Source organism: Eptesicus fuscus, chromosome 9, assembly GCF_027574615.1.
Source record: "Eptesicus fuscus isolate TK198812 chromosome 9, DD_ASM_mEF_20220401, whole genome shotgun sequence".
In the NCBI taxonomy this organism is placed as follows: Eukaryota; Metazoa; Chordata; class Mammalia; order Chiroptera; family Vespertilionidae; genus Eptesicus; species Eptesicus fuscus.
In genome coordinates this window covers 55,724,068-55,868,246 of record NC_072481.1, presented here as the reverse complement: position 1 = coordinate 55,868,246, position 144,179 = coordinate 55,724,068, and the positions used below count along the sequence as shown (strand labels likewise).

Sequence of the window (144,179 nt, the reverse complement as noted above, 5' to 3'; positions counted from 1 at the left end):
CCTTCAAATTCCAGTTTGTTGCTTATTGAATTTCTTATTCTATCATTAAGACTCTGATTCCAATTATCCATTGTTCCCTCTCCCACATTGTAAGCTCAAATTAAACTGATTTGCTTACTGTTCCTTGGATACATTTGCCTGATGCTTCCTTGCCTTTGCCCAGACTCTTCCTTCTGCCTGGAATAACTCCCCAATTCAATATGCCTAAATTCTTCCTGCATCAAAGCTCTTGGTGAAATACAATCTTCTTCATAAAGCATTCTTTGGTTTCTGCAGCATGAAGAAACTGCTTTCTGTAAAATCCTGTAGCATTTTGTTCAATTTGTTTAAACAAATAATGTTTTTTATCAGACAAGATACATCAAGTACTAGAATGCTATTATAACTTTGGCAGTATTTTTTTTTTTGAGCTTATGGGAAATATGGTGGTGTCATCTTACCTCTGAAATGCAAACAAATGAATGGATTGTGGAACAGGGATGCTCACCTTTTTTTCATATCCAACCCTAGTTTGTACACTGTTCCCACTTCACCACTTTTACTTTCTTCTCATTGTCCTCAGAAAGATGCTTATATGCTTTAAAGTAAATTAGAAATGGTGGTAATAAACCAGACATTAAAAACTAGCTGATATAAGTCCTTGTGAACAACTTCTAAGTGAGCACTTTATTTTATTTATTTATTAGAGGCCCGGTGCATGAATTCGTGCACAGGTGGAGTCCCTAGGCGGCTGTGGGGGAGGGACCTCGGGAGGTTGGCCAGCTGGGACTGCAGGAGGTTGGCTGCCAGCCCAATCAGGGCAGGCCAGTGGGGAGAGGGATGGCAGCTGGCCGGGGGGGAGGGACTGCAGGAGGTTGGCCAGCGCAGGAGGTTGGCTGTGGGAGTGCACTGACCACCAGGGGGCAGCTCCTGCATTGAGCATCTGCCCCCTGGTGGTCAGTGTGCATCATAGCAACTGGTCGACTGGTCATTTCAGTCGTTTGGTCATAACAGTTGCTTAGGCTTTTATATATAGAGATTTTATTTACTTATTTTTAACATTTTTTATTTTAAAATTGCATTTGACATATATTATTATATTAGTTTCAGGTGTACAACCCTGTGATTAGACATATATATAACTTACAAAGTGACCACCCTGGTAAATCCAATATTCATCAGACACCATATATAGTTATTACATTTCAGGGACTGGTGATATGATTGTATAGTTATCTACACTAATAAAAGAGAAATATGCAAATTGACTATACCTTCATGACACCCACCAGCCAATCAGGAGTGAGTATGCAAATTAACCCAACAAAGATGGTAGGTTAATTTGCATACACAGGTGCCAAGTGGCTGGGGTGGGATGCTTGCATTCCGCACCACCCCAGCCACTCTGGGCCTCTGAGCTGCGTGGGAAGGTGGAAAGGTGGCTCTGGGCCGGAGTGAAGGCTGTGCCAGCAGCCAGGGGAAGGAAGGTCCATTCTTGCACGAATCTTCGTGCATTGGGCCTCTAGTATTATTATAATGTTATTGATTATATATTCCTTATTCTGTAACTACCAATTTGTAATTCTTCATCCCTCCTGACCTGGCAACTGTCAAAATGTTCTCTGTAGCTATGAGTCTGTTTGAAGTGGGCCTTTTAGTTGTTATCCTGGTTCTTGGTAAATCTGAGTTTGTTGGCTTATTTTTCCTTGAACCATCTCTCCAAACCTTTGAGTGCTTAAAAAGATGTGGACCTCTAGAGTTTCAAACTGTTTTGATTATTAAATAATGAATGAATTTCACAGATAATCTCAACTGCTTCAGATGTCATCAGACCACCAACCAGTAAAGATGCTAAAACGTCGCAAATAACAAATATTTTCCATAGCAGCAATTTGGTACCTATTGTAAAGTTTGAGAATGCACAATGAATTAAATTTATTCCTTGCCAGAGTAACCTCACTTTGTGTGTTTGTGCAAATATCATCAAAGTTCATAGATCTCTGTTAAATACCTAGGCTCTCTGACAAGTAAATGTGATTTGATGGTGAATTATCACTGCTTTCGTGACAGTCATCAACAACCAGGCAGGAACCAGAAAGTGCTGGGGCCAAACCAGTGGGCAGCCCTGTCTAACTTTACATGTCCGGTTATACTGCCAATCGTGCCTTCCTGTGCAGAGTGGCCATCAGCTCTGCTTTTACCTTAATACGAATATGTATGAATTGTGATACACATGTGAATGTACATAGGAATAGGCACAAATGGTTTTGATGAACCCTGTGAGCAACTCTATCTTATTCATCCTACTTCACAGATACACTTTCACACTCCATGTAATGAAGCAAATGAGCTTTTTTTGTTTGCTTCCTTATACAGTTTCTGCCTTGTTTGGTGCTAGAAATTTGAAAAACACTGTTCATTTAGCCTCTCTATACATTAAATTTAAAAGTCTTGGTTGTTTTGTCTGTCTCTATCTTCCAGGCTGCAGACTGTGTAACATAAGTACTTTCTCTTTTTTTTTTCCTTTGAGACTGCCATAGACTTTAAGTTCTTTAGAATTTTATATCTGTTAACAGCAAAAGATTTTTGTATTGAAGATCTCTGCTATATAATTTCTACATTCTCTAAGATCTGACATACTATTTTTCTTGTTTGTCTGATCTTTTAATTTAACCAGAATGCTGAATTATTTTAGTCTGTACAAAAGGTCTATATTATTCCACTGTCCTATGGATAACGGTGGTCTGCTGATGGACACTACCCACTGCTGAATGTCTGTATGAGGCATTTCAGTTTGAAATACTTGATCCATGTCAGGGACTGGTGATATGATTGTATAAACCTGCTCTCTGTTTCAACTATATTCACACCCAGCAGCTGCATCTTCACCTCCACCTCAGCTGTGCTGTGAAGTTCCCAGCCTCGGCACCCTCCCGAAAGAGAGCAGGCATATCTAATGGATGAGGCAACTGAAGCCACTGGGGAGGGGGTTTTCTTCTTCTTAAGTGGCACTTAACCACTATCTCACTAGTGGTTATGAGAACAGACACTGGTAATAATCTGTTGAGTTTATATGAGCTGAGAGTACTTCCTTCCTCATGGCCTCTGACTTCCCATGATTGGAAGTTTGACTGTGAGCATAGGGAGAAGGAATCTCACTTCTCTCCTGTGGGAGCCTCCTTGATGGAAAAAGAATTCGACCTGACGGTGACCTAACTGCTGTACTTGTTGCAGTGCCACAGGGCAACACCTAGAGGATCCTAAGGAGACTGGGACATCCATTCTACGTGATTATGAACCAAGTATAGAAAAGATTCCACCAGAGTCTTCATGGAACCAGGCAGGCTAGTACCTTAAATTATTCTGGAACCAGTAAGTTCACAGCTGACTTATAATCATTTCCCTTCATGTGGTTTGAACTGTGAGTCATCTGTTCCTCTGAAATTGTGGACACACTGGTGTATTTTTAACTTACTATGAGCCACTCTTCTAGAATAAAACAGAGCAGAAATGCAATAAGCCTTTGTCGAGGGGAAAGTGGTGTACAAGGTCTTGAGGGGAGAGCTGTATCCCGGACCTTCCGGGAGCTGATGAAAGGCTGCCTTCCCAACCCAGGAGAAGAGCCAGCATAGTTCCCAGAGTGAATCATTCCCTGTGGCTCCTGTGGCCCTCGGTTTCTGTGTCTACCTCTTTTCTGGACCCCGCTTTACTCCCCTTTGCAGCTCCCAAACCAAACACTGGTATCTAAATCATAGTAGAATCTGCATACATACATGTTGATTCCATCCACCCATTCACTCATTCCTTTATTTAACAGATATTTATTTAAGTACCTATTATGTGCAAGAGCCTGTGGTAGGCATTGGGGATGCAGCAGAGAACAAAACAGATAGCTCCTGCCCTGACAGAGCTGAGTTCAGTGTGTCAAGGGTGGGGGAAGTCAGACTATACATGAAAAATTACACTCATAATTCCAGCTTCAATATTTATAAGTGCTCTAAAGGGCTAGGAAGTCCTGACCAAACTCTGCTAATTAACTAGCAATATAACACTGGCCAAATTACTTAACCTCTCCAAGTTTCAATTTTCTCATTTATAAAATAAGAGATTAGTATGAGTTATTTTTTAGGCCTGAACTCATAGATACCGATTCTGTGTTTGCTTAGGGGAAATATATGTTTTGTATAAGGAGCAGTTGTTTAAAATTATTCATTAAATAATAATACCAGTAGTAATTATCAGAAGTTCATTTTATAAATTTTCAAACTCTCCGTGGCTATAATGGGAACCTTGCCACACTGAAAGAAATAAAGTAGGGAACCCACTAAATAAAAAATAAAACAAAACAAAACAAAAATACAGTTACAAGAATTAGTAAAATAAATGAAATATCTTGAATCTTAAATATCTTGGTGTCATTTTGGATGGGTAACGGCAGGGGTGGGTGAGGAGGGGGGGCTGGCGGGGGGCCAGGGTTTGTGAAATATTAACCGAAATCTTTTCCAGCTCTAGAAGGTTTCAAACAGTGCAGGGATAACGTCTCTCTGAGAATAAAATTATAAAAGTTGCCAATGCCATGTTTTCAAGGCCCAGTTCTTGGCAAGAGCCTCCTAGCTTGTTCTCATGTGAAGAGAGAAAACTGAATTGAAGACCTTTCCCAGTGAGACACATAGAGGAGGTGGAAGGCTGGGACAGTAGAGTGGTTTAGGGGTTATCTCTTCTTTTCACCATGGAGGAATGAAGGGAGGTGCTCAAATGCTTTCCTTACTTGAAGCTGAGGGAAGGCAGTCCAAGAAATTCCCTTCTATTTATGGGGTAGCTGGTAGAAGAACAGACTAATGTCTCAAAGCCTGGTGGTTGTCTGCTGACTCATGGCTTGTTGAGCTGCCCTAGGGCTGTGAGAGTGCGGGAAAGAACACTGGGAAGAGAAAACGTCACTGTAGGAAGCCAGGTGGCCTGGGAGCAGGAACTGTCCCTGCAAGTTCACTGCTCCCAAGAGGTACAGCACATACTGTGGGCAGACGGGCCTCACCTGTGCCACAGTGTCCATGAGATGGGGGTGGCAAAGAGCACCCATATGACAGGGTTGTAGTGTGCAGCTAAAAGGAGATCCTACAACTGAGCAGGCCCAATCTCATGAGGTACCACCAGTGACTGAGGGGAGTTTTAGGGATCTGAGCACTTTATCACGGGGTCTGCTGGGTAGCCTCACTCACTCCGCACTGAGACAACAGATTGGAAGCCAGATCAGTGGTGATAACCACAGAAAAGGGACAACAACTCCACCACCACCAAGGTGGATGTGCTCATAAGAGGGAATAATGGTTACATTCAAGAGAGATGAAATCAACTTGGCCAGGTAGCTCAGTTGGTTGGCGTGTCATCCCTATACGATAAGGTTGCAGTTTCAATCTCCAGTCAGGGCACATACAAAAAGCAACCAATGAATATATGGATAGGCAGAACAACGAATCAATTCTCTCCCTCTCTCTTTCTCTCTAAAATCAATCAATACTTAAAAAAAAAAAGATAAAAATCAATCATGTAGCCCTGGGCAGTCAAGGAAGGGAACATTTGTCTCTTTCCCTTGCCTGAGATGAGGCTTAATTAGTCAGCGAGAAGTGCTGGCCCCTGACCAAGCCAGCAGTTTCCACATCAGGAAACTTGGTGTTCCAGCAGCAAACTTTGGGCTCCAGAGGCCCAAAGTGAAGCAGCACCTGAACAGAGGGCATCACCCAGGGACCAGAGGAAGCAGAGGACCGGAAGCCTGAGAGCTCCAATTCTTCCCCGGCACCTCCTCACCGAGGATCACTTCAGCTGCTGTGTTGAGGACAGAGGTGGTCAGCAGAGCACGGCAGTAGGGAGACCTGTCAAGAAGCTATTGCAGTAATGCAGGTGAGAAATGATGGTACTTAAACCACGTGGTCCAATCATCTGGGATACACAAATAAAAACCACGGTGAGATGTCATGCCACACCTGTTGGAATGGCTGTTATCAAGAGACAAGAGATAAGTGTTGGCAAGGATGTGGAGAAAAAGGGAACCTTGGTACACTGTTGGTGGGAATGTAAACCGGTACAGCCACTATGGCAAACAGTACAGAGGTTCCTCAAAAAATGAAAAATGGAACTACTCAATGATCCAGAAATCCCACTTCTCAGTATAGATTTGAAGGAAATGAAATCATTAACTCAAAGCGGTATCTGCACCCCAAGTTCATTGTAACATTCTTCACAATAGACCAATACATGGAGACAACCTAATTATCCATCGATAAAGAAATGAATAAGGGAAACATGATATATTATAAAAGATATTTCAGTCATAAAACAGAAATAAATTCCTGCTTTATGAGAAAATATGGATGAAAATTTAAGGCATTATGCTAAATGAAGTAAGTCAGACAGAGAAAGACAAATATTGTATTATCTTGGTTATACATGGAATCTGGAAAAGCAGAACTCACAGAAACAGAGAGTAGATTGGTGGTTGCCAGGAGCTGGAGGATGGAGGAAATGGGTGAAGGTGGTTAAAGGGTACAAACTTGTAGTTATGAGATGAGTGAGTTCTGCTTGGCCAGTGTGGATCAATAGTTGAGCATTGATCTAGTCACCGGTTCAATTCCCAGTCAGGGCACATGCCTGGGTTGTGGGCTTGATCCTTAGTAGGGGGCGTGCAGGAGGCAGCTGATCAATGTTCTCCCATTGATATTTCTATTTATCTTTGTATCCCTTTCTCTAAAAAAATCAATGAAAACAAAAAAGATGAGTAAGCTCTGGGGATCTAATGTACAGATGGTGACTATAGTTAACAACACTACATTGTATACTTGAACGTTGCTAAGATAATAGATACTAAATGTTCTCACCACAAAATTAAAAAGTAATAATGTGAAGGGATGGATGTGTTAACCAACCTGATTGTAGAAATCATTTTGCAATAAGACATGTATGAAATCATCATATTTTATACCTTAAATGTATACATTATATGTCAATTCTATCTCAATAAAGCTGGAAGAAAAATAAAGTTGAAGTCTTGACTAAAACTACGAGCAACTTATTTATTTAATTACAAATCCTGGATGAATTTCTTGCTTAATATAGTAAACACAATCGTTAACTTTTAAACTAATGTTATCTGTTAACATCTTCGCAGTTCGATTTAGAAATTTCCTAGAATGACCGTTTTCTCCCCTATTTTGCTGATAACTCAATGTTTTCAGAGGTCATGAGTAATGACATACTCTGTTTCACATTAGGAAAGAGATCAAGCATTTCTAACTTTAAAATCCCATTCTCTCACCACATTCCCTTATCTTTTCCTCCCACCCTTGCCTTCCTGCTCTAACCTTCACCCCAAACCCATTCTCGGCTTCCTAGCACGGGATTGCACTACATAGCATGTTGCGATCATTCTGTGATATTTCTAAATGTTGAGAAAGGCAGTCTTATGCACACATGGCAGTTTTTCAATTTCCTCCTGGCTGAGTGAGAATGGGCCTTGAGCCTGGAGCAGATCATTATCAAGAGATAAAGGACACTCACAGCCTGTTCTAGACTTACCTCCTTGAGGGAGGGGTTGTGGGGGGATGTCTTTCCCTGTTTCAGACTCGCCGTCCACTCCTTTGTTCTGTGGAAGTGTGTGTGTTGTATGGCACCTGTCCAGCCTCACTACCATATCTGTCCCCTGTGGGGAAGGGACCCGTCCATTGCAGCGTAGGAGGGGTGGCAGGCCAGTTGCTCTGTGTTGGCTGCTGAGTGGGATCTGTAGGCTGTGGGGGACTGTTGTGCACACTGGAGCTGATCTTGCTCTGTCTCTTCTTTACATCAGAAAAGCATCATTCATCTAGTGCTTGACTGCACCGTGTTTTCCTTGGCGACGCCAATACCCAGATGCAGTGGGCAAAAGTGCCTAGACTTCTACTCCTGATAATAGGTGACAGATGCCACTTGCTCAACACCATATCTTCAATAAAATTTCTGCTCATTTGTTTTATTTTGATTTCATGGAATCTACTGACAGGCTAGAATTTTGCACCCTGGTGTAGGTACCTGAGTGAAGACATGGGAAAGATATACAGAGGGCTTGTGTCACATAAGCCTTGAAATTAAGGCATTAAGCCAAATTTCCATAATTCCTTCAAGGGTAAGAGAAAGCCTCAGAAGATATGGAGGTACAAAAATCTCACTCTAATCTTCAAAGATCAGTGAGAAAGTCCACTTATAGAAGAACTGCTAGACATAGTCTCTTCATTGAACTGTAGCTACAACCATCCCTTTGAAATCCCGAAGACTAGGAACTACTGCCCTAGCCAGAAGTCACCTATGTGACTTGTATATACATTTCCCAAAATAATTCCCTACCTATCATATAAAGCAGAAAAAAAGAAAGCAATTCATGAAAAAATAACATGTGGAATAGAAACTAGCTAGCTAAAATTTTACTTTGAAAACCTTACAACAAACCAGATTAAAGCCATCCATTCATTTACTTATTTTATTTTTTATTGTTTAAAGTATTACAAACAGTATATGTGTCTATCTCCCCCCCCCCACCATTGACCTCCCCCTGGCCTCCCCTATCCCCTGGCACATTCCCTCCCCCACTCCCCCCCTCAGTGTATGTGTCTATTGGTTATTCTTATATGCATGCATACAGGTCATTTGGTTGATCTCTTTTTAAAAAAATATTTTTTAAATATATTTTTAATTGATTTACTAGAGGCCCAGTGCATTCGTGCACGGGGAGGGGGGTGTGTGTGTGTCCCTCAACCCAGCCTGCACACTCAACAATCTGGGACCCCTCGAGGGATGTCCGACTGTCCATTTAGGCCCAATCCCACAATCCATGACTGGTGGCTCCCAACCACTTGCCTGCCTGCCAGCCTGATCACCCCCTAACCACTCCCCTGCCAACCTGATTGATGCCTAACTGCTCCCCTGCTGGCCCGATTGGCCCTAACTGCCCTCCCCTACCGGCCTGGTCACCCCTAACTACCCTCCCTTGCCAGCCTGGTTTTCCCTAACTGCCCTCCCCTGCAGGCCTGGTTCCCCCACAAATGCCCTCCCCTGCAGGCCTGGTCCTCCCCCAAATGCCCTCCCCTGCAGGCCTGGTACCCCCCCCAAATGTCCTCCCCTGAAGGCCTGGTCCCCCCAACTGCCCTCCTCTGCAGGCCTGATCCCCCCTAACTGCCCTCCCCTGCAGGCCTGGTCCCCCCCTAACTGCCCTCCCCTGCAGGCTTGATCCCCCCCAACTGCCCTCCCCTGCAGGCCTATTCGCCCCCAACTGCCCTCCCCTGCTGGCCTGATCACCCACAACTGCCTTCCCCTGCCGGCCGTCTTGTGGCGGCCATCTTTGACCACATGGGGGCGGCCAGCTTCTGTGTTGGAGTGACGGTCAATTTGTATATTACTCTTTTATTAGCTAGGATTACAGAGAGGAAGGGAGAGGGATAGAGAGTTAGAAACATCGATGAGAGAGAAACATCGGTCAGCTGCCTCTTGCACACGCCCTACTAGGGATGTGCCTGCAACCAAGTTACATGCCCTTGACTGGAATCAAACCTGGGACCCTTCAGTCCTCAGGCTGACGCTCTATCCACTGAGCCAAACTGATTAGGGCCTTTGGTTGATCTCTTACTCCCTCTCCCAACCCTCCCCTGCTTTCCCGCTGTAGTTTGACATTCATTTATTTTTAATTTACAAAAAAACAATCTTTATTAAATTTTTGCATGAAAAGAGACAGTGTAGCTTACTGGTTAAGAGGGAGGCTCTAGATGCTGACTGATTTTGCTCTTTCCAGCAAGTCACTCAAATTCTCAGTTTTGTATCTGAAGAATACGGATAGAATTAGTGCTACGTTAGAGAGTTGTGTTTAATGAGTTAATACATGTAAAGCACTTGGCTCAATAAATGCAAGCTGTTATTATTATTATTGTGAAATGGCTTGAATGAAATTATTGGACATGCCACCACAGTAGCAAAGTACATTTGTAGACTTCCTACAAAGATTTATACTGTTTTCCCCTTAATTTAACCTGTTTTAAAAATATATAAAATAATAGAACCTTTCTTTCCAAATTGAAGAGACCTCTAGGCAAAGACTCTGGAAGGAGGGCAGAGAAGCTCAGATGGCAAGGACATATAAGCTGAGAAACAGATGTGACCAATAAGCCTAGCTGGGAGGTCTGATTTTGAGCTCAAAACTCATAGAATCAGGGATTTAAAACCTTCAAAAGGTATAGAAATGAAAACCAAAATATTGCCTTTTCACCATCTATGCCAACACTCTATGTCATTGCCAAGGGTTACTGCTGTTAATAGTCTTTTTTTCTGTCCAGAAACTATACACAAATAAAGGAGCCTATTTATTTTTATTTTATGTATATAAAATAAAGTTTCTGTCTGTCTGTTTCTGTGTTGCTATATCATATGATAGTAACTGAAGAGATTACAACATGCTTGAGGGAATTCATTGGAGATGGTTTGACTTCAAATACAGAGTGCACAACTCAGATGAAAGTCCCTTTGGAGAGTCTTTTGGGTCATTCCAAAGAAGCAGGCAGTCATCCTCTACAGCAACTGACCCTGAAGTTCAGGAAGCTTGTGTGCTGCCAACTGGGAAGGAAGTGCTATATAGATTAAAAGTTCAAAACCAGGAAACCAAACAGATTTTAGACATGGATCCCAACGGGAAATTCACACACAGTAGGCACTCCAAATTGCAGGTGATTTCTGATGAAGCTCTTTGTCACATAAGCTTTTATTGCGCTATTCTTTAGAACAAGTAGCAGCAGAGATTTATTTATTTATTTATTTATATTGGTAAATGAATTTCCAAGGCTACCCCTGGGCAGTTTTGCTTATCCCACACAGATCCTTCCCTTCGTCACAAATGGTAATTTATGGTATACACAACAAATATATGAGTGTCTACTCTGTGACAGGCGTTATAGTTAAGTAAAGTGTTTTGTTCTTGATCTCACAGAATTCAAGTCAAATTAAGAAAAATTTTCCACTAATGGTCTGGAGGGTGTGTCAGGTGTAATCCACTTTGAACATGCAGCTCTTAACTTTATAGGGAAGAGAGCATAGAGAGGGCACTCAGATACTACAGATACACTTCCAGAATAAAGAACTATTTTTCCAACAAATATTTACTTGGTACAAACATTTGGTTTGTAGGCCATAGTAGGTCATTGTAAAGATTTTGGCTTTTACTCTGGTTTGGATAGAAGGGATCAGAGATTTTTTAACAGAGGAGTGAGATGATCTGATTTATATGTTAACAAGTTTACTATGGCTACTATATGGAGTAGAGCGTCTAGAGGGCAAGGACAGAGAAGCCAGTTAGAAGGCTATTACAATAATGTAGGAGAGAGAGAGAGAGAGAGAGAGAGAGAGAGAGAGAGAGAGAGAGAGAGAGAGAAATAAGAAACATTGATTGGTTGCCTTCCTTACATGCCCCAACTGGGGATCGAACCTGAAACCTGGGTGTGTCCTGACCTGGAATCAAACATGCTCAATAAATGCTAGCTGTTATTCGGTGTACAGGACGATGCTTTAACAAACTGAGCCACACCAGTCAGGGCTTCTTTTGGATTTTCAGAGTGGAAATGTCTTTGCATTTTAGGATTAATACACTTTGTCTACTCTAGTAAGGATCTAGATGTAGAACCATTCCACATACCCAGTATAGGTTTTCTGTAATGGGCACCTGAAGGGATTCATCAAAAACTGAGAAAAGACCCATTTGGATGGATGATAAGCCCCTAAGACTAAGACTGCTAAGCAAATATCAAGGAACAGAGACTCCCTGAACCTCTCAGTAAGTCCCCTGTTTGGTAAAGGAATTAACACTAAGGGAGAAAAGAGTTGAGATTCCTGGAACCAAAGACTATATTCATGACCTAGTTTCTGTCATGCTCATCCCTTGACATCTGCAGTCTGGTTGGGGTGCCTGAGAAAGCCAGGACTGCATACATCTTAAATTGATCAAATCTGAAAATGCTTGGTACTAAAGCAGCACACTGCTCTCTCTCTCTCTCTCTCTCTCTCTCTCTCTCTCTCTCTCTCTCTCTCTTTCCTCCTAATTGAGTTAGATTTTCTTCATAAAGCTTTTTTTTTTGTATTAAAATGCATCATCACTACACTCACAACCATCAGCTGAAATAATGTAATGGATTTTTAAAAGCACTTTATTTCTTGATGTATCATTTTGGGGTAAAAATTGATCCTGTGTCCAAGTAATTTCAAAAGCATTTAATTGACTCATTTCTGGAACATTCCATTTCTACATTCTTAGGATAGAAATGGAATGGTATTTGACATACTTAAACTATACATATTATACTTAACATTCTTTTTAGATATTGTTAGAAGAGCAGTAATGAAAATTGAGTGGATGTATCAATTATATACACCAGAATAAAAAACTTACTTTTCTCTGACATCCATAGCCTCATATATAACCCTTGTGACACTGTTACATATTGCTTAGGTACAATTTAAATCCTTAATTCTCAGTAGTTTTTGTGCCCTTTTCAATCTGCATCAAAAGTAGAATATGGTAATTAGTCTGGGAACATAATAGTTTCCAGGCTTGTATGTGCAGCAGGTGCAAATTTCACAGAAACAAGCTAATGTGTGCAAAAGATGACAACTCACTTTATTTCCCATAAATAAATTAATTTCCATTTTTAGCTCTTGTTTTTAACTGATGGAAGAAAGCATTATCTTGTACACCCTGGCAAACACAGTAACTTCTCAGTCATTTAGGTTAAAATGCAGTCCAGTTCAGAGCGCTGTCCCTTCTTCTTCTCCCTTATTTGGCATCTTATTTAATGAGGAAGAGAGAGGGAACAGGAGGTTGGAGAGGCATCATAGCACTTGGCATTATGGTATTGAATAAGAGAATTCTGCTCTGGAAGTGTCTGAGGTGGCTGGTAATTGACATGTTGACACACATTAGGTTTTCACCTGCTTTCCTGTTTGCACAGTCCACACCCATATCTGCAGAGGTGATCTCTCTTTTGGACTGTCAGATCTTTTGGGCCTCTGGCTATCTGCTTTATATATTTTACTAGAGGCCCGGTGCACGAAATTCATGTATGGGTAGGGTCCCTAGGCCTGGCTGGCGATCAGGGCTGCTTGGGGCCTTCCAGCTGTCGGCTGGGGCCTTCCTTCGTTCCGTGCCGCCCCCTGGTGGTCAGCACATGTCATAGCGAGAGATCGAACTCCCAGTCCCCCCGCCCCCAGGGGACATTTTGCATATTAGCCTTTTAAAAAAAATTTAATAAATCTTTATTGTTCAGATTATTGCAATTGTTTCTCTTTTTTCCCCCCCATATCTCTCCACCACCCGGTTCCCACCCCCCCTCTGTCCTTACCTGCCCCCCGCTGTCCTTATCCATAGGTGTATGATTTTTGTCCAGTCTCTTCCTGTATCCCCCACATAGACACCCCTTTCCCCCTGAGAATTATCAATCCACTCCCATTTTATGCCTCTGATTCTATTATGTTCACCAGTTTATTCTGTTCCTCAGGTTTTTAATTCACTTGACTTTTAGATTCACTTGTTGATAGATATGTATTTGCTGTTCATAATTTTTAACTTCACTTTTTTCTTCTTTTTCCTCTTTTTAAAGAATACTTTCAGCATTTCATATAATACTGGTTTGGTGGTGCTGAACTCCTTTAGCTTTTTCTTATCTGTGAAGCTCTTTATCTGCCCTTCATTTCTGAATGATAATTTTGCTGGGTAGAGTAGTCTTGGTTGTAGGTTCTTGCTATTCATCACTTTGAATATTTCTTGCCACTCCCGTCTGGCCTGCATAGTTTCTGTTGAGAAATCAGCTGATAATCGTATGGGTGCTCCCTTGTAGGTAACTAACTGTTTTTCTCTTGCTGCTTGTAAGATTCTCTCTTTGTCTTTTGCCCTTGGCATTTTAATTATGATGTGTCTTGGTGTGGTCCTCTTTGGATTCCTTTTGTTTGGGATTCTGTGTGCTTCCTGGACTTGTAAGTCTATTTCTTTTATCAGGTGAGGGAAGTTTTCAGTCATTATTTCTTCAAATAGGTTTTCAGTGTCTTGCTCTCTCTCTTCTTCTGGCACCCCCATAATTCTGATGTTGGTACGCTTGAAGTTGTCTCAGAGTTTCTTACACTATCTTCAACTTTCTGAATTCTCTTCTCTTCTTGCTTCTCTGGAGGAGTGTCCTTTGCCTCTTTGTATTCCAAATCTTTTAGTTGATTCTTGCGTTCCTCTAGTCTGCTGTTGGGTCTCTGTATAATATTTTTTATCTCAGTCAGTGTATGTTTAATTTCTAGTTGGTCATTTTTCATATCCTTGAGGGTCTCATTAAATTTATCGGCCTTTTCCATGAAATTCTTGAAAAACCTTATAACCGTGGGTTTGAACTCTATGTCCATTCATTTGTTCTCCTCCATTTCTTTCATTTGGGATCTGTTTCCTTGCCTCCTCATTTTCGCTGCTTCCCTGAATTGGTTGAGTAGCTTTGTGTACTAGGTGTCCTATTGGTTCAACGGGTCAGCCTCCCAGTTACCTGAGGTGGACACTCTTGGTGTACCCCTTTGTGGACTGTGTGTACAGCCTTGTTGTAGTTAAGTCTTGATTTTTGTTGGTGTCACTGGGAGGAATTGACCTCCAGGCCAATTGGCTGTGAGGACCCACTGTGTCTATAACGGAAGAGTTGCTGTGCTGGAGACACGTTTATGGGGCAGGACTTGTTCCAGTAGGGCTTTGGTGCTCACTGAGTCTGCCTCTTGAATGTGTCCCTTATGAGAGTGGTTGAAATCTGGTGTCATCTCACACTAGATACACTAGTGTCTGGATCTCCAATGGGGTGCAGGTCAGCTACTGTCTGAGGCCCCCCAGCAGGAGCTACAGCAAGAACTACAGTTTTCTCCTCTTTGCTTGGGCGGTTTTGGAGCAGTCTGACTGGAGCTGCAGTTAATTTGGTTAAGCTGCCAGAGAACAGGCCATTTATATGCAAAAGCTGCTGTGTGGAGCCTGGGTGGGTTTGTAGAATGTGTGGGGCAGGGTCTCAGGGCAGGGTGGGGTCTCAGGGTGTCACTAGGCTAGGGCGTGGCAAACGGTGATGGCTGCCGTCAGCCGTCTCTGCCTTTCCACGTTTCCAAGTCCCTGTGTCCCGCGCTCCAGCGCAGTAAACAATGATTGCTGGGCACACCTTTGCAAAAAAGTCACTCTCACTTTCTGACCCGAAGGCTGAGAGTCCAGCTTCTCCCCGTAGGCGTCTGGGTCCCCCGTGTGTCCCCAGAAACTGGATTTCAGAGTGATCGGGAGCTTGTCTCCCTTCGGGTTGAAGAAAAGCCACGCGCCCAGTCGCCCACCACCAGCCTGATTCGCGTGCCTCCGTACCTCAGCTCTCCAGCGTTTGTGCTCCTTTCTCTTCTTAGTTGTAAATCTTCCACTCATCCAGCTTTCCCGTGGTTCTGGGTGGTAGATGTTTTGTCTTTTAGTTGTATTTTTGAAATTGTTGTACGAGGCGGCAGTTTAGTTGTTTAACTTTGCCGCCATCTTGGTTCCTCTCTCTGCATATTAGCCTTATAGATATACTAGGAGCCCAGCGTGTGAAACTGCGTGGCCCCGCCCACCCACCCGCCACCCTGTGTTGACACCAGAACCTCTCCACACAGAGATCCAGCGCACCTGGCGTAGCCCCTGACCCCTCTGGCCTTCTCTGGCCACTTCAAGCCCTGCCCTCAGTCCTTGGAGTCACCTGGAGCCGGTCCCGCCTTCTCTGGGCACCTCCCCGCTTCTGCTCCATCTCCGTCTCTGGAGCAATGCGACTGCTCTGCCCCATCATGGTGCCAGAGGAGAGCGTGGAAGCCTCCTGCCTGCTGTGCTGTGCTCCTTCCCCTGGCAGGTGGGCGGTGGGGTGCTCTGAGTGTGAGCAGTGTGTGGCCAAGGACTGGTGAGGGGGGGCGCTATGGGCTCTCACTCCTGCCCTCCCCAGCACAGGATGGTCCCACCTCCTCTGGGTGTCTCCCTGCTTCTGCCCCATTTCCAGAGCAATGCCCCGCCGCTTGTGATCGGTTGTTATGTGTTACGGTGTCCCAACCATTAGCATATTAGCTCTTTATTATATATATATATTTATTATTATATATATATATATATTTATGATTTTTAATCCTCACCTGAGGACATGCTTTTACTGATTTTATTTTATTTTTATTAATCCTCACCCAAGGATATTTTTCCATTGATTTTAGAGAGAGTGGAAGAGAGAGGGAAAGACAGAGAGAAACATCGATGTGAGAGAAACACATTGATTGTTTGCCTGCTGCACGAGCCCTGACCAGAGGCCTGGGCCAGAGAAGAGCCTACAACCCAGGTACATGGACTGGACTGGAATTGAACCTGGGACCCTTTGGTCCTCTAGTAAAATATATATATCCCTAATATCCTCTGAGGCAATGTGTGTCCACACCAAGTGGAGGGAGCTACTGACATGAAGAAGTGCTGGGAAATGGGCAGAGGAGGAGGTTGTAGAGACGAGTAGACGACACACTGGTGACACCTGAAGCTATTGTCCCACAGCGTCTGCTCTGACCTAGTGACCATCTCCATTTATATATTCCTTTTTAGGCTGTGTGACATTTTTAAAAAATATATTTTTATTGATTTTAGAGAGGAAAGGAGGAGGAAAGAGAGATGGAATCATTAATGATGAGAGAGAATCATTGATCAGCTGCCTCCTGCATGCCCCACACTGGGGACTGAGCCCATAATCCAGGCATGTGCCCTGACCAGGATCCAACTGTGATCTCCTGGTTCATAGGTCGATGGTCAACCACTGAGCCACACTGGCCAGGCAGCATTAGTATATTTTAATTTTCTTCTTACCTCTTCTATTAGTTCCTTTTTCTCCCTTCCTACTTTTGTCTAAAACAGAGGGGTTCTGGTTTAAGCTCTTTATTTTTCTCTTTTCTTAGCCTCTTTTTAAAAATTTCATGCATTTCAATACATTAATCTGGCATATCTATACAAACAGTGCCTACCTCCAATCCTGTGCTTTAATTCCACATTTCTTGGACCTATCGTCACTTCAAAATAACATGTCTAAAAACAAATTCTTTATCCTCCTGCCACCTTTCAAATCCAGTCCCAGCTTTTCTCCCTATTTCTATTAATGGCATCACCATTCTTGTAGTCGCTATATTTGAAACTCCTCTTCTTGGCATTAAACAGTCAACAAATCTCATGTACTTTTATTTTGAAATATCTCGGATATTTGCAGCCCCATCCCATTCTGACTCTCACCACTGGACTGTGGCAGCTTATTCTCTCAGTACCTGCACTCTGACTTGGCCTTGCCTCCTCCTGCCATGCCCATTCCCTTCAGATGTCTTGGTTACTCTTACCTGTTTTGATTCTATACCTTGGCTCTCACATTCTATCTTCCTTCTTAGATGAGTGAATAGATGTTGGATGTTCAACCTTGGCTCTGTTTCTGAGACTATTTCAGGGTGTTTGTTCTTCAATTTTGTGTGCCAACAGTTGATTGATGAGGATTCCACTTGATAGAACCTAGTCCTTACCTGACCCTACCTAACTGGGAAAAAGCTTCCAATAAATTTGTCTTGCTGCCTGCAGTGTGCCGGGCACCATTCTCAGATCAATGGTAGTCTTATCCTATCTCTTTCTTTCTAGTCCTCAGGAATTCTTCATTACCTACAGGAGAAGATTCAAATATCTTGAATCGTGCATTTAAGTTCCTCCACATTCTGTCACTAGCCAGTTTCTAGCTTTACTACTAGTGAATGTCATAAAATAATGCTAGTCAGCCCCACTAAATTGGTCTAATTACCATCTCTTCAGCACTTTTTGCTTTCGGAGAGCTGCAATTTTGTGTGTATCTTTTCAGATATCTGAAATCCCTGCCCTAATTCCACCTACATTGCCAGGGGTCTTGTCCAGCATCTAGAAGGGTTCAGTAATCTGGAGAAGGGCTTTGTGTAAATTATTAAGGAGTCCAGAGATGAACATAAATTTGGAAGGCATTTTGGGGAGCCAGAGGAGCTTGGCTGTAGGAACCAAGTTCTGCTTGTCTCAGGACCCCTTGCTTTTTATTAACACAAATTGTCCTAAGGCAAAGTAGATATACAGATCAAAGGCAAGGTTTAGTATACAGAATCCATTGTCAGATTGGGGGAAGTGGCTACGGCTGTTCAGGTGTTTGGCCAGCAGGAGGCAATAACATGTAGAGTGAAATGCCCTCAGCTGTCTGGCAGCAAGAAATCATCTATGCAAATCTTTAGGCATGGGGAAATGCCCTTAGCCATTTCTAGCAGGCAATTCATCAACCTTTTGATGAAACTTCTTGCATTTATGACATGCTGGAATTAGCTTCCAGCACTACATAGTCTTGTTTCAAATTTTAGCTTAAATTCCTTCTTGAAGCTTTTCTCCCAGCTTACTGTATGTCTCCTAGTAGAAGCACAAATACAATAACAGGAACTGAAACAATGAACCATTATACACATATAAACAGATACATAAAATATAAAGATATCTATATATAATAGTTGCATGTAAGTAATTTTAGTGGTTGTTATAGCAATTGGATTGGCCAGGCTCCAAATAGCTTCTGTGGGAAATAAGAGATGACTTTTAATTTCTCTCTAGCACAGGTCATTGTGACCTCTAAATCCCCAAATTTAATCTTTTATCCTAGGCCTCTTCCTTTTTGATGTTTATTGCATACATCTCTCCCTCCCCCTCAATTCCATATTGGTCCTTTTTCTTCCTCAATAACTGCCTCTTTTCAGGCTGTTTTCCATCTTTCTTTGCCTAAACCCTGACTTGCAGGTGCTCCCTGAGTGATATCATCATTGACTCCAAGGATCAGCTTATGACTCACACATACTGACGCCTACCTTTGACTCTTCTATGAGTAAGGTCCATATAGACTAGTGTTTCTAGCTTGGAGGTTCTGTAAGTCATTCAAACTCTAAATGTCCCAAATCAAACCTACTATTAGGTCTCAAAACAGCAGTTTGCTCCTCCTTCTGTATTTGCCATCTGTGATGAAAACAGCATCATCTTCTCTGTCACCCATTCTGAAAGAATCCTCAACTGCTCCTTCTCTTCCCTCAGCACCAATTCACTTCTTTCCTTGAAACCCTCCAGACCATCTCATTACACTCAGGTTTATATCAAAAATTTTACCATGGCCTAAATGTCCTTCACAAACTGGTCTTTTCCTAATTCTCTAACCTTATCTTATGCCACTATTCTCCTTTTGCTAAAAAAAAAAAAAAAATATATATATATATATATATATATATATATATATATCTCCTATATTATAAAGGCTAATATGCAAATTGTCCCTTGGGAGTTCGACCGACCAGGAATTCAACCGACTGGGAGTTTGACCACTCACTATGACATGCGCTGACCATCAGGGGGTGGCACAGAACAAAGGCCCCAGCCTGCAGCTGGGGAAGGAAGGCCCTATCAGCCCTGATGGCCAGCCAGGCCTAGGGACCCTACCTGTGCACGAACTTCATGCACCGGGCCACTAGTATATATACACACACACACACACACACACACACACACACACACTGAGTGGCCAGATTATTATGATCTCTGAATGCTCATCCTGTGACTGGCTCATTAGAATTCTTCATATCTTAGTTTAAAGGCCACGTTCTCATAGTCATAATTAATCTAACTGTAGCTTCCCTTCTATTATTTTCTACTAAAGGCCCAGTGCACGAAATTCGTGCACGGAGGGGTGTTGTCCCTCAGCCCAGCCTGTACCCTCTCCAATCTGGGACCCCTCAAGGGATGTCCGACTGCCCGTTTCGGCCCGATCCCTGGGATCGGGCCTAAACGGGCAGTCGGACATCCCTCTCACAATCCAGGACTGCTGGCTCCCAACTGCTTGTCTGCCTGCCTTCCTGATTTCCCCTAACCGCTTCTGCCTGCCAGCCTGATCACCCCCTAAACACTCCCATGCCAGCCTGTTTTCCCCCAACTTCCCTCCTCTGCCGGCCTGGTCACCCCTAACTGCCCTCTCCTGCAGGGTTGATCACCTCCAACTGCCCTCCCTTGCAGGCCAGGTGCCTCCCAACTGCCCTCTCCTGCTGGCCATCCTGTGGTGGCCATCCTGTGTCCACATGGGGGCAGGATCTTTGACCACATGGGGGCAGCTATATTGTGTGTTGCAGTGATGATCAATCTGCATAGTACTCTTTTATTAGATAGGATAGAGGCCTGGTACAGGGGTGGGGGCCAGCTGGTTTGCCCTGAAGGGTGTCCCTGATCAGGGTGGGGTACCCTGGGGGCGTGAGGCAGCCTGAGCGAGGGGCCTGTGGTGGTTTACAGGTTGGCCACGCCCCCTGGCAACCCAAGCGGAGGCCCTGGTATCTGGAATTTATTTTCCTTCTACAACTGAAACTTTGTAGCCTGGAGCAGAGCCAAGCCTGGGGCTCCCTCCGAGACCCGAAGCCATTTGTGTTGGGATTATAATTGAAACTTTGTTGCCTTAAGTGGGTGAGCCCGGCCAGGGTGTGTGGAAAGCTTTGCTTCCCCTGTTGCCGGCGGCAACCCTGGCCTGCTCTCTCAAGCTCCATTCTGCTGCCATTTGTTTGAATTTGTTTACCTTCTATAATTGAAACTTTGTAGCTTGAGTGGAGGCTTAGGCCTGCAAGGGCTGGCAGAAAGCTTGGCTTCCTCTGTTACCTAGGAAACCTTGCTCCCTGTGGCTGTAGCCATCTTGGTTTGGGTTAATTTGCATACTCGCTCAGATTGGATGGTGGGTGTGGCTTGTGGGCGTGGCTTGTGGGTGTGTCGGAGGTATGGTCAATTTGCATATTTGTCTATTATTAGATTAGATTATCCATCATTCTATTTTCTTCTGCCTTTGTTCTTATTATGAATCACATATGGTCTGCTCTTCCACTGGCAAACAAGCTTCATGAAAACAGGTGCCATGCCTTTTTTTAATTATTATTATTATTATTGCTGTAGCTGCAGGTGATTTCTGTGGAGGAGAAACTTAATAAATCTTCATTGAATTAAAAATTGGTCATAGAATTTTGTTGATTCTACTTTCTGAATGTCTCTTGAATAAAATTTCCCTCTCCGTTCTTAGTACTTTTTCTCTAGTTTGACTCAATTACGTGAGAAGCAATGAAGGATAGTGCTTAATATGCAGATTTAGGAGTAAGACTTTTTGGGTTTGAATCCTAGCCTCAACACTAGCTATGGAACCTTAAATTATTTGACAACTGTATACCTAATGTGTAAAATAGAGATAATAACAGTAGCCTTATAGGACTGTTATAGGAATTAATTTACATAAATTAGACAAACAATTAGCACATAGTAAGCATTTTGTGTTAGCTATTATTACTTTTTTCATATAAACTATTACCATAGCCTCCTAACTATCTCTAGTATCTTTACTGCTGTCTTCCTAAAACATAAATCTGATCATAGTACTTTGCTATGTGAACATTTTTAATGGCGGTGTACTGTCCACAGTATGAAGTTCAGCACTCAGCATTTAGTACAACATTCTTAGTCTAGCACCATTTCCCACACTCACACCCATGTTCCTATGGTCCAGTTACTTGGGTTACTCATCCTTCCTCAAAAGGTAATAGCATGGCTTTCCCTGATTCTATTCTGTATCTTGGCTCAGGTCCTTACTTCAGCCTGGAATGCCCCTTGCCCCTTCCAAAGAGGCAAATTCTTACTCTTTCTCCCCAGCTCTGAACACCCAGTTTTAATGTTGCCTGCTAAGTGAAACCTTCCCTGATTTTTACTTAAAAATAGTGATAGCAATACTAAAAATAATTACAGCCATTAAACTCATGCCAGCCACAGTGCTCACCATTTCACATTTATTATCTCTTATTCTTTTTAACAACCCTCTGAGATAGAGCTAATGTTAGTCTCCATGATACAAATGGAGAAATTGAGGTTAGAGAAGTTAACGAGAATTACGTTTCTCTGTACGCCACTAGGATGTTAGATATACCTCCATTAGAGCTCTAGATCCCTGTTACGCTATAAATTACTCAAGTGGCTGCTATCTGCCTCCCCTTTTGCAGAATGAGCCCCTTGCAACTAGGATCTATGCTATTCAACTTGTTATCGATGGGGCTCACTGACACCTGTGACGGGGTCCTTCGTCAGAAAGGCTTTCTCTTGCTTGAATTGTGTCTTCACTGAGGTGTCCAAAATCAGTTATAGATCACTTTATCTGATTATGTCTAAAATTTCCTTTTAATCCTTGAACCTGACTTAAAATTGCCTCAATATTTTTTAAAATAAATAATTATAAGTCCCCTTTAGAGAAGAAATGAGAGAGCCCCATGGGACATTAAAATTTGGTTTATTTATTTGAAAATCAACTTAGCCCTCAAATAACAAAAAGCTTTAACAGTAAAAAGAAATAAAATGTAAACAAAGCATTTATATTCATTTTGTGGTGCTGACACAAAACAAAAGGAGCAAAATGCATTTTATTATGATTAAATTTGTTCTGATATGTCTATACGTAATGATGCTCTTAAGAACCAAAGTAATTTTGTATTTTCTTGAAACAATACGATGCAGCTATAGAAATTTACTGACGTAATAATCCTACATATCTTTCACTGATGGGTACTTCTCTATTCAAAAAAATTTATCGTTTATTGGCAAAGAAGATTTTGAAACCATGCATGGAAAGATTGGGCTTTTTCATCAGAACTGACAAATAAAATTAGAAATACTATGAAAGACCAAGTTTATATGAAAATTTTTATTTATTTTGCTACAATATGGCACTACAGAGAGATGACTGGCAATGTGAATTACAATTTTATTTTACTTATTATTTCCTTGGATAGAAATATTAGAAATACTAATTTGAATTTTGCAAATATTTCTTTGAAGTTAAGGGAAAAATAAGAACATTGAAAATAAATTATTTTATTAATTAAGTGAAATTCAGAAAGGTGGTGGAAGTAAATTTTGCTGTACAGTTTCACATCAGACTAACAGAGTAATTTTTGCCTCTATAGACCTGCAATTTGGTGTTCTACTGATGCAGGCAGAGAACAAAGTAGAGAACTTGCTGGAGGCAGGGAACCAGGCTGGCCATAGGGGATGGGAAAAAGAAAATACTAATAACTAACATTAACTGAGTACTTATTATATATCAGACACTGATAAAAGGGTTTTAGCATGCCTATGTATGCAATATCTCAAGAAGTAAACATCACTATTATTTCCATTTTATGTAAGAGAAAAACCAAAGCTAGCAGAGTTATATAACTCGCTCAAGGAAACGTAGCTAGTAATGTCTAGCTGCAACCAAAACCCAGGTAGTTAGACCCCTCTGGCTACCCTGTGCTATAACAGGCTGCAGAGGCCCAAAGGTGGGCTCTACAGGTTCTGTGTTCAGTTTTAGCCTCCAAAAGTGGTAATTCATGGTGATTACATGTAAGATTGTTAAGTTCAAACTTAAAAAATCCAACAAATAGGAAGTTGAAAAAAGCAAGACTAATCAGTGCTGGTCTTGGGAGCCTTGGGAGAGGCTCCGTGTTTTAGGTATACGTACAGCTTAGACAATAAGAACATTAAATGCTCAAATAGAAGGATTCAGGTATACATATAGAATCATACAATTTTTTTATGGCAACTGAAGAGATCTTACTGCCAAAACCATGAAAAAGATAGTTTTGTATGTGTGTGTTTAAATTTTTATTTTCTAAAAATATGTTTTTATTGATTTCAGAGAGGAAGGGAGAGGGAGAGAGATAGAAACATCAATAATGAGAGAGAATCATTGATTGGCTGCCTCCTGCAGGCCCCCCACTGGGGATCTAGCCCACAACCCAGGCATGTGCCCTTGACCGGAATCGAATCTGAGACCCTTCAGTCCACAGGCTGATGCTCTATCCACTGAGCCAAATTGGCTAGGGCTAAAGATACAGTTTTTACAATATTCTCAAAATTCTTCAGAGGAGGTAGTTCACAGTCTCCTTAGAAAATATTGTGGTCACCAATTTCTTTCTGATGTATAATCTAAATCTATTAAACTGAAATTAAAACCCCTAATTTCCTTACATATAAATTATGAAAATTCGCTCATCCATATAGATTCAGGGGAACTATACAAAATGCTGAGTATAACTCTGCAGGGACATGGTGACATGTGAGTAAGTTCAGGGTCATTACTGGGAAGAACTTTTAAGCCGGTGAAAAATTTTATGCTTCAAAGAACTTCTCCATTGTTGATAAACCTGTCAAGTGTTGATATATAGCTAACACAAAAGGCCTAGGTAAAGATTCAGAACTTATGGACGTCTGTAATACTGCCAACAATAAATACATTAAACAAAAAGATTAAGTACATATGGATTACCCATGCCCTTTAACTTATCTCTTTCTTTCCCTTTGGCTGAAGGTCCCATATAATTGCTCTGCTTATTTGCAATTAAAATCTATCCAGCTTGCTATTTGTTATCTGATATGGTTAAAAATATTTGTCAGACCCAGCTGGTGTGCTCAGTGGTTGAGCATCGACCTATGAATCAGGAGGTCACAGTTCAATTCCCAGTCAGGGCACATGCCTGGGTTGTGGACTCGATCCTCAGTTGGGGGCGTGAAGGAGGCAGCCAATCAATGATCAATGATTCTCTCTTATCATTGGTGATTCCATCTCTCTCTCCTTCTTCCTTGCTCTCTCTGAAATCAATAAAAAAAAGTTTGTATGTAGTTTAAACAGAATTTCCCATGTGGAGTGGTGTTTAAAACTGCTCACATGTCTTACATGTAGGTATAAAACTGGCTGTATCCCAGATATAACTGAGATTATATGGTATTTGTCTTTCTCTCACTGGCTTATTTCACTTAGCACAATACTCTCCAGGTCCATCCATGCTGTCCCATAAAGTAAGATTTCCTTTTTTTATTTACGGCCAAGTAGTATTCCATTGTGTAAATATACCACTACTTTTTTTATCCACTCATCTACTGATGGGCACTTGGGCTGTTTCCAGATCTTGGCTATTGTAAATAATGCTGCAATGAACATAGGGGAGCATATATTCTTTTGAATTAGTATTTCGGGTTTCTTTGGATATATTCCCAGAAGTGGGATTGCTGAGTCAAAAGGCATTCCCATTTTAAAATTTTTATTTATTTATATATATTTTTTTATTGAGGAAATTCCATACTGTTTTCCACAGTGGCTGCACTAATCTGCATTCCCACCAGTGGTACATGAAGGTTCCCTTTTCTCTGCATCCTCACCAGCACTTGTTGTTTGTTGATTTATTGATGATAACCATTCTGACAGGTGGGAGGCAATATCTCATGTGGCTTTAATTTACATCTCTCTGATGATTAGTGACATTGATCATTTTTTCATATGTCTATTGGCCATCTGTATGTCCTCTTTGGAGAAATGTCTATTCAAGTCCTTTGCCCATTTTTAATTGGGGTTTGTCTTCTTGGGGTTGAGTAGTATAAGTGCTTTATATATTTTGGAAATTAACCCCTTATCAGATGTATCATTGGTGAATATGTTCTCCCACCCAGTGTGTTGTCTTTTCATTTTGTTGATGGTTTCTTTTCCTGTGTAAAGACTTTTTAGATTGATGTAGCTCCATTTTTTTTTCTTTTGCTTCTCTTGCCCAAGAAGATATATTTTAAAAAATATTACTAAGAGCAATGTCTGAGATTTTATTGCCTATGATTTCTTCTAGGATTTTTATGGTATTGAGACATATTTAAGTTGTTAATCCACGTTGAGTTTATTCTTGTGTACAGTTTAAGTTGAACAATGATAGATCCTCCCTTCCCCTAACTGATGGACAGAGTATGACATAAACTCCACCTGCAGCCGGACATTCCTGAACACCTTATCTGGACTGTACATTGAACCACCAATCAGTACCTGCCAAATACCCTAAGCCTCTGATTCCTAAGTCCCTAGGTGCCTGATCATGTGCCTTACATGAAACCACCAATCACTGTGTGCTGAGTGCCCTAAGCCCCGTCCCCTCTTTTCCTCCCCTTAAAAGGTGCTTCCACCCTGGCACGCCCTCCTCTTTTCCCTCTGGAAGGGAGCCGGCAGGGTCTTCTTTCCAATAAAGCCTGTGTCCTGGTATCCCATGGTCTCCGGCCCTCTGTTTCATCTTTCAAACAAAATAGAAATAGACACATGGATACATGGAACAGACTGATAGCTGTGGAAGGGAAGGAGTATGGGGGGCTGGATGAAAGCAGGTAAAGGAATTAAGTAAAAAAAAAAAAAAATAATAATAATAAAAATATATATATATACATATTCCCAAAAATGTATACACACACTTTTAATTATTATAAAGGCAGTGTTTATTAAAATATATTTCATTTTAAAAATTGAGCTATCAACTGTTAGAGTGTGTATACATTTTTTGGCAACACCCTGTATTTACTACCTGGCCCTTAACAGTAAAAGTTTGGTGAATGAATGCAGTAAGGTCAAGAAAGGTAATTAAAAAAGTGTTAACTGGAATTGGTATTAGATTTCCAGTGACCTTGATAATGGCTTTATTTGGAGTGGTGTAAGTAGAAACTAGATTTTGGTGGCAGGCTGATCAAAGTTTGATTCCTGAGTCTTCAGCTTGCTAGCTGTGTGGTCTTGGGAAGTCATTTAACTTCTGTGAGCTTCTATTTGGTCATTTGTAAATTGGAGATAAACAGAGCTACCTTCTTGAGTTTACTGTAAAGATGAGCAATAATGCATGTAATTCATAAAACAAAGTATCTGGTTTATAGAAGGTGCTCAATAAATTCTAGCTCTTGCTTCATTTAATCTGCTGCCACCAAAATTACTATTCCTTTATTGGTAATGCCTTTTCACTTTTCATATTTTATTTGTCTTCTGTGTTCTCATGTTTTACAATGTATGCCAAGTCTTTGCTCAAATCTGACCTCTTTAGTGAGGCCATCTGAGTTAATATTAGCCATCCTCTTTAATACTGTAATCTGTCCTCATCCCAGCATTCCTAACTCTTTTACCCTGTTCTATTTTTCCTTTTTTTTTTTTCACAGAACTTATTATTTCTGGCAATCGCATAAAATATGGCAAGAATTAATCTCAAATTTTTAATGAAGATCTCATTCAAATTCATATGTAAAACAAGGCTATACACAGAAAATTTACATCAGAGAATATACAGATAGTTTATGGACACAAGGAAAGACATTAAATCTTGATAGTAAACAAAGAACTAGAAGTAAAACAACCTTGAGGTAACTTTGTACGAAGGAATTTAGAAGTGGAAAGATGGTATAATTTGGTGTTAGGTTGTATATTTGGATGGCACTGTAAATTTGTACACTTCGGAAAGCAATATCCTTGATAGCCACTAAAATTTTTATATCTTTTAACTCAAGATTATCCAAAGAAAATAATTCAACAAATATGAAAGACAACATACAAAGATACTCTACAATATTATTTCTATAGTAAAGCTTAGAAACTTTGTATTGTCCATTTGAAGGGCAATTACTTTGGCTAAGGCATCCATAGGGATGGAATTCCATGTTACCACTAAATGTTAAAATGATGAAGATTATGAAGCATCTGTGGACACAAAAGGGGCCACATACTAAACCTGAGAAGCTCAGTGGAGGCCTGCATGGAAGGCCTTACAAACTCAGAGACCTAAAGTAACCACATAGGATGGTCTGAAACTAAAACTTCCTAACTGAAAGCGAGTCATGGCAGTTGGTCATGTCCTAGGCTGGTATCTTCCTTGACAAAGTTCAATCTTTACCTTAACTGAGTCTGCCTATTGTCTTTTAGTAATAAATTCTGTGAAAAAAAAGAATAGCAGGGTAATTTCCTTTTTCCAGAACCCTAAGGGCACCAGAGCAGGAGACCACAGAACCCCTTATTATTATTGTTATCGTGTTAATTGTTAACTATCCTATACCCACCAATGTAAAAGAAGTATGTGTTTATTCGTTTTACCTTTAATCCAATCCCAGAAATGTTCCGGATTTGCTTTCTCCTGCCTCCCTAATCTATCACCAGTAGATTTCATGTAACCCTCTTAGTTCTTCTCTGATTCTAATGTATAAAATAAGGTGCAAAACTGCCATTCTCTGGAGCATTTCTCAATCCGTTGAGATTTTGCCTCCTGGCAATTGTCATCAATTTGGCTCAAATAAACTATAAAAATTCTTACAGGTCGAGACAGCATAAACACATGTTTATGTCGTGCTATTTGAAAAATAGAATTTAAAATTGAATGCATATAATTAACATCATTGAACAAATATACACGATCTTATTATGTCCCCAGACTGTCTTTTAGATTATTTAGCTCCACAATTACTGAAGAAACAAAAACGTAACTAATTTCTACATGTTCATACTTTCAATAAGTAATAGACCTCAAACGTGTTGCAGCACCCACCTATCTTTCTATTTGCAAATGATCCAATCAATCATCTTTTTGGGCTAACATGCTTGCTCTTCCCACCACATCCGGCTTCGTATATTCAAAGAATTGGCAGCACTACGCAAAAAAAAGGAATTAGCTTCTGAGAGCTTGTGGGATCACAGGTTTGTCTTCCTCACCTTTCAGACTTGTATTTCAAACTTGTACACCTATTTTACAATGTCCAAATTGAAAATGCAATAAAGATAAAGGTTCGATTCCCTCTATCTTCACCCAGAAATCCTGGGAAACTCCAGATCTGGGGACAGGCGACAAATCCGGCCCCCGGGAGCGGAGGCTGGTGTCGCAAAAACACGCAAGCCCGCCGCGCTGCTTTACGGCACTCGCCCCGCCCCCTCCAGGTGCCGGAGGCTGAAGCCGGCAAACATGGCTGTCACCTACTGTTTTAGCCGGGGTGTGGCTGTCCTGGCAGGGTTGCTGCTCTTGTCCTTCGGCAGCTTGGCCACTAGTCAGATCGAGGTAGGAGTCAGGCCCTCCGAGCGACCGGGCCCTGGGAGGACAGCGTTGTCGGGGCCGTGAGCGCCCAGCCGATGTCCGATACACAGAAGCCGAGGGAAGCCTCTTGGGAGTCCTTTCGCCTCTTACTGGGCTGCCTGGGATGTGGGGAGGGTGTCCCAGGGCACGGGAAGGGACACTCGCAGTCTGTTTCAGCCTTCTAAAACGACGAATTAAAAGAATCAAATTCCGGGAGAGGGGCGAGGATCCGATCCTTTGCGCCCAGTGTGCATGCCCTGCAGCTCCAAGGCCAGCACAGAGCGCAGCCCTTTCCAGCTGTTAAACTACAGCGCGCCGCTGGGATGGGAGTCGGATGGGTGCGGTGTTTTGGTTTTGACTCGCAGGACGTTCTGGCCTCATAAAGCTTTCACTGTCCCCTGCACTCTGATAAGAAACACCACACCCAGTTCTTCAGTCTAGATCTCTAGCATCATGTTCAGGCCTGCCTATCAGGCTAGTTAAGGGGCCCGTGTAGTCTGTGTCCAAAGTAGTGTCTTCTGTCTGCCCCATTTCCTAAGGGATTGCTCCTAGGCTGGAAGCCTGGGGCTTTAAAACAAATAAACACCTCTCTTTATCCCACCTTTTAATCAAAACTAAGTTCTGTGTGCTGAACTTTTAAAATTGCTTTTACCTGTTTATTTCCACTGGCTTAATGCAGGCCTGGTAATTTCCTAGCTAGACTAGTGCAATGACTGCAGTTACTTTATCTTGTTTTCCCCAGGCTTCCAAACTCCCCTCACTTAGTTGCTAGATTAGTCTTCATAAAATGTAAACCTGATCAGGTTATTCCTCTGACTGAATCTTTTCCAGTGCATGCAGAATAAAGTTAATAGCATGCTCTGGCCTCTGTCTACTTTTCCAGCTTTCATATTGGAACCTATTCTGCCCACCACCTCAGTACATTGAATTTAGATCAGTGGGCTCCAAACTTTAAAAGGATATTGAGCATGCACTTTCTCTCTCTCTCTCTCTCTCTCTCTCCTCTCTCTCTCTCTCTCTCTCTTCATGAACTACTGCTAATTTATATATTCAACATTTATAACACATATTTTTGAGGTAATATGAATATGAGTTCTATTTTCCTCCTTTATTCTACTGGATTATGTTGTACACTTCATTTTGGATGCCATTACTCTTTTTTTTTCTTTTGATTGTTGTGCTTTTTCACATTACCATGTTTTATACCTTCTGTTTCTTCTGTCCCTTTAGTAAGATGCAGTAAAAGCATAACCTCTGTAGAATCTTTCCCTACCCCTTTTCTTTGATATTACCATTGAAATTTGTACATTAAGCTTGTATAGCATTTATCGATTATAACTCATGTATGCTTTGTTTTATCTATTATTCCATCATTTTTCACTTGGAGTGCAATGGCTCCCTAACTAGTCCACATCAAGTCATTCTCTTTCTTACCTTCAGTCTGTTCTCCAAGCTACAGCCAGAATAACTTTTAAAAATGCAAATCTGATCATATGGCCCATGTACACCTTAATATTGCTCTAAGGATAAAGGACAAAATCTCTATTAAGACCCCATAAACAAAGCCCTGCATACTTTGGCCCCTACCCGCATCCCCAGTTCTCTCTCTCTCTCTCTCTCTCTCTCTCTCTCTCTCTCTCAAACTTTTAGTTATGCTCATCTTTTTTTAGTTTCTCAACACCTTTAAGCCCCACCTGCCATTAGGGCCCATATTTCCTTTGTCTGGAACTATCTTTCCTCTTTTCATCTTTTGGATCCTAACCCAAATGTCACTTCTCTAGGGAAACCTTCCCTAAACCTCTCCACACCATACCCCCCAGATTAGGTCATTTCCCCCTCTTATACTTTGTCATGATACTGTGTATCTTACCTTGATAGAATTTACACTTGATCTTAGCCAAAAGGCCGAGAAGCGATTACCTTGATAGAATTTATAGGTTGTCATCTGCTTAGTATGTCTAGCACATTGGATAGTAACCTCTTTGGAGGCAAGTACTCTGATTGTTTTTGCCCAACATTGTATTCTGAGCACTCAGGACAGTGACTGGCACATGGTGCCCAATGAAGTGCTGAGTGAATGAATGAATGAATGAATGAATTACATTGTAGTGTAATGTGCAGCTTGTCTTCCGTATTGAACTCGGATTCTTGAGAGAAAGCAGCATGCTCTTCAATGATTTTTTTATTTTTTATTTTATTTTTTGTATTTATATAATCTCATAGATTATTTTTATTTATTTATTTTAATTACTTTATTGATTAAGGTATCAATGATTTTTACATCACTTTACATTACATGGTATCTGGCACATAACGGGTGCTCCACTAATTATATGTAGAATGAATGAGTAACTTTGCAGTGCCTATATTGTCTAAAAAAGCACAAAAGAGTTTTGCTATCTCAACTTTCCCCCTAAAGTCCTAATGATCCAAGAATTTTGGAACTGGAAAGGACATTCAGCTCTCATTTTCTGCTTGAGGAAAATTAAGTCTTAAGAGCTGAATGACTTACCCCAGTCTTGCAGGTGAGGGATAGGACCTGGGCTAAAACTCAGATCTTCAAATCCCTAAACCAGTGCCTTATGCACTATAGCACATTGCTTTTTTAAAGCATATAGATAGCTGTTGAGAATGGTTAAAAATAAATATGTGTGTGTGTATGTCTGTGTATGCACACACACATTTGAGTGATTTTAAAAAAAATTTAATTCCCCCTGAAATTTTCTTGCCAGTTGAAAATTAAAACAACTAACATAAGTTATACAATTTAGGTTCCAGTCACCATTCCTATATTCTGTGAGTCAGGTAACATCATTTTATGGATGGGGAAATGGAGATGCAGAGAAGTTAAATAGCTTTCCTAAGTTTATACAAGTAATAAGTAATAGGACCCAGATTTGGATCCAGGCAGTTTGACTGGTCTAGTAATACTGCTTCGGAGTAGATATGAGGTCATTATGGTTTATATTCATTGTTCTTTTAATATATAATAAAAATCATGTTCATTAGGTATCTGGATGCTGAGGTTTTTAATGTTTCTTGCCAGCAAATACAATTCAGATTCACTTTAACAGATTAGTGAAGTGATACATGACAGCATGCCAGAGAATGTGCTCAATCAAATATATTGGTAAGTTCAAATGAAGTAATTGGAAGCACCCAGCGCAGAGTACGAATGAATATTGAATGAAATTTCAACAGGAAGGTTATTAATTGTTATGTTTAGAATCAAGATATGAAATAAGTCATTCATAATTGGAAGACTGAATGGAAAACTAGAAGCATATAAGGAAGAGATAACTGGGATAAAAACAAAACAGTCCCTCCCTAAAATAATGCCCCCTAACAGAAAAATAAAACTCTATTGGTCCTTCCTAAGGTCAAAAACTAGCATCTTTATAAACTTACATAATGATGACTTATTGTTATTATAACTGTAAAAACTCCATGAATCTTGACTGTCCTTTACCAGTCTTTACTCTGGGAAATGTGGCTTTCTTCTAATCTTTTTGCTATTATTTGACTGCTAGGAACAAGCAGAGCAGTTCTTTAGAAGTGGCCACACAAACAACTGGGCTGTTTTGGTAAGTAAATTCTATGAAGGTATACCATGCTATTCACTTAGATATGTGTCTGAGAAATTTTGTGTGAATCAAAATTTTGAAAATAAAATTTATTGTATCATATTACAGATTGGTTCAGACATACATTATACTATTTCTGCTCAAGTTAGGGAACCTGTAGATTCTTTGCTACTGATGGGTGGTGATTTTGTTTCTAGCTTTTTGGTTTTGGCTAATACAGGTAGTGTTATAGTGAAAATCCTTGAGTACATATTTTTGCATACTGATAGGAGCTAAATCAAAAGATAAGTACATTTTCAAACTTGATGTATATTGCATATTACCCTTTTAGAAGATTTATTTTAGTTTATGTTTCCATCAGTAGAATATGAGTATTCATTTCCCTGCACTTTTGCCAAGTCTATGACTTGCCAGACTTTTGGATACCTATCACTTTGATTTGTGCTTTTTAAATTATGATAGAAGTTGAGCATCTTTGAGAGTTTTATTGTCCATTTTTAATACTCTTGTTATGAAATGCTTGCTCTCATCCTTTGCCTATTTTTCAAAATCGGGTTATTGTGTTATGATTGTTTCAAGTTTTTCATTTAAGTTAGGATTTTATGCTATTTTTCACATATGAAGTTTTACTTTTTTATGTAGTAAAAAATTTTAGTTTTTTTCTTATTGGATTCTAAGTTGAACATTTATTTTAATAAAAAAACTTGTAGTTCCTCTCTGTTGGCAGGGCAAGAACATTTATGCTATTCTCAAAACTGTTGTACTTACACTATTAGCAGAGGCATGTGGTAGGAAGTAGGAGGGTGCTTAATGGGTAGGTATATTAATACTTGACCCCAATCTCTGTTACCTCTTTTGGAATGGATTCTCAAGAGGGCTGACTTTTGAGATATGGCATTAGATTTTTCTAGTTCTTTTGATATCATTTTTAGGAATCTTTTTTTAAAAATGCCATTTTGTGTCACTTTAGAACTTGCAAAGCATTCTACAAGGAGTTTTTAAGTGTAAAACTAGTTTGCATTGTTTCTAGTTTTCTGTTCAGTTTAACAGCTTTATAGCAAACACATTACTTACATATAAAACTGTTTTGTATGTTATGTCTATTTTATAATTTTCACAACTAAAATTAGGAAGAAATCTAGAGTAAAAGGAATATTATATAACCCAATTCTGTGACGGTATTATGCACACTCTCTTTGATTTTAAAGAATTGAATCTTTTAGAAACAGGAACTTTCTAGAGTCACAGAAATTGAGGGTAACTAAGTTGGGTCACTATTTGATTGAATTCCCCAAAGATTTTTTTTCTCTTAAGCTGAGTGGCCTTTTTATTTAATGCTAGTTATAAAATACCTCTCTCTCGAGAGAGACTGGTTTTATTGACAATTCTTTATGTGCTTTGCTGTTTCTAAGCCTGAGTTATGATATACTCGTTCTTTAGGCATCTCTATATCCTACCTACAGAGAAATAATTCTGTACCTTTGTGGCTTATTTTGATTCATAAAAATAACATATTGGTTTTAATACTTTAGGTGTGCACATCCCGATTCTGGTTTAATTATCGACATGTTGCAAATACACTTTCTGTGTATAGAAGTGTGAAGAGACTAGGGATTCCTGACAGGTAAGAATTCATAATAAAGAGTAACTTTGAACTTCAGTGAAAATCACTCTTAGATGATTGTTATTACATTTGCATTTTTGTGTTGTTTTAAAAAAAGATAAGGAAACTAAGTTTTTTTAAAATTGTTGTTAGAACATACAACCATGTGTAACTTACTTAAGACCATAATGGCAAATTATATAAAACATCAGTCAATACTAAGGTAAAAATTTTGATAAAGTACAATTATTTAGTGTCATTTATTTAATCATTAAATGCTTCAGTGTGGGGTTTTGATTGCAGACAACAGAAGACAATTCTGACTGGTTGAAGTAGAAAAGAAATTTATGGAGAGCATATTGATTAGTATGCTTCCCAAATTGATGGGAAGGCTGTAGATATAAATAATCAGAAACAGAGAAGACTAGGTAGCAGAGAAGACATTTCTAAAAACAATGACATAAAACCAGTCCAGTGACAACAATGCAGCTGTGAATTGCTGAAGTCTAGACTCAGCTACTGCATAGCTACTACCATTGCCTTTGGAAACTTAATGTTGGTACTGCTGCCTGCTTCCAAAATCCAACCTTTGCTGTCCCAGCTTCTTAGTCTCTAGCTCTTAATTTAGAGCCCTTGGAAGGATGTGATATTGTCAGCATAGATGAAGTGCCCTTGTTAGTGATCCATGGGGGTTGGTGGGGCAAGAAAAATTATATGGCATTGTTAGCAGTTCCTTATTCCCTTTTTTGCTTCTATGGTATCCTGTGTAAACTTTGATTATAACATGATTATACTAATTTAGTATGTTTCCCTTATCCTATACTAGAGGCCGGGTGCACGAATTTGTTCACCACTGGGGTTCCTTGGCTGGGCCGAAACTGGTTCTCCGACATCCCCCGAGGGGTCCTGGATTGCGAGAGGGTGCAAGCCAGGCCAAGGGACCCCACCAGTGCATGATCGGGGCCGGGGAGTGACATGGGAGGTTGGCCACCTGGGGAGGTGCCGCAGATGAGCTCCAGGGCGTGTCCGGCCCGTCTCGCTCAGACCCGATTGGCCGGACCCCAGCAGCAAGCTAACCTACCAGTCGGAGCGCCTGCCCCCTTGTGGTCAGTGCATGTCATAGCAAGCGGTTGAGTGGCCTTAGCATATCATTAGCATATTATGCTTTGATTGGTTGAATGGACACCCGGACGATGGGACACTTAGCATATTAGGCTTTTATTATATAGGGTTATATAAAAGCCTAATATATAAATCGACCGAACGGCGGAATGACCAGTGGAACAACCAGTCGCTATGATATGCACTGACCACCAAGGGGCAGATGCTCAACGCAGAAGGGAGGTGACCGGTGGTGGCGGTGGGCGGGGCCGGCGAGCGGGCGGCACCAGGCTGGCCAAGGTGGGTGCCAGCTGGGGCTCCCCAATCGCCCCACTGGTCACCCCACAGATTGGCCCTGATTGCCGGCTAGGCCCAGGGACCCTACCCCTGCACGAATTTCATGCACCAGGCCTCTAGTTAGATTGTAAAGTCCTTGAAGGGAACAAGGATTATATTTTATTTCACTTTGTACTTCCAGCATCTAGCACAGAGCCTGTCACATAGTAAGCTCAGTAAGTATCTTATCTAATAAAACAGTAGTATGCAAATTGACCGCACCTTCGCTACACCCACCAGCCACGCCCACCAGCCACGCCCACCAGCCACGCCCACCAGCCACGCCCACCAGCCAATCAGAAGCAAATATACACGTTAAACCAGCAAAGATGGCGGGGGGAGAGGGCAGCACCTATGCCTGTGAGATCCAAGCCATGATGGTGGACTGGGGCAGGCGGTTAATCCCGCAGCCGGCTGCCCTGGTCCACAATCACGGATCTGCCCAGGTCAACGATCACCAATCACCGATCTGCAATCGGACCTGGGCAGGCGGCGCGGGTTAACGCCCGCAGCCGCAGCCGCTGCCCAGGTCCATGATCACCGATCGCTGGACCGGGGCCGAAAGGGCAGCCGCCTGCCGGCGCGGGTTAACGCCCGCAGCCTCCTGCCCAGGTCCACGATCACCGATCGCTGGACCGGGGCCGAAAGGGCAGCCGCCTGCCCAGGTCTGCCATCACCGATCGCGGACCTGGGCAGGCGGCGCGGGTTAACGCCCGCAGCCGCCTGCCCAGGTCCACGATCACCGATCGCTGGACCGGGGCCGAAAGGGCAGCCTCCTGCCCAGGTCCGCCATCACCGATCGCGGACCTGGGCAGGCGGCGCGGGTTAACGCCCGCAGCCGCCTGCCCAGGTCCACGATCACCGATCGCTGGACCGGGGCCGAAAGGGCAGCCTCCTGCCCAGGTCCGCCATCACCGATCGCGGACCTGGGCAGGCGGCGCGGGTTAACGCCCGCAGCCGCCTGCCCAGGTCCACGATCACCGATCGCTGGACCGGGGCCGAAAGGGCAGCCGCCTGCCCAGGTCCGCCATCACCGATCTCGGACCTGGGCAGGCGGCGCGGGTTAACGCCCGCAGCCGCCTGCCCACCGGGGCCGAAAGGGCAGCTGCCTGCCCAGGTCCGCCATCACCGATCTCGGACCAGGGCAGTTGGCATGGGTTAGTGCCTGCAGCCGCCTGACCAGGTCCTGGATAAGGGCTTCCATTCAGCTGCTGCTGACAGAGGCTGACTCGAAGCCCCTATCAGGGATCATGGACCAGGGCAGGCGGCGTGGGTTAAGGCCTGCAGCTGGCTGCCTAGGTCCGCCATCACTGATCATGGACCAGGGCAGGCGGTGTGGGTTAAGGCCTGCAGCCACCTGCCCAGGTCCACGATCAGGGATCACAGACCAGGGAAGGCAGCGTGGGTTAGCGCCCGCAGCCGCCTGCCCAGGTCTGCCATCACGGATCTTGGACAAGGGCAGGCGGTGTGGGTTAGCGCCCGCAGCCGCCTGACCAGGTCCCGGATAAGGGCTTCAAGTCAGCCATCGCCAGTGGCAGCTGACTCAAAGCCCCTATCAGGGATCATGGACCAGGGCAGGCAGCGTGGGTTAAAGTCCACAGCCGGCTGCCCAGGTCCGTGATCACCGATCTCAGGGCAGGACAGGCGGAGTGGGTTAGTGCAGGCAGCCACCTGACCAGGTCCGGGATAAGGGCTTCGAGTCAGTTCCCGCCAGCAGCAGCTGACTCAAAGACCCTATCAGGGATCATGGACCAGGGCAGGCAGCGTGGGTTAATGACTGCAGCAGGCTGCCCAGGTCCCCGATCACGGATCCAGGTGGCGTGGGTTAGCACCCACAGCCATCTGACCAGGTCCACGATCACGGATCACGGACCAGGGCAGACGGCATGGGTTAGCACCCACAGCCATCTGACCAGGTCCCCTATAGGGACTTGGAGTCTAGCATAACGAAAAGAATAGTCAGAAAAAGCAGGAGACAAGGTTTCATAAGTTCTCCCCCAGGTCACCACTGTTCTCTTACACATTTTAATTATCCCAGACTTTGCCTGATGGGATTTGATTTGAATTATGCCTGATAGAGATTACGTGGCATGAATTGTAGGCTCATTCTTTCTTTTTGTGGTTGCCTGACTGAGAAAGGCCTTGGAATGAGAGAAGGCACTTTTATTTTCCTTTTTCATTCTTTAGAGGCTGAGGAATTACAGTTATATGAAGAACTTAGTGAGAGAATGAAAGTCTCATGCTGTATTTTTCTGTAAGTTTTATCATGTGGACTATCAAAAACTTGGTGGGATTCTTTTCAAGAGGCGTTACAAAAATTATGTTGGAATTAACATTCAAGAGTAAAAGGAGAGAAGTGAGTGGTGGGTAAAGGAAAGAACTTTGTCCTAGAAACCAAATAGAAGCCACATAAACCTTCAGATTCTTACTCATTGTGCTTTGGAGGTATTAAAGGATAATTTTTTAAAAAGTTAAAATCATGACTTATAATCTGTATAGATAAAAGGCTAAGTGACCGACATTTGTCCATCCGTCTGACCAACTGGTACATATGACGCACTGGAAATATAAAAATAAGCTTTGACTCGCACATGTGCCATACATATAAAGCTCTCGCTGGCGCTAATTTGAATGTTGCATTTGGTGGGAAAGTTCTTTTCAGAGGGAATTTTTGTGTTGCCATGCTATACGATTGGCCATAGTACAAATAAGTTTTAAAGTACTGTAGTGTTTGGGGATGTTTCAGACAGTTGTCTCTTAAAACAAATATGAGATCAGAGGATTCTGCTTATAGTGAATGGTTAGTAAAACTTGGAGATGGCAAACTTGATAGCAATTTTCATTTAGGAATGGATATTATTGAAATTCCCCATGAAATGATTTTTAATGGATCTATTATTTAAGCCATCTTTGGAAATATATCTAAACATGCAATTCTTTGTTCAAAAAATGAGCACGTTCAAAAATTAAATGAAGAAATTTTGGATATACTTGATGGAGATTTTCATGCCTATTTGAGTGATGATTCCATTGACTCAACAGATGCTGAAAAGGAAAATTTTCCTATTGAATTTCTTAATAGTATTACTCCTTCTGGAATGCCGTGTCATAAATTAAAATTGAAAGTGGGTGCAATCATCATGCTATTGAGAAATCTTAATAGTAAATGGGGTCTTTGTAATGGTACCAGATTTATTATCAAAAGATTGCAACCTAATATTATCAAAGCTGAAATATTAACAGGATCTGCAGAGGGAGAGATTGTTCTGATTCCAAGAATTGATTTGTCACCATTTGACACTGGCCACCCATTTAAATTAATTCGAAGATATTTTCCTGTTATGCCAGCATTTGTGATGACTATTAATAAATCACAAGGACAAACTCTAGACAGAGTAGGAATATTCCTACCTGAACCCATTTTTGGACATGGTCAGTTATATGTTGCTTTCTCTCTCACTTTTTTTAAAATTATTTTTAAAAAATATTTTATTGATTTTTTTTTACAGAGAAGAAGGGAGAGGGATAGATAGTTAGGAACATCGATGAGAGAGAAATATCGATCAGCTGCCTCCTGCACACCTCCTACGGGGGATGTGCCCGCAACCAAGGTACATGCCCTTGACCTGAATCGAATCTGGAATCTTTCAGTCCACAGGGCGACGCTCTATCCACTGAGCCAAACCAGTTACGGCTGTTGCTTTCTCTTGAGTTCAAAGAGCATGTTACGTTAAAGTTAAAGCTGTAAATACTTTATCTCAAGGGAAATTAGTCAAGCACTCTGAAAGTGTTTTTACTCTTAATGTGGTATACAGGAAGATATTAGAATAAGTTTAATCACTTTATCAATCATTATTTGTATCAATGTTGTTTTTATATTACGAGTTTGTTATTGTTATATCAGTTTGTTATTGTTATATCAGTTTGTTATTGTTTACTTATTAATAAATTTATGTATTATTTTCATATACATTGTACTCATTTCCTTTTATCTCTCACATTTTTATTATAGAGAAAGGGCAAATAGCAATATTAAAATATTTCATCTAATTAATTCCCTTTCAATGTGCACGAATTTCGTGCACCGGGCTACTAGTTGGATAAATAAACACAAGACTAGGAAATATTTTATCAGTTAGGCAAAGCAAGCACAAGTTTACACTTTAAAAGTAAAAACACTTTTATTGAAGAAATTGTGTTAGTCTACTTTTTAGCAAGTGTTAATCCTATATAAAAGACATTTTAATAAATAGGTTGCTATAATTTTATAATACTGTTTAAAAATATTGACTCAGGAAAAAGGGATTTCAGTGGTTATGAACAAAAATAAAAACACATGCTCATAAGATCTTCATAACTGCCCTCCAGCCTGTTATTGTTTTACTAGGGGCCCGGTGCATGAAATTCGTGCACAGAGGGGTGTCCCTCAGCCTGGCCTGCACCCTCTCCAATCTGGGACCCTCGGGGTCGGACATCCCTCTCACAGTCTAGGACTGCTGGCTCCTAACCACTTGCCTACCTGCCTGTCTGATCACCCCTAACCGCCTCTGCCTGCCAGCCTGATGCCCCTAACGGCTCCCCTGCTGGCCTGATTGCCCCCGAACTGCTCCCCTGCCAGCCTGATCGCCCCCTAACTGAGCCTCAGGCCGCTAGGCAGCTGCCATTGGTGGCTTGCCTGAGCTTTGGGCCAGCCCTGGGTGATTGGGCAGTTGCCATTCCTGGCTTGCCTGAGCTCACAGCCACCGTTCCTGGCTTCCCTGAGCCTTGGGCAGGCCCTGGGCAGCGGCAGCCGCTGTGGCTTTGTCCAGAAGGATGTCGGGAAGGTCTCCTGGTCTAATTAGCATATTACCCTTTTATTAGTATAGATGCCTAATTTTCGTGGAGGGCAGGTATCTTGCACTTTGTGCCATGCTTTCGCCAAGATTTTTGTTATTATTTGCTTAATTTGAACTTCCCTGAAACATTTTACTATTTTTAGGAAATTTTTAGCCCTCAAATAATTATTTTGGAATAAATTCCTATTTCATTACCTTCAATATGTTTAATATGCTTAAGATGAGGAAGTGATAAGGCATTATTAAGTTGGGATTAGTTTTAAAGTTAGTATGTGAAGCAAAAATTGAGCCAAAATTATTTTTGAAAGTTTCTTTCATTTGGGGGTTGTTTTTTTGTCTCCTCATTTTGGCTGTTTGGGTTAGTGACTATGTATTAGGTAGATCCTCTACACTTCTCAATCTCTACTGTAGGACAGTGTTAAAGGCTGTTTCTGACTAATTAGATCAGGCAAAGACCACCTCTGCCTACAGACTGATAGGATTCTGACTTGAATTGCCCCCCAGGCAATCATCCTCTGGTGTGGCAAGTTTTTTTCAACAAGGTGGGGCAGTTGCTCTGCCTGGAGGCTAATTGTTATTTTTAATCTCTTAAGTGGCCTCAGGGCAAGGTGTTTTCCAATAGGGTATGTCAACTGTCTTCCCCCCAGGCAAAGCAGATGTCTATGGGGGAAAGATGTCCTCTGCTGCATGAGGGAATGACTCAGCCCAGGAAACTTGGGGTGTCTGCCTTCTGAGCTCTATCTTCTGAGTCCCTAATCCTGGCTTCTGCTCTCACAGCTCCAGTCCACTTCACCCTTTCTCTGCCAGAGCACAAGGTGGGTGGCTCCACAGGGAATTTTGTGCATTGGCCCTTTAAGAAGGTGCCTGAATTTTCAGCTGCTTTTCACAGCCAGATGTTATGTGGGTACTGTCCTCAGTTTTGGTGCTCTCTGCTGGGGACCCCAGCTTGGGGATTAGATCCCAGAGTTCTCAGTGGCAACCTCCCACAGCTGAGATATCTCTCTGGGTCTTCAGTTGCTGTCTGTGGGCGCCCGGCCAGCCCTTTTGTGCCTCCGCCACTCCTACCAGTTTCTATGCAGTCTCCACTTTCACTCTTCAGGTATCAGGGTTCTCTCCTTCGAGTTCTCCGTTGAGTGTTCAGGAATTTTTTCTGTATTTTAGTTGTAATTCCAGTTTGTTCCTGGGAGCATGTCTATGTAGCATCCACTTACTCTGCCACCATTTTTAATCCCCTCGAAAATTTCTTAAATAGCCCATAAAATACAGCATAATATTGTCTTTCATCAGATGTAACACAGCCAGTTTTTCCTTCTTTGGTGGAGTACTTGATGAAGTGGTTTACTTAGGCCTAGGGGACATGTTATATGAAAAATATACATATCTTTAATACTAGACTTGTGATGCTCAAGCTGTGAGAAGCACATAGGAATTGAGATTGACTGAGGGAATATAGAATCATAGTTCCCATTTCATGATTACTTTGGGGAATAAACTTTGAGTATTATGGTAGGTGAGATCTGTCTCTTCTTTTTTTTCTTTTTAAAAAAGATTTATTTACCTGTACTACAGGTTGGGTGGATATGAGTATTTATAATGATCCCTGTCTGATAAACTGTTTCTATAATTAAATCCAGTAGCTTTCTGAACTATTTTTTCTTACTCTATATTTTAGTCATTATGTGAGATTAATATTTCTAATTTAAACATCTCATTCTTCATATATCCTTATTCATCAACTCTAGTGTATGCAAAATAGAGTTCAAATCCCTTATGGTGACGTGCAAGGTTTTTGCAATCTGCTTCCAAATATGATATTCTAATAATTTAATTTCTGATTATTTAATTTCAATCCAGGTATTTCTTCTTCTAAGTCCATGAATTGGTCCCTGTCATTGCCTTATATTGGTCCTTCCACCAGTCTTTCTGTCATCTCTACTTTCTAGTTTTTCTATGCCCAAATTAAATCTATGCATTTTCTAAAACTTTCTTGGTTCTTCTTGCATAAATAATATTTTATTTATACTTGTACCATGGCATCTTTTTGTATGTATTGATCTTACTTCTTCCAGGCTGCTTCTGATACTATGTTTGTATTCCTCACAGTGCATTCTTTGGTATATTGTGTACAGTTAAATGAATGAATGGATGAATAGTATGCTTAAGACCCCCTAGCTAAGTGGAATCTGGTTGGTCTCGGCTAGAGAGGAAATATTTATAAATACTGCAAATTTATATTCTCTAAAAATCCTGTTTCTCAAATTGTACTGAGCTAAATGTGTTCTATAGTTGATTTTATAAACTACTAGAGGCCCAGTGCACGAAATTCTCAGCCTGTGCCCTCTCGCTGTCCAGGACCCCTCGGGGGATGTCCACCTGCCAGTTTTCTTTTGACTACTTTTAAAATGTTCTCTGTCTTTTTTTTTTTGTTTGTTTGTAGTTTTTCTTTAATGCACCCAGGTATTAATTTTCTTTCTCCTTGTAGTCCTTGCAGTCCAGGACCCCTAGGGGGATGTCCGACTGCCGGCTTAGGCCTGATCCCCGGAGATTGGGCCTAAGTGGGCAGTCGGACCTCCCTCTTGCAGTCTGGGACCCTTCGCTCCTTACCTCCTGCCTGCTTGCTGCTCCTTACTCTGAGCCTAGAGAGTGAGAAACCATCCAGATCAGAGGAATCCAGGACAGTCACTAGGGGGATCATCACTCAGAGTTCTCCCCACTGTGACATGAGGCAATTCTTTGCTGTGCCTGTGGTTCGTACTTACATGTTTTACTTCCTGCTATATCATGAGGCTTTTAGTAAACCTGAGAAAGATAGTGCTTGCTTTTAAAAAAATCTTGGACAAATTATTGACTCTCTCTTAGCTTTAGTGCCCTTGTCTGTAAGATGGGGAAACAATACCTGCATGGGATGAATCTACTTGGTTCATCAGTCTGGTTGGGAGTACAGACTAGATAGGAACAGTATGCCTATTAGTAGGAAAAGGAGAAAGAGCAGATGCTTGCATGAGTCATGTTAATGATAAAACACTGGGATCTGTAACATTCCACAAATTTTTAATGTTGACATATCTAAAACTATTTTTGAGTTCTATCATCTGCTAAAGCCTTATTCTCGACTTTCTGTAAAATTGTGTACCATTGCAATATTCATTCTCCTTGTTTGAACTAGTTTTAGTGATTCCTTGCAATTAAGAGAGCCAGACTAGAATAAGATGTGGGTAAAGGGTTAACAACACTCTTTGCTTTTACAAAAGAATTTGACTTTTGTTCACTTTGTAACTCTGATCCCTTGGGCATGTTATAGAGGTAAGCAACATTACTTATGGAAAAAATGTTCCCTATAGATTAGATAACTGAGGAGAAAGCCCTACCTTTGGGTGTCTCTGAATGTGATGATTCTTGTAAATAGGCTTGTTCCTTTTAAGGACCGTGAAAACTGTGTCTATGGAGTTATTGCATAAGGTATTAACTTCAGTGGGGCATGAGGATTCTAAGCCAAAGTGGATGTAAATCTCATTCCCTCATACCTGGGTTGTCACATGAAGGATCAAAGAAAACAGTTTGGGAGGATCACAAACACACATACATACACTTATGCCATTCTATCAGCTACAGCCTCTTAGACTTGAAAGAATCCTGGACAGTTGTATGTGTTGCTGTGTAGATTGTTGTGAGGAATGCCTAATGCTTCCTGTCCAGGGTGGGCAAAAGTAGGTTTATAGTTGTGAGTATGAAAAACACAGAGTTTATTCTTGTATTATTATTTACTAGAGGCCCAGTGCATGATTAAATCATGCACGTGTAGGGTCCCCTACACGCTTTCGCTTTCGATCATGGGGGAGCTGGGTGCCTGTCCGCTGGTGCACCAGGCACCCAGCTCCCACACTTTCGCTTTCGATCGCGGGGGAGCTGGGTGCCTGTCTGCTGGTGCACCAGGCCTTTCAGAAGGGCCTGGTGCCTGAGCGGACAGGCACCCAGCTCCCCTGCTTTTGATGGTCTGCAGCGGGACATGAGCTCGCTGCCCCAGAGGCCCCTTCTGTGCCGCAGCACAGCCTTAGGCTCTCCTCCTGCTTTTTAAGTTGTTTTTTTCCAGTTGGTGCTCTGCTTGTGTGTTTTTTTCTACCTTGTCTTCTAACTTGCTGATGTGGTCCTCAGCCTCTTCTAGTCTACTGTTGAAGCCTTCCATTGTGTTCTTTATTGCAGCTATGTCATTCTTCATTTCCTCTTGACTCCTTTTCATGTTGGTGACATTCTCATTCAGCTCCTTATAATTCTCATTGAGTTGTGTGTATTTGTCATCCAGACATTTGAGTATCCTTATACCCATTACTCTGAATTCTTTTTCTGACAAATTACTTGCCTCCATTTCTTTTAACTCCTTTTCTTTCCTTTTGGGATTGCTTTTTTGTCCCCCCTTTTTTGCTATAATGTTTTAATTGTTTCTATGCCTTAGATGCAACTTCTTTGCTACCCAGGTTTTTTTTTTGGGGTGGTGCTATGTAGTTGGTGATCTTTGGGACCCAGTCGTGCAGTCCTGAGCTTGGTGATCTAGTGGAGCCCATACTTGAAGTATTTGGGTTCTCCTGATGTAGTTGATTCTTGAATGTTAGTTTCTCATTTGTGGATGAAATCTTGTCATGGATTGTCTGGCAATGTGCCTTATCCCTGGCCTCGTTGTGCAAGCTGTTGTGGATGTGACATGGTTCTGGCTCTTGTGGAAAGGGTTGCCTGAGGTCTCACTGGTATGTGCTCACTGTGAGATGCCGGAGTCCATGGCCTGGGAGAAAGGGGTCTTGGGGCCTGAGGCTCAGGTATTGTGACTTTGACCGGTGTTGTGTCACTCTTGCTGGGGTAGTGTCACTCTGCAACTCACTACGAGAGTCCTGGAGCTCCTGACGGTGTGAGGCAGCTGTCCTGTAGTCTGCAGTTGAGACAGTAGAACTCTGGCCAGAGTGATTTCCCTCTGCGAATCACGAGGGGGTCCAGGAGCCAGCAGCTGGGGATATGGAAATTTCGGAGTCTGTGGCTGAAACAGCATGACCTTTTCCGGGGAAGCAAGTCCTCAGTAACTCACCTAGGTGTCCAGGAGCATGCAGCTGGGAGGAGGAAGTCCCTCTGCTTAGGGAGCCGTGTGCCTTTGTTTGGATATGTGTGCCCAGCGGCGGCTCACAGAGGCACCCAGGAGCTGCCTGCCTTGGCGACAAGGTGTTTGGAGGTCAACAGCTGGGGTGGGGGAAGTCCCAGTTCCTGTTGTGGGACCGTGCACCCTTGGTTAGGTACATGCGTGCCCAGTGACGGCTCACAGAGGCACCCAGGAGCTCTGTGAGCCGTCACTGGGCATGCATGTACCTAACCAATCCCTGGGTGGCAGGATTGTGGGCGCGGGGGGGGGGGGGAGAGCCCACGTGCTGGAGTGGTGTCACCACGGTGTCTGGGGGTCAGCAGCCGGGGAGGGAGAAGTCTGAGTTTCTGCTGTGGGAGCTGTGCGCCCTTGGAGGTGGATGTCCTGGGGTCAGCAGGTCTGTGGGCGAGGCAGCACCACTTTGTCTAGTGTGGCTGCAGGGTCCCAGGCAGTGTCCAAGGCCAGTCTGGGTGGTGTTGATAATGGGTTCCAAGATGGTGTGGGCTCCATGCCTGAGCCCCGCGGCCTGGGGAGTGCCCACCCGTCCAGGAGAGCCTGGTCTGCCAGCCCCTGATACTCCTACAGGATCTAACTGTTTCACACACACACACACACACACACACACACACACACACCCCACACACCACACATTCACGCACTCCCCTTTCACCCCCTCACTCACACCTTCTACCTCACCTTTGTCCTGCTAGCCACCATCTTGCCTTGTCCCCAAATAAGATCTTATTAGAAGATTATTCTACAACTATATTTTAGGGTTTATTCTAGGCAAATAAAATCTAACTTTATATAATTCTATCTATAATGTTACATTTAATAAAAATAGATAATCAGATATTCAAATGTTAATTTTGTACACTGATAAAGATTGTTGTTTAGTAGATTATACTTAGTTAAGAAAGTAGTTTCATAGATATTGTCTTTTTTGCATTTCATTAGTTATTTAGATGTTTAAACTTTTTATTTTATTGATCTTAGAGAGAGGAGGGAGGAGGAAGAGACACACACACACACACACACACACACACACACACACACACATCGATGTGAAAGAGAAACATTGATCAGTTGCCTTTGCATGTGCTTTGACTGAGGATCAAACCTGCAACCTAGGTAGGTATGTGCCCTGACTGGGATTCTTACTCACCACCTTTTGATGTTCAGGACCATGCTCCAACCAACTGAGCCATGCTGGCCAGGGCTAGATGTTTAACTCTTGCACTAGGTTTCTATAAACTTGTGAACACTGACAATTTATTTCTCCCACAGAACTATAACCATACATTACAAGATTGTATAGATAACTAACATTAGAACACAGCACCATTTGATCAATTACATAATAAATTGTCAAGTATCCAAATATTGAGTTACACTGCTCAAGAAGCATATAAATATTAGACATCTGCTCAGTTACTAGCAGAAACCCACTTTTTTTTTTTTAAAAGTATTTTTATTGATTTTTTAGAGAGAGGAAGGGAGAGGGATGGAGAGATAGAGAAATCAATGAGAGAGAAATATTGATTGGCTGCCTCCTACAAGCCCCCTATTGGAGATTGAGCATGGGGGAAAGTTAGGGGCAATTAGGCTGGCAGGAGGGACAGTGAGGGGTGACTAGGCTGGCGGGGTGGGGGGCATTTAGGAGCGACCAGGTCGGCAGGGAGGGAGCAGTTGGGGGCGACCTGGCCGGCAGCGGGAGGCAGTTAGGGGCAACCAGGCCAGCGGGGAGGTGGGGGCAGTTAAGGGCGATCAGGCTGGCATGCAGAGACAGTGAGGGGCGATCAGGCTGGCAGGGGGGCAGTTAGGGGTGACCAGGCAGGCAGGCAGGTGAGCGATTAGGAGCCAGTGGTCCATGATTGTGAGAGGGATGTCTGCTGGTTTAGGCCCGATCCCTGGGATCGGGCCTAAACCGGCAGTCGGACATCCCCCTAGACGGTGCAAGCTGGCCTGAGGGGAGGCCCCCCCCCATGCACGAATTTTGTGCACTGGGCCTCTAGTATAATTTCTATTGCTCAATAATTATATAATAAGGAAGTGCACTGAGGCTTAATCCATCTAGGTCAGAACTGGAAAATGTTGTGCATATTTCCATCCAACACTTTTGTGTACAGGTTAACTGCTCTTATGTGGCTTCCTGGTGAGATAGTAATGAATTTTTACATTTCTCTTGTTCTTGTAAAGGTTATGCTGTGCTTGGCAGTAATCTTCATTGTCCTTCAGAAACTCCATAAATGTGTGATGACAAAAAGGGAATATGTTTACTAATGGAAAATTTCAGCTTAATCATACAGTGGGTACCAAGGAGGCAGTGACATAGGTACAGTGGTTGTGGCCACAAGGCAGGGGGTCCACAGTGGTCAGTTGCAGGGTGGAGGTAGTGCAGGTTTTGACAGAGGCACCAGGCTGGAATTAGGTTTTGAAAAATAATTAATTCAATTCCTCAAGCATTCTTAGTCAGATTTATTGTAATTAAAAAAGGATTTTGGGAAGACTTTTCAGTTTTTTAAAGGTAAAAATGGACTTAAAATCTATAGCTATAAAATTAAATGATTTGTTTATTTAAAATTTAAGTATTTGTAATGAAGTTTAAAGCATAAGTACTATATCTTGGAAATAATGTATGATATAACGCTTGTCATGTGCTTATTTTATTAATGCAGTGCTTAAAATATATCAAGTACTCAGTACATGTTAGTTATCATTGTATTACACGAAAACACATGTGACTTTGAATACATGAGCCTTTAGCTAGCCAGTTGTACCTTCATGTAATATGTATGCTGCTATTGACTTCCTGTCTCTGCAATGCAGTTTTTTAAATTTTATTTCTAATAAAATCAGTTCAAAATACCTGGCATCATATAATCTAGTAATGCCATTTGACATTTGGCAAGTTGAATGTAATTCATAAAATCTTAGTTGTCTAGCACTTGCTGCTTCTAGAATTGTTATGATTTTCTTCATAGTGCATAGTGGTGAGATTTATTAACTTGGAGGTTCCTCAACACATGGAAGAGGAGAAAGGAAAGCCTAAAAGTGAATTACTCTGCCATCAAGCTAATGATGATATAACAAAATTTGTTGCATTTGCTTGGTCCAACAGTCATTAAATTCCTGAAGAAGCAATAATATACAGAGTATTCCTGAATAATTTATGTCAGGAAAAAAAAGTGACACCTTTGAGTAGGAACCCTGAGATTTAAGAGAGCATCAAAGATCCCTTTGATCCTCAGTCTGCTGCTTTAATCAGTTACTGTTCTAGATTGGAATGATGATTTTATTGAAGATAAGCCTGGTGATCCTACCTCTGGTAGCTAAAAACGCTCTATGGTAGTACTACCTGATTAGTAGCATGGTTTTAGAATGTACAAACATTCTAAAACCATGCTACATTTAGCAGTTTTAAGTGAACAATTTAGAAACATTTGACCAATAGTACTTTATTTAAATTTCATTCAGTGAAAATTTTTTATTAAGGTAATATCAGGGTATCATAATTGAAAAGTTATCATTTCTGAAATTTCACACTCTAATGGTTTATGCTAGTAAAATGTTATTCATCTATATAAAATGTATGTATATACACACACATGTATATATACATACATATATATATGTGTATATATACACACACATATACACACACACACACACACACACACACACACACACACACACACACGTATACCACTGGTTACTGGTTTTTGATTGGGCCAAGGAAAAATTTCAGGGATGTGTGAAAGAGTCCTAGCAGTCCTGATGCAGGGCTTACCTGTTCCTTCAATGTTTGACAAACGTGATAAAGGGAAAGTATTTATTTTATTTTAATTTTTTTAAAATTTATTTATTGTCTAAAGTTTTACATATGTCTCCTTTTTCCCCACTTAACCCCCCCCTCCCGCACCCCCGCAAGCCATTCCCACTCCGGGGAAGCCCCCACTGCCCCAGTGTCTATGTCCATTGGTTATGCTAATATGCATGCATGCAAGTCCTTTGGTTGCTCTCTAACCTCCCCCCGTCACCATTTGTCTCTGGATCTATTCTTGTTCATCAAATTACGTTGATCATTATATCCCACATAGAAAGTATTTATTTTAGACCATTTTTTCTCCCACACGTTTCTTTTTTGATAACTTTTAAACTTTCATTTTTATAATCTTTAAAATCTATATAAACATGATCAGAGTATTCTATCTAGATTATATCCAAGAGTGGTGAGGGAAGAAAATATTAGAACTTCCTTTTTTATGTGTAAAGGAAAGAAACTATGCTTCACTAATATTTATTATATATATTTAAAGTAGCAAATATTTAAGACTTACACACTTACACACAAACACACATCCTATATAATAAAATGCTAATATGCAGATTGTCCCCTTGGGAGTTTGACCGACCAGGAGTTCGACCGCTCGCTATGATGTGTGCTGACCATCAGGGGCCAGCACGAAATGAAGGAAGGCCCCGGCCGGCAGCCAGGGGAAGGAAGGTCCCAATCGGCCCTGATCACCGGCCAGGCCTAGGGACCCTACCCATGCACGAATTTCGTGCACTGGGCCTCTAGTATATATACACCAGGCGTACCAGTTAATCAGATTTTTTTCAATAGATGGAGTTACACATATGTTGATATATATGCGATTTGATATGTATGCTATTTTGTTGTAGTGACAGCAAGCTTCAAAACTTCATATGTCAAATTTTCTGAAGGTGTTACTATTATAGTTATTTTTATGCTTAAAAATGTCGAGTTTTGTGCCAAAAAAAGGGCATTTGAGGGAAGTTTTAATTCATTACTTTATTTTGAAGAAAAGTGCTGCTGAAAGTTGTCATATACTTCAGGAAGCTTATGGTGAACATGCTACATTTCAAGATACTTGTGAATGCTGGTTTAAATGCTTTAAAAGTGATGATTTCGATGTGAAAGACTAAGAACGTCCAGGTCAACCAAAAAAGTTTGAAGACCAATAATTACAAGCATTATTGGATAAAGATGCATGTCAAACTCAAAAACAACTTGCAGAAAGATTAAATATTGCTCACCAAACAATTTCTGATCCTTTACAAGCAATGGGAAAGATTTTAAAGGAAGGAAAATGGGTGCCATATCAACTGAACGAAAGACAAATGGAAAACCAAAAAGTCATCGATAAAGTGTTGCTTCAATGGCACGAAAGAAAGTCTTTTTTGCATCAAATTGTGACTGGTGATGAAAAGTGGATTCAATTTGAAAATCCCAAATGCAAAAATCATGGGTTGATCCATAGATTTCCTGGTACACCCAGTTAATAATGTGAATTTTGTAATCAAAGAAACACAATAATTTCAAGAGAAACATCAAAAGTGCTTTATTCAAAATAATATCCATTGCTAGCTACACATTTCCCCCATCTTTCGGGTAATTTGTGGATACTGTCCCAATAGAACTTTTCTTGTTTTGGGGCAAACCATTCAGAGACCCAATTTTCCACTTCTTTGTACATTTTGAAGTGTTGCTCAGAAAGTGTGTGTGCCATCGATCGATCGGAACAAGTGGTAACCTGAAGGAGCAAGGTCTGGTGAATACAGCGGGTGGATTAATACTTCCCAGGCAAGATCTTTTAATGTGTCTTTAACTGGTTTTGAAGTGTGTGATGGTGCATCATCATGAAGAAAAATTACTTTGCCATGTCTTCGGGCACATTCTGGTCTTTTCAAGATCAAAGCATGGTTCAAATTGATTATTTGTTGTCGGTAGCGATCAGTATTAATGGTTTCACCTGGTTTTAGAAGCTCAAAATACACCACACCTTCTTGATCCCACTAAACACAGAGCATTGTCTTCTTTCTGAAGCGATTTGGCCTTGCAGTCGATGTTGATGGTTGACCTGGATTAACCCATGATTTTGTGCATTTGGGATTCTCAAAATAAATCCACTTTTCATTACCAGTCACAATTCGATGCAAAAAAGACTTTCTTTCGTGCCATTGAAGCAACACTTTATCGATGACTTTTTGGTTTTCCATTTGTCTTTCAGTTGATATGGCACTCATTTTCCTTCCTTTAAAATCTTTCCCATTGCTTGTAAAGGATCAGAAATTGTTTGGTGAGCAATATTTAATCTTTCTGCAAGTTGTTTTTGAGTTTGACACGCATCTTTATCCAATAATGCTTGTAATTATTGGTCTTCAAACTTTTTTGGTTGACCTGGACGTTCTTTGTCTTTCACATCGAAATCATCACTTTTAAAGCATTTAAACCAGCGTTCACAAGTATCTTGAGATGGGAGCATGTTCACCATAAGCTTCCTGAAGTATATGAGCAGCACTTTTCTTCAAAATAAAGTAATAAATTAAAACTTCCCTCAAATGCTCTTTTTTTTTGGCATGAAATTTGACATTTTTAAGCATAAAAATATCTATAATGGTAACACCTTCAGAAAATTTGACATATGAAGTTTTGAAGCTTGCTGTCAATACAACAAAATAGCATACATATCAAATCGTATATATATCAACATATGTGTAACTCCATCTATTGAAAAAAATCCACATTATTAACTGGTACACCTGATATATATGTGTACCAGTTAATAATGCGGATTTTTTTCATATATACGTTCATATATATATATATATATATATATATATACACACGTTTTTATATATATATATACGTTTGTCTTCACATTCTTTTCTTTTCTGGAATGCATGATTTAAAAAAATAAGTAAAAACTACCTATGTAGATAACCACTATGTATTGTTTGTATTCAAACCCACTTTGAACTTCATATAACTTCAGTGCTCACTTTTTCTTTTGGTTTTGTGTTGAGAGAAGGCCATATTATATTACCATATGCTTTGTTTTGCGATGTAGCTTTTGTGGGGGCTTGAATAAAGTGTGAAAATTGAGTCATCACACCTGATAGTATAAGATTGCCAGTCTGTAAGAATATCATATTCTTGTATCGATTCAATATATTTGAGGGATTTTGTCTTAATTTTAATAAGATACAACTACCTATTATTTATAGGTGTGTAGTAGTATGTCTTCAGTGTAGATTGTCTTGGTCTTAATTCCAGCAGTGATTTTATACCCACTCAGTGAAGACTTAAATAACTGCTGTGATGCTAAGCTGATATGCAAGTGAAAAAGACACTATGGAGTCAGGATAGATCTCATGATAAGTGGTGTTCAAAAAATGTTTATTGGCCAAGGCATAGTTAAATATAAGAGCTGATGCTCTTGAAAAGTAAACAGTCTGGAAGTTATGAATTGCATTTTGTACAACATGTTTTTTATGAACAGACTTCTCATGTCTTCAAATTATATTGTAGTGTGGATGTCAAAATATAGAAAAATATGAACTATAAAGCCAGGCCTGATGTTATCTCTTTCTCCTGTTCAATATAACAGTAGTCGTTTAGTTTTAGCAAAAGAACATCATCCTTCAAGTGGAATTAATGTTTTTAGAGTAGTATTAGTTTGGTAGTTTTATTAGTTTAATTTATAATTTTATATTTATTTATAATTTTATAAGAACTATAAACCTAAGGAGTTTACTTTCATGTATATATGTAAGTATCATACAAACAATTTAACACTTGGACCAAGTGAGAATTTTTTTCTTCTTTGAAAACAGTTTTGATTGAACATTTTAGAAACTCTGAACAGAGTCTGTGGTTAGACTTCTAAACCTTTCAAATCCAGTCTGTTTCCTGTCCAGTTTTTCATTTACTATCCATAAACATAATGATTTTTAAATGATGTATTGATTATGTTAACATAGGGTTATTGTGCTTATACTGAGATTCAAAAGCATCTGTAGGAAAACCTGAAACTAATATAATGTTATATATCACCTGTAATTTAAAAAATTGATTTAAAAATTTTAGGAAAAATATTGATTGAATTTATAATTTGAAGCTGAAATTATTACTTCTTTATGATATTGACATTGAGTAAATATTGAATCTTAAACCAAAAACATGGCCTAAAGGAATACTCTTTATTTTCATACTGAGATTGGGAGGTCAGTTCAGTCTTGTTTAATAGTGGCTTTTAACAAAAATATATGATTAATAATAACTTAATATAAGCTAATCATCTTAAATTATTAAAAAGATAAGATATATTTTCTTTTTTAAGAGGAATAACTTTCATCATTTTGTGAATATGAATCAGTAACAGCTGAAGATCTGATCTTTGAATGTGGCGGAGTTGGAACCTTTTCAAAATACAAACCTAGCCAATTTTCAAGAAAAATCACAATGATTCAGTTTTGAACTTTAATATATTTGGAACATATGCAGCAGAACATTTTCTTCTTGTTATCTTCTGCCAAACTAGTTGCATTTGCCAAATTAATCTTTCCCTTATGTTTGGGAAGCTCACGTACAGGGTAGAATTAATAATTGCCTGATTCATTTCCAGCAGTTTTAATGGCAAGATAAAGGTAAGTATTTAAGAGAAATTTTGTAATTTTCTCTTAAAGAAAGTACATGCAAAAATGAAAATATTTCATTCACTCAATGAATATTAATTGAATACCTACTATATGCCAGGCTATATTACTGATTGTTACAGTGATGAACCAGGGTAAATGAAGCCCTGCCCTCAGAGAGTTTGTAATCTAAGGGGGGTGGTGGTGGAAGATGATAGGGATTTCAGATTCATAAATCACCGTAGGATATAAAATACATAATGAGAATAGAGTATCTAAGCTGAGATTGAAATGATATGAAGATTTGGGAGGAGAGAAGTCTAAATTTGGTCAGTAGCCCCTGAAATGGGAAAGGCTTGGCATATTCATAGGACAGAAAGGTCAGTGTAGATGGAAGGAACATGGTGGATGATAGCGGCCAAACAAAGCTATAGAGATAAGAGACCACATTAATTGAGCGTTTTAGACCATGTAAGTAGTTTTGATTTTCCTCTAATTATAGTGGCAAGTCCTTGGAGAGTTTTAAGTAAGAAAGTTTAATGATTTGACTTATTTAAGGAAGATCACCCTGGTGGCTATAGGGAGAATGGACTGTAAAAAGGTGAGAATGGAAGCAGGAAGCCTGGTGGGGAGCTATTCTAGTGCCATCCAATCGAGAGATGATGGTGGCTGGTACTGGGGAGATGGAGCCAGTGAAGAGTGATTGGGTTGGAGATGTATTCCTGTGATACACTGATTGCACTTGCTTCTGGATTGCATGTTTTCATACTTAAGCATTTGTGCTTCTGACAGTCAAATTCTTTGGAATATCATAGTTTAACATGAACTGTGTAAGTCCTGAGAATGTCACATATTACTAATTTATTTTTAAATGTTTGGGGAGGACAGCGTGGTTCCTACAGCTTCCTCTTGCTATATGGCATAAAGTATACTCTGTTGGGAAAAAGTTTAAATTAGTAACTTCAAGTTCTGCAGATAAATTCATGCCAGATTGCTCTAATTTCTGTACTTTAAAACTTATGCTATATAAGGATATGAAAAAAATAATTATTTTAAATATGTAATCAATAATGATTTCAAATTATTTTTAATGAAGGAAAGAATGAAAACAGTTCCACATGACATAAAGAAAATGTGTCTGTTTTTAACTTTTTGGTTTTATTTAAATGTTTTCTGGAATTTTTTTTTTTCTAGCCACATTGTTCTGATGCTTGCAGATGATATGGCCTGCAACCCTAGGAATCCCAAGCCAGCTACAGTATTTAGTCACAAGAATATGGAACTAAATGTATATGGAGATGATGTGGAAGTAGATTATAGAAGTTATGAGGTAAATTTTTAATCTGGCAACATTTTTGAAATGTAGTTATTGTTATTCTTAAGCTCTAAAATAGTGGTAGAATAAAATAGTATTGTTCTTTGTCTTCAAACTTTGTACATAATAGTTATTGAAGCCTTGATATAGTTCTTTCTTTGGAATTCATATTAAGGAAACAATAATAAGTAAAACTATCACAACATGAATATTTTAAATACGTATTTAGGATAAAATAATTTTATCTTTGTTTTTATGAGAGTACTAGAGGCCCGGTGCATGAAATTTCTGCACTGAGGGGGGGAGGCGTCCCTCAGCCTGGCCTGCGCCCTCTCGCAGTCCGGGAGCCTGGGGAGCAGGCCTAAGCTGGCAGTCAGACATCCTTAGCCCTGCCGTGGAGGTGGGAGAGGCTCCCGCCACCACCCCTTTGCTCACCAGCCGTGAGCCCGGCTTCTGGCTGAGTGGCGCTCCCCCTGTGGGAGCGCACTGACCACCAGGGTGCAGCTTCTGTGTTGAGCATCTGCCCCCTGGTGGTCACTGCATGTCCTAGTGACCAGTTGTTCCGCTGTTCAGTAGGTTTGCATATTAGCCTTTTATTATATAGGATTTTAGTGAGGTTTCATATATTAACTTTCCTTTATAGTAAATGTATTATTTGTTTTTCATATTTGATTAAAAATTTTAAGTTTTATAATTTTAGTAAATATATCAATTGTGGAAAAATTAAAATGACTAACAAAAAACTCACCCATATTTGCACTACTTAGAGGTAATTACTTTTAAAATGCTTCTAGTGTTTTTATGCATATATGATTAAAAATAAAAATGTAAACTTGAATAGTGGCACTATATTATATTTTCTCCCTTGAGGCGTCATTTTAAGTTGAATAGATTGTAGTGCAGCCGGCGTGACTCAGTGGTTGAGCATTGACCTATGAACCAGGAGGTCACGGTTCTATTCCCCGTCAGGCCACATGCCCAGGTTGTGGGCTCGATCCCCAGTGTGGGGCCTACCAGAGGCAGCCAATCAATGATTCTCTCTCATCATTGATGTTTCTCTCTCTCCCTCTCTCTTCCTCTCTGAAATTAATAATAATAAAAAAAAGATTGTGAATATGTTTAAATTTTGAAGTGTTCTTTGATGAAGTCTTCCTCGATCATCCTTCTTTTACCAAGTCTATAAAAAATAAGACGCAATGTGCTGTGTTCCCAGAATTGTTTTGAAGCAATTTTAAAAGCATATGTATGTCCTCCCATGCTGTAAACTCCTTGAGCAGTGGTCGGCAAACTCATTAGTCAACAGAGCCAAATATCAACAGTACAACGATTGAAATTTCTTTTGAGAGCCAAATTTTTTAAACTTAAACTTCTTCTAACGCCACTTCTTCAAATAGACTCGCCCAGGCCGTGGTATTTTGTGGAAGAGCCACACTCAAGGGGCCAAAGAGCCGCATGTGGCTCATGAGCCGCAGTTTGCCGACCACTGTCCTTGAGGACATGGCTTATATATTACGTATCTTATATCTAGCAAGTATCTTTAGCCCTTTAAAGACTTTAAAGAGTATTTGTTGAATGATTAAATATATATAAATGTTGGACTTTCTATTTGTTTATTTAGTCATTATAAAATGTAGACCAGAATTTTTCCTTCCTTTTTAGCCAATAAGACATCCTATTAAAACACTTGACATTTTTGCTGTCTTCTGGGATAAATTTAAACCAAAGAGCTTACACATACACACACACACACAACACACACACACATAGACACACACACCATGATTTAGAGAAAAGTCAAACAAAAAAGCTAGAAAGATTTTCTGCTTTTTCAATTTAGATCTGTATAATATAACTTTAAATTAGCATTACATTCTCCATGACTTTAAATATGCTTTCAAAGAATCCCAGAGGTGCAGAAATTCCAGGTTGGGAAATCTGGTTTAAAGTGGCATGAATTTTTTACGTGTTAAAGATATTCTTTGTGAAATTTAAGTAACAAAATGCACTAAAAAATCAAAGATGCATAACTTGGGGATTATTCATGGACCGATCCATATGGTTTTATTTTTATGATTTATGGACCTGTCTTTCATGGTTGAACTAGAATTGACGAAGTGGTTGCCCAGATTAGCTGCAATAGTTATATAGCTGAATTTATTTACAAGTTTCTATACATTTTTTTTTACCTTCCTAAAGAATTGCCTATGAAGCCAGATTTATAAAATTCTTGGCAATACTTTGCATAACTTTAAAGTTTTAAATTTAGAATTAACTTTTCCCCCCCTCCAAGTAGTTTTTTTTTAAATGGAGGCAGTTATTTTGAGGTGTATATTTAAATAAGTATATTTTTAGTTTATTTCTCTTTGTGTTTATTTTCAGTTTATATTGAGTAATACATAGAGAAAGGAGAAAGAATGTTTTTTAAAGTTAAAAAAAAAATTATCAGGTTTCCCTAAGTTCTATTTTATCTGATTTCTCTCTCTCTTTTTTTTTTTTTCAGGTAACTGTGGAGAATTTTTTACGGGTATTAACTGGGAGGATCCCACCTAGTACTCCTCGGTCAAAACGTCTTCTTTCTGATGATAGGAGCAATATTCTTATTTATATGACAGGTAATTTCAGAATTTAGATATTTAATAATAGAATATATTGCTACTCTTTTCAACAAGAAATTTGCATGGAAAGAATTTAAATAACTTAAATGATATTTCGGTTAAAATAGTTGATTTGTTATACAGTTCCCTCTGTTATATAGTTCTGATAATAAATAACAACTTGAAATAATATTTGAGAACAGTGTAACGTTTTGTGCTGTCCCTTAGTTTCTTATTTCTGTTCTTTTTACTATTACTCTGGTAAAGCTTATTATGTTTTACTTAATATCCTGCTTTAGCCTCCTTGCCTTCAGTTTTGTCTCCTATTAATTGTCCTACTAAAGTATTTAATAGAAATTGCAAATCTATCCCTCCTCTTCTTAAACCTCTGGTTTCCAATGATGGAGTCTCAAATATTAGTGTGTATAAGGATTACCTAAATGCCGATACTTAGGCCTTTTACTGAAATCCTGATTTAGTTTTGCTCCAGAGTGTGCCTCATGAAACTGCATTTTTAATCTAGTTCCCTAATATGAGCTGCTGTAGTCTTTTGTCTATACTTTGAGTGCTGTTGTAAAGTCCTCCATAATATAGTTATATTATTTATGGAGTTATACTATGTGTAATATATAATTAATATAATTTAGTTAATATTATTACTTATTTACTATTAATTTTAGTTCTTATACTTTTTCTAAATCCCTTCCAAGTATTGGACTATTTCTGTCCTCATTTTGTTTGCTAGCTTATTGCCTTTGCTTATTGATGTCTTCTCAGTTCACTTTGCCTACCTGATTGTGCCTTATCGTTTTAGTCTCAGTGATTTTCCTTTCTAAGTCTAGGGTGACCTACACTGAGTGGCCAGATTATTATGATCTCTGAATGCATAATAATCTGGCCACTCAGTGTATATCCTATATAATAAAAGGCTAATATGCCAATTGTCCCCTCGACCAGGAGCTCGACCCGCAGGCAGGCCGGCCAACTGCCCATGTCCCCTTCCCCTGGCCAGGCTGGCCGGACCCCACCCATGCACGAATTCATGCACCGGGCCTCTAAAATATATATATATATATCTATCCACACTCACTGAGTGGCCAGATTATTATATGTTCAGAGATCATAATAATCTGGCCACTCAGTGTATGTTTTCAATTGCTTGCAGCAGTTTGAGTTTACACCTGTTGTCCCAATGTAATTATAGTGCCTCCTTTCTTCCTCAGAAGTGCCCTGATATGTCCTGGTATTGCCCTAAGACACTTCTCATCTCCATGCCTGGTGTAGGCTCTTTTCTTTGCACTCCCATATTAATTTGCAGGTTCTATTTTAGCATTTAAGTTATTATTACTTTTTTGTCTGGATATTTATTGACTTTATTACATTTTGAACTCCAAGGTGCCAACAATGATCAAGTGTTTTTCATCTTTTTATCACCAGTGCCCTGTCTTATAGTAGTATTCAGTAAATATGAATGTTGATCAGTTGGTATTTAAACATTTTATTCAGGGAGATTCCACTAAGCTGATGATAAAACAGGTGCAGAATGATTCTTAGATGTCACAGCAAGGCAATTACTAACCCCTACTTAGCGGTTTCCTTTTATTTATCTATCATTCTGCATTTATTTACAGCTTTTAAAATGCAATCAATTTATAAACCTTATAAATTAACTCAGCAGAGTTAATGAAGTAGGAAAATTTTTATTTTAGTTTATTTAAGTTACCAGAAATTTTAAAGCCTTTGTGGCAAATGGGACGAAGTATAGTCTTGTAGCTTAGCTTTATTTGATGTACCAAACTAGAGGTTTTACAACAATTTATTTTCTGAGTTGATTGATATGGAAGAAATTCCAGTAATCTAAAATAGGATTTTGTGAACGATGGTCCATGAAAGGGCTCCCTGTTCGGAAATCAAGTTTTAGTGGAACACCGTCGCATTCTTTTTTTTTACATGTTGTCTATGACTGCTTTTACACTACAACAGCAGAGTCCTGAAGTTGCAACAGAGACCTTATGGCCCACAAGCCTGTAACATTTACTACCTGACCCTTTACAGAAGGAGTTTGCTAAGCCATGGAAGAAGATAGGAGGGTTGCTAATTATAATATGGTAATAAAAATGATAATAACTAGTATTTACTGAGGCTTACTATACCTAAGGTAGTATTCTAAACCACTGTGTGTAGTTCATTTCATCCTCACAGCAACCAAAGGTGCTGATATGTAGAATTGATACAGGGTTGTGTGGGTTGTGCACTGCACTTAAGTGTTTGGGTAGGGAGGTGAGTGGCAGCTAAAATTCAGTATATGTTTACACTTACTAAGCTGTGTGCCCTGCCATAGAGTTGTCTAATGGGAGGGAGAAGTATTTTCCCCCCACAAAGGCATACCCACTAACCACTTCTGAGCTCACAGGACTGCATATATTCAGAGGGGCAGTAAAATAGAAAACTTTTTCTATTTTGCTGCCCAGTGAGAGGTGCCTTTATAAAATCTGTACAAAGGAGCTATGTAGGCGTGTTAATGAAAGTCTTGCTGACACATTTCTCACTTTATAGCTGAAGAAACTGAGGCATAGAAAGATTAAGTAATTTGTTGAAGATAGCACAGTCATTAAGTGGATAAGCAATTATTAGAATCCAGACAGATTGAGTCTTTAATTCATTCTAAATGTCAGAATCTTCTGGTCAACTCTCCAGGGATGGTATTTGATACTTATAAAAACATCACTTTTTAAGTGATAACTACACTTTCTAATAGTAAAACATTCCAAGTATACACTGTGAATAGTACTGGCATACCATGAGACTGACTAGTATCTTCTACTTCTTTCTCACCACACGTGTTTGCTCACTGTGTGAGAAATTTTTACCTGTGGAAACTCATTTCTGACCTAATAATGGAGCCAATGAGAAAATATAAATGTGCTTTTCTATAATTGAACTAGGGGCCCGGTGCATGATATTCATGCACTGGGGTTGGGGGGTCCCTCAGCCCAACCTGCCCCCTCTCACATACTGGGTGCCCTCAGGGGATGTCCTACTGATGGCTTAGGCCCGCTCCCCACTCTCCTTTGTGGGAGGCAACCGGGATGATCAGGGGAAGGCACCAGCCCCATCACCCCACTGCTGCAGCCACTACCAGTCACCACAGCCACGAAGGTGTTTTCATCAACACGGACTCCAGTCCCTTCACCAAGAAACAATGACAACTTTCTTTAGGGAGGGAGAGACAGAGAGAAACATCAATGTGAGAGGGACACTTTGATTGGTTGCCTCCTGTATGAGCCCTGACCATGGGCGCCAGGCTGGGGGGCATGCAGGGACCCCTGGGCCGCATGCAGTGGTGGCCCCCAAGGGTCTCCACACACCCCAGAGGCCAGCAGCCAGCCCCCCATCATGTGCACCAGGCTGGGGGCGTGGAACCAAACTGCCTCTTGGTGCTGGAGCATTCCCAAGCGGCTGGGGGCACTATGGTGACAGGGGATGTTTCCACCCCGCCCCGCCCCCAGCCCCTTGGCTCCTGCACCTATAGGCTCAAAGTGGCCAGGGGGCGTTCTGGGAACCCTGCCCCTCAGGACCTAAGCAAGGGGCCTACAGGCTCGGACTGGCCTGGGTCCTGAGGATGTTTGCGGGACCCAGCCCCTTGGCGCCTGCACCCTTAGGCTCCAAGTGGCCAGGGGGCATTCTGGGACCCTGCCCCTCAGGACCTAAGTGCAGGCCTACAGGCTCTGATCGGCCTGGGTCCCGAGGATGTTTATGGGACCCAGGCTGCTCAGGACCTAAGCGCAGGCCTACAGGATCTGAGAGGCTTGGGTCTGAAGGATGTTTCCCAGACCCCAGACTGCTGCAAGTGTTTGGGGGCGGGAACATAGCGACACGGGAATGTTCCCGCCCCGCCAAGGCTCCCAGTGGCCAGGGGGCCGTTCTGGGGCCCCTGCCACTCAGGACCTAAGCGCCAGCCTACAGGCTCTGAGCAGCTTTAGGTCCCAGACCCCAGACTGCTGCAAGTGTTTGGGGGCGGGAATGTTCCCGCCCACCAAGGCTCCCAGTGGCCAGGGGGCTTCTGGGGCCCCTGCCACTCAGGACCTAAGCGCGGGCCTACAGGCTCTGAGTGACTTAGGTCCCAGACTCCAGACTGCTGCAAGTGTTTGGGGGCGGGAACATTCCCGCGTCGACGCAGGAATGTTCCCGCCCACCAAGGCTCCCAGTGGCCAGGGGGTGTTCTGGGGTCCCCGTGGCTCAGAACCTAAGCAATCCCGCCTGGGTCCGGAGGATGTTTATGGGACCCAGGCCGCTCAGGACCTAAGCGCAGGCCTACAGGCTCTGAGCAGCCTGGGTCCAGAGGACGTTTACAGGACTCAGGCTGCTCAGCACCCGCATATGCAAATTAACCGCCATCTTGTTCGCTCTGATTGGCTGTGGGCGTAGCGAAGGTGCGGTCAATTTGCATGTTTGGGTATTATTAGGTTAGATGATAGAAAAACTCTTAAAGATAATATATCTACTATTTTTATGTCTATCGTTATTCTCTTTCTAATTGGTATAAAATTAACTTTCACAGTATTTTTTCTTTAGAGTATATAATAACAAATGATATTAAACATTGCCATGAAAGAAGTAAATATTTATATCTGGATATATGTAGTTTGCATTAAAAATGTGTACGTTTGATCTTTTTGACTCTCCCTATAGGACATGGTGGAAATGGTTTCTTGAAATTTCAAGATTCTGAAGAAATTACCAACATAGAACTTGCAGATGCTTTTGAACAAATGTGGCAGAAAAGACGGTAATTAGTAAATTATTACTTTTCACAAGATAAATTGGTACCTAATTTTTCCCTGGTTAGATCCTACTTTATGAGATTTTTAATTTATTTGAATAATTTCTTTTAGATTTATGTTTTTTATTTCTATAGAATGGAGTTATTTTTAGAAGAAAAAATTCAGAGTTATTAAAGAACATGGAAAAAAGTTAACCTTTTAAGATCATATCTCTTATTATTTAACAATCTTTTTGGAGGAGATAAGAGTCCCACTAACAATGTTCCCCATTATTTAGGGGGACGATGAACATATATTTATTTTTCAGCTTGTACCTATTCTTACTTTTTGCACATTCTCTGGCCCTCTGTGTGATAACAATATATTATTATTTGGAAAAAATGTTGAAATTACCATTAGCATAAAATTTGTAACTTGACTCACATTACAATGATGTATTGTTATTAATCTAATGCTAAGCATCCTTTAGTTGAAAGTTGTTATATGAACTGTTGAGTGAATTTAAAATAAAACAGTGTGGTGATGGCCAGAAGGAAGTGGGGGCAGGACTGGATAGAGTGGGCAAAGGGAGGAAAATGGGGATATTTGTAATAGTGTCAATAATAAAAATATAGCCATAGCACTGCTTTTAATTTGATTACCTTCAATAAACACCTCTGGGTACCTTTTAAACATATGGCACAGAGGGGAATGTGATGCTTATTTTGCCTTGAAAGTGTTAAAAGTATAGTACAAAAGAATATGTACACAACTATGCTACAAATTAAATATTATAAATATTGAATTATAAGCATAAGCAGAATATATGAAAGTATTGAGGAGGAAGATTTTGCTAGTTACTGGTTTTATCTTATTCATAGTTTACATTTATTGAATGCATAGTAGGTGCTGGGACATGCGTTGTGTGATTACATGCGTTGTGTGATTAAGTTTTAATAACAGCTCCATGAAGTAGCTACTTTTATTATTCCTGCTTTTTATAAATGATTAAATTGAGCTAAACAGATTAAGTAACTTGCCAAGCTTTACACAACTAGAAAGTGCCAGCACTAGGATCCATGCCCAGGTGGTGCAATACTGTACTGCCTTGCATAACCTTAGAAGTTTCTGATCCTCAGGGACCTCCACTGAGTTTGTCTCAGAAGAAGTGTTATATTAATTGTACTTTCTATCATCAGCTTAGATATTGAGGTTCAAGATTACATACTTTCGCCTGGCCAGCTTGGCTCAATGGTTGACCGTCAACCTATGAACCAAGAGGTCATGGTTTGATTTCTGGTCAGGGCACATGCCTGATTGTGGGCTCAATCCCCAGTATGGGGTGTGCAGAAAGCAGCTGATCAGTGATTCTCTGTCATCATTGATGTTTCTATCTCTCTCTCCCTCTCACTTCCTTTCTGAAATCAATAAAAAATATTAAAAAAGAAAGATTACATACTTACTTTCTAGGTGCAATGTTAGCTATTTGCCTAGATCCAGTGTTTGCGATAAACCTCTGAGAAAACTTATCTGCTCTCTACTTTCACTTTCACCAGTGAGGCAGCTCATTCTAAAATATATAGCTTATTATGTTTATTCTTTCACTTAAAAAAGCCTTTGGTGTTTTCTTCAAATTTATAGGATAAGATCCAGACTTTATATTGGATACTTTATTTACAGATTGACCTAACCTACCTTTTTGAAATGAATTTCCCCAAATTACTTTTAAATCTTAGCTATATAGAACTGTTCTCCCCTTCCCCCAAACATTTATACTTATTCACATGTATGTGCCTTAGCACAAGCGTTTTTCTTTGCTGGAATGGGCTTTTCCTTTCTTTGTTGGATACAATAACACTCACTCTTCACTGCCCATGTCAGACATCACCTTTTCCTGATCTGCCTTTCTTTACAGTTCTCTCTGTTCCTTTCTCAGTGCTCTTACAGCACTTTGACTTTGCTCAGCAATATGAGGGCAGAGACTGTTGTATTTCCAGCTTAGTATCAGGCACATGGTAGGCTCTCAATAAATATTTGTAACACTTATCATACAGTTAGTTTATCATCTGTCTTCCAGTTAGATTTTTAAGCTCTTTGAGTTTGGTAACTAAGTCATACGTGTGTGTGTGTATTTTTTTAATTTTAATTTTTTTTTCTGAATGTAGGTCAGTTTCTAGGGCAGCATGAGTACCAAGTACGTGTTTGTTGAATTCAATATTGAGTATTCATTTGGATTCTGAATTATGTGGCACAGATAAGGGAAGGGGAAAGAGTTGGGACACAACCACTCCCTGTTGAGGTGGTTTTTCTGGACAGGATTATACTTTTAATATTTCTAATATCAATTTTGTATTGGGAATTCTACTGAAATGTTTCAATTTTTAACTAATGAAATGACCAAGATATAACTTAAACATGTTATGCTATGGAAGTATTGTAAAAATATTAGTCAATGTATGATTAATAGCATGATTCATGTCAAAGATAATACTACTTTTCTTTCAGCTACAATGAGCTACTGTTTATTATTGATACTTGTCAAGGAGCATCCATGTATGAGCGATTTTATTCTCCTAACATAATGGCTTTAGCGAGTAGCCAAGTAGGGGAGGATTCACTTTCGGTAGGTGATTTTTACCATTTGTAAACTGCATTGTCTTTAGAATGTGTAGCTATTTCTCAAATCACTTACATGCTTAATGAGTATATCTGCTACTTCTTATTCTTAGACTTTTTCTAATACCTTAGAAGGAAACTTTGATTAAATTTAAAACATTGGTTATAATTATACTATTAGACATAAATTTTTTGCTTTACTTTTATAGTCTTTTTTTTATTGAGGTATAATTGACATTGGTTTTAGGTGTATAACATGATTTGATATTCTATATAATAAAAGCCTAATATGCTAAGTGTCCGGTTGTCCAGTCATCCATCCAGCCAATCAAAGTGTAATATGCTAATGATATGCTAAGGCTGCTCAACCGCTCGCTATGACATGCACTGACCACCAGGGGGAAGACAGTCGACTGGTCGACCAGCTGCTATGACGTTCACTGACTACTACGCTCCCACTGATAGGTTAGCTTGTTGCTGGGGTCCGGCCGATTGGGACTGAGCAAGAGGGGCTGGACATGCCCTGGAGCCCTCCCATGGTCCCTCCCTGGCTGGCCAACCTCCTGCGTCCCTCCCCAGCCCCGATCATGCACCGGTGGAGTCCCTCAGCCTGGCCTGTGCCCTCTTGCAATCTGGGAACCCTTGGGGGATGTCAGAGAGCCAGTTTCAGCCCTATCCCATAGGCCAGGCCAATGGACTGCACTGGTGCACGAATTTGTGCACCAGGCCTCTAGTTTGTATATATTGTGAAATGATCACCACAATAAGTGTAAATAACATCTGTCACCATACACAGTTATATAATTTTTTTTCATGTAATGGGAACTTTTAAGATCTACTCTTTTAGCAACATTCAAATATACAATACAGAATTATTAGTGGAAGTTGCCATGCTATAAATTACACACCAATGACTTATTTATTTTATAACTGGAGGTTTGTACCTTTTGGCTCCCTTCAGCCCTTTGGCTCACCACATATCCCCATGCCTCCGGCAACCACCAGTCTGTTCTCTGTATCTATGAGCTTGTTTTATTTTTATTCCATATTATTTTATTCTTTTTTTATGGCTGAGTAATATGCCATTGTATATGCTTTGCTTTTTTGTAGCATCAACCTGATCCGGCAATTGGAGTTCACCTTATGGATAGATACACATTTTATGTCTTAGAATTTTTGGAAGAAATTAATCCAGCTAGCCAAACTAATATGAATGACCTTGTAAGTATTTGCTTGATTTGATTATAGCACATAGGTATGCCAATCTTAACGTGATCAGGGAAGTCTGTTATTATTCCCTGTACTACTAGGGTACTGTGCCATATGCTGAAGGCGGCCTTGTAAAACCCCACCTTGAATCTCCCTTTACAGTAGTTTCTCCTTCTTTACTGCAAGAGACCTATAGATTTAGCCCAGGTAACTTGCTCTTCCTTGAGGTACTTTTCTGTTTTCATTCATTTGCTCTGCTCTTTTCCTTACCAGAAATGTACTTTTTTATATTCAAATTAAATGGGAAGTTTTTGGAGTAGAGGGACCTTTTCTTACATATTTTTGGGCACCCTACAACTTCTAATACAGTGTACTGACATGGCTTGTTGGATTTAGCTCACTTTTCCACTGATTTTTCTGTACTGGTTGTATCTTTTTAAATAAATCTACTTTGAGGTTGCTATTGAAAATAGGCATGACTGCCCTAGCTGGTTTGGCTCAGTGGATAGAGCATCGACCTGCAGACTGAAAGGTCCCGGGTTCAATTCTGGTCAAGGGCACATGCTAGGTTGTGGCCTTGATCCTCAATAGGGGATGTGCAAGAGGCAGCCAATCAGTGATTCCCCCTCATCATTGATGTTTCTCTCTCTCTCTCCCTTTCCCTTCCTCTCTGAAATCAATTTAAAAAAATAAAGTGGGCATAACAAAAAGCTTGAAACAATTCTAGATTGGATAATTACTGTGCATCAATGACATTCACTCTCCCCCTCGCCCATTAATTTACATCTTGTTCATGCATTCACATATTTCTTGAGTTATTACAAAGTGCCAGTCACTGGCTATACCCTAGTGAAAGAGGCAGGCACTGACCTTACCTTCATGTAGCTTCGTAATGAAGGGGGTGCTGAGTAAACCTTGAGGACAGGACCATGTCTTATCAATTTTTGTTTCTTCTGTGAAGGTAACAGTAGGAAGTGTATGTAATAATAGGTACTTTATATGCTTTGCTGAGTGATTGAATATGTGTCTGTCCTTGGTAATTTATTGATGTGGGATATCAGGATTAAGATTAACTTAAAAATTACTGTGAGATCTGTGTAGCAATGAAGTTGTGTTTTTAGACTATATTCTTTGGAGCACTGGTGTCTGCAGGTGCCATGGATTTATTCTCATCATGCATAAACTAAGAAAGTTACTTGCTTTATGGAATGGTTTCCATAGGTTCATAGTAGGAGAGCAAGGGGGTATCTAGTGGGGAGGCTATGCTTAAAGTCCCTGTGATCCAGAGCACTTCTATTTTCTTTCTTTCTTTTTTTTTTTTTTTACATATTGGGCTATCATGTAATTTTTTTAAATATATTATTTTTTTATTGATTTCAGAGAGGAAGGGAGAGGGTGACAGAAACATCAGTGATGAGAGAGAATCACTGATCGGCTGCCTCCTGTGCGCCCCCCACTGGGGACGGAGCCAGCAACCTAGGCATGTGCCCTTGACTGGAATCGAACCTGGGACCCTTCAGTCTGCAGCTCTATCCACTGAGCCAAACCAGCTAGGGCAACCATGTAATATTTTATTTGAACTTAAAGTTTGAATGAAGGGTCATGATTACAAAACACTCAGGTAGAGCACCCCCCTAAAATAGATATAGATGTAGAAAAAACCAATTCTCTTGTCATAGTTTTGCATTTGCATTCTCACATATTTGAGGGTTCAAAATATACTTTGTAGCATATGATTCAAAAACTTCAATTTTTTTTTCCTCTACCCTGGCAGCTTTCCTTTTTTATCAACTGTTCTTATCTAAACTTACAATAGGGTAATATGCAAATTGGTCTGGGATGCGCTCACGTAATGACCAAACAGCAGGAGGGTGTGGCAGCGAGCTACAAGTGGTGGGGAGCTACAGGAGGGCGGGGTAGCGAGCTACATGCAGCTGAGAGCTACGAGCAGTGGTGGGAGGGGCTGCCAGCTGAGGCAAGCTGCAGCGAGTGGCTCCGTGCGCAGGGCCACTAGTGTCTTTATAACTTTCTTAGAATGTCAAGCACCACTATAGCAATGAAACTTCTATCTTTAGAAACGTATTTTCTTTAGGTTGGGAGAGCTTTAAAAACACAATGCAGTCTACTATATTGTGTTATGGTTTAATAACAGTTGTATGTATATTTATTATTCTTACATATATTTTTTTCAGTTTCAGGTATGTCCGAAAAGTCTATGTGTGTCTACTCCTGGACATCGCACTGATCTTTTTCAGAGGGATCCTAAAAATGTCCTGATAACCGATTTCTTTGGAAGTGTTCGGAAAGTGGAAATTACAACAGAGACTATTAGTTTGCAACCAGATTTAGGAATCCTGGAAAGCAGGTATTCATCTTAAATTATTATTCAAATAGAATATCCTAGTTTCACAATTTTTAATTTTTATGTAACAAGAGTAAGCGATAAAAGTTGGTGTTTGTAGATAAAATTACACATTTCTACCCAATCTTCATTTTATGTAGGCCCTATGCATTTCAGATTTATGGGCAAAAGCTATACATATCAGTGAGAAGCTATGATCATGATTAGGATTATGTCATAACTCTGAAATATAATGTTTGTAGTAAGATGACTTGAGATTTGCTAAAAAAAGACTAAAATGTTACCCATAACTGGCTGTCTCGCAGCCATACTTTTCTGTTGTTGGAGGTGTATATAATGGCTCAGAAGACCTTCATGAAAGGTCAGGTATGTGAACATTTCAAAAGATTAATCTCTAATGAATGTGTTTGCTGTCACCAATTGAAGTGGAAGGTATTAAGTGATGTAACATTGAATAGGGAAGTTGGCAGCTGGGCATTTAGTAATACAGGCCCTAGGAATCTGGCAGATGCAAGACAGATAAACATAAAAAGGGAAGTGAGTGCCAAAAGAATACAGGTGCCAAATACATACTTCAAACCATAACACAATGCTTGTTGTTCAGAATTTCTTCCGGCTCCAGCAATCTGATTAGTTCTCTGACTGCCATGTGTTTTGGCTTCTAGAGCCTGAATGATTTGTGAGCCTGGTTCAGTTATATCTCTGGCTTTTCCCTAGTGCTGTATTCTGTTAATCTGGAACACTTTATCTGGGGCTATTGTAAATTTGAAGTGACCCTCCATCAACAGGTGCCACTGTTCAGGATTTGTTTTGGAGGCTTTTGGTAAAGGAATGGAAGAGAGAGGTGTAAGCTAGGTACTTTCTTCTTGGGGAGTGGATTGTGTTTGAATGAGCAGTGAGTGTGCATTCATGTGTGTGTGTGTGTGTGTGTGTGTGTGTGAGTGAGAGAGTGAGAGAGAGAGAGAGAGAGAGAGAGAGAGAGAGAGAGAGAGAGGAGAAAGGGAAATTAGTTATTTTTGGGTATGTGAATTTTAGAAATATTTTTTTAATGTTATTTTTTGTTATTTTTTAATGTTATATTTAAAAAATGTTACTTTTTTTTTCTCTGTAAATATTTTTAAAGGCAAAATACTTTGTTAGGATTAAATAGTTAATATCCACTTTCTTGAATTATATACTTTACTAGGTATTGACCTTTGTTATTGGTAATTGTCTAATGCTGTTTGTTGGAAACTCATACTCCAGGGAACTTTTTTGGATGTCAGTAGGCAACAACATATACATTACTCTCAATTTTGAAACATTTAAAGATTTGTAATTGAGCTTATGAACATTTTAGGAATAAATTGAAAAATTAGCACAAAATTGGCATCTCATGAAAATTTAAAATTGATATTATTATTAATTATTTCCTATTCTGGATATTCAAGACCTTGGATTTTTTTTTCTTTTCAATTTTCTAGAGCTGTTGGCTTAAAAAGTATTTTCTTAAGATAGCAGATTATATCCTATAGCAATATCACTTTTATTTACTGTTTAATACTGACTTTCAAATTACCTTTGTAAAATAGTTGAACTGTATCTTAATACTTAGCAACTAACCTTGAAATTGAGCTACTATATGTCTTTACCAAATTCATTCTGTCATTTCCCTTGAACTTAAGTCTATAAGATATGATATATCTTCTCTTAACCATATGAACACTGCCTTAATTTCCTTTATAGTCAAGGACCATCTTTATACTCCTTCTGTACTTATTTTCTGTCCTCTTCACCTCACAAAATATTAAATATGTAATAATAGTACAATAAAAATGATTTCAGTGAATTCTACTGTTTCATTATATATTATGGAAGAATGGAATTATTTCTCATAAATTATCCCCATGTACTGTGTTGGATGCAAAAATAGTTGATGCTGAAGAGTATCTTAATTTATCTTTAATCGAGAAAATCATTTTAAACATTAAAGCCAGACACCATGCACCGTTGAATTAGAGCACCCTCTAGTGTTTATAAAAATTTTTTATTTAGAATATTGCTTACAGATGGTGTCATGATCACTGGTATAGACTATCCAATTAATTTAGAAAAATTAAGTTCCCAAAATGCTTCAGGAATTTCGACAAGGATGTTACAAATGTTATCTTGTATGTGGTTATATTTATATGCAAAAGTGAATGACAGTCAGTGTTTGAGAAAAGTATACTCATAAGAGATCAGATACTGTGAAAACTATTTTATTAAGGAAATTATGGGCTAGAATGTGTATGTATTTTTTCAGATCTTAATTTAAAAATATTAATACAGTAGCTGCTATTAAAATTGTCAGTTATACTTTAAAAATATTACTTCTGCATTTACTAGGGAAACAACAGATCTGATTTGTTCAGACTTAGACTGTGTATATTTCATATTTTGTGTACTAGAGTACACTATACTAAAATCTAATATGATGAATAACTTAGTACATAAAATTGACCAAAATAGCTATATGAAATAATTGTTTTTATATGTCTTCTGAAACTTAGATATTAAGTAAGGTACAGTCATATAGCTAGTAACAACACTTTATTTTGCATATGTCTTACTAATTGTGTTATTAATTTATTTGCAAGAACAAATGAGGTAAAGTATGGACTGATTGTAATAATCCTGGCTTATATAATTTGATTCTAAGTTCTTCATCTGAATATACATAGGTTGACTTTTGACAAGTATGCAGACAAATAAGCAGTCTACCCTCTTGAAAGATTGGGCTTTCTAGAATTTAGTCATAAGTCCATGTCAGAATTACTCAGATTACCAGTTTTCTGTCCTTACTGTATTGGGAAAATAACCTCAAGCCTATCGCTGTAAAAATATAGGCACATTTTAGTGTTACAAAATGTGGAAGTCTAAGTTCTTTAGGCATTGCCCAATAAAAAAACAGAATACATTTTTTTCTAGATGAGTAAACTGAGGCTGAGAAAGGCTAAGATACTGTCTAATAAATGGTATAGCCAAGATACGAATGCCTTATATCTCTAAAAATATATATATTTTATATCATTCTTTTATAATTTACCCTGAGTTACTTGGCTTGTTTTAAAAGAAAGTAAAATATAAATGTAGCTCAACGAAGTATCACAAAGTAACTACTCAAGTAAACACCTGAAAAAAAGTAGAACAATGACGATATACTTGAAGCTGCCCTATTCTTTGTGCCCTTTCCCCATCTCATCTCTACCCTCTTATCTCCCCCAAAGTTAACCACTATCCTAACTTTTATGGAATTCACTGTCTTGCTCTACATTTTAGTTATATCACCTAAATATTATATTTTAATTCTTTTGCCAATATTATGCTTTTGTAATTCACTTATGTTGTTGTATGCAACTGCAGAATGTTCAGTTTTTAAAAATTGAAATATAATTTACGTACAAAAATCACCTTTTTTAGTATACAGTTCTGAGTTTTGACAAATGCTTACACTTAATCACCATGACAATCCATCACCTCGAGAAATTTCCTTATGACTCAATCCTCCCACTATATCCCTGGAAACCACTGGTGTTTTCTGTCCCCATGGTTTTGCTTTTCCCAGAGTGTAGTGTTAGAATCAGACATTCTGTAAGCTTTAAAATCTGGCTTCTTTTACTGGCATAATGCATTTTTGGATCCATACCTGTTGGTTGTCACATGTATCAGTAGTTAGTTCCTTTTTATTGCTGGGCAATACATGTGATACAGTTTATCCATTCACCAATGAGAAGATATTTGTTTTTGCCCGCCCCCCTCAGTTTTTGGCAATTATGAATAAAGCCACTTTAAACATATTTTCATTTCACTTGAATTAAATATCTAAGAGTGGGTTTACTGGATCATGTGGAAGTGCAAGTATAACTTTATAAGAAACTTCACAACTACTTTTATAGTCATTGTACCATTTTGCATTTCTACAAATAGTTGTTTCACATCCTTAATTACACTTAATATTGTCTTTTTAATTTTAGTTAGTCTAGTAGGTATGTAGTAATATATCATTTTTATTTTAATTTGCAAATCCCTGATGACAGGACATTGAGCACCATTTCATGTGCTATTTGTCATTCATACATATTTCATGAAGTGTCTATTAAAGTGTTATGCTTATTTAAAAAATTAGTTTTCTTCACTAAATTATAAGATATCTTTAAATATTTTGGATATAAATTTTTTGTCAGATATATGTATTGCAGATATTTTTTCTTAGTCTTTTGGCTTGCCTTTTATTTTCTTAAATAGGGGCCCGGTGCACAAAATTCATGCAGTGTGGGGGGGGAGGAATCCCTCAGCTGAGCCTGCCCCCTCTCACATACTGGGAGCCCTCAGGGGATGTCCTACTGACGGCTTAGGCCCGCTCCCCACACGGGCCTAAGCTGCAGTCTGGCCTCCCTTTGTAGGAGGCGACCGGGCTGATCAGGGGAAGGCGCCAGCCCCATCACCCCGCTGCTGCAGCCATTGCCAGTCACCGCAGCCACCAAGCTGTTTTCATCAACACGGACTCCAGTCCCTTCACCATGAAAAAATGACAACTTTCTTTAGGCATTTTCAAGATGTGTCTTTCATAGAATATGACATTTCTTTCTTTTTTTTTTTTTTTTTTTTATCCTCACCTGAGAATATGTTTCCATTGATTTTTAGAGAGTGTGGAAGAGAGAGGGAAAGACAGAGAGAAACATCAATGTGAGAGGGACACTTTGATTGGTTGCCTCCTGCATGAGCCCTGACCTGGGCCCCGGTCAGGGAGGAGCCTGCAACCTAGGTACATGCCCTTGATCAGAATTGAACCCAGACCCTGCGGTCGGCAGGCCAAGGCATCCACTGAGCCAAACCGGCTAGGGCAGGATATGACATTTCTTAACCCTCCAGCAGCGGACCTTCTTTTTTTTCTCCAGGAGTGTGGTGGAAAAACCCTAGATCACCTTTTTGGATTCTTATTACCCAAGTTACTAAGAATATTACCAGTGGCATACAGGGAGCTTAGCCAATGAGCGGTCAGAAAAGGTGTTTCCTCTGTAGTTCACACAGATCGCCGATTGCCTCCGATCGCCGGCTCTGCCCCTGCCAAGGCCTAAAGCCTTGGGGCCTGGGCAGGGGCCCCCCAGCTCCCTCTGATCGCTGGCTCCGCCCCTGCCCCCCAAGCCTCCCTCTGATCGCAGGCTCTGCCCCTGCTCCCTCTGATCACAGGCTCCGCCCCTGCCCAGGAGCCCCCTGGCTCAGGCCCTTCCCAGGTTTCTCAGGACCCATACGGGGCCTACCTCGGAGTGACCTGGGTGCCTAGGTGCCGAGAAAGTTCCTGGGACCCAGGCTGCTGGGTGCCTATGTATGCAAATTAACCGCCATCTTGTTGGGTTAATTTGCATACTCACTCTGATTGGCTGTGGTGTAGCGGAGGTATGGTCAATTTACATGTTTGTCTATTATTAGGTATGATGTCTTTGAAGAGTAGACTTAATGTTGATGTCATTCATTTATGAATTTTTTCTTTGTGCTTAATGCTCTTTCTGCAAGGATTTTTAACCTTAACTCAAGGTCACAAGGACTGTCTTTTATTTTTTTATAGAAGTTTTGTAGTTTTAGCTTTTAGGTTTAGGTCTTTGATTTACTTTGAATTAATTTTTGAGTATATTGTTAGGTAGGGCTTGAGGCTCATTTTTTTCCCTATGCAAAACTAGTTATTCTAGCACCATGTGTTAAAAAGATTGAATTCCTTATTGAGTTGTGTTGACACCTTTGTTAAAAAAAAAATCGCATGACCATATATGTGTGGGTCTATTTCTGGACTTTACAGATGCATTGACCTATAGGTCTGCTTACACCACTCTTATACTGTCTTGATTATTTTAGCTTTATAGTAAGTTTTGAAATCAGGATATGTTAACTCCTAAAGCAGTTTTTATTTTTCAAAGTTCTTTTGAGTATTCTAGGTACTTTGTGTTTCCAAATAAATTTTAGAAACAGCTTGTCAATTTCTAAAAAAATAAAAGCCTCTCGGATTTTGATGGGATTGGATTGACTCTGTATATTGAGTTGAGGAGTGTGGACACCTTCACAATATTGAGTCCTCTGATCCATGAACATATCTCTCCATTTATTTAGATCTGTAATTTTTCTTTGTGTTATTTTATGGTTTTCAGTGTAGATGTCTTTCACAATTTCATTAAATTTATTTCCAAGAATTTTTGTTTTTGATGCTATTTTAAGTGATATCTTCAAAATTTATTTTCCATTTGTTGCTCAAATATAGAATAACTAATTTTCATATTTACTGCATTCTTGGACCTTATTGGTTCTGTTATTGATCAACTCAATCCCAATGAAAATCCCAGCAGGCTTTTTTTTTTTTTTTTTGTGCAGATTAACAAACTGATAGCAAAATTTATAAGAAATTGTAAAGGACCTACAGTATTTAATGTATCATTAAACATATGAATTCTAGTCATAATTTATAATGTTTACTAGGAAATGAAATAAAAATTTAAAAGTACATAATCAGTAGAAACATCTGTTTTGGGGTTGGGCAAAGTAGATTGTGAGAAATATGAAAGTTTGTGATTAAACTATTCACTAAAAATTGCTTATAGTAAATTGATATGATTATAAAACTTTATGAACCAAAGATTCACCAAAATGGCTCAGACAATAGTTAATAGGATTTCTCCCCTACTATTCTACATACAACTTTTTTTTTTCAAAGCGAGGAATTTACTCATAATTCTGTGTTATCTAAAGTGTCTTATTGGGCCATTTATTTTATATTGTTATTTATAAAGGTTAGTCACTTCAGTTAGTCAGTTATTCAAGATTTCATTAAAGTAGATTTTCAGAGCATAAATTAGGTTGTGATTATCTATATATATAAAAGCCTAAGCGACCGAACGACCAGTTGACCAGTCACTATGACGCGCACTGACCACCAGGGGGCAGACACTCAATGCAGGAGCTGCCCCCTGGTGGTCAGTGTGCTCCCACAGCAGGAGTGCTGCGACGGGTGCTAGACGCAGGGCTCACTGCTGGTGAGTGCCGCTGCAGGGGTGCGAGCCTCCCTCGGGACTGACTGAGCACAAGCCCGCAGCAGGCGCAGTGGGGCCGGGATGAGCAGGAGTGGCAGGCAGGAGTGGCAGGCAGAGTTGGACTGCCAGTTTCGGCCCAATCCCCGCAGGCCATGCTGAGGGACCCCACCCATGCACGAATCCGTGCACTGGGCCTCCAGTTTGATTTATAAAAAACCAAAACATAATTATATTATCCATTTTCTCATTTTACATACACATAAAGTTCTTATTGTTATAATTTCAAAATAATGTGTTGATCATTTAATGGGAAGATTTTTTTAAAGCAATTTATTTCACTATCTACAATCAACAAAAACATCCATTGAGTTGTTTTCTGACTTTTAAGAATAAGTATATGTAAATGGTATAGAAGAACATAGTACTATGCCCCTTTGAATAAGTAAACCTCTCTTAATGTAAATTAGTAAATATGTTTACTAGGGATAGTAATTTCCAATGAGTGTTTATTAATATTTAAACTGTATCAAAACAAAGTTAATTTTAATTTAAACACTAAACATATAGAACCTGGAATTTTTGAACTATGAAAAATCTCAAAATGACATAGTATTCTAATATATAAAAAGCCAGGGGCCGTCACGACCTAAACAACCAGACGGATGACCAAACAGCAGGCTCCATTGATCAGGGGACGGCTAACGGGGGAACCGGGGTCCCTCAGGCTCTGATGAATCCATGGCAGCAGTGACTGGTGAGTGGGTGGAAGGCAGATCATTTGGTCCCTCCCCCGGCCCGCAGGCTCCCATTGATCAGGGGATGGCTAACGGGGGAACTGGGGTCCCTCAGGCTCTGACGAATCTGTGGCAGCAGCGACTGGTGAGTGGGTGGAAGGCAGACCGCTTAGTCCCTCCTCCTGGCCCTCAGACTCCAATCAATTGGTGGTGGAGGTGGGGTGGAACTAGGGACTGGCTCCCTTAGTCGTCCTGCAGGTTCAATCTCCAGAGGACAGGCCAGGCACCAATGGACGAGTGCTGCTGGCACGATCCCGACAGCACTGCCGGTCTCCTGGAACTCAGCCTCAGGCACTGCGGCCGCTTCCCCTCCCTAGACGCTACACAAGGAAGAAAGAATACCGCCAGCAGTGCGGGGCGACCAGCAGTGACTCCCCTCCCCGTGCTTCTTCCAGGTCACTTGAGCCGGCCCCCGCCCGCCCTGCTCCAGATGAAGTGTGAGCACTGCACACAGAAGGAATGTAGTGAAAAACCCAAAAACCGATGACCAAGAGAATGCCGCAGTCAATGTCCGGAGTCCGGCTCAGGAGAACGGAGAGAAGGGAGAAGTCCATAAGCTGGCCGATGCCAAGATATTTCTGACCAACTGCCTGGCTTTTGACAGTTGTGTGACTGCAGAGGAAGGAGTCCAAGTTTCTCAACAGAACACCAAGGACTTCTTACATGTTCTGAACCTTAATAAGAAGTGTAATAGCTCACAGCACAAGGTGCTGGCAATGTCCGTGTGTCCTCAATCTCTGCCTTATTTTGCTGCTAAATTCAGCCTCAGTGTCACTGATGCATCCAGAAGGCTCTGCAACTTCCTAAAAAGCCTTGGGGAGCACTGTCTTTGACCTGAAGATAGCTGCAGACTTCAGCATCCTGAAAAGTCAGAAGGAATTTGTGCGTCGGTACTGCCAGCACCATGAGGAAGAGCCCCGGCTACCCATGCTGACCTCCGCCTGCCCCAGCTGGGTCCAATATGCAGAGTGCATGCTGGGTCACCCCATCACCCCTCACCTCTGCACGGCCAAGTCTCCCCAGCAGATCATGGGCTCTCTGGTGAAGGATTACTTCGCCAGATGGCAGAACCTGTCCCCAGACAAGATTTTCCACATCCTTGTGGCCCATGTTATGATAAGAAACTGGAGGCCCTTTGAGAAGATGTTCCCACAGCTTTACATAGTTCCCAGGGTGCTGACCGCGGGTTAACCTCAGGTGAAATTGTCCAGATAATGGAGCAAAGTGACCTTGTCTCGAATGATGCCGCCGTAGACACTCTGTTTGGAGACATGAAGGAGGAGGAGGTGAGTCTCCACGAGGGTGCCAGCTCTGACAGGTACCAGGCACACATCTTCAGGCACATGGCCAAGGAGCTGTTCAATGAGGACATGGGGGTGCTCACCTACCGCACCCTGAGGAACAAAGACTTCCAGGAGGTCACCCTTGAAAGGGACAGAGAGGTCTGATACGCTTTGAGGCTGCTTACGGCTTTCGGAACATCCAGAATTGGTCCTGAAGCTGTAGTGGGGCAAGTTCCCCTGCCACTTCGTGGAGGACCTGGCCTGCGCTGGGGATGCCTAAGCAGCAGGGGCCAGGCCCAGGCGGACGATGGGTGTGCAGACAGGGCACTGCTGCAGCAGAGAGAAGGCATCTACGCTGCCATCCTGGTGTGGCCCCCAGAGACCAGCGCCCATGTGCAGGAGCTGTACCAGGAGTGGCTGGGGCGGGGGGAGGGGGGCGACTCCCCCCCGGGCCCAGGTGGCCCTGCACACTGCGTAGCAGGGTCCAGGGCAGCCTGCCAGGACATCAAGTGGTAAAGGTCCAGCAGACGCCCTGCCTGCAGGCCGCCTGAAGAGGCGTGTCAGATGCGAGAAGGAAAGGCTTAGCATCTCTGTCATCGCTTTGGTTTTCAGAATTCCCTCCCTCTGAGGGCTGCTGTCGTTGTCACATGGGTGCAACTGGAATATTGTATCTTGAGAGGATTGCCCCAATGTAAAAATGAAAAAAATCCCAAAGAACAATAATGGAGACAGACTACTGTCCTTTAGGCTTAAAAAAACCCCGGAAGTGTCCTGCGAAGAGCTGAGACTTGGTTCTGCCCACGCGCCTCAGAGAGATTGGATGAGGAAATGGCCCGGCTTGGCCCTGACTTTACCCACTTAGGTTACTCTTGAAGGTGTCTTTGCCACAATGTGAATAAACTGCCACCTTTTGGAATAGGGGCTTATACAAAAGTCTGCATTCCCAACTTTTCTTGAAACAGATCTATGTTTTGCAGCTGTGGCCACTGTCCTGAGATCAGGTCCTGTCGACCAGGTTCTGTTGCTGGGAATCGGGGCACTGGAGTGGAAGCTCCCTCTCGGCGCCCCCCCCCCCCCCCCCCCCCCCGCCTGTGCCCTTTTATATTCAGGGATTGAGCTGAACTCACTTTGGGGGAGGCCTGGCAAGGGTGACAGGTGTCACAGATGGAAGGATGGAGAATGGAGAGGCAGACACCCTGCTTGGTCCCTCCCTGGGTGGGGTCAGGCAGATGAAGTCCGGCCAGCCCGCCCCACAATTGGGTGAGATAGCGTCCTCTGTGTCCACCGCTCACCCCGTGGGCCTGGCCACTCCCCTCAGCTCCAGGCAGCCCTCTGCGTTCCACAACAGCGTGTTCTGCCCACACGTGCTGCTCACCCTAAATGAGAAGGAAGAGAGCAGTTGGCTCACAGACAGCTACACAGAAAGATAGGGCTCACGGCTGGCTAGCGCAGTGGCGGTGGCAGGAGCCTCTCCTGCCGTCATGGCAGCACTAAGGAGCAGCTAGCCGAGGGATAAGGAGCAGCAAGCAGGCGGGCGGTAAAGAGTGAGGGGTCCCAGACTGCAGGAGAGATTTCCAACTGTTGGCTTAGGCCCGTTCCCCCTGGGAAACGGGCCTCAGCCGGCAGGCAGACATCCCCTGAGGGGTCCTGGACTGTGAGGGTGCAGGCTGGGCTGAGGGACCCCCCCTCCCAGTGCATGAATTTTGTGCACCGGGCCCCTAGTCGGCAAACCATGGCTCGCGAGCCACATGCGGCTCTTTGGCCCCTTGAGTGTGGCTCTTCCACAAAATACCACGTGTGGGCGCATACATACAGTGCGATTGAAACTTCGTGGCCCATGCGCAGAAGTCGGTTTTCGGCCTGGGTGAGTCTATTTTGAAGAAGTGGTGTTAGAAGAAGGGGAGGTGTCGGTCGCATGTGGCTTGCGAGCCGCGGTTTGCCGACCACTGCCCTAGTCTATATATATAAAAGCCTAAGCGACCATTACAGCCGGTTGACCAAATGACCGGTCGGTCGATCAGTTGCTATGACATGCAAGACGGCCCCGATCAGCCCCAATCACCGCAGGCCAGTCGACCCCACCCATGCACAAATTTGTGCACTGGGCCTCTAGTTTATTTATAAAATAGAGCTTAATCCATTGGGATGTTTGGGCTATAAAGGTCTGAATTATATGGAAAAGTAGATTATGGGACCTTTAAGGTTTGCTTTTATGTTCGGTGACTCTTTTGGTGTACTTACTAATTATAATATTATTGCTCTACTCCACTAAATTAAGATTTAACGTCCTAAATGAGTTAAATCAATTTCATGCCTATTAAATGCCATTCTAGAGGATATCCTATATAATAAAGAGGTAATATGCAAATTGACCATCACTCCAACACACAAGATGGCTGCCCCCATGTGGTCAAAGATGGCCACCCCCATGTGGACACAAGATGGCCGCCACAAGATGGCCGGCAGGGGAGGGCAGTTGTGGGCGATCAGGCCTGCATGGGAGGGCAGTTAGGGGTGACCGGGCTGGCAGAGGAGGGCAGTTGGGGGAAACCAGGCCTGCAGGGGAGGACAGTTGGGGGGAACCCAGGCCTGTAGGGGAGGACAGTTGGGAGTGACCTAGGCCTGCAGGGGAGGGCAGTTGGGGGGGGGGCAGGCCTGCAGGGGAAGGGAGTTAGGGGTGATCAGGCTGGCAGGGGAGGGCAGTTAGGGCCAATCGGACCGGCAGGGGAGCAGTTAGGCGTCGATCAGACTGGCAGGAGAGTGGTTAGGGGGTGATCAGGCTGGCAGGCAGAAGTGGTGAGGGGCAATCAGGCAGGGAGGCAGGCGAGCGGTTAGGATCCAGCAGTCCTGGGTTGTGAGAGGGATCCCAGATTGGAGAGGGTGCAGGCTGGGCTGAGGGACACACACACCCCCCCTCCCCTGTGCACGAATTTTGTGCACTAGGCCTCTATTTACAGCATAATAATCAAAGTCAGGGTCATTGGAATCAACCTGAATTCAGAGTCTTGGACTTTTACTAGCTGTGTAACCTTGGGCAAACTACTTGACTTCTTTGATTCTCAGTTTTCTCATCTTTAAAATGGGAATAATAACTCCTCTTCAGGAGAATTAATTTTCATTTTGTTTTATAGCTCTAAATTATGTGCCTCAAGTATAGTAACATGCTCAGTGAGTGTTCAACATTATCAAGAGAGCATATCACATATACTGATGAAAATTATTGCTAGAATCCTGTTTTTAATATATTTTTGCTATTTGCAAAAATTATTCTGCCTTTATTAATCTAGTATTAGAATGTAGTTATTTCATATCTGGAAGTTTCTCATTTGGAATACTGTGAAGAATTGGGAAGTTGTGTTTTACCAGAAGGTGGCAGTAGCATTACATATTTGTATATATGGAGCAATCATTTTTTAAATGAGGAAGACTGAAGGTAGAATGTACCACCAACTAAATCATGATATTTGTTTCTTCACACCACTGACAGGAAAAGAAAATGACTTTTGATATTGAATATTCAGTTTAAAAAAGTAAAAATATCTTTCTATATTTAAGTTGTTTTGCTTTAATAAGCCTAGTAATAATGGAACTTTGGTTATAAAATAGGTAAATGTACAGGACTTTTTAAATTGACTCTCTTCTGGCATATTTTTAGAAATAGTTTGCATATTGTTAAATACTTAACAAGAAATTGAAGGTTCAAAAAATCTTATGTTTATGTCAAGATTATTGGTGATTACTTAGTAATAAAGATAAAGTAGTTATATATAATTTATCAGTGGGGAAATCTCAATTGAAGTTTTAAAAAAATTGATTTATATATAACACTTTAGGATTGTAGCTGGTGCGGGAAACAAGGGGCCGAGGATATTTACATTAATAATATAAATCTGTAATCCCATTCCAGAAATTGCCTTTTGTTGAAATCATGGTATACTTTCTTACCTGATTTTCAAGTGTTCTATAGGTGAGGCACTGCCAGATTGTTCCTCCCACTGCTAGAGGGAACCTTTAAGGCAATTTGATATAGTAGAGAGATATGGGAGTGAATGAACTTGTGTTCAAATTTAGTTTAGTTTCTTGCTTTATCTTTTCAGGCATATCAATTAATCTCAGATATTTTATCTGGAAAAGGGTGATCGACTCTCTACCTTCAGAGTTATTGTGAGGATTTGGGATAATGTATATAAAATAAGCATACTTTGTTAATGCCATGTAAAAATCATCCCAGCCAGGCAGACGTTTCTCTTCCAGTGCAAAAGGTTACAGTGTGAGTGCTACCATTGTTATTTAGTGCACTGTAGCTCTATTTATATAACTCAGTTGGCATTTTTATCATCCATTCTGCATATTTCCCATTCTGGCCTTCCCATACTTACTTATGTAGTTGATTAGAAAAACAAAACTCTATTTCAGGATTTTATGCTTATTTCATTGTGTGTTTTTTTTCTTACTGTTAATTATCTTAGAAGTATTACTTCATTATTGTAACCTGTCAGTCTTTTATAATACTCATTCTGATATCAAATGTTAGCATTAAACCATCTACAGATTTTATTGTGGTGGGCGGGGTAAATATGAACCTGGAAAAATGACAGGGCCATGAGGTCTTTGCTAGTGATAGCCTTCATGATTAATATCAGTTTTGAGACACACCTATTGAGTGAATTGGAAATACTATGATTTTTCAGGGGTAGTCAATAATTTGAAATTTCATGGCAAATTATTTTTAATAAAGCCAAACTCTATCTAAAACTGCAAGTAAAGTCATTTATATGAGTTTTCATTAAATTGATATAGTAAATATTATTTAAAGTATATTTTATTACAAATGCAATAGATATATTTCTGCAAGGGAGAGGACATTTCATTTAAGTGCTTATTTTAAAATTAATTTTCTCATAAAAATAAAGAAAAATCAGGAGACTGAAAAAATTCATTTGTTTTTGGCCATGTCTTGGTAATATAAGTAGTAATTAAATTTTTATGTGTGTAAGGGAACATATTATGTTTTTTCATAAAGCAAACATTAATAGTTTAAATCTATTATTCTCCTTCTTTCTCTGTTTGCAATTTATGTATACAAAGTTCTTGTCAAATTCAGTGATATTCTAAATTCCTCACTTTAATGAAATTGTCGCATATTATTCTGAAAGTACTTTCACAAAGGGATGCGTGCAGCTACTATTGCTATGGAATGTCTTTTTTCAGTGAGATTGATCAACCTCATTTTAACTTCTATGTTAAGGGCCTCTCTTTGTTCTTCATCGATGGGATTAGCTTCTAATGTTAGTATTTTCCAGCATGAATTCTCAAAGTGAAAACAAACTAAAATAAAACAAGAGTTCAGAGTATATGATCTCACACTACCTGAATTTGTCATGTGATTACTAAGTGTGGATGCTGGCTGAGAATTTACTTTCGTGGACCTGGTTTAATTGGTCTGAAAGAGATTGCCAGTCAGAAATTCAGATACTTGGTGAGAAGTTCAAAATAGGTTGAATTAAAATTATATCTAATTTTTAAAATGTTAATTTCTTTATACCAAAGATATGTGTACTAAGAGTCTATAAGTTGATAGATGGGTAGATTTCTATTAGGTGATTTAAAGTTGCATGGTTTAGGACAATTATTTGCACTTTTGCTTTAAGGTATTGAGACAGGTAATAATGAGCTATATGTAAGAAATAAGTTATGAGTATAGGCAGTCTCTGGCTTAGAGGTATCACCCTCAAGGAGTTGTAACTGTGCTTACTGATTTATATAAACATGATGCATACATTTAAAATCTTACATCTAATGATAGGGAAAGCTCTAACTTAGGCTTGAAAAATAATTGATGTTCATAATGTTCTCTTTTTAGTACAACAAATATCTTCTAAATTATAGAAAATGATTAAAATGTAAATTGTATAATTTTAGTGTTAAGGGTAGTTTTTTTGTTTCTTTCTTATTCTTTGAAAATTAGACACAGTAAAACCTTAAGTACTTCTAGAAATAAAGTCAATGAGTTTGCTCTGAATATGAGAAATCCTATTTTTACCTTAGATATAAGAACACAACTTGACTTTAATGGCTTTTGACATTCAGGGGTTGAAATTTCATTAGAAGGAAACAATTCTCAATAAAAGGATACCCTATAATATTCAGAATTAGGTGTAACATTTCAATTTTTCCAGAACAAGAAATATAAATGAGTTAGAGAAGTGGTTTGAAGTTAATAATAAAGAACGATCAATTGACTTCACTTTTGGAATTGTTGCTGACTGGATTTTTCTGAAAAACTCTTCTGTTATAAAACACCTAGACACTCCATAAGTTGCCAAAAAGCACTTTTAAATACATAGGTGAGCTACCAAGACAATAGTTGTGTGGAGACAAAAAACATTGTTTGATGAATGGCATGTCTGGCTTTTCCAGATTGAAATACAAGTGGTGGCACCCCCTTTATCAGTGGAAGGTGCTGCATAGGTTTACCTTCCCACAGTTTCTAGGTAGTCGCAGCTGGTGTTCCAAACATGCAACTTGCCTAAGCGGTTGGCAGTGAGTTCAGCTATTTGTCTCTCTTTGCAAGTTCTGCTTAGAGTTACTATAAAAAGGTGATCTGTGGGTGGGGTCCCTCTGATAGAGCTAACCCTTGATGTGTCCAGTGGCATCTTAATCCCAGCATACTTTTACTGGGGATCATATGCTTTATCCTGCTGCAGGCCCTTTTATCTGTGAGGCAGAAAGTATTTGCAAGAGCCCATTGCTAAACAGTGCCTCTCAATAGTAAGCTCTGCGTTCCTCAGTATTAGGAAAATCTCTTGGAGAAAAATATATGAGGGGCTGAAACCCACATGGTAAGTAAACATGGAAGGCAAGGCTTCCTAAGTGGTCATTACTGATAGAGAAATGTAGAGTTTTGAATTAGAATGGCTTTGTGTGAGGGCCAGGACACAAGGCCGTGGGTCCATTTGTGGGTAGCTGGGCTTAAGAAAATAACTGTCAGCTTAAAATTGGTTACCCAGTTAAATTATCATTAAAGAATAAATAAAAAGTAAGAACATTTCCAAACATACAAAAGCAGATTATTTTGAATCAGTACACCCTTAATTAAACAACACCTAAAAGAATGAACTCTTTGAAGAAGGCAAAGGAGCTGGAAGAGAGGTGTGAGTGGAAGGATGCTGTGCTCATTTATTAGTAAAAATGTAAGTTGAAGCAGAAAAATAAGTCTGCTTTGTAATTATGATGATAATAATGATGATGATAATTATTTGGAAGTAGAATAAAATACTAAGTATTTAATAACTATTATATAAGGAGAGTTTTAAAGTATTCTGAGGGTTTCCTTTTTGGGGAAAGACAAGTAGTAAGTTTTAGTAGCTTTAGATAGTAAGGTAAGTATGCATTTTACATTTTGAGAATGGCCACTAAATGAATAAAAGCAGAGGAAATAAGATAAAAAAAACAGTACAGGAGAAAATGGTATTAAAAAAAGGTGGTCATACTAAATTAAAAACCAAACCCCCAAATGTGCTGTTTACATGAAACATCTTTAGTAGATGGGCATAGATATTACTTGGAATGTGGCTAGAGTAATACTTAGAGGGGATTAAGGAAAAAAGTAATTAAAAGAAATGTTAAGCGAACAAGTAAAAAAAAAGTTTGCTTTATTTTTCAATTGTAAAAAATAAGTGTCCTTTCCCAACAAATTGCAAATAGTAGGCTTAGATGATTTTTAAAAAATATATTTAATTGATTTTTTACAGAGAGGAAGGGAAAGAGATAGAGAGCTAGAAACATCGATGAGAGAGAAATATCCATCAGCTGCCTCCTGCACACCTCCTCCTGGGGATGTGCCCACAACCAAGGTACATGCCCTTGACCGGAATCGAACCTGGGACCTTTCAGTCCGCAGGCAGATGCTCTATCCACTAAGCCAAACTGGTTAGGGCTGGCTTACATGATTTTTACCTGTGACATTTATCAAACTTATGTGGGGCTGACATATACAAACAGAATATATAAACTGTGCTACCTAGTTTATTTGATGGAACCAGTTAATTTTGAAACCAAAACTAGACAAGGACAGTATGAAAAAAATATAGAGCCAACCTCACTAATGACCACAGATACACAAATCCTTTATAATAAAAGCCTAATATGCTAAGTGTCCGGTTGTCCAGTCGTCCATCCAGCCAATCAAAGTGTAATATACTAATGATATGCTAAGGCTGCTCAACCGCTCGCTATGACATGCACTGACCACCAGGGGGCAGACAGTTGACTGGTCAACCAGTCACTATGATGTGCACTGACCACCAAGGGGTAGACGCTCCGACCAGTAGGTTAGCTTGCTGCTGGGGTCCAGCCAATTGGGACTCAGTGAGATGGGCCGGACATGCCCTGGAGCCCTCCTATAGTCCCTCCCCAGCTGGCCAACCTCCTGCATCCCTTCCCAGCCCTGATCCTGCACCAGTGGGGTCCCTTGACCTGGCCTGTGCCCTCTTGCAATCTGGGACCCCTCAGGGGATGTCGGAGAGCCAGTTTTGGCCCAATCCCACAGGCCAGGCTGAGGGACCCCACTGGTGCACGAATTTGTGCACCTGGCGTCTAGTCTTAAAATTCAAATCTAGTAATGTATAAGTAAAAATACTTCACAAAATAAAATGACCAAATAGAAGTTATCTTAAAATTGCAGGAATTATTTAGGATTAGAAAATAGATCATTACATTAAATGAGAAATATTTTGTAATTGTTTCAGTAGATGCAGAGAAAGCATTTGATTAAAATTTATCAATCATTAATGATTAAAAAAGCAACATGACTTAGCAAACTAGAAGTAAAAGGGAGATGCCTTGACTTAATAAAGGCCATGTATCTAAATTCAGGTAGCAAACATTATACTTTAGGGTGAATTTGTAGAAGCTTCTCAATTAAAGTCAGACAAGATAAGGATACATGCTGTATTTCCATCTATTCATCATTGCACAAGAAATCCCTACTAATACATGAAGACAAGGGATAGAATAGGAGGTATAAGAATCAGGAATATGCAAACTTTCCCTGTGTTTGTTACAGACCATAAACCTAAGAATCTATCATTTAATAAATATTAAACTTAATGAGAGTAGAGAAATAGTAGGAAAAGATGTCATGCTACCCATCACATAGCAAATAAAAGATAAAGTATACTGCAACAAAATTAAAATATATATAGCAAGAAAAACGGGAAACAGAGTTAAAAGAGAAGGACAATCTGGGTGAAATTATTTGCGATATGTATCTCAAAATATTTCTGTCCAGATTACATAAGTAACTCAGCACATTGGTTAAACAACAACACAATAGAAAAATGACCAAAGGAAATATAGTTTGGAAAAGCATAAAGACTCATGTTCAGTAACCATATAAATCTGTTTTTAAAAGGGAACTAGAAATTGAAACAAGGAAATATAGTTCCTTATAGAAAATTAAGTGGTGATGGTGGATGGAAATGGGAACTTGGCACGTTTCTCATGGCAGTGTAAATTCATACAACCCCTTTGGATAGCATTTTGGTTGTTTCTAGCAAAATTTAAAATGTGCATAAGTTATGACTCAGCAAGTGCACATCTAAATAATTACTCCAGCACAGGGGTTGGCAAACTATCTGTAAAGGGCCATATAGTAAATAGTTTAGCCATTGTAGGTCATATCGTCTCCTTGCAGAAACTCTGTAGTATAGAAAAAGCAGTCATAGACAAAACATTAACAAATGAATGGCTGTGTTCAAATGCAAGTTTATAAACACTAAAACTTGCATGTTATATGCATTATTTGGCATAAAATACAATTCTCATGAAAAAATATAAAAACATTCTTAGCTCAGTGGGCATGTAAAAAACAGGTTACAGGCCAGATCTGGCCTGTGGGCTATAGTTTACCCCTTTATAGAACATCGCTTGTACATGTAGATGAAGTAGCCTGGAAGGATATTTATTGCATTATTTCTAATAATAAATAATTGGAGGCATATGTCCATCAATATTGGAATGTCTAAATAAAATGGAGGATTTTCATATACCCTATAGAGCTATTAACAGTAGTGAACTATAATTGATAATCATATTAACATGCTTGGATCTCAAAAATAACATTAAGTGAGAAAAGTAAGTGGTTGAATTACCCATAGAATATAATTTACTAATGACATTATGGATATTCTAAATATTTTTTTCCTGCATACAGAGATATGTATGTAAACGCAAAGTAAAATGACTAGAACAATACATATACAACTTTAGTTATACATACCTAGTAGAGTGTCTAGCACAGAGTAAGGGCTCGATAGTTTTGACAGTTTTTTTTCTGACCACTTGTTATTTCTCTCCCACTGTTGTTATTTTAGAACTAGAGGCCTGGTGCATGAAATTCATGCACAGGGGGGAAGGGGGGAAGTCCCTCCTCAGCCCAGCCTGCACCCTCTCCAATCCAGGACCCCTCGGGGGATGTCTGACTGTTGGTCTAGACCGGCAGTCAGACATCCCTCTCACAATCCTGGACTGCTGGCTCCCAATCGCTCACTTGCCTTCCTGCCTGGTCGCCCCTAACTGCCCCCACCCCGCTGGCCTGGTTGCCCCTCACTGCCTCTGTGTGCCAGCCTGATCGCCCCTAACTGCTCCCCCCTGCTGGCCTGGTCGCCCCTAACTGCCCCCCACTGCCAGCCAGATCTCCCCCAACTGCCCCCTCCCTGCCAGCCTGGTTGCCCCTAACTGCCCTCCGCTTGCCAGCCAGGTCACCCCCAACTGCCCCCTCCCTGCCGGCCTGGTTGCCCTTACTACTCCCCCCCCCCCCACCGCTGGCCTAGTCATCCCTCACTGCCCACCCTGCCAGCCTAATCACTCCCAACTGCCCCACTGCCAGCCTGGTTGCCCCCAACTGTACCCCCCACCAGCCTGGTCACCTCTTACTGCCCCCCCCCCCCCCGCCAGCCTGGTTATCCCTCATGCCTCCCCACCTCCCACCGGCCTGGTCACCCCACGCAGCCTGCTTGTTCAGTCATTTGGTCGTCCCTCAGGCCATCCCTGGGCGACTGGGCAGCTGACATTCGAGGCTTGCCTGCGCCTATGGCTGGCCCTGGGCAAATGGGGGGCTGAGGGGACTGGGTGCCGCCATCTGTGGCTGTGGGCTCCGCCATCTTTGTGAGGGCATAGCAGTCAATTAGCATATTCCCTCCTTATTGGCTGTGGGTGCTGCCATCTTTGTGAGGGCATGATGATCAGTTAGCATATTCCCTCTTTATTAGATAGGATTGCCTTTGCCTCAACAAAGATAATTCCATATGTTATACCAGTTAGCTGGTATTGTGAACTTTTGGAAAGCCTGCCTACAACTTCTACCAGTTAAGAGGTTACTTCTAAAGTTCCTCCAGGAGAACCAGAGCTTGTTTTCTGGAATTTTGTTATAACTGCTTTACTGAGTTGATTGGGAGCTATTCTTTTTTAACCAGTTTGTGCATTTTTATACCACACTACAAGCTGACAGTAAATTAGATGCATTTCAACAACTGGGGGAAGGGGGGAAGTCCCTCCTCAGCCCAGCCTGCACCCTCTCCAATCCGGGACCCCTTGGGGGATGTCTGTCTGTTGATCTAGACCGGCAGTCAGACATCCCTCTCACAATTCTGGACCGCTGGCTCCCAATCGCTCACTTGCCTTCCTGCCTGGTCGCCCCTAACTGGCCCCACCCCGCTGGCCAGGAGCCGAAGTTGAAATTTATGTAACTTTAGTTCTCTTGGGACTTACTTTCTGTTGTCTGCGTCAAACTATGTCTTTCTCCTGGCTCATCATCTTCCTTTTGTTTCTTCAAAGTTATCTTTTAATATCTTCTCTCACAGGTTTTTAGTTGATAATTAGAAGAATGGTTATACTGTGAGTTTAGGAGGGAGATCTCATTTCAAGGAAGATGATGCATTAGATTGTTGTCTCAATGCTATAAAACACATCTTCACAACAATAATCTTCAGTGACTTTTGGGACCTGTCTGGAATTATAAGAGCATTTTGTGTTTGTCTCTATTGACCAATAAAATTGAATTCTCTTCTTCCTTAGAGTGTCTTTAAACTTTCAAGAATGTCATAGGGTCCCAGGTTTGTCAAGTATATCTTGTACAACAATATGTGTTGTCACTTACATGAATGCTTAGGCATTTTTAAAAAATGCCATGTAGGAGTGGGGATTTTTCTATCCTGTTTTCCCCCCAACAAGATCAAATGAAATTAATTTGGTTTCTCTATGTAGTTTTAAATAATTCTTTTGAGTTTTTATGCTTGTGAGGTACTAACTTTGGCTAGCTTCCTGTGTTTGTTTTTAATACATTTAAACAATTTCTTGATGATTTTGGACTACCCTAAATTATGTGTCTTGATCTTAATTTTTAGTTTGTATTTGGCACAGCACAGTGTCTCTGTTTTCCTCTTCTTTTTTGGGGTGTATATTTTAGTGTTTGAAAAGATGCTTTGGCCTTCTGCACACAGTAAGCTATGTCGTTTTACACATGATAATGTAATATCACTGTCGCAAGATAGAATAAAAAGTTCACCTGTTTCTGAATCAGAGATGGCCTGAGCTATGGGCACAGTAAGTAATTTCACGAGTGCTGACATAGCACTGGAGGAAGATTTTTGAGGACATCGGGCATTTATAAAAGTAAAAGAACACAAAAGAGATGAGGGTTTATAAAGACTAACTTCTTAGGTTTCAGAATTTTGCCAGCAGTATTTTACTTATGCAGAGGATTTTTGACAATATTTCTATTGCATTTTGACTTGAGATGGTAGCATCACTATATTAGATTGAAAAATCCTTTCATAGTATAAATAAATTTCATTTATTATTGTTTCATACAAAAACACAGTTAAAAGTAGCAAAATACAGAAAAGGGTACTCAGCTTTTTCCATGCAGAAATCGGTTCCTTATTAAATTATTTAAGTATATCTTCTTAGTGAAGGATCTTGAAAAGAAACAATACAAAAATTTTTTCCTTTTATGAGTGATTCAAAATGTTAAATGAAGCAATAATGAATGGCTTTAAGAAAGAAAACTACCATTTTGTGAGAGAAAATTCAGGTTCCCTAAGGATTGCAGCGATATGTAAATTCAAATTGACATTTGTAGCTTTCTCAGTTTCTGAATTATACTATAAGCATTGGACTGCTTGATCAGAGACCTGGCTTGAGGACTTGAGATATGGGGCTTAGAAAGTGTGGGCAACCTTAGGTGACAGTCTTGGGAAAGCACTAATTCTGAGAGAATGGAAGGTACCTTTCAGAGGCAGTGGTTTGTCCTTAGAGGCCGAGTGGAGAAGGGAAAGAGAGAAGCAGCTGAAGTTGAGTTAAAAGAAAATAATATAAAATGACAAAAAAAAAAAAAAAAAAAGGCAAATTGTTCCCACCACCATCACAAAAGATTCCATTTATTAATGAAACTGCACTCTGGTATTGTCACAGAGGAGGGTACTGTTATTTGTTTGTTTGTTTGTTTGTTTGTTAATCCTCACCTGAGGATATTTTTTTCCCATTGCTTTTTCAGAGAGAGTGGAAGGAGGGAGGAGGAGAAGATGAGAGAGAGAGGGAGAGAGAAACATCAATGTGAGAGAGACACATTGATTGGTTTCCTCCTGCACATGTCCCAATAGGGGTGGGGAGCAAACCTGCAACCCAGGTATGTGCCCTTGACTGGGAATTGAACCCGAGACCCTTCAGTGCCTGGGCAGAAACTCTAGCCACTGACCCCCATTGTCTAGGGCAAGGAGGGTACTCTTGAACTGAGAAACCTAACAAGCCAATTTATCTCCCTTCTTTCCGCCATCATGAGATAAGTTGCTATTGCTGGTCCTGGTAAAAAATCACAAATAATCTTCAACAGAAAAAGAAGGAAGCATCTGTACAAATTGAGAGAGAGAGAAAGAGAGAGAGAGAGGGAGAGAGAGAGAGAGAGAGAGAGAAGAGAGAAAAGAAAAAACCCCATAAAATAGGAAAACAGAAATACAACACCCAAACATGAATAACCTAGCAATTGCATTATGAAATGACACCATAAATCAGACACTCCAATACTCACTATTGAAATGGACAAACAGGAAGATGTATGAAACAGGTGCTGACTGAACTCTAGAAAGAAATTGATGATAAAAGACAAAAATCATTTCAGAAATGAAAACTAAATTACAAGGTACCCGAGGGATGATAGATATTACCAAAAGTTCAGTAAAAGACATAAAGAATAGAAATGAAAAAGAGTCAAGAAAATGAAACTGAAATAAGAGAGATAAAAGGACCAGAGAGAAAGTGATAGAGAAAATTCAATATATTTATTTTGAAAATGAACTAGAAGAACAAATGAAAAATGAGCAGAAACGTATTTCAAATTATAATGAAAAAACTTTTTAGAAATAGGAGATCTGAATTTCCATTTTGAAAGACTCCTATGTGTTTGGGAGAATTGTTCTAGAACAACTAACTTTTAGCTATATTCTATATCTTAGCATTAGTCCTTAAAATAAAAGGAAAAAAAATATCACTTGAGTCTCCAAGACAAAAATGTAATAAGTAATTTTAAAATGTAAAATAAATTTTAAAATGGAAATAATTAAAATGGAAAGAAAATTAGCTTGGCATCACACTTCTAGCAACATATAAAGCAAGAAAATGATGGACAAACATTTTTAAGAAATTAAAAATGAGTAATAACTTTAATTTATTGTGAAACATTGAATAAGTAAGAAACTCCTAAGTCTAGTGATAATCAAGATTATTTGTGAATTATACTGGGTGTAATAAAAAAAAAATGTCCTGCAGTTCCTAAGAAAACTTTCAAATTTATCTTTGGTTGATACATGCTTAGGTGTTTATGTCATATCTGCAACCACAAACAAAATATAGGAACATGTTCGGAATATTTCATAACAGCTACTTGGCATTTAAAAAATGTGATTCAAATTGCCAGATGTCCATTTTAAAAAATATTTTATCTTGACAGAATTTTGTGAGTGAAAAGTATTTCATCTTATACATATTACTTTAGATTTTTGGAATAAACAACAAAGAGTATCTTTTTCATACTTCTGTGTACTCTTAGAATTCGTCAATGATTTATTTATTTATTTATTTACTAGAGGCCCGGTGCACGAAATTCGTGCACAGTGAGGGTGAGAGGTGTCCCTTAGGCCAGCCTGCACCCTCTCCAATCTGGGACCCCTCGAGGGATGTCCGACTGCCCGTTTAGGCCCGATACAGGACTGCTGGCTCCCAACTGCTCACCTGCCTGCCTTCCTGATTGTCCCTAACTGCTTCTGCCTGCCAGCCTGATCACCCCCTAACCACTCCCCTGCCAGCCTGATTGATGCCTAACTGCTCCTCTGCCAGCGTGTTTGCCCCTAACTGCCCTCCCCTTCAGGCCTGGTCCCCCCCAACTGCTCTACCCTGCAGGCCTGGTCCCTCCCAACTGCCCTTCCCTGCAGGCCTGGTCACCCCCAACTTCCCTCCTCTGCCAGCCTGGTCACTCCCAACTGCCCTCCTTTGCAGGCCTGGTCCCTCCCAATTGCTCTCCCCTGCTGGCCTGATCGCCCACAACTGCCCTACCTTGCTGGCCTGGTCCCTCCCTACTGCCCTCCCTTGCTGGCCATCTTGTGCCAGCCATCTTGTGTCCACATGGGGGCAGGATCTTTGACCACATGGGGGCAGCCATCTTGTGTGTTGGAGTGATGGTAAATCTGCATATTACTCTTTTATTAGATAGGATAGAGGCCTGGTGCATGGGTGAGGGCCAGCTGGTTTGTCCTGAAGGGTATCCCGGATCAGGGTGGGAGTTCCCTTAGGGTGTGGGGCGGCCTGGGTGAAGGGCCTGTGGTGCTTTGCAGGCCGGCCACACCCCCAAGCAGAGGCCCTGGTATCCAGGATTTATGTATCTTCTACAATTGAAACTTTGTAGCCTGGAGCGGAGCCAAGCCTCCTGCTCACTCTGTGGCCGGCAGCCATTTCTGTTGAGGTTTGTGTATCTTCTGTAATTGAAACTTTGTAGCCTGGAGCAGAGGCCTAGGCCAGCCAGGGCTGCAGAAGCTTTGCTTCCTCCATTGCCAGGGGCAACCCTTGCCTCCTGCTCTTCCAGTTCTGTAGCTGCCACCATTTCTGTTTGAATTTGTTTACCTTCTATAATTGAAACTTTGTAGCATTGAGTGGAGGCCTAGGCTGGCAAGGGCAGGCGGAAAGCTTGGCTTCCTCTGTTGCCGGGGAAACCCAAGCCTCCCTCCTGCTCTCTGTGGCCACAGCCATCTTGGTTGGGTTTATTTGCATATTTGCTCCTGATTGGCTGGTGGGCGTGGCTTGTGGGTGTAGCAGAGTTAGGATCAATTTGTATATTACTCTTTTATTAGATAGGATTTTTAGCAGACATATATGGAAGCTGCTGGTGCCTTAACAGGAATCAAGGCACTGGCACCAAACTGTACTGGATAGTCATTGTGTTCTTCTCCATCCCAGCCACACAGTAAAAAGGAAACAAGCAAATAGGTCACTTTCACTTAGAAATATCCTTCATGAGGGCCCTAGCTGGCTTGGCTCAGTGGATAGAGCATTGGCCTGCGGACTGAAGGGTCACGGATTTGATTCCCGTCAAGGGCATATGCCTGGGTTGTGGGCTCGATTCCCAGTAGAGGGTGTTCAGGAGGCAGCTGATTGATGATTCACTCTCATCATTGATGTTTCTATCTCTCTCTCCCTCTCCTTTCCTCTCTGAAATCAATAAAAATATATTGGAAAAAAAAAGAAATTAGTTTATGAGGAAGGAAAAAATTATAATTGGATTATTTAGCTTTTTATTATGCAGTTATAATAGTTATTTATATGTGCTTGGTACAGATCCTTTTTCAGATATATGATTTGCAAAAATTTTCTCTCTTTCTGTTTTTGTTGTTGTTTTTTACTTTCTTGTTAGTGTCCTTTGAAGCATACAACTTTCAAATTTTGATGATACTCAATATATCTATTTTCCATTTGTTGCTTGGTATGTGTTTTATATACTTAAAAATGTAGATAGACTTTTAAAATATATATTGTGAAATGTTTTAAAATAATGTTTCCTTTTGTCAATGAATATTTTATTTTATTGTGTTAAAATATACTATCCTGTAGTACAAGCATGTCAAACTCAAAGGCTAACGCAGGCCAGATAAACAAGGTTTAAGTTTATGTGGGCCACAAAAAAACAAAAGCTTCAATTTTTATAGAAACATAGGTTTATTTCGATAGAGATATGCTGAATACAAAGGGCTGAAATAAATTAGTAATTTTTAACATAAAATAATAAAACATTTTAATAAAAATTAATATTTTTTCTTGAACATTAACTTACCAGACACTGAAAAACTGCACAAATTAATAAGCTTAATGCAAATAAACCTATTTTTCTTGTTCTCCGAAAGCAAAATATTTCCTGTTGCACATACCAAACGAGTCAGTCCAAGACTAATGATATGGCAATTGGCTGCTAAAATATTCGCTGCTAGTATTAGTGGAAAGAAATGGTGCCCCTGAACATAAGGCGCGTAAGGGAAATGAATGCAACATGATTATGGTAATCAGTCATTAGCGAATATTGTAGTTTGTTATTAATAACTATTGGTCTGGTGCACGGATTTGTGCACTAGTGGGGTCCCTCAGCCTGGCCTGCGGGGATCAGGCTGAAACCGGCCTGGTGCATGGATTTGTGCACTGGTGGGGTCCCTCAGCCTGGCCTGCAAGGATTGGGCCAAAACCAGCTCTCTGACACCCCCCGAGGGGTCCTGGATTGTGAGAGGGTGCAGGCCAGGCTGAGGGACCCCACCGGTGCAAGATCGGAGCCGGGGAGGGACTGCGGGAGGATTCCAGGGCGTGTCCAGCCTGCCTCGCCTGGTCCCGATCAGCCAGACCCCAGCAGCAAGCTAACCTACTGGTCGGAGCGTGTGCCCCCTGGTCAGTGTGTGTCATAGCGAATGGTCAAATGGTCAAACGGTTGGACACTTAGCATATTAGGTTTTTATATATATAGATTATGTATAACAGTATTAAGTTACAAAATTTTTATTAAAATGTTTCTTACATACCATTATATTGGCCGGGCCACAAAAATATTCGTTGTGGGCCACATGTGGCCTGTGGGCCACGAGTTTGACATGCTTGCTGTAGTACTTTGCTAGGGCTTCCATAACACGTTAAGTGCCATGTCAGTCACCAGTGACTGACACTATACTTTCCGTTTGGACCTTGTCAGTCTCCGGCCTCCAGCATATTGGTGAAATCAGATATTGTGGGCTAAACAGAAAGGAAGACAAAACAGGCTTGGCACTTAACATGTCAAACAACAGAATTTTATTTCCTCATAAAATAAAAGGATCTTGGAGGCTGGAAGTCCAAGATCAAGGTGTTGGCAGGACTGGTTTCTTCTAAGGCCTCTCCTTGATTTGTAGATGGTCTAGTACCCCAGTATCTTCATGTGGTCTTTACTTGTGTCTGTTCTAGTCTCCTCTTTGTATAAGGACACTATTATATTGGATTAGGGCCCAACCATAATGACTCATTTTAACCTTAATGACCTCTTTAAAGACCCTATCTCCCAATATAGTCACATTCTGAGGTACTCAAGATTAGGGCTTCAACCTACAAATTAGAGGAGGGCACAATTCAGCCATAACATATACATAACAAAATTTATCACTCTAACCATTTTAAGTGTATGGTTCAGTGGCATTATGTACATTAACATTATTATGTAGCTATCACCACCATCCATCTCCAAAACTTTTTTAAATCTTTCAATATTGAAACTCATAACCATCTATACTAATAAAAAAGTAATATGCTAATTAGACCAGGAGACCTTCCGGACATCCTTCCAGACAAAGTTGGGGGCTTCCCAGCCTGGAAACTGCCCCTAAACAGCCCTCAGCCCCTTGCCCAGGCTGGCTACGCCCCCCCCAGCGGGGACCCTCACCCCAATGGGGGTGTGGCCAGACTGCAAACGGCCCTCAGCCCCTTGCCCAGGCCGGCCACACTCCCCAGCGTGGACCTCCACCCTGAAGGGGGTGTGGCCAGCCTGAAAACGACCCTCAGCCACGCCCCTGGTGGGGACCCCCACCCCGATGGGGACATGACCGGCCTGCAAATGGCCATCAGCCCTTTGCTGAGGCTGACCCCGCCCTCCAAGGGGCCCCCCACCCTGACCCAGGACCCCCTTCAGGGCAGACCAGCCAGCCCCCACCCGTGCACCAGGCCTTTATGTATACTAATAAAAGGATAATATGCTAATTAGACTGGGAGACCTTCTGGACATCCTTCTGGACAAAGTCATGGTGGCAGGGCCGAGGCAGAGGTGTTTAGGGGCGATCATGCCAGGAGAGGAGGGCAGTTGGGGGTGATCAGGCCAGCAGGGGGGGCAGTTGGGGGTAATCAAGCTGGCAGGGGGTGCAGTTGGAGGCGATCGGGCTGGCAGGGGGGCAGTTGGGGGTGATCAGGCCAGTGGAGAGGGGCAGTTTGGGGCCATCAGGCCAGCCGGGGTGCAGTTGGGGGCAAGCAGGCCAGCAGGGGGGGCAGTTGGGGCAATCAGGCCAGCAAGGGGGGCAGTTGGGGGCGAGCAGGCTGGCAGACAGAGTGGTTAGGGGCGGTCAGGCAGGCAGGCAGGTGAGCGGTTAGGAGCCAACAGTCCTGGATTGTGAGAGGGATGTCCGACTGCCGATTTAGGGATCAGGCTTAAACCAGCAGTTGGACATCCCCTGAAGGGTCCCAGATTGGAGAAGGTGCAGGCTGGACTGAGGGACTGCCCCCCCATGCATGAATTTCATGCACCGAGCCACTAGTCTATATATATATAAAAGGCTAATATGCTAAGTGTCCGACCATTCAATTGGTTGCTATGATGTGCACTGACCACCAGGGGGCAGACTCTTAATGCAGGAGCTGCTGTGACGTGCACAGAGAAACGGCACCATGGACCTGGTGCCCACAAAGCAACCCTTGGCTTCCCCCAAGTGGGACACAGGCCCCCCCCACCACCCCAGAGTGACAGCCCATCAAATCGCAGCCAATGCTGCCAAGACTGCATGGTGCAAAATGCGGCCCACAGCCCAGCTCAGCTCAGCCCAGAAATGGTCGCTTTGGGCGCCGGGTAATGACATCACTTAGCAATGCCTGGCTTCCTCTCCCTAGTGACGTCTAGCCTCCTTGGAGTTCTTCAGCCCAGGAACACGACTTGCTTTATAGCCAGGTGGAAACATTTCACATGTTAACCAAATGTCTATGAAGCCTTTTCTCATGCCTCATCTCATTTGATTCTTGCTGTGACCATGGCTAGGGTTCAGGATCTAAAGGAGGGGCCAATGCACAAATGAAAATGCTATACAAGAAATATGAATTTAGAAGGCATTGGGGCCAGGTGGAGCCTCTTTCTTGAAGAGACACACCGAAACTGGGTCCCATCTGCTTTTATTCAGTTTTAGATACACACCTTGCCCTCTAGCAATGCATACAGGCATATCAAAGGTAAAGTTTGGTAAACAGTAAAAGGATTATAAGGTTAGGGAATTGCCTTGAGCCACCACTATCTCAACACTAGGTCAGCCCTGCTAATGCCCAAGGTCCATTGACCTTCTGTGTTCCTTGGTGCACTGACAGTATTGGCAAGCAGTGGCTTCCCGCAGATCCTCACAGAAGTCCTGGAGTAGGTAGATAGGAGACTCAGTGGAATCCTATTTTCTTTTCATTAGCCAGAAAATGGAGATTTAGAAAGCTTAGAAACTTGAAAAGAAGTAAGTAATGGTGGACCTTGAAAATGACTTCAGGTTTTCTCACTGTGTAGAATATATATAGTCAAACACTGCTGCAGTTAAATATTTTACCCTTAGTTCTCCCTGTGTGATCTACAATAATAATTTGCTTTGTGTTGATATTTGCTGTGTTGCTGACAGTTACCTGAAAGAGAAATTGGGGTGCTTCACTGGGCTGGAAAAAGTTTAGCTAAATCAGAAAGCAGGTCTAATTAAGCAAGTTTATTCTATATCTATAAAAAGCTAAGTTGACTCGCTTATGTGCGATACATATAAAGCCCTCACTGGGGCCAATCGCACGCATGTGTTTGGATCTGCCATTGTCAATCGTGAATTTGGTTGGCACTTATATTATAAAGGGCGAATGGCGATATTAAAATATTTTTTCTAATTAATTTTCTCTCAATGTGCACAAATTCATGCACAGGGCCACTAGTTAAATAATAACTCCCTATTCTTCCCTCCTTTGCTCCTGGCAGCCATTATTCTACTTTCTGTTTCTATAAAACATTGTTTTGAGATTAAGTTTTTCATCATTAGTGATACTCTTCGAAGTTCCCCCAAATTAATTATTTTTCTGCCAATTATGCCACATATACTCAGATTATTTACATAGTTAAGGAGTTCTTTAAATTCTGAAACTATATCCAAAATTTTGTCCTTGTCTTTTTTAATTTTATTTTTTAATTACAGTTTACATTCAACATAATTATGTGTTAGTTTCAGATGTACAGCAAAGGGGTTCTTGAGAGATATTCCAGATTTCTCATTAGCTGTAGAGACTTGGACCACTCTTGTTCGATTATTTTTCAAGATAATTCAAGGTTTCAATTTTTAAAATTTAATTTTTAAGTTGATAAGTTGATGTGTAATTTGCAAAGAAAAAAGGTAAAAGGAACTTTAAATATGTTGAAGTCTTATTATTTTGAAATATGTTTATTTGCTATTTTGAAAAAGGTCAATAATTATTTTAAAATATCTTTTCCAATTCTCTTTATTTGGGGAGATTTGGTTTTTATTCCTCTTCTCCACTTTACTATTTTATACTGCATATGTATAATGTCAACTTTGCATCTTATCATAAATGTAAATATTAAATAAAAGATTTCCATACAAAATAACCTGTCATGGAGTTATTATTGTCTTTATTTCATTCATATTTTCCTTCAGCACATATTTGTTGACTATCATATGGTAAACATTGGATATACTACAAAGAAGAATAAGACATGGTTTTTGTCTTTAAGGAGGTAAAAATTGTACCTAAATGGGTCTAAATAAATTATTATGTTTGAAAGAAGAGTAAATAAAGAAGAAATTGGTTTTGGTCCAAATGAGAAATAGTGGAGAAAATCAGAGTCCAGGAACTGCAAGACCCATTGGTGGGTGGCCGGCAGTGGTTGGATATGGATGAAGAAACAGAATTGTACAGACAGAAGGAGTTGCTAGTGATGAGGCTTGAACATGATTGGAGCACAGCTTTTGAAGGCCTTTACTATGATAACAAGCACACCCTACAAACAGAGAGTTCTTAGACATTTTTAAGTCTTAGAGTGAAAGACAGGATCTGAGACTGCTAGGTGATGTTAGCTACTCTTATTACATAGTAATTAAATGCAATGTGAATGCATTTATAGTTGTTTAATTTTAAAATTACCATTAGGTGGTTTTTCATAGATATTTGAGAAATACTATTTCAAAAATATTAACTATATTTTAATATATTTTATATTTGACATATTTAAATATTTGACATATTTAAAAGGAGTATTTACCTTCACTTTGTGTCTTTTAATTCCTTTTTTCCAGAGATAAGGAAGACTGGATGGATGAGGAACTAATAGAACCCCTGAAATATGCTGAACAACTTCCTGTAGCTCAGATAATACACCAGGTTTGCTTCCAGTTTATTCTTTTTAAAGAAACAAGTTTTTAATCTCTGAAAAGTAATTGCTTTTGTTAGGTTTTTCAGAATCAGTGTGCTATTGCTGAAGGCATTCCAGGCCGTCTATCCCTGTGTAGCCTCCACCTATTACAGTTGGGAGTCTTTTTCAAAGCACAATATTAAATGGCTGCTTGCTGTGTAACAGTAGAATTCTTACTTATATAAAATACAGGGTAAAATCAGAATTATCTTTTGTGCATTACTTAACAATAAGACTTAATTTCAGTAAACTTTCGTTTGAACCATTGTATATAGTACTTATTACTGACAAGGGAAAAGAGTTGAAAAAATATAATTTGGTGTAATTTTTTTGACTAGCTAAAATGAGAAAACAGTATTTCCCTACTTTTTCTATACCACCCCATTATCAACTCTTGGGAAGTGTAATTTTAGATGTCATGTGGGCAGTTTTTTCATTTCCAATTATAATGACTCTCATCTCTTCTACATAGCTGTAATTTTAGAAAAGGCAGTGTGATAAGTATTTAAACTTACATTTTGTACTGTGATTTTGACAGCATTTAAAGTCTGCCTTGGTCGGCTAGAATCTAAGAATTTGAAATGGTCTGTTGACAAGAGTTATGGCCTTTAGTCTTATCAGAATTTTCAGAATCTATAGATAATAGAAAATATTAAAAGCCCTTGGAGGTCAGAAATTTTTAGAATTTTAATGAATGTTATTATCATAAGTCTTTCTATATGTCTTTGTTAATCATAAGAGTTTTTATTTAGCTGATATAGGATGATTAGAAGACGTGCCAATTTGAACTTATTAAAAGAAACAGGCTTTTACTTTAATATGTTGGCTGTAGAGATCTTTACATTGACATTAAAATTTAATATTAAAATTCTGTGAGACATTATAAAAAATGGTCAGAAATTTGCCCCTTTGGGGAAGCCTACCTGTGCTTGGTAATCAGGTCCTGTTTATATGTCAGGAATTCCCTAGAGTTGTCAGAGCCTAAGTGACCTAACAGCCTGCAAATGTCACATTTAAAATTCTGTCTTCATGCCTGACTCTCAGCATAAATGAATTAAAGAGCAGAGCAGGAGCAAGTCAATATGTTCTTAACAGTAAGAATGAGCAATGAAACAGTTTGTGGTTTGCTCAGAATAGGTAAATAGATGCTGCCTAGACCAGTTCACCTACAATAAAATCTGAAACAGGAAGCAAGAATTAACCTTTAAGATGGTTGATAAATGAAATGTCAGTCATATTTTTATAGCAGGGAAGATCCAATAAACTATGGTTTATGTAACAACTGCATTTTGCTGTTATAGACTGTATGAATTCAAAGATGAAAATTCTTGACCCTGATGAGAACTTTTATCATATTTTTTGCAGTATAAAAAGCTGTATTAATTTAAGCACTGAATTATGAACATTATAGTTATAATTCTATAGTGCTTGAATTAATAAAAAAATTCTGATTTTAAGAAATTTGCATGCTAGGGATTCATTTTCTTATATTTTTATTGAATAAAATTACTTCTGTTCTCAAGGGGTAATCAGGAAAGGACATTGTTAAACCAGAATCTCATCTATTCCTCTTGCTACTTCCCTTTACAGTCAATACTACAACTTTGGGACTGTTACCATTGTCTGTTGTTAAGAAACATGAATTATGTTGCTAGAAATTCACTTATAAGTGGATTATTTGACAGCAACTTTTCCCCCTAAATGCATATGATAATTAGGTTCAGCCAATCCCACAAAAGCTTTTTAATCTGTAACATATGTAAATTATAGTATTATTATAGCATATATCTAACCTCCACTTGAAACTATTTTTATACTATAGTAACTATTTTCCTCTAATCTTGACACATGATTTATCTATTCATATTTTGGAGCACATGTGTCATTTCTATTTGAAGTAATGTTATTTATTCACGTTTTCTATCTCCTACTTGACTGTCTTTCTGGACATTCTTGATATTCCTTTCAGCATCTTGCCTTATACTATGTATGCATGCATCTGAATGGATTGATAGGTATTTTTAATGGTATCCTGAGAGTCAGGAGCACTTCTTTTCTCTACTACCCAGGAGTCAGAATCAGGGCCTTTCATTAGTAGCAGTTTAGAAGCTGCTAGAAAGGAGGAGCAGGGATGAAGGCTGTAACATGAGGAGCAACTTAAGAAATAGGGGAGGAATGGGTCTTAGTCAATTGAGTAATTAATATCTTGTGTATGTTACTCAGACTGCATTTTATTAGCAGGAGTTAGTCAAGATTCTTATTATTGCTATTTTATATTGCCAAATTATTAACTATTTTTTAGGGGTCCTAGCAAATATGATTGTACATCTAGGAAACCCATGAGACCCAAGTTATAAACAATAGAATTAACCAGATAGCCAGATACAAGATAATAAAACTAATAGCTTCTCTTTTTTGCAATAAACACACAGAATGAAAATGGGAAACATTTTCTTTCACAACAATGAAAAAGAACAATAAAATACTTAGGAGTAAATTTGATAAGTAAACCAAAGGACTTATATAATAATCATGGGAACATAATATGTTTCATAAACAGAAAGGTATACTAAATTATTTGATGATATGGGGAACTTAATACAAAAGTATAATTTTTCCCAAATTATTGATTCTAGTTAGAAGGAAACAAGTTTTGTGTGTGTGTTTTTTTTTTAATGTTAGGAAAAAATGACTGACTTCTAAATGGATACAGACTTTCTATTTTTATGGAGTGATAAAAGTGTTCTAAACCTAGATAATGATGATCATTGCATAGCTTGGTGAATATACTAAAACCTTTGAGTTGTACACTTAAAGGGTGAACTTAAGGTATGTGAATTATATTGCAATCAAGATATTTTTAAAGTTAAAAATCATCTATTTCTGGCAGAGATGCTAGGAATAAGATACTTGTATACCTGGACAGATATCTAAATTATTTTTACCTTCTGAGAAGCCATCTTGCAACATCTTATATATATTTTTCAACCCAGTGTTTCCATTCATGAGTATCTAGCATGTACCACTAACATATAAATAAAAGAACTAATACATAAGAATCATAGTACAATGATATTCATGTCAGCTTTACTTGTGACCACAACAAATTGGAAACAATGTGAATGCCCCTGTCTCTAGTTGATATAGATTACCTAGCTAACCTAGAAACCCCAGTATGTGTGTGGATTATATCAGTGATAAAGATCACATTACAGATCAGTGAGAAATTAAGGACTATTTATTAAATGATGTTGGAACCTTTGATTGAGTATTTTGGGATAAAAGATTAGATTCTTGCTTTATAACACATAGAAAATGTCCAAATGGATTGTAGATCAATGCAAAATATGGAAAATACCAAAATAATTAGAAAAGTATATTGGTAAATATATGTGTATAAGGACATTCTAAGCATGACAATAATAGCAGAAACTACAAAGGAAAATGGATATATTTGACTTTGTAAAAAATGTAAAGCTTCTGTGCATCAAAATAAAAAGGCAAATGTCAAAATGGAATACTGGTTTTCTCACAATATCATTTCAGAGAATGATAAGGAGAAAACCTAACACTCTAATGGGAAGGATCAAAGAACTTACACACATATGCCTTAAAAGTTAAAATAAATATGTCTAATGAACTGATGAAAACATGTTAATATTCATTAATAAGCTAAGAATTGTTCATTTTAATCATAAAGTACCATTTGAAAAAATCTCTTTGATTAGCAAAGATATGAAAAGTAATAATACTCAGTAATGACAAAGTTCACATTCTACTAGAGAGGAGTGTAAATTATACAAATTGAAGACAATATGGAAATTTGTAACAAAGTATGAAAAGATATAAGTAAGTATGAAAATATATTAACATGGCTGAATGAATACACATGTGTATTCTCCTTCCTGAAAATCCCCAGTAAAATGACCATGAAGACATAAAAATATATAAATCCCCAAAGACAAAGAAAATGGAAGAGGAGAGAATAGCAAATGAGAAGCAACAAAAATTAGAAGAAAAGTAGTTGAACAAATGGTAACCAACTTAGAGTGAAAGAGCTGAACATTAACTTCCATCATGGGGCAGACCTATAAGAATGAGCCAATTTTTACTGCAGAATCCTAGAGAAGCAGGCACTAGGTATCTCAGGCAGACACTAATCCTCCCTGGAAATACTAGCCTAATAGAAAAATAATGCACATTTTGACATTTGTACGACCCCTGTTTAATAGCCATGTCTCAGTCTGTTTGCCCCACTAGAAGCCCAGTAGTTGACAAGTGCTGCTAATAATGCATAAAAATCTTCTGATCAGTGTTTTAATTTTCTTTTAACTATGAAAATATAGCCAAGAATCATCAGATTTTTAGGGAATATCTTCATTATGAAAGACAAAGATCAAAATAAGCAAACGAAAATTTGTAAATTAGCAAATACAGATAATGCCAGTCACTTAAGAAATCATCATCATCATCATCATCATCATCATCACAACCATGGCCACCACCACTTCTGAAAGAAATGAAAAAATATTTTATTTATGAAACAGAATACTATATAAAAAAGGAATATTCAGAAAACAAGGAATAGCTCTTAGAAATTAAAACTATGAAAGTAGAAATAAAAATTTTAGTAGAAAGTTTTGAAGACAAAGATGAGGAAATATCTCAAAAGTTGGGACAAAAAGACAAAGAGAAGGAAAATTGGAGGAATACTTGTTGTTAGAGTCTCTTGTAATTCTAAAGTCACATCTTGTGACAGAGTCACTGACAGGTATTTATTCTGGATTATCTTGTCAAAGATGTTTGTATACTGAACAGTCTTGGAAGATGGAAATAGTGACTCCCCCAGGAACAAAGGGCAGATTTGCTTACTGTGTAGTATAATCTATAATAATAAAAGCATAATATGCTAATTAGACTGGACAGCTGAACGACTTTATGGATGTCATTCCGGACATCCTTCTGGTTAAAGCTGCTCTGATGGGGGCCAAGGCAGAGGTGGTTAGGGATGATCAGGCAGGGCGAGCAGTTAGGAGTGATCAGGCAGGCAGGCAGAGTGTTTAGGGGCGATCAGGCAGGCAGGCGAGTGGTTAGGGGTGATGAGGCAGGCAGGCAGAGGGGTTAGGGATGGTCAGGCAGGCAGGTGAGCAGTTAGGGGTGATCAGGCAGACAGGCAGGCAGAGTGGTTAGGGGCAGTCAGGCAGGTAGGCTAGTGGTTAGGAGCCAGCGGTCCTGGATTGTGAGAGGGATGTCCTGGATTGCAAGAGGGTGCAGGCTGGGCTGAGTGATCTCTTCCCCCCCCCCCCCACCCATGCACGAATTTTGTGCACCGGGCCTCTAGTAAAGATAATGTCTTCCTCCAGGGCAAAGATTAGACAGATTTTTTGTGGCCTCTTATAAAATATTTAGTATTTCCTAATCTGGGGATTCTTCATTACAAAAACCTACTGTATGCATAGCTTCTACCAAATCCTGCCACTACATTGTCCCCATGGGACTTGGAGGGCAGGAGAACTGGCACAGATGTGAAGCTCAGGCTGCCATGCATAGTACAGTTCTTTGTCCCTAACCAAGAGTCTCATGTGTTCTGCCAATATCTATGAAACTTCCAGGCCAACTTGTTACTTTGGAAGCAAGATAACATTTCAGATCCTTCACAGTTTTAGATAATAATTGATGAAATTCAGCATCTGACTAACAAAAGTACTGGAAAAAGAGGACTGAAAAAAAATGAAGAGAAGCTATATTAAATAATACCTTAAAAATTTCCAGAACTCATGGTTTACTAAATATACTTTAAAACAAATAGACCCAATGCCAAGGAATACCATTTTGAAATTTTAGAAGAGTAAAACATACAAAGACACTAAAATGTTACAGAAAAAAAAAAAGAGACCATAATCAAAAGAACAAGAATCATGCTACAAATCTACAATAATCAAAACAATATGGTATTGGCAGAAGAAAAACGGACACACAGACCAATGGAACAAAACTGAGAGCTCAGAAATAAACCCACATATATGTGAGTAAATAATTCTCAATAAAGGAGCCAAAAAACCCATACAATGGAGAAAAGAAAGCCTCTTCAATAAATGGTGCTGGGAAAATTGCAAAAGAATGAAACTAGACTGCTATTTGACACTGTACAAAAAATTTAACTCAGTGGATCAAAGACCTAAATATAAGACCTGATACAATTAAATACATAGAAGATAACATAGGTACTACATTTATGGACCTTGGTATCTGACAAGGCTTTATGAATTTGACCCCAAAGGGAAGGGGAATACAAGCAAAAATAAATGAATGGGATATGTTAAACTATAAAGCACTGCACAGCAAAAGAAACCATCAACAAAACAAAAAGGCAACCAACCAAATGAGAGAAGATACTTGCAAATACCTCTGAAAGGGACCAATGTCCAATGTATATAATGAACTTACATAACTCAACAACAAAAGAACAATCCAGTTTAAAAGTGGGCAGAGACATGAACAAACACTTTTCCCAAGAAGACATAAAAGTGGCCAACAGATACATGAAAAGATGCTCAACTTGTCTAGCTATAAGAGGAATGTAAGTCAAAACCACAAGTAAGCATCACTTCACACTTGTTAGAATGGCTGTTATCAACAAGACAAGAAATAACAAGTCTTAGGAAGGATGTGGAGAAAAAGAACCCTTATACACTGCTGGTGGGAATATAAATTTATAGAGCCACTATGGAAAATAGTGTGGAGGTTCCTCAAAAAATTGAGAATAGAACTATCATAGAATCCTTCAATCCCTCTTCTGGGTATCTACCTGAAAAAATTAAAACATTTGTCTGTAAATATAAATGTATCCCTATGTTCATTACAGCATTATTAATGGTACCCAAGATGTGGAAGTAACCCAAGTGTCCTTTTGTGGATGCTTGTATAAAGAAGATGTGCTACAATACAATGGAATGCTAATCAGCCATAAGAGAAGTTGACATACTGCCATTAGCAACAACATGAATTGTTGTTGAGAATATCATGCTGAGTGAAATAATTTAGATGGAAAAGGACAAGAATCATATGATTTAATTTACATGTTGGATATAAAGCAGGAAGCAACATGAATGAAAAAAACAAACAAAATCATTCATTGACAGCTAATGGTATAGTGGTTACCAGAGGGGAAGGAGAAGGTGCAGTGAGGTTGAAGAGGGTGAAAGGGATCAAATATATGGTAATGGAAGGAGACTAAACTTTGGGTGATGAGCACACAGTGTAGATTATGTATTATAATATTGTATACTGGAAACAATTTTATTAACCGATGTCACTACAATAAATTTAATAAAATATAAAAATAAGTAAAAACAATCAAAATGGTATCACACTTCTCAACAGCAGCATTTAAAACAAGAAAGCAGTGGAGTGATGACTGCTTATAATTAATTAAAATAATTTCTAATTTAAGATTTTATTAATTGCTAAATTATCCTTCAAATATCATGATGCAAGAAATAGTGAGGTCTCAATAAATAGTTTTTCCCATTCATCCTTTTTCAAGAAATTTCTGGACATATGATTTGTTGAATAAAAGGAACCAAGAAACCTGAAATCATATTATCTAGGACACAAGAGATTGATTCATCAAGGTGAGATGGTAGTAAAATTCCTAGATTGATGGAGAAGTGAAGTCTTAAGTGATCACTGTGTAGAAACTTAAAGAGTACATAATATCTCAATAAATCTAGAAAAAAAGTGCAAACCCATGTGTGCTCTAAACAACTTCAACTTACTCAAGTGTTATCCTATATAATAAAAGGCTAATATGCTAGTCCCCATGGGTAGGAGTTCGACCAACCAGGAGTAAGACATGCACTGACCACCAGGGGGTGGTGTGGGACATAGTGGGCGTTGGCAATGCAGTGCTGGCAGCTGGCGGCAGTGGAGGTGCTGCCAGCCCTGATGGGCTCCTACGAGAGCGGGACCATGCAGGATGGTGGAGCAGGTGAGCGGGCAGCACCAGGCCAAGGCAGGTGCGAGTAGAGACCCCACAGATTGGCCCTGATCACCAGCCAGGCCTAGGGACCCTACCCGTGCACGAATTTTGTGCACCAGGCCTCTAGTATATCAGTAACTACTTTGTGACTTGACAGATGTTTATTCACTTTTTTTTTTTCACTATTCTTATCCATATCCCAGGCTTTCTCTGGATATCCTCCTATTTTAATCATATGGCTTCTTGCAAATCTTTTAATATTTTATACGATTAGAAGATGGCAGCATTCTTTTCTTAATGCATCCCTGCACTGTGTATTGTGATGACTCAGTGTAACCTTACTATTCTCTTTCATTCAGACAAGCTGCTCAAAAATCACTGTTAGTGCTATGTATCCATTAAAGATTTAGTTTACTGGAGAGAAATACTGGAGAGTGTCCTGTCAGATGCTAGCTTAAATCACAGAAGGTTATCTTGCAAAGTGTAGTTTCATCTATGCTTTGTTGCACCTTTTTAATCCTAGAGATAATTTTTTTTCTAGTAAATCTGGTCCATATAGTTTCCTGGTATGTCCATTGTTTTCTTTGGGGGGTCTTCTTGGCATTTGAGTGAAGCAGTTCTGTTACTGTGCAAGACTGGTCAGTGTGTTACAGGAGGTTTGGCATCCCTAGTCCTCCCAAACACTGGTTGCCATTGGCAGTCCTTAGTCATTGTGGCACCACACAATGCCTTACCTTTTCTGAACTCCTCCCTCCCATGGAGGGCAGTATTGCCTCACATTGAGGACCACTGCAGGTGACTGTTGGTAGTATGTGTCCACAGAGCCTTTGTTTGTATAGTCTAGTCTCTTAATATTATAATTGTGACATTTAAAAATAAGTATACAGATGTTTCTTGACTTACAGTGGTATTAGGTACCAATAAACCCATCGTAAGTTGAAAATATTGTTAAATCTAAATGCATTTAATACAACTAACCTACCAGACATCATAGCCTAGCCTCACCTACCATAAACATGCTAAGAACACTTACATTAGTCTACGTTTGGGCAAAATCATCTCGCTACTGCTGCCCAGCAGCATGAGAGAGTATTGTACCACATATCGCTAGCCTGGGAAAAGATCAATTTGAAAAATTTGAAGTATGGTTTCTATTGAATGCTTACTATTACTTTCACCCCATTGTAAAGTTGAAAATTTATAAGTTAAACTATCCTAAGTCGGGACCCTTTATAACAGACACTCTTCTCACTTCTCTACATTCTGAGATGTCTTGGACGCTGCATTTCCAGCTGTGCACATGGATTTCCACCATTTTCGGTTCTGTCCTTTTTTTATGATAACTCTTTATATTGTTTTACTTTAGTTATTTTGGCATTTTAATGTTTTTCTATTCCAGTAAGGCCTACCTTAGTATGGCTAAAGGTTGACTGAAATGTCTATCAAGTGGAAAATCTCTGACACCATTTTAAAAATGTGCCTATTGAATTATCGATACCTGGAAACTCATTGAAAGGTTGCTGAATCCTTTTGATGGGTTTCCAGGTATTGATAATATCACTCCCCTGTCCAGGGACTAAGATTGCTTTAAAATGTTAAAGTTTTCCCTAATTATAGCATCTTTAAAGCTGAAGTCTAGTGAAAAATAATATTACTGTTCGCTTATTTTCATTCAAATTATAAGGCAGATAATTAAAATTAAACTACTTAAAGGCCATGTGCTATTCTTTTAATGTCAATTGCGATATTGTTTTAAATTGATATAGGTTAATCTCAGCTATCATATTATAACTTCTGACAATCACTTCAAAAATGTCACTTTTGAAGGAATAAATGAAACTATGAAGCTGTTTGAAAATACTGATCAATATTTCAATACTATTTCATCAGCTTTATGTAAGTGTGAAAAATGTTGTCCACCTATAAATTTGTCATCAGAGTTTCTGATAGATTAAATTTCTCTATTAGAAATGAAAGGTGTGAGCCTTACTAGTCATTAAGTATTCTAAAATAAAAACAGATACCAGTTTTCACCAAAAGTCTAAACATTTAAAAGGTGAGAAGAGCTGATGTTTGTGAGGACGCAGTGAGATGGACATGCTCATAAATTGCTGATGGGAATATAAGTTAATGCAGCCTTTCTTAAAAGTCGTTTGTTTGTGTGAATTTATAAATAATAATAATAATTGTACCTCTAGGATTTTATTCAGAAGAAGGGACTCGATTATGACAGAAAGATTTATGTTTAAAACCGTTATGTTCATTACAGCATTTCTTAGGAAGCAGCTTAATGTAATACATACAGTATACTGGAATGGAATCCAAAATCACTATTTAGTGACTGCTTGGTTTGGGGCAAGTCTCTTAGTCTTTCTTTTGCAAGTCATACATTGGAAATATGATGATGGTAACAGTAACAATAATAACAACAATGAAGAGCGTGACAGCTTCATCTGGGTTAAATGCTGCTGGATATATCTAGTTAGGTTCTTCAGTTTTCCATAGCAGCTGTTCCAAATATTTGTTACACTTCTATCTTCTTTAAAGCTCAGCTTCAGACAGCCTCCTAAGTCTGGAGAACAATTGAGGTCATTAGGCAAAAACACCTGTAATACACTTTCAATGTACCTTCAAACTTATTTGTATCTTTATGAGTCTTTATATTTTCTGTCCACCTCAAAGGAAGAAGTGTGTGAATTGTATCAGCGATAACCTTGCTTGCATAGTCAGGAACCTTGTTCCATCAGTTATGCTTCTCTCTCTTGTCTTTATACTCTCCACTGCTGAAAAAAGTCTTCCTCAATTCTGCTTTCCCTTCCAGCTTCACTCTTTCCCCTTTCTCTCTTATTGATGTTTTAAAAATAGACTAGCTCAGTACCAGAAAAACAACCCAATTAAATGAGCAAAGGATATCGTAGATATTTCTCCAAAGAAGATATACACATGGCCAATACGCACATGATAAGAAACTCAACTTTACTAATCAATAGGGAAATGCAAATCAGAATCACAATAAGACACCTCTTCACATCCATTAGGATGGCTGTTACCAAAACAACAAAAACAGAAAATAATAAGTGCTGCTGAGGATGTGAAGAAATTGGAACCCTTTGCAGTGGAAATGTAGAATGGTATAGCCACAGTGGAAAACTGTGTGGTGGTTCCTCCAAAAATTAAAACAATTACTATATGATCCAGCACTTTTACTTGTGAGTACATACCCAAAAGAATTATAACCAGGGATTTAAAAAGATACTTGTACCCCAATGTTTACAGCAGCATTATTCACAGTATATCAGTGAATAAATGGATAAACAGTGTGGTATATACAGTCAGTATATTATTCAGCCTTAAAAAGAAGGGATATGCTGACATGTGCTTGAATTTTAAGATGTTGTGCTAAGTCAAGTAAGGCAAATACAAAAGTACAAATATTATATGATTCCACTTAGATTAGTCAGATTCATAGACACAGCAAATAGAATATAATGATTATCAGGAGCTGAGGGAGGAGGGACTGGGGAGTTTTTGTCTAATGGGTATAGTTTCAGTTTGGGATGATGACAAAGTTTTGGAGATGGATGGTGGTGATGGTTGCACAACAGTATGAATGTACTTAAAGGCACTGAACTATGCACTTAAAAATGATCAATATGGTAAATTTTATGTTATGTATATTTTACCACAATAAAAAGAGTAAATTAGCTTTATTCATTTTACTCCCTTTCCCCCCCTCAGTCTACTTTATTATAGTCTGTATCCCAATTTTCATATCATCCAAATCTTTGACTTTTTTGTGATATTGAACTCCATTAATTTCTCTAAAAACTCATTTTGTTGTTTTTTTCTCTTTTTTTTTGTTGTTCTTGGACCACCACCGTAGACTGGTTTTATACCCATCTCTCTGATTTCTTCCTTTGAAAAACCTTTGCTGATCTCCTCCTAGACCCATCTTTATGATTCTGTCTCTTGTACAAATTCCTACTGAACATGCACTTCCTACTGTTATATCTACCATAACTAGAGGCCCAGTGCATGAAATTCGTGCACAGGGGGATGTCCCTCAGCTCAGCCTGCACCCTCTCCAATCCAGGACCCCTTGGGAGATGTCCAACTGCCACTAAAGCGGCAGTCAGACATCCTTCTTGCAATCCGGGACCGCTGGCTCCTAACCGTTCACCTGCCTGCCTGCCTAATCTCCCCTAACCTCTCTGCCTGCCTGCCTGAGCGCCCCTAACCACTCTGCCTGCCTGCCAGATCACCCCTAACCACTCTGCCTGCCAGGCTGATTGCCCCTAACTGCCCCTGCCTGCCAGCCTGATTTCCCCTAACTGCTCTCCCCTGCCGACCTAATTGCCCCCTAACTGCCTCTGCCTCGGCCCCCACCACAGTGGCTTTGTCCGGAAGACGTCTGGTCTAATTAGCATATTACCCTTTTATTAGTATAGATAGTTTTCAGTTTCACTTACATACTGGTGGCCCCAAATATTCTCATCTCCTTCTTGGGTTACAAAACAACATTTAATTGCCTGTAAGATAGCTCCACTTGGGTCTTTAACACATTGTCTAAAGCAGAATTTAACCCTTTCCTAATGGTTTTCTTATTATGTTTTAAGAGAACCTTTATTCTTTTCATCCCTTCCTTTCTCTCTCTCACAATATCTTTCTATATAAAACCCTAATATGCAAATCGACTGAACGGCGGAATACCTGTGAAAGGACCAGTTGGTGGGAGGCAGGGCCGGGGCTGGCGAGCGGGTGGTACTAGGCCAGCCAGCCAAGGCGGGTGCCAGCGGGGGCCCGATTGCCCAGCTGGTCTCCCCACGGATAGGCCCTGATTGCTGGCCCGGCCTAGGGACCCTACCTATATATTGTGAACAGTCTCTTAGATTTAAAAATTAAAACCTGGCAAGGCTACTCTAACACTGAAAAAACAGGATGATGCAGTGATGACTTGCATGGACTCTGGCTTGCACATTTTGTGGTCAGCCCTGATTTTGACACTTATAACTGTGTGACAAAGCCAATTACTTAACTTCTCTCTGCTTCAGTTTTTTCACCTATAAGATGGGGAAGATGGTACTACTGCCTCAGAAAGATCATGTTATGTATTACTTTTTATAATCAGGGCAAAACAATGTAGCTGCCCATACAATAGCAAGATGACTTTCACCTGTATGAAAAGTATGGTCACTGGTGCATGAAGTGTCCCAGATTGCGAGAGGGATGTCCGATTGCCAGTTTAGGCCTATAAACTGGCAGTCGGACATCCCCCGAGGGGCCCCGGATTGCAAAAGGGTGCAGGCCGGGCTGAGGGCCCTCCCTCTCCCATGCATGAATTTCGTGGCACCGGGCCTCTAGTTCACATATAATTGGTTTTTAATTCCTTTTTATTCTGTTTCTTAAATATTTCTGAAATTCATCTCCTTTTTATATTTATTGTGTACCTATAAACAGGTACAAACATCGTATTTCACAGTTAATCATAATCATCATGAGAAATAATTAGTACCATTGAAAAATTTATCACTCCTATTTTATACTTGGATAAATTGAGATTCAGAGGGGTTTAAGTAACTTGCCTAAAATCTTCTATCTTGTAAGTGGCAAAGACAGAATTTGGATGTAGGTCTGAGTTCATAGCTGTTTCTCCTATGAGCATTGTAACAGTTTTTATGAAGAAACTGGTCCCCAGGAAATTTGATGAATAAGGTGTCAACAGATGTAATACATGTTACAATTAATTGAAACCATATTTTGGAAGAACTAAATATCAACAGAGCTCGCTCAATATTCAACACATGAGTATCCATTTATTTAGAATTTGTCATAAAGAGAGTCACCCTCTTTATAATTCTATTCTTGGTTCCCTTCTCCACCCCAACTCTTTCGCTCTCCAATGAGAGCTTGAGACAAGGCAGAGATCTGAAGGGATATGGCACAAAAAGAAATAGGAGAGGGTGCCAAAGGTTAGCTTTGCTTATTTAAAAATTTACCAATAGTTTCTCATTTGAATTGAAACCAAAATGTGGTGTGTTAGAGCCCAAGTTCGTTGTCTCACAAAACTGAAGAATAGATTCACGGACAAAAATGGTTAGTGGAAGTAAATTTTATTAAGAGACGCCAGTCCTAGAAAAGGTGTAGCGAGGGTTTCAGGAGCAGGCCAGTGTCCAGAGCTTCCTTTCCATGGATGTTAAAGTCTGCTGGTCCAGGTGTAGAGTCCCACATGGCCATAAGCCACGTGGGCACAGGGGATGTGCTTCCCCACCACAGGAACATCAGGAACCCATTGCGTGCCAGAGAGAAGAGAGAAAACATGTACTTTTTAATCTAGGGGTAGATACATGCCTTGCTAGCTCCTGATTGGTCCTTTCAAAGAATTCTGTCTTAATAACATTCTTGGGATTGATTATATGTCTTAATAACTGTCTTATGACTGGTTATCTGCAAGTTGCCTTTCTTAGCAACACTCATACATTTTAAAGCTCATGTCTCCCTTACGCACTCTTCCTTCCCCACCCAGTTGGGGTGCCTTAGTAACTCCAATTAGTTGGGCTCCTGGCTCTACTTCCTTTCCTCCCTCCCCCGTGGTCCCGATTCCTGACTACCTAACTTCCTTCTCCTCAGAATCAAGAGAAGACTTTCTTGTATGTGGTCATCTAATCTGAGGGTCCATATTTAGTTCAGATAGTTCAGCAACATTAAGGATTTATAGGCCCTTGTGAATTATTCTGATAATCTAGCAATATAACTTTATTTCAAAAATATCTTTTCTGATTTCCATAAAACTGGTGATAAACAGCACATTTGGAATACAACTCATTCACTGTTTGCCTGTACTAATTCTTTGTCTGTTCTCCACCACTGAAGGCAGCCAAATAGATTGTGATTTGTACAAAGTTATAAGAAAAATGAGTGTCAAAGAGCCCTGATGATCTCTAATTTGTATGAGTGGACTTGAGGATTAGCTACACGTGACTAAAGTAAACAACCAGTAATTAAAAACAACTAGACAAATACACATTCCTTTCACAAGTCAGAGTAATTTAGAGTTCATTACATTTAGAAAGAAAACATCCCTAATGAATATTAGACATTTGACCTGTGGTGTTGCTTTGAATATTAAGATTTTGGTAGTAATTAACTTTACTTCCTTTGCATTACAACTTTATCATCTTAGTTACTAAGACAAAAGGCTTTCAGAAAAGTTTTTGAAATGTCATTGAAAATACATTATACTTTTAAAAAAAATATTTTATATAAATAGTAAAGACTTGTTAATATAATTTACTGGAGGCCCAGTGCAAGAAATTTGTGCACTGGGCGGAGGGGGCGGGGAGGCGTCCCTCAGCCCAGCCTGCCCCCTCTCACAGTCTGGGAGCTCTCGGAGGATGTCCTACTGTCCTACCTTTGGCCGGGGAACAGGCCTAAGCCACAGTCTGGCCTTCTTCTGCAGGAGGCAGACTGGCTGATCAGGGGAAGACGCCGCCCCCATCACCCCACTGCTGCTACCACTGCCAGCCGCTGCAGCCGCCAAGGTGTTTTCATCAGCACAGACTCCAGTCCCTTTACCATGAAAAAATGACAACTTTCTTTAGGCATTTTCAAGATGTCCCTTCCTTCCTTCCTTCCTTCCTTCCTTCCTTCCTTCCTTCCTTCCTTCCTTCCTTCCTTCCTCCCTCCCTCCCTCCCTCCCTCCCTCCCTCCCTCCCTCCCTCTCTCTCTCTCTCTCTCTCTCTCTCTTTCTTTCTTTCTTTCTTTCTTATCTCCTCATCTGAGGATATTTTTCCACTGACTTTTAGAGAGCATGAAAAAGAGAAGGAAAGACAGAGAGAAACATCAATGTGAGAGGGACACTTCGATTGGTTGCCTGCTGCATGAGCCCTGACCTGGGCCCCGGCCAGGGAGGAGCCTGCAACCTAGGTACATGCCCTTGACCAGAATTGAACCTGGACCCTGCGGTCAGCAGGCCGAGGCTCCATCCACTGAGCCAAACCAACTAGGGCAGGATATGACATTTCTTAGACCCTCCAGCAGCGGACCTTCGTTTTTTCCTCCAGGAGTGAGGTGGAAAAACTCTAGATCACCTTCTTGGATTCTTATTAGGCAAGTTACCAAGAACACTGTGAATAGTGTACTGGGGCTTAGCCAATGAGCGGTCAGAAAAGGTGTTTACTCTGCCGCTCACGCACAGAGGTGGGACTGCTGGTGAGGGCCTGCCCTCGGCCGCAGTGGCTGCGAACAAGTTCCTCTCCCCTCTCTCCTTTCTCCTCTCCCCTCTCCCCGCCTGGCCTGCGCTTGACCACAGTGGCTGTGGGTGGGCCGGGCCCGCCCCCGCCCTCTCCTCTCCGGGCCTGTGCTCAGCCGCAGCGGCTTGGGAAGGCCCCCCTATCTCTGTCTCGTCTCTGCTCTGGGCCTCACCTGCGTGCACAGCCTCCTCCTGATTGGTTATGTCTGTTACGGTGTCCTGGCTAATTTGCATATTACCATATATATATATATTATATATATATATATATATAATATATATATATATACACACACATACACACACATATACACACACACACACACATATATATATATATATATACACACACATACATATATATATAATGAATTTTCATGTCATTAACAGATACAATGATAAAATCATGATGACAGTTATAAATTGAGTTTTGGTCTTTTAAAATTCATTGCAATTTTATAAATGTGCCCAATATAAAGTATGTTTTCGTTTTCTATATTCCATTATATCAAAACTAGAGGCCCAGTTTTCTATATTCCATTATATCAAAACTAGAGGCATGAAATTCGTGCACTGGGGGGGGGGGGTGTCCCTCAGCCCAGCCTGCACCCTCTCCAATCTGGGACCCCCTTGGGGGGTGTCCGACTGCCGGTTGAGGCACGATCCCTGTGGGGATCAGGTCTCAACCGGCAGTCAGACATCCCTCTCACAATCCGGGACTGCTGGCTCCCAACTGCTCGCCTGCCTGTCAGCCTGATCACCCCCTAACCCCACTCCCCTGCCAGCCTGATTGATGCCTAACTGCTCCCCTGCTGGCCCGATTGCCCCTAACTGCCCTCCTCTGCCAGCCCGATCGCCCCCAACTGCCCTCCCCTGCCAACCTGGTCACCCCAACTCTTTACTACTTTTAAAAACATATTTAGTTAAAATCTTAATTAGTTATTCTCCCCAAGGAATCCAAGGAATAAGTATCAGATGCAATGAATACTTTTGTTACAAGTTTTCTATTTCTGCATAGCAAACAAATTTAATGATTTTAAAGCATTTATTATCTCACAGTTTTCATGGCTGAGGAGTCTGGACACAGGTTAGCTTAGCTCTATGCTTACCGCCTAACAAGGCTTCAGTCTAGGTGTCAACCAGATTGCAGTCTCATCTGCGGCACAGGGTCCTCGAGCAAGCTTATTGGTTATTGGCAGAATTCAGTTACTCGTGGTTGTAGGACTGACTGAGGCCCTCAGCTCCTGCAGACTGCTTGCCATTCCTTCCTGAGGTCCACTCCACAACAGCAGAGCATCTTGTCTGCTCCTAGTATATCTGTCTCTCTGATTTCTGTCTCTGATATTTAGACCTTCCTCTAAAGGGCTCACCTGATTAAGTCAGCTCCTGCCCCTAGGATAATCTCTCTTTTGATTAACTAAAAGCCAACTGATTAGGGACCTTCATTACATCTTCAGGATCCATTCATCTTTGCTCTATTATGTAACCTAATCACAGGAGATTTCCCATCATAGTCACAAGTCCTGTCCATACTCAAGAGAAAGGGATTTATAGGATGTCTTTGATTTATATCATTAACATAACTTGAAGAGTACAAATTATATTTTATAGAAAGGATGTAGTTTAGATACACTAACATATTATCACTGATTAAACAATTAAAAACAGCTATTTTCTAAAGTAATTATAATTGTGACCTTAGATTATTTTATTTTTATTTAAAATACAGTCTAACTGAACTGATATGTGTATTATATTTTAAGAAAAGCATCCCATTGAAACCTTGAAAATTTTTATTTGCTTGCCAATAAATATATACAATTATGAAAATCCTAGTTTTCTCTTTTTACATAAAGTTAATACTTAGATCTGTGCTTTGTTAACTATTTTAAAGTTCTGTGGTAATGATCTCCTAGCAACGTGAAAAAAGAGACTGCATACCATTCCCAAGTGGCAGTGCAATGTTGCTTAGCTACCTATCTAATTTGAAGTATTAGGCATTTATATAATAGGTGGCCCTTGAGCCTTTAAGTGTTTGCTCATGACACATTGCAGTGTTTAAGTATGGTTTTCACCTTTGTATTATCACTGTTATTGTGAAAGGTTAAAAAAAAAGTGTACATAATAGCAGTCAGTAGAGAACCTTAACTACATACAGTCATTTTATGAGAAGCTCTAATAAGGACACAAATGAAATTATAAACTATACTTAAATATGAGCTTGTTGCTGGTGAAAATGAAGTCCTTTCACGGAGTTGCAAGGAAAGCATTCTGGGAGACCTGTATGGGAGGGTAAGAGGCAGTGGTCCTGGTTTCAGCTCTGGTGTCTCATCTCTGACCGTCCTCCATGGAAGAAGTTCAGCTTTGTCTTCATCAGGCCCAGAAATAGGACCGGTGTCCAGACATTTTGTGCTATTGGTTCAGTCCATGTCTCTGTCCTCATCTAGCTAGCTCAGTCTGTGTTCCTGGCTGCACTAAGCGAGAGCACTCTTCATTAAGCTGGGATTCTATTATATTGTTTTTGGGAACCAATCAACTTCCCAATCTTTTGTGGGCTTGTGTTGGATCCTCCTCCTAATCAGTCCATTTCCTCGATCTTCCAGGGTCCTGTGTCCCTTATCCAATTGGATCCTTTTCCCAGGCTAGACAGGCCTTTATGGTCATTATCTTGACTCCTAATGCCCATGCCTCCTAGTAGAAGCACCTCCCATTGGGCCATCTTGGCTTCAACAGGGCATGTGCCAGCAGAATTTCCCTTTATTGTTCTGTCTCTCCCCCACCCCCACCCCCGGTAATCTTCAGGGAATGGACAGGTGGTTCCCTGGGGAGTGTGTGAAACTGTAGCTTCCTAGTGAAGCAGGCCCAGTATTGGATTCAGCTTCCCAGTTTATTAGGATTCTTAATGTCTGATTCCCTTTGCTCCCTTCCTTTACTATCTAGCTACCTATGCTAACGTATCTGAAAAAGCAATAGTAATTATAACAATCTGTCATTTGATTGTAAGTAAAATTGTAGAATGTCTAAAATATTACCTATAGTTGTCTTAAAAATAGCAGTATTGTTATACTTCAAGAATATTATTAAGTACATAATGAAAAAGCACCTTATTTTGTTGCTGTCATGCTATTGATATTACTTTTTCTTAAAGTAGGATATCAAATACTAAACAGTATTATTGTAGTACATCTCCTAATTTGGAAAAAGTGAATATATGAAGACTTTTGTAGGTGGACTCTTTTAATACAAGTTTTTCCTGTAAATTCCTCTCCCCCACCAAAATGGTTAAAGACATACATATCCATTGTAGAAAACATACTTTCAAAAGTACAGATATATGGAGAGAAGAGATTAAAACTACCTCTAATCCTACTTCCCCAAGAGAAATACTATTAAAAACTTTAGTATATTTTCTTCCTTGAATATTGTTATAGAAATAAAGATAATATTTTATACTCAGTTTGCATCTTGCTTTTATTTTATTATCACAATATAAACATCTTTTCAAGTTATTAAAATTGTTTGAAAACATTTTTATGGCTAATTATGTGGGTATATATTACTTCTCATTTTATTTATATAGATTATTTCCTGTTTTTTTATTATATAAATAACACTGAGAAGAAAATCTTTTTGTTAAATTTTTGTCACCATTTCTGAGTTTCTTAATATAGATCCTAGCTAGTATAATAGATCCCACAAATGAATAGATAAAAACATTTTAAAGACCTCTGAACATGTTAATAGATTACTTTCCTGAAAATTAGACCATCCTTAATATTTACTAGTTTAATTTTAAAAAGAGAAAGAAATAATATATCATTTTAAATTTGTTTTTGTGATCAAGAAAATTGATTTTTTTCTAATATTAATTAGCCACTCATAATTATTCCTTTCTCAAAAATGTTCTTTTCTTTTCCCATTTATTGATAAATCTTTGTATACTTTCTTATTAATTTTGGGGAGATCTTCATGTACTGAATTCAACCCCCTTTCTGTCATATTCTCCTATTTATTTGCCTTTTCATTTGACTTACACATTTTGCAAAATGTAGATCTTTTCAAAAGTTTTTTATAAAAATATTTTCACCTTTTCTTTTTTTTTTTTTTTTTTTTTTTTAATTTCTTTATTGATTAAGGTGTCACATATTTGTCCTCATCCCCCCATTCCCATCCCACCCCTCTCCCCACGCATGCCCCAATCCCCTGTTGAACTTAACCGTTGGATAGGCTTATATGCATGCATACAGGTCCTTTGGTTGAACTCTCCCCCTCCCCCCACCCTCCCCCTACCCTCCCGTATCCTCCCTCTGAGGCCCGATAGTCCGATCGATGCCTCCTTGCTTCTGGTTCTGTTCTTGTTCCTCAGTCTATGTTGTTCATCATTTCCTCTAGATGAACGAGATCAAATGTCACTAGATATATACTAATAAGAACTGAATGTGAGACGAGCAATAATATTTATGCTGACAGGCAAATGAATCAATCTGTAGCGAGCTTCCCCCTGGACCAACAGTTCTTTTGAGACCCAATTTCGATGTCCAGTAGTTCCTTATGTGTACATGTCAGCACTGACCCCTCAGCTCTGGATGGTGGACAAATGGTGGTAATGGAGGTCTGACTCCCTCTGGTTTGGTCTCGGCCGATCCCAGGGGCACGGCGTCACCTGGACTAAGGGGCACGTGGCCTCACCCATACCCAAGGGGCGCGTGGTCTCACCCGGGCCTGGGACCCAGCCTCACCCGGATGGATCCAGGGGCGCACGGCCTCACCCGGACCCAGGATCTGGCTTCACCCGTACCCAAGGACACTTGGCCTCTCCCAGACCCAGGGGCACGTGGCCTCACCCGGGCTTAGTTGCACAAGGCCTCACCTGGATCCAGGGACACATGGTCTCTCCCGGACCCAGGGACGCTTGGCCTCTCCCAGACCCAGGGCCACTTGGGCTCACCTGGGCCTAGGTGCACGAGGCCTCATCCGGAACAGGGACGCATGGTCTCACCCGGACCCAGGGACGCTTGGCCTCTCCCAGACCCAGGGCCACTTGGGCTCACCCGGGCCTAGGTTCACGAGGCCTCACTCGGATCCAGGGACACATGGTCACACCCAGACCCAGGAACGTTTGGCCACTCCCAGACCCAGGGCCACTTGGGCTCACCCGGGCCTAGGTGCACGCGGCCTCACCCGGATCCTGGGACACATGGTCTCACCCGGACCCAGGGATGCTTGGCCTCTCCCAGACCCAGGGCCACTTGGGCTCACCCGGGCCTAGGTGCACGAGGCCTCACCCGGATCCAGGGACACATGGTCTCACCCGGACCCAGGGACGCTTGGCCTCTCCCAGACCCAGGGCCACTTGGGCTCACCCGGGCCTAGGTGCACAAGGCCTCACCCGGATCCAGGGACACAAGGTCTCACCCGGACCCAGGGATGCTTGGCCTCTCCCAGACCCAGGGCCACTTGGGCTCACCCGGGCCTAGGAGCACGAGGCCTCACCCGGATCCAGGGACACATGGTCTCACCCGGACCCAGGGACGCTTGGCCTCTCCCCGACCCAGGGCCACTTGGGCTCACCCGGGCCTAGGTGCACGAGGCCTCACCCGGATCCAGGGACACATGGTCTCACCCGGACCCAGGGACGCTTGGCCTCTCCCAGACCCAGGGCCTCTTGGGCTCACCCGGGCCTAGGTGCACGAGGCCTCATCCGGATCCAGGGACGCATGGTCTCACCCGGACCCAGGGACGCTTGGCCTCTCCCAGACCCAGGGCCACTTGGGCTCACCCAGGCCTAGGTGCACGAGGCCTCACCCGGATCCTGGGACACATGGTCTCACCCGGACCCAGGGATGCTTGGCCTCTCCCAGACCCAGGGCCACTTGGGCTCACCCGGGCCTAGGTGCACGAGGCCTCACCCGGATCCAGGGACGCATGGTCTCACCCGGACCCAGGGACGCTTGGCCTCTCCCAGACCCAGGGCCACTTGGGCTCACCCGGGCCTAGGTGCACGAGGCCTCACCCGGATCCAGGGACGCATGGTCTCACCCGGACCCAGGGACGCTTGGCCTCTCCCAGACCCAGGGCCACTTGGGCTCACCCGGGCCTAGGTGCACGAGGCCTCACCCGGATCCTGGGACACATGGTCTCACCCGGACCCAGGGATGCTTGGCCTCTCCCAGACCCAGGGCCACTTGGGCTCACCCGGGCCTAGGTGCACGAGGCCTCATCCGGATCCAGGGACACATGGTCTCACCCGGACCCAGGGACGCTTGGCCTCTCCCAGACCCAGGGCCACTTGGGCTCACCCGGGCCTAGGTGCACGAGGCCTCACCCGGATCCTGGGACACATGGTCTCACCCGGACCCAGGGATGCTTGGCCTCTCCCAGACCCAGGGCCACTTGGGCTCACCCGGGCCTAGGTGCACAAGGCCTCACCCGGATCCAGGGACACATGGTCTCACCCGGACCCAGGGACGCTTGGCCTCTCCCAGACCCAGGGCCACTTGGGCTCACCCGGGCCTAGGTGCACAAGGCCTCACCCGGATCCAGGGACACAAGGTCTCACCCGGACCCAGGGATGCTTGGCCTCTCCCAGACCCAGGGCCACTTGGGCTCACCCGGGCCTAGGAGCACGAGGCCTCACCCGGATCCAGGGACACATGGTCTCACCCGGACCCAGGGACGCTTGGCCTCTCCCCGACCCAGGGCCACTTGGGCTCACCCGGGCCTAGGTGCACGAGGCCTCACCCGGATCCAGGGACACATGGTCTCACCCGGACCCAGGGACGCTTGGCCTCTCCCAGACCCAGGGCCACTTGGGCTCACCCGGGCCTAGGTGCACGAGGCCTCACCCGGATCCAGGGACACATGGTCTCACCCGGACCCAGGGACGCTTGGCCTCTCCCAGACCCAGGGCCTCTTGGGCTCACCCGGGCCTAGGTGCACGAGGCCTCATCCGGATCCAGGGACGCATGGTCTCACCCGGACCCAGGGACGCTTGGCTTCTCCCAGACCCAGGGCCACTTGGGCTCACCCGGGCCTAGGTGCACGCAGCCTCACCCGGATCCAGGGACACATGGTCTCGCCTGGACCCAGGGGTGTGTGGGCTCTCCCAGACCCAGGGGCGCTTGGCCTCGCCCGGGCACGGGGTCCTGCGTCATCCGGGTCCAGGGGCACTTGGCCTCACCCGGACCCGGAGTCCGGCCTCACCTGGACCCAGGGGCATGTGGCCTCACCTAGACCCAGGGACGTGAGGCCTCACTTATACCCAGAGGCGTGTGACCACACCTGAGTCCAGAGGCGCGCAACCCCGCCCGCACCCGGGTCTCAGCGGGGCCCCGTCTTCCCGATCCCAATTCCTGCCGGTCAATCCCCCCTCAGCAATTCCCCTGGCCATCCTTCCAGAGCTCCAGTATGGCTGCTGCAGAACTCGTCGGGCGGCGGCTCAGCGAAGCTCCGGTGCACCCGGTGCATGGCGGTGGGCCAGTCTGGCGTCGCTGCGTCGGCCCTTGGGTCTGCATAGGTGGCCGGTCGCCGAGCATGCGCACCTGGCCGCTTCCGGGGCGTTGAGATTCTTGACGGACTCAGAGGTCAGCAAGCGCGGAGTCTCCCACCCCATGTCTCATAGGGGCTCGTCTGTCCGTGCTTGGCTGCCAATGGAGCCGTCCCCTCAGCCGGAGACCGCCGGGGGAACTGCGCCGAGCACGTTCCAGGCCGCTGTTGTATCGCCTGAGCCATAGTTCTTTTGTGTCGCCTGAGCTGTAGTTCTTAAAGTGTGGTCTTTGGGTCACCGGCATCAGCATCATCCCACATACCCCTCTTTTATTCTAGTTGTAGAGCATCTACTCAGCCAGCCCTATGGTGGTCTTGGATGGTGTCTGCTCTGCTCTCTTGTCGTAGTCTCAAAGTTGTTGTGGTAGGCAACAATCAGGCTTCCGCCCTATGCCTCCATCTTGGTCCTCCTTTGTATAGTTAAGTCTTGATTGTTGTTGGTGTCACTGGGGGGGCTCTCTTTGTCTATAAAGGAAGAGTTGCTGTGCAGGAGACACGTTTATGGGCCGGGTCTTGGTGCAGCAAAGCTTTGGCGCTCACTGAATATTCCCGTTGAATGTGTCCCTTATGCACGTGGTTGAAATCTGGTGTCATCTCCCACAGACCACTAGATGCCCTCATTTCTGGGTCTCCAATGGGGTGTAGATCAGCTACTGCCTTAGGCACTCAGCAAGGATTACAGCAAAAACTGTAGTTTCTTCCTCCTGTCTGAGTGGCCCTGGAGCAGTCCGACTAGAACAGCAGATCATCTGGTCCGCTGCCAGAGGGCAGGCCACCCACATGCATAAGCCGTTGCTTGGGGCGCAGGTGTGCCTGCAAGACTTGCGGGGCAGGTCTTCAAAACATGCGGGGCGGGTCCCAGGGCGGGGCGGGGTCTCAGGGCGCCAACAGGCCATGGTGCGGCGAGCCTCGATGGCTGTGAGTCTGGTCCTTCTGCCTTCCATGTATCTAAGTCCCCTCGTTCCGCACTCCAGCGCAGAAAACACTGATTGCTGGGCGCACCTCTGCAAGAGTCCCGCCTCTCCCCGCAGGCATCTGGGTCTCCCGGGGTTCGCCAGAAGATGGGTTTCAGGGTGATGGAGAGCTAATCTCCCTTAGGTTTGGAACAAAAGCCCCTTTCCCCCGCCACCAGCCAGACCCACGCACCTCCACACCTCATCCCCTCCGATTTCGCTGGGTGCGAGGCAACAGAACAGCCTTTAACCTCCGCCGCCATCTTTTTCAAACTTCTCAATTTGTACTTCTTAATCCCTTCATTTCAGTCAACTCTACTGAAGTCTAGCGCCGCCGGGAGGTGCACGGAAAGGGCGCCCGGGCCTCCCTCCGGTGCGCGGTGCGCGCGTCCCGCGGAACCAGGCGCGCGAGGGCTGCGCGGCTGGGACGGGCGCTGGGCGGCTGCCGAGCTCCAGGCACCGCCATCACCGTGTTCCGGACGTCGCCGCCGCGGCGTCCCCCCAATTTATACTTTTTAATCCCTTGAATTCAGTCAACTCTACTGAAGTCTAGCGCCGCCGGGAGGTGCACGGAAAGGGCGCCCGGGCCTCCGTCCGGTGCGCGGTGCGCGCGTCCCGCGGAACCAGGCGCGCGAGGGCTGCGCGGCTGGGACGGGCGCTGGGCGGCCGCCGAGCTCCAGGCACCGCCATCACCGTGTTCCGGACGTCGCCGCCGCAGCGTCCCCCCAATTTATACTTTTTAATCCCTTGAATTCAGTCAACTCTACTGAAGTCTAGCGCCGCCGGGAGGTGCACGGAAAGGGCGCCCGGGCCTCCGTCCGGTGTGCGGGGCGCGCGTCCCGCGGGACCAGGCGCGCGGGGGCTGCGCGGCGGGGACGGGTGCTGGGAGGCCGCCGGGCTCCGGGCGCCGCCGCTGCGGCGGCGTCCCCAGCGTCCCGGGCCGGGCGGCCTGCGGGGGCGGCGGAGTTGCGAAAGTGAGTGAGTTTCCCAGGGTTTCGCCCGGAATGGGGTTCAGTGCAATCGGAGCCGGTGCTCAGCGCACTCCGGAGCCTTTATCTCCTTCCTGCCAGTGAACTCCGGCCAGGTCATCAGCCGCCCCCTCCTCTCCGGTTCCATCCTCCCCGCAGGCGCGTGTGGTCGTGTCTCCGCCCGTTTCTCCATACCTCAGGCTTTTACGGCTTCCCCGACTGTCCCTGTGGCCTTCTCCTTCCCCCCAGCTGTGGGCATTTCAGTCCGCCAGCTCTCCTGTGGTTCTGGACGATGTCCGTTCTGACCTCTAGTTGTATTTTTGAAATTGTTGTGCCCGGCTGCAGGTTAGGTGTTTAACCTATGCCGCCATCTTTATTTTCACCTTTTCTTCCTTGTTTTTATTCATTGTCTTTAAACTTATAACTTCCTTTACTGTGCATATTCTCCTACATTTTATATCTTCACCCCATTTACCTGTGGTTAGTCACTGGCTCAAGCGCTCGGAGGCTTCTCATTGTCTCAAATCCCAGCACACAGCTGGGCATTCACAGAATGACTCTCCATGGCCCAAACTTGCTGCTTCTTTCAACAGGGTTTCCTAAGTGCCAGGGTCGTGGCTTCTGCAGTGAACAAAGAAGATGCCAATCTCCACCCTCGTGGAGCTTTTATCACCTTCCTGCACCAGCCCAGGCTGGGGCGTCACCCTTTCCCCAATGCCTAGCTTTTCTCATCACCATGACTTTGCTCCATGTGCCACTGCCTGGGTGTGATCCCCTCCTCTTCACCAACCCAATTACGATCCCTCATTCAAGGACCAGCTCTCCCAAGTAGTAGCCACCCACCTGACAGTCCCCCCAGCTTGCTGGCCCTTGGACTCCTGTTCTTCTCTCCACATGAGCTCCTTTGTAACTGCTCTCCACCTTTGCGATTAACATAGCCCCATTATGATATGTCCATAGGTGCCACTTTACAAAAGTAATTAAAAAAAATTTCCTCCATCTAATATTTTTTCATCTAATTCTAAGTTATGTAAAGTGTATTTTGGTTATAGTGTTGGGTTAGAAACAAAACTGATTTTTTTTCAAATGTTAATCCTTTGTTAGAACACCAGTAAGAATATTCCCTTGCCTATTGACTTGTAATAGTTTTTATTGTATACTAAATTCTTGGATACTGGGCTGATCACCTACTTTCTATTCTGTTTCGTTGATGTATTTTGCATCAGAACAACATTATAGATTAGCTTTATCATATTCTTTTTTGTATTCAGGACTATTTACCCCTCTCTATAGAGGAATATAAATTGTTTGCCTTACATCTCATGCTATGGGTATTTCTACTTATTTAATGTTTCTTATTGCTATTGTGACTGTAATTTTTTCTATTCTATTTTCTGACTTGTTTTTATCGGCATATTGGAAGGATATTTTTTAATATATTTATTTTAAATCTGAACTCTTTAATATCAATAATTATGTTTATTTTATAGAGTTGGTTGATAACTAATTATGCAAATTTACTTTTCCTTCCTAAATGTTATATCTGAATTGGCCAGAAATTCCAGAGCCATATTAATAATGTTAATAGTGGGTATTCTTATCACAGAAAAAAATGTCATGGTTAAGGAAAAATCATGGTCAACTTTCTATTAAAAATAAAATCACAGTTAAAAACAAGTCATTGTTAATTATCCTAGATTAGATGAATTGTTTTGCAAATTTACCATGGGAAAGGTGCATCAAGATCCTGGGAGATGTTCATTTCTCCAGAAGGGGGCAACATCTCATTAACATAAATGGCGAACTCCAAATGGAAAGGAACCAGACCTCAGACCTAGATTGCAGTTGGGAGGAGGAAGGATAGAGGGAAGCTAGGGGAGTTAGTCTCTAGATCCCCCCACTTCATTTCCTTGAGAGCGATTTCTGGCATGGTGACTAGTGGAATCAGTCTGTTTCCAGGAAGACTATAGGCAAGAGCCAGAAGTGAGCATCCCTGCAGTTCCTTTAAAGTGAGGGGGTTGGGTGGGAAAGAAGTTTGTGAAATTCACCTCCAGGAGATAGTACAGCAGTATTTTTCCTGGACAGCTTTATCAAAGGCTGGCTGTAAACACTGTTAGGATGCCACAGGTGGTTGTAGAAGTTCTTTGTGAAATTTAGCTCAGATGAGTATTTCTTACTCTAGAAGGGTCAGAGGGGATTATCTTGACAGACTTCCCCCGAGCTGAACAAAGTTCATGGTGGACAAGGGGTCGATTAGCTGCCCCTCACACTCTTCTTATTTATACCATTGTTGCAGAAACCTGAGGTTACAAGTATACAACTTAATTTTCTTATGAAAATAAAATTTCAGGGTTTTTCATTCCACATTGTCATCTCAGTGGATATATTCCATAGCTTTCAATGTATACACATCACTTCAAATTTTAGTGGCTTTAAACATCAATGATTTATTTAGCTCATAATTCTACAGGTCGGCAATTTAGTCTGAGTTCTGGCAGTTCTGTTCTCAGCTCATGAGCACATATTCTGACCTCATGAGTCTGTGGTGAACCCTGGGTTGGTTGGGTGGTTCTGTTTCTGTGAGTTGGTTGGTTGTTGGCTGGGGGACCTGAATTCTTCCTCACCTGGCACCTTTTCCTCCAGAAACCTGGCTTAGATTTTGTTGTCCTGGTGGTAGCAGAGGTCTGAGAGAGAGCAGAAGGAAGCCAAGCCTTTTGAGGCTAGATTTGGAACTAGGATACTATTGCTTGTGTGTGTTCTGTTGGCCAAGAGAAGTCACAAGGTCAGCTGCTTCAAGGAGTAAGAATATAGATAGATTCCAAATTTAAAAAAAAAATAAAATATATATATATATATATATATATATATATATATATATATATAGTTATTGATTTCAGAGATGAAGGGAGAGGGATAGAGAGATAGAAACATCAATGATGAGAATCATCGATCAGCTGCCTTCTGCATGCCCCCTAACTGGGGATCATGCTCACAACCCAGGCATGTGCCCTGACAGGGAAATTGAACCACGACCTCTTGGTTCATAGTCAACCACAGAGCCACGCCAGATGGGTGATAGATTCTATCTCTTGATGAGAGCTGCTATAAAGCAACGTATTGCAAAGGCTAGACCCAGAGAAGTATGGAGAATTGGGGTTATTATTTTTTTTTTGCCACAGTCTATCACAATTACATGAAAGAAGGACTCAATGATGTCCTTAGGATATCATTTTCGTCAATGTAGATTTTAATTTGCTGTTATAAAATTATGTAACCAGCTCTCTTTGTATCTAGCCTGTTGTCCTTGTATCTTGTTTTATTTTTCTCTCTGTAACATTAAGAAAAATGTTTTGTTTCCTTGTGCATCTTCCCCCTCCCCTTGTCTTTTTCTTTCCTTGTGCATCTTTATTCAAGTCCACCTCAACTAAAATTTTCCTAAAATTATCTTTTGCTTCCTTATTAAATCTTATTCGAGGTATGTTCTCTCCATCTTTAGACTATTTCTTTCTCTGTGTGTGGGTATTTTTTCTCCTGAACCTCACCCCCCCTTTTTTTTCCCCCTTAGAGCACTGTTGGTGTTTGCCAACAGAACAGGTGGATACCTCTCACTGACTATTTAGGTTTGAACAGCCTTCTCAGATCTGCATCTGGAGAATAGGTGGTTACATATTTCCCAGTGATTGGCATGCAGGCATCAATGTAGTTTTACTTGGCTAAGCTAGGATCATCTGCTACCATGCCCCATATGCCTGGTTTGGGGGCACTTTAAAGAGATGAAGTATATGAAAAAAAAAACCCACAAAAAAACACCACATTTCTTAACGTGCACTACTAAAAGTGAAGAGGTTAAGTGTCCTGGTTATATAAGGGAAAACCAAACCATAAGATGTGGATTCTTCTAAGAGTTTTATGAACCTTTCTTGGATGGAGTTTACATGATAACTGAAGCAAAGTTCAGATTACAGTTTCTCTCCACTCTAGTCTAAAATATGATTCTCATCATAACTATCCTTACAATCTTAGCTAGTAATTCATGAAGTAGAACTCATAAAGAGATCACAGTCACTCACAGACCTCCAATTTCAGGGCCACAGTGCAGCTGTTGAAAGACAACTAAATGAGGAAGACTGGTTTGCCTGTCCTTGTTGGGCAAGGAAACATACAAGACACTTGACTTAGTGTTGAGGCGTAGGGGATGAGAAGGGGATGTAAAATGGACTCAGCCAGAATTTGACCCCCGGAAGTTTACAGGGAGATAAGCAATAAAGTTAACTGTGATAATAGATAGAAGTAAAAGTAGAAGGAGCTACAAATTAAAAGAAAAGCTTACATCAGCTGGAAAAATCTGGAGGAGTTGGCATTTAAGTTAGTGAGTTTTGAATAGGCACAGTGGAGTAAGGAGCATTCTACCTCAAGGGAGTAACCTGGCCAAAGGCACAGGCCCCCAAACAAGTATTTGTGGAATGTCAGGATAAATGGATCAGGTAGCTTTTGTTTTCCACTGACTTAGTATACTGTATGACTATCTCCCATGTGCCAGGCACTGTGCAGGTAGGTGCTGGGAATATAACAAGATGACCCTCACAGAGCTATTGTCTAATAGGAGAGACAGATAAAACCAACAAACTATTGAACATGCAAATTCAAAGTGAGGACTGTTAGGCTACTGAATAACTTGTCTGAATGGAGATGGTTGGGTAGGGTGGTCAGGGAAGCCCCCTTTGAGGGAACAAAATATAATTTAAAACTGATGTTGATAAGAGCCACATTGAGATATTTACCAGTTTTAAATCTTCACCATTGTTTCTATTTTAAGACATTTAATTTGGCTAAATTACTCCCCCTTAAAACACAGCTTGTGAAATGTATATTTCTGTTAATATTTGCTTTACCCATTGTTGAACTCTGCCTCTTGTTAAATTTACCACGTGATGTCATTCTTATTTTGCAGAAACCAAAGCTGAAAGATTGGCATCCTCCTGGAGGTTTTATTCTGGGATTGTGGGCACTCATCATCATGGTTTTCTTCAAAACTTATGGGATCAAGCACATGAAGTTCATTTTCTAGACGTGATGATGCATAAAGAGGACTGCATGGAAGACTATAATCTTAGATGAAAATTTATGTCGTATCTTTTTAAAGATACATTGCTCTTGTGTGAATTGGCAAAAAATATAAGGAAACTAAATTTGATGCACTATTGTTTTTTAACTTAAAGGAAAATAATTGTTAATGCAAGTGTTAAATGGCACTAAATATATTTTCATGTTTTTCTTTGGTGTGTTATTAAAAAGATGGAACAAAGAGGTCAGAATATACTTATTGACTCATTTTGGAAAAAAAAAAAGAATTTCCCGTTAGCCCCTTTTTATTTGGAAAAGAAAAAAATGTGAGGACGTTAAATTCTCACCAGCAGAGCTAATTTCTGATTGTAGTTTTGTGTATGTTCTCCCAGTCTTTTTTTCTATGTACTTATTTTTGGGGGTCTAAAATAGAGATTGTATAGAACCGTTTTGTAACCTCACTTTTCATTTTACAATATATTATCAACCATTTGCCTCTCCTTGGAGATTCTACAAGAACACATTGGGAATGGCTGCGGAGTACCCATTTTATGAATGTACTGTATTTAACAGTGTTCTATTGTTGGACCTCTTACCTTGTTCCCAAAATTGTTCTTTGGTTCATTCTTTAATGTGTGAATATTTTACTGTCAGTCACTAATGGAATTCTGTAGCTTTAATTATAAGTAAGTATGAAAAGTTTGTTTCTTAATCTATGGTACTGACAGTCTTCAGGACCTTATTTGCTGTCAGTTTATCTGGAAAACTTAAGACCTTTGGGAATTTTACATATTGTCTGCTCAAGAGAAACAACCATTTTGTACTTCTAAGCATTCATTCACTCTGTGATCATCTAGAATTGACAACTTTCGCTTCAGTGTCCCTGTTGAAAGAGAGGTTGTTTCATTCTGTTTAAGGTAAAACTTGCCCACTGGCCGGATCTATAGTTTTCCTGAGACAGTCCCATAAAGTGGGTGGACTGTATGGAGGATTTACGCTTATAGCCCTGCCTTCACATCTGACTGGCTTATCACATAAGGCAGTAAGGAAATAGCCCCTTTTCTGGTCTCTGACAAGATCCAAAAGCCCAATATCTCCATCATTTACCTGCCAGCTTCATATCTTCTAATAACTGGAAATAGTATTCAGAATATGCTTTGCTGTCAACCCCAGATATTGCTTCTTCACATATAAGGCGGGGGGGGGGGGGGGGGGTTGGGGGACCCTGAAAGTTGCATTCATGTCCCATGGAATACCTTTTCGGATTATATGTTTTATCCAAGAACTTATGTGTCAATCATTATTCAATGCAAGGTCTGTTGTATATGGTAGGTAACATTAAAAAGACAACTCTTTCTCCATAATAAGCCCCTTCGTTAGGATTTGTTTTCCTTTTAGCACTCGGTTATTACCCTCTAATTATATGCAAAGTGGTCATACTTTTCACAGGCAGAGGATTGACTGTGTTCTCTCCCAGGTTAGAACAAGTGATATTGAAGCTTCCCGCCAGCTCTGGATCTTCATGTTAATTGGTCTTTGGTGCACTAGAAAGAGGAAGAAGGGACAATTTTACCTGATTATGTGGAAAAGGATCCTTCTGTACGTAGGAGGGGGTGGGGGTGGGGGGAGACCTAAATTCTAATAGCCAATTATAGTAGTGCTAATAGACAAAGAAGTTTGACCATTTCACCCTTCGCACACACCAGGTCATGACCCAGGTGGGTGGGGCTACTTAGAGGAAATGTGACTGTTCTTGAATCAGAGTAATTCAGTTTGAATGTAATGAATCAAGCCCCGATGGCAAAGACTGCTGGAAAGTACAAGGATTCCTCTTCAGAGGTTGTGCTAGGTGCCCTTCTTAGTTAAAACCAAACTGGGACAAGAAGCATTGGATGGAATACACAGGATTCATTTTGCCCAGGCGGAGTTTCAAAGGGCAGGTGTATCTCTTTCTGCTTCATTATTGAATTTTCAGAATATAGTTAAAGTAAAATGCTTAAAATATGTTACGTGTTTAGCTCGTAACCATGATTTTTTTGCATAAAGTATATTCTGCCTTCAATAATAAGTACCTTCTCTGCATATGGTAAGTGGGTAATATTGTTAAGTGCAATTAAATGGCCCAGACTCTAAATGCTAACATAAAAGCACATCCTTAAATATATTCTGTTGGAGTCACAAAGAGCTAAACAACCAAAATGTGTTGTGTTTTTTTTTTGTCTCTCTGTTGTAAGGATCAGATGAGATATTGTTATGACTAATCACTTTGGAAACTAACTATATGGTGGTGTTATTTTTCTCAGGAAGGTGCTAAGGGGGAAGGTAATGGTGCCGGTGCCCCTTTTTCGGTGGCACTTCTTTACCTTTCTAAGCTACTCAATGTGATTCTTGTCTCTTTGGTGTCCGTCAGGGAGGAAAGGGATGTAGAGAAATGGATCCCGGCAGGCGCGTCCTGACCTTTGGGGGGAGGGACGGGGAATATTGATGCCATTCTGCAAAGGCAGCCTGTGTGAGTAAAGGAAACCAAACGATGCGGATTCGCAAATTATGAAAGACATCCGTTTGCAGTGTATGAAAGGTAAATGTAGTTTGGATGCAAAGCTGATTAAATTGGATCAAGAAAAATTCGAATTAAGTACATAAAATAATGCACGCATTTATGGTTTCAATTTTTATATATCCTCGCTAGTTGAAAACGATGGTTCCCACAACAAGCATAACTCAGCTTGTTTCTGCTTACTGAGTGCTTTTTACAGTGGTGTATGTGGGTAACATTTCTTCCATTATGTATGTTGTATAGCACAGTCACAGTTACTGTGAGAATCGTAATTTGAATTTTTGACTCATGCGTTTCTGGATTCTTTACAACAAATGTTGCATTAACATGCAACTTTTTTTTCATTGATTTTACCAAAATTAAATCCATCTGTAACAGATACTGTTTTAACTTGTGAAAGAAATATTTTATAAACATCCCACAAGGTATGTCTGTAATGAGATCGGTGTGCAATTCTACTGTATGGAATCAGCCTCATTACTTCATTGTCATGTCTCCTACCCCAGGGCATTTATCACAGAGGCAGTGTCTTCAGTACCTCATTGCTGCTGCCTGCCCTGCCTGCATGTGTACCTGCTGCATAAATAGAGTCTTTCAGTTCATGGACAGTACACCCTGGTCACCATTCTCTTCCTTTTTTCACTCTTTTGGAAATGTGCTTTGAAATATTTGGGTTAATTTAACTGCACGCTTTTGAATAATGGGATCGATAATTGATGAAGGTGTGACTAAGGAAGCAATCATTAAAAATTCAGTTACTTCGAACATGGAAAAGCGGTCCCCATCATTCCTGTTGTCTGGGCCGCTTGCAGCCTCGGAGACTTCAGAGGGTTCTGGGTTTGCCCGAGGAACACCCATTTGGGCCTGCGCGTGCGGCTCGTGGGACATGACCCATTCTCTGTGGTCCTCTCCTGTGTAGAGCTTCAGGGACAGCTGGCAGGAACCATGCAGGACACCTAGGGGTCCGTAACTAAGGTCACGCATGCAAAGCACGTCGTCCAGCGCCTGGCATGTAGGGGAAGTCGGCCTTTTGTCCTGTGCTGGGCAGAGCTCTACCGGGCTCTTGTTTTCAACCTCCACTCAGGCCCGGGGGTTACATTAGCCTTGGACCGCCCTGTTCCCTTCTGTTGGTAGCAGATGTCCTTTTGGGGTAACAGTTTCTTTTCACTTTCTTTCAACACTGTCCGGTTTCAACCCGCAGACCCTCTTGTCTCCCTTTTCTGTTTCCCCTCCTATTTGAATAGGTTGAGGCCTTTCTCAGTCTTCCTTCAACCTTCTCTCTCAGTGGCCTGTCCACTTTGTTGTAAGCACACCTTTAGCACGGCCTGATGGACAGTCTATCCCCGTTGCAGGTCCTGGATGTCTGGGTAGGAATCGCTCTGAACTTCTCTCTCACTCGGCCGTCGCAGGGTGGCCTGCATTTCCAGGAGGAGGCTCCCTCTTCCTCCCCACCCCACGTGAGTCAGAACTTTCAAGTGTCAAGTGATAGAAACCCAACTAGGACAGATTTAGGCCAAGAGGGGGATTTGCTGGAGGGACATTGCGACATCTCATAACCTTTCGAGAAGGAGGTCTGCTCTGGGCCTCACCGGGGACTGGAATATCCCGGAGTTTCTCTGCGTGCTGCCTTTACCCCTCCTGGAGGCTGACTCCTCACATGCCTGGGGACTCCGGAGCTTCACATCCTCTCTTCACCACAAGGAGGAGGACAGTCACTTTACTCCCATTTCTGTGGAAGGACTGATTAACCTTGTCCGTCTCAAGAGTTCACCTGGCCAGAGGTCCGAGGTCCTGTAAGAACATGGCGACCTCTGTCTATTCGGGTCCCTCCCAGAGAGGGGAGGTCACAGGAGCCAGCCGGTCACCATGACTAGTATTTCCTTCAGAGGCTTGTTCAACACGTCTAATGCTTCAACAGGCACTTAATTAGCACTTGCTATATGTAGGACCTGAAAATTCTTGTGACAGTCCTCCCTCCAAGAGGTGGAGTCTGCATTCCCCTCCTTTGAATGTGGGCGGGCCTGCATGATGGAACTCTGACAAATGGGATGTGGCCGAGTAATGCTGCTGACTTCCAAAGCTTGGCCTGAAAGGCGATCCAGCAGCAGCCTGGCGCTCTCAGGACACTTGCTCTTGGAGCCCAGCCACCTGGAGAAGCCAGGTATGTGTGTGCTGGCCCATAGTCCTACTGGGCCCAGGCACCAGTCCTAGCCGCCTCCAGAGATGGAGGGAGGGAGGCTCCAGGCGTGTCCTGACCGCAGCCACAGGAGAGCTCCCCATGCGAGAAGCACCGCGTGGATCCCTGGAATGGTAAGAAATAATAATTTGAAAAAAATTGGGTTTTTACTCACAAAGTTTAGGCTGGCTTTTGTATAGGAGTTGTTACTGAAATACTGTGTTAATATGTTACCCGTCTAGTAGATGCTCTGAGGGATACAAAGAGACAGGATTCTTTTTGAAAGCGTTACAAATTCTTAAAAGACACACTTGAAGATAACTAATTAGATAGCAGAAAATGACAAGTGCCATGTAAGGGGCCAGAATAGGGATTTTTAAAGGAACTATTTTTAATTGCTATATAAACATATTATTACTATTGTACTTACTGTCAGGGGAAGTGGCAGAGAAGGCTGTAAGAAAGAAGTGGCCTTTGAGCAACCAGATCAGATTTCTCTCTTCCTTCCCCTCTCATCCCCCGCTATTGCACATCCAAAATTATAAATTTTCTTCAGGCCTGTCCCTCCAAGTCAGCCTTTGCTGCCATCAGAGGAATATGCTTTGTAATCTGAAAGTTAAGTTTGGGGAAGGTGACCCCCCCCCCCCCCGTTATCCCTGCCCCCACCCATTTGGTCACAGAGTTTGAGTTATGAATCCCACCCCTTGTTCTGCATGGTGCCGCTCTTTTGGTCCAGCATCTCCCTTCGCATATACGTGCTTTCCCTTTATTCTATAAAAGGTTCAAGCTTAAAAACTTTGGAAACCCTATGTCCACTTTTATTTATTTATTTATTTATTTATTTATTTATTTATTTATTTAAATTTCTTTATTGATTAAGGTGTCACCTATTTGTTCTCATCCCCCCATTCCCATCCCACCCCCCTCCCCACGCATGCCCCCATCCCCCTGTTGTCCTTAACCACTGGTTAGGCTGATATGCATGCACACAAGTCCTTTGGTTGATCTCTCCCCTTTACCCCCACCTTCCCCTGCCCTCCCTCTGAGGTCCGACAGTCTGATCGATGCCTCCTTGTTTCTGGGTCTGTTCTTGTTCATCAGCCTATGTTGTTCATCATTTCCCCTAGATGAGTGAGATCATGTGTTACTAGAAATACACTTATAAGAACCGAAAATGAGACAAGCAATAATGGTTATGCTGAAAGGCAAATGAATCAGTCTGTAGTGAGTTTCTTTCTGGACCAACAGTTCTTTTGAGACCCAATTTCAATGTCAAACAGTTCCTTATGTGCACATGTCAGCAATGATATTTCAGTTCTGGATGGTGGACAAATGGTGGTAATGCAGGTCCGACCCTCTCTGGTTTGGTCCTGGGCAACCTGCAGTGATGCACAGCTGCTGACTGCTAGTATGGCAAGGCGACGTCAGTGTCTTCCATCTCTGGACTGCTTCTCTTCTGTCTTCATGGCTGGAGTAGTCCTGTCGATTCCTCTCTGTTGCCGGAATCCACATGGTCTCGGAGTTGTTTTCAGAAAATATACAAACATTTCTCGACCAAAAGTTTAAATGCTAATATAGAAATGCCATATAGAGCTCCCTTTTACTTCATTTCCTGGTCTTATTTTGCGTGAATGGGCGGCTTTCACTGACTTCTCTTCCTTACCTTGTGTTCATTCGCAAACCTTTTTGTGAAGCGACCTGCTCCAACTGCTCACCTGCAATGATTTTTTGTGCTGATATCAAAGGTCTAACTGCCAAATCCGATGGGGTTTTCCCTGCCTGTGTGGTACTTCTCTCCTTAATGTTTAATATGTAACAATTGCTGGTTACTCCCACTGTTGCCTGCATGGCCCTGCCCCGCCCCGCCTGGGGCTTTCTTCCCTAGACTCTCATCTTCTCCAGGTGCTCCTCTCCCAATGTTCTGCACAGTCCTGACCTAAACTCTCCAACTTCAACTCCCTGTCTGTGGTTTCCACTATTACTTCTACCTCATTTGCAGCCCAATTTCGATACCTTCATTTCTCTCTTGAATTCCAGAAGGGCCCCTTTGTGCTTGAAAGGCCCACAGAAATCTCAGACTGGGCATACCCCACGCTGAACTTAACACCGTCCATTATCACCTCGTTACCCAGCTCTTCTCTCTTTTTCTTATTTTAGATTCTGAATGGGTACAGACTGTGCAGAATATCTGTGCCCCATGCAAATGTTCGCCAGAGCATTCTGCCAACGAAGCTCTTAATCATCAGGTGGGCAAAACGCCACACTCTGTGGATGTCAGTTGGCTTCTTCTGCCAGCCATCCCAGTGCTTGCTCCGTGGGTCCACGAGAAACAGTGGGTGAAGACTGCGTGGGTTCAACAGGTTGGATTTCTCCTCACCAAGGCTGCTCTGGCTACTGCTGCTGCTGGGCGCCCAGTTTAGCCACAGCAGAGACCCACATTCACTCTCGGCCACTAACGGGGCTGGTGCCTCCCTTCCCCAGGGTGCGGGTCTGCTACATGGACTATCACAGAGCGGGCAGAAGTTTGTTCACACTGAGGTAGATATATTCTGGGTATGGATTCCTATTCCCTGCTCTTTAAACTTCTGCTAGCATCACCCTCTGTGAGCTCACACAAACCTGTACCTACCATCATGGCATTCTGCGAAGTATTGCGTTTGATCGAGCACTCATGTCACAGCGGGGAAGTGCAGCGGCGAGCGAATGTCCATGGAATCAATCACATTTACCACTCCCCACCCCCTGAGATCTGGCAGTGGCTGGCCCCATTCAACATGGACTGGCTTAGTATGTGATGTCAGTCTTCTGGTCAGACTTTGATTGATACACCCCCTCTGAGTCAAGATGGTGTCAATGGGTAAGATTCTTGACCACAGTCATTTAAATTGTTCAGATTATGCCTCTGGGTTAAGGGGAAGTCCTCTTCCCTGCCAGAGGCCAGGGCAAAGGACTGGAGCCCCTTCTCGCCACCTTCCCCTAGTTCCGCAGCCTTCCCTGGGAGACTCCCGCTGAGGCTGAGAGGTGGAGGGAGTGCCTCCTTCTGGCAGTCCATGCGGAAGCTGGCCCGGGTGACACACACCTGGAAGCCACCCGCCGAGAGTCCTGTCGACTCTGTTTAAAAACCCCGGATTCTTCTAGCTTCAGGCAGCTTTCCGTCCTCCTTGCAGTGAATACAAGAAATGGAAGGATTCAGGCAACAAGGTTTCTTGTAACTCTGCCAAGAATGGAGATGGATCAAAAGAGGAAAAAAGCATGTTAGAGGCAGACTGTAAATATTCTTGTTCAGTTAGTTACAAAAGTGCCTACAGATTAAGAAGCCTGAATAGAACAGTGATGAAGAGCCTGAGCTTCACATTTCTGTTGCTTGTCAGCTTGATAAATGCACATTATACAAGGAAACGAGTAATTAAAATTATAAATAAGAAAACACACACAACAATAAAACTAAAGGTTGGGGAGAAATATTAAGGCTGAAGTAAGAGAAATAAAATCAAAGGAATAAATATAATGTATCAAACAGGTTAAAAAACAAAGCCAGAAGTTCAGAAATTATAAAGTATAACTAGGTAAAAATGGGGTAAAAGAAATAAAATTTTAGGTGTTAAAATCAGAAGCTGGAATTTCAAGTATATAGTTGTGAGTAAAGCTAAAGTAGAAAAGGGAAACAAAGATGTTTAAAAGCGAAAGCAATGGAAGGGAAATTTAAATGGAATATAAAGAGCAAACCAGGTGGCTGAAACAATTTATTTTAAAGGAAGATTAACATGAAGCTAAAACTAGTCAAAGAAATGTGACGTTCTCTAAGTGCTAAACGTCTAGAGACTGGAACACATTAAAAGTGAATGTAGGAGACAAGAGATGAACAATCTAAAACATGGGAAGAGCAAACAATTTTTTAAGAAAGCAAATTACCTGCTTTTTAGAGACACCTGGCCTTTGTTATTGTTACTGTCCCTGTAACTGATTCTGGAGGTCAGATTCCCTGCAGAGCAGCCCTGGGGGTCCTTTAGGCCGGCAGCTAAAGGTGGCAGGCAGCTCCATGCTGAGCCTCTCTCCGAGGCCCCTGTGTCTGCATGGCTTTCAATGCAATACCTTGAAGAGCTGGGCATGGAGACCGGATGGGAAGATACGGGCCCGGCGTGGCCCAGCCCTGCTGTCTGCCTCGGCTCTGTGAGCAGCCCTGGGGACCTGCCGTTCCAGAATTGCCTAGAAGCCCGGCACTCATTCTGCACCTACATCTGCCTGCTACAGAGCTCCCGGTGCTCAGGGGATTGTGTCCCCTTTGCCCCTGTCTTCACGTCGCCGGCTGCAGCTCCGGCACTCACACTGTTTTGCAATATTTCTGGCCTCAGTTAGAAAGCAATCAGTGGTTTTCAGACTTTTGGGCTACCACCCACAGCAAGAAATACATTTCACATCGGGACTCAGTACATACACGTATGCATATATCTGTGTGAGTAAACAAGGCGTTTTACAAAATAAGTCCCTTCATGTCACACACTGTTTCTATTCTTCTGTGTTCTGTATTACAGAGTCATCCCAGGTGGGAGCGGATCAGGGGTTTTCACAAATATTTCACTCCCATCGGCACTAAGAAGTACATTTTACAGTGTGACCTAATGCACATATATGTTTATGTACCTATACAATTAAAAGTTTTATAAAGCAATACCGACTCTTTAGTGCACCCTTTAATTTTCTCTTCTACTATACTATAATTTAGTGGATGGATTCTGGGTAATATCTGGCTATATTTGCATCTCTAAGCCTCCTGCCCACCAGGCGCTGGGTCTCCGCACTCTCACTGGAGAACCACACTCTCATCGGAGAGCCACAGCCAAGCAAAATGTCCAGCAGGGAGGTGGAATTATTGCAAACATCATGGTACTGACACTGCACTTGGCTGCTCCCTGGTGCTGATCTACTCTATACATTGCCTTTTATCCCTCCCATATTTGTCAAGTGCGGATGCCTTCTCTGTGGATGGCACAGCCTCTGTCTCTGAGGCATTTACAGGCGGGATGCGGAGGCGGGGCCGTGGGGAGGAGAGCTCCCGGGGAGTTCCAGAGCTGTTACAGAATTGCGAGTATTGGTGGGATACACATTTTTTGAAAATGACAGAAAATCCAACACAACGATGCTTAGATTAAAAAATAGACTTTATTTACATAGTTAAGTGTTCAGAAGAAGTTTGTCTTCAGGCTCAGCTTGATCCAGCACTCAAGGCTATTCTTAGATCTCTCTCTCATTATCTACTTTCCGTGATGGCTCCATGCCTAAGGCGATTCTCCTTGTGGCAGCAAATAGGGCGTTGGCACCCTCGGACTCTAAAGCACTGTGAGCTGGGGGAGTGTGTACCCCTGCGTAGGGTCATGTTTCCATCCCTGAACCAATTGTGTGTGTGTGTGTGTGTGTGTGTGTGTGTGTGTAACACGGGATGTGCTGGTAGGTTTAAGCCAGTCAGGGCCTGCTCCTGGAGCGGTGCGTAAAGCTAAGCCCCCAGAAACCACATGGTTATTGGAAGGGGTTATTTTTTCAAACACAATATGTGGCACTTTGGCCTAAAATGTGGGAACTGGAAGCGGGACTGCCAATGGCAGGCATTTACTCCACTGAACCTTGAAGGCTGTGTGGGGACCGAGGGAACGACTGTGGTGGGAAGGCTTGTCACTAGATGGGACACACGCAGCACTCGAGGCGCCAGGAGTGGCAGAGTGAAGCCTGGAGCCACCATCCACCACCGGACGTGGCCTGAGCTTCCCGACGCCCCTGGCGGCGCTGTGAGAGATGGTACTAGAGCCGATGAGGGAGGCCAGGCTGCGGGATGAGGACTAACTCAGCAGCTGGTCAGGCTTCAGGGGCAGGCGCTGAGCAAAATCAGTCCAGCGGACCCTTGAACAACCCGGGTCTGAACTGTGAGGGTCCACTAATAAGCGGGTGGTTTTCAATAAACACAGTAAATGCATAACATTTTTTTTCCTCTAGCTTACTTTATTGTAAGAATACAATATGTAATATATATATAATATAAAATGTGTGTTAGTAATTGACTTTGTGTTATCAGTAAGGCTTCCTGTCAACAGTGGGCTATTAGTAATGTTTTGGAGGGGACTCAAAAGTTATACAAAGATTTCCGACTGTGCGGGAGGTTGGAGCCCCTACTCTCTGCACTGTTCAAGGGTCAGCTGTACTTTGTGAGTCGCCCTGTGCACTGGGGACAGAATGAATCGGAGAAGGGCAAACCCGGAAGGCCATGTAGTCCAGGCCAGAGTTGAATGAGTGCCTCACAGGGAGAGAGGAGAGGAATCGGTGCAAGAGCTCTGTGCTCCTTTATCTCATCACCCTGTGCAATGAGCTTTCAATTTTGTTGACTTATGCAAAGGAGGGAGATGTCTTTTACTATTTCACTGGTTTCCAGCAGAGATAAGATAATTCCTGAAAACTTTACTTTCAAAAGGGAAGGAACTACCTGTTGGGGAAAAGACATAAACCAATTGCTACATGACTCACAATACAAATCTATCCTATCAAATGGTTAAATTACTTTGAAGACTTTTCTAACTCACCAGCCAAGCTCCAGAGGCTGCCCTGGTCACACTTCCCATCCCCCCACCCCACAGAGCCTTTGGGTTCCACTGTCCCGTGTCAGCATTACACGTCCACATCCCACCAACCACAAGATTATGAGCCAGAGGACTCATAATTATTTCAGTCAACAGGGACCTCTTCCTGTTGACTGAAATAATTTACCGTTCCCTCTCTCCCTTTCCCAAACTCCTCTACTTGGTTTCAAGCATCGTGATAGGTGTTGGAGATACAGAGATGAATCCCAGCTACACCTGAACCCCAGGAGCCCCGTCTCCCTTGGGGAGTGAGACAGTTAACAAAAGCTGGGAGAGACCACCGAACGGAATACAGTGGGACGAGAGGTCAGCTCCAGCGGAAGACCAGGAAACGCTCCATCAGCGGAACACAGGAGTCTTAGAAGACCCTGTGCAGAGAAGGTGGGCAGGAGGAAGGAGAGCATGGCGTGGGGAGCACTTCCTGGGCAGGTAGATGTTTTAACAAGGGGAGGCCAGGAAAACTTTGACTTCCTAAGTCTCCACAGACATACTAGCCACTGCTTTTAGAGCAGGTCCCGAGGACCTCTGCTGGGACCGAGTCCTCGTGGACAGGAGCTTTTCATATGTTCTTATTTAATTCTTACTGCAGCGCTGTACCAAAGACACAATACGAGAGCCCCAGCTTTACAGAAAAGGGAGGGTTAGCAGAGTGAGAGGCACACGGCTGGGAAGGGGGCAGAGAGTGGGCCTGTGAGATGGACTGGCTCACCCGCCTTTCACTCCACCGAGTGCACAGCCACCCTGCTCTCCGCTTGCAGTAACTCTGTCCTCTTGGAGTTGAATCAGATTGGAAAACTGGGCCCCCTCTTCTGCCCTCAGCTGTTTAACTTCTTCACTTTATTTGCCAAAATCAGGCTGAGACCACACACGTACACACACACACACACACACACACACACACACACACACACACACGGCAATAGTGATGATTAATTTAAGGGGAAAGATATTTGGTATTAAGGATACAGGTTTATTATTATTAAAATAAGTCAAATAAGATTTGTTTCTCTCTCGATTGGAGTCATGTGGAATTATGCCGAGAACAAGGAGTAACCTTGTACAAACCGAAACACTGATACTTAAAGTTATTTCTCTTTAAAAAATAATTTTAGTAGAAAAAAGTGTTTTTTTTTTTAACATTCCTAGAACCTCTTAAAGCATTGTTTTACCCATAGGACTTCCATGCTTAGCAAACTTCAGTGATACACTGCTAACATCACCAAATTCACACTTTCAACTTGGAATTTCAGGCCCAGGATAATTTTACTACAGCCTCTATTTCCAGTTTGATTTCTAAGCTCTCTTATCCAGCCCCTGTGGAGTTCCTCCTTTTGTATCCGAGCTAACTTCTCT

The 144,179-nt window shown here is 41.5% G+C and overlaps 1 protein-coding gene and 1 pseudogene across 1 annotated transcript; both read left to right on the top strand.

The window, feature by feature from the left end:
* The first annotated feature begins 28,832 nt into the window (after nt 1-28,832).
* On the top strand, nt 28,833-131,667 carry PIGK (phosphatidylinositol glycan anchor biosynthesis class K). The gene is made up of 11 exons (XM_008139446.3): nt 28,833-28,956; nt 32,502-32,555; nt 34,088-34,179; nt 55,186-55,321; nt 57,807-57,918; nt 62,593-62,689; nt 65,169-65,286; nt 66,390-66,500; nt 68,681-68,853; nt 100,596-100,680; nt 131,358-131,667. Exons 1-11 carry the CDS (start codon nt 28,864-28,866, stop codon nt 131,472-131,474), a joined length of 1,188 nt encoding a protein of 395 aa, XP_008137668.2. The 5' UTR covers nt 28,833-28,863; the 3' UTR covers nt 131,475-131,667.
* On the top strand, nt 77,112-78,442 carry LOC114230794 (nuclear prelamin A recognition factor-like; annotated as a pseudogene).
* Nucleotides 131,668-144,179: the final 12,512 nt, after the last annotated feature.

Excerpts from the sequence above, each read along its gene's own strand:
- PIGK (XM_008139446.3), top strand. The coding sequence starts at position 28,864 with ATGGCTGTCACCTACTGTTTTAGCCGGGGTGTGGCTGTCCTGGCAGGG. Across the intron at positions 62,690-65,168 it reads CAAATGTGGCAGAAAAGACG|CTACAATGAGCTACTGTTTA; the intron begins GTAATTAGTAAA and ends CTTTTCTTTCAG. Across the intron at positions 65,287-66,389 it reads TAGGGGAGGATTCACTTTCG|CATCAACCTGATCCGGCAAT; the intron begins GTAGGTGATTTT and ends GCTTTTTTGTAG.